At 31.6% G+C, this 115,306-nt stretch overlaps 6 protein-coding genes and 1 long non-coding RNA gene across 9 annotated transcripts; 6 read left to right on the top strand and 1 right to left on the bottom strand.

The window, feature by feature from the left end:
• Positions 1-11,689: 11,689 nt before the first annotated feature.
• LOC124369832 lies at positions 11,690-16,530 on the bottom strand. The gene is made up of 2 exons (XR_006923100.1): positions 15,373-16,530; positions 11,690-12,013 (listed from the first exon to the last, which is right to left on the bottom strand). It is a non-coding gene; the product is annotated as an uncharacterized LOC124369832 (long non-coding RNA).
• Positions 16,531-16,628: 98 nt separating this feature from the next.
• On the top strand, positions 16,629-31,939 carry LOC124369831 (myosin light chain 1-like). Of its 2 annotated transcripts, XM_046827959.1 has the most exons (7): positions 16,629-16,767; positions 19,950-19,977; positions 25,848-25,988; positions 27,114-27,281; positions 27,947-28,033; positions 29,866-29,921; positions 31,747-31,939. In XM_046827959.1, the coding sequence occupies exons 1-6, from the start codon at positions 16,765-16,767 to the stop codon at positions 29,892-29,894; spliced, it is 456 nt and encodes a 151-aa protein (XP_046683915.1). In that variant the 5' UTR covers positions 16,629-16,764; the 3' UTR covers positions 29,895-29,921; positions 31,747-31,939. The 2 variants fall into 2 exon arrangements, with proteins under 2 accessions (XP_046683915.1, XP_046683913.1); XM_046827957.1 differs by lacking the exon at positions 29,866-29,921.
• A 7,750-nt stretch (positions 31,940-39,689) lies between these two features.
• LOC124369830 (myosin light chain 1-like) lies at positions 39,690-53,168 on the top strand. Its single transcript, XM_046827956.1, has 7 exons — positions 39,690-39,818; positions 41,534-41,561; positions 48,941-49,081; positions 50,012-50,179; positions 51,188-51,280; positions 51,973-52,024; positions 52,991-53,168. The coding sequence occupies exons 1-6, from the start codon at positions 39,813-39,815 to the stop codon at positions 51,996-51,998; spliced, it is 462 nt and encodes a 153-aa protein (XP_046683912.1). The 5' UTR covers positions 39,690-39,812; the 3' UTR covers positions 51,999-52,024; positions 52,991-53,168.
• A 5,415-nt stretch (positions 53,169-58,583) lies between these two features.
• Positions 58,584-72,428, top strand: LOC124369828 (myosin light chain alkali-like). Of its 2 annotated transcripts, none has more exons than XM_046827954.1 (6): positions 58,584-58,722; positions 59,339-59,360; positions 60,494-60,631; positions 62,051-62,218; positions 70,614-70,703; positions 72,244-72,428. In XM_046827954.1, exons 1-6 carry the CDS (start codon positions 58,720-58,722, stop codon positions 72,294-72,296), a joined length of 474 nt encoding a protein of 157 aa, XP_046683910.1. In that variant the 5' UTR covers positions 58,584-58,719; the 3' UTR covers positions 72,297-72,428. The 2 variants fall into 2 exon arrangements, with proteins under 2 accessions (XP_046683910.1, XP_046683911.1); XM_046827955.1 differs by lacking the exon at positions 59,339-59,360 and adding an exon at positions 59,913-59,934 and having other exon boundaries at positions 58,673-58,722.
• Positions 72,429-75,008: 2,580 nt separating this feature from the next.
• On the top strand, positions 75,009-82,535 carry LOC124369827 (myosin light chain alkali-like). The gene is made up of 6 exons (XM_046827953.1): positions 75,009-75,096; positions 75,857-75,887; positions 76,379-76,513; positions 78,255-78,422; positions 79,984-80,073; positions 82,309-82,535. The coding sequence occupies exons 1-6, from the start codon at positions 75,094-75,096 to the stop codon at positions 82,362-82,364; spliced, it is 483 nt and encodes a 160-aa protein (XP_046683909.1). The 5' UTR covers positions 75,009-75,093; the 3' UTR covers positions 82,365-82,535.
• Positions 82,536-84,630: 2,095 nt separating this feature from the next.
• LOC124369826 (myosin light chain alkali-like) lies at positions 84,631-94,252 on the top strand. Its single transcript, XM_046827952.1, has 6 exons — positions 84,631-84,755; positions 86,650-86,680; positions 88,883-89,023; positions 90,224-90,391; positions 90,928-91,014; positions 94,059-94,252. Exons 1-6 carry the CDS (start codon positions 84,753-84,755, stop codon positions 94,112-94,114), a joined length of 486 nt encoding a protein of 161 aa, XP_046683908.1. The 5' UTR covers positions 84,631-84,752; the 3' UTR covers positions 94,115-94,252.
• Positions 94,253-100,955: 6,703 nt separating this feature from the next.
• Positions 100,956-111,823, top strand: LOC124368580 (myosin light chain alkali-like). The gene is made up of 7 exons (XM_046825823.1): positions 100,956-101,132; positions 103,475-103,562; positions 105,410-105,454; positions 107,752-107,892; positions 108,593-108,760; positions 110,111-110,197; positions 111,682-111,823. The coding sequence occupies exons 1-7, from the start codon at positions 101,130-101,132 to the stop codon at positions 111,735-111,737; spliced, it is 588 nt and encodes a 195-aa protein (XP_046681779.1). The 5' UTR covers positions 100,956-101,129; the 3' UTR covers positions 111,738-111,823.
• Positions 111,824-115,306: the final 3,483 nt, after the last annotated feature.

Here is a 115,306-nt window from a genome sequence, read left to right as displayed (position 1 = left end):
ATTTTTACTTATGCCAACAGCTATGCTCTGCAGTGTCTATGAAATACCCATATTAATCTATCCTTCGTATTTTTTAAAACAAATGTTAAGCCGAAACGATTCCCAAGATCCTTTCAAAGGAAAGGAGCCTCCCTTTCCCCTTAAGTACTTGCCTCTCATCTTATTGAGATCCTCAACGTACTCTAGAAATTTACAATACTTCCTAACGAGTTAAAATCCAGTTTTAATACATTTTCTATAAATAGTAGAATTACAGGCTAGTAATAATTCAGCCAGCTCTTCGAATTTCAGTTCTTGGTACTAGGATTATGCCAATTTCCCGTTAAGAGGATCATGATTCCTGAAAAACATGGTTCTATAGACATAATATGTGCCACTACATACCTTATATTTACACTCATTTATCATTATTCAGCAGTAGTGTACAAGCAGATAATGCATTTACCTTTAAAGCGTTTCACACCGTAACCCTGAAGATCTTCTCTGGAAGCTTATGGAATAACGGGCAGTCTTTTTCAAGTGGTTTTGACCTTACTTCCCGTATTGGTTTTTTATTGTAGAATTTTGTGAGGCCACACCTGAACCTTTCATCGCATCATATCGTGTCTCTCTGGTCACATCTCTGCTTATTTATCTTTTCAGTCTCCCTAAACTACGGCAAATTTAATTTGACGATAACATTAAGACATCTCGGTATCTTCTCTTAAGGTTTCTTACACGGTTGCATCATTTTATCTTTAATTTGGGAGATTTATGCGAACAAAACTATGTGAAAATAAGTGTTGATAAATATGCAATTATTACTTATGATCGAAATCCTACACAATGTTGTTTAACTGCAACCTCCTAGGTTTTTACTCAATCAGCGGTATAAGAGTTACTCGCCTTCGGCTCGCTGGGGGCTACGCCCCCAGGCCCCCATGATGTACGCTTGCAAATTCTGGGATAAGCGGTATTCGGGGAAAGGTTATGTCCGAGCTTAAGATTAGGGATTTGGGAGTTAAAAGTTGACCCATTTAATCGAATTTTCCAGATTAATTTAAAGTTTTGACTTTAAAGGCCTTTTGTGGCTTAACCGTTAGAGATACGACAAAAAGTGACTGGACCTTTCTTGTCGGAAATTTAATTATGTCTTTCGATACTTCCCTCGGACTTTAACTACGATCTCTGGTTCAATCGGTGCAACGCTTGGGAAAAAAGTCTGCACTGGTCAGCTGTTGCGTAAACAGATTTAGTGTAAATAAATTAAAAACTACCTTTATCAGAATGTTAAGTTGATCAGGGGATTTTATTTAATCAGGAGTTTATCAACCAGGAAATTCCCAGGGGGGGGGGTTAAGAGATTTGGTGATTAGCAAAATTCGGACATGAGGTCATGCCAGGAAATTTTCTGGGGGGGGGTTTTAATGTTACAAGGGGTTAAGACATCAGGGGGTTATCTGGTCATACCAGGAACTTCCCAAGGGAGGGGGTTAAGAGATTTGGTGATTGGTAAAATTCGGACATGAGGTCATGCCAGGAAATTCCCTGGGGGGGTTTAATGTTACCGGGGGTTAATTCAGACATAGGTTTCCAAATTTCATGTATCCGTTTTTGAGAATCGTACGGCTCTTAATGCTTCGCTAACGCTCAGCCAATTGATGTGTAGTGTATAATATTAATCAATGGATATCGTAGAACAGTTAAGTTATGTGTTCGCGAAATTAGAAGACAAGAAGAATTTGATGGTAACTAAAGTCAGAGATTATGTTTGTATATCATAGTTTAATTTTCTGAATTTACCCAAACTTTTGACTTTGAGAGCGTTTTACGGCTTAACCGTTAGAGATACGACAAAATGTGACTGGACCTTTTTTGTATAAAATTTAAAATTGAAGAATGATTGTGCTGTCGGATTTTATCTACGACCTCTGGTTTAGGCAGTAAAGAGGTTAATAGAAAAGACTGCACTGGCCAGCTATAGTGAATTAATTAGTGTAAACAAAATTAAAACTACCGCTGTAGATCGCGCCGTTTCCTAAATCCCATTGAAAATTTGTTTTGAGCTGCGACCAACGGTTCGGCCGCTATCGAGCCTGGAAGGTAAATGATTAAGTGAAAATTGCGAAAATTTTACACATAATTGCGTTTTGCGGCCAAACCAATAGAGATAGAGCAAAAATCCACTTGACCTTTTTTGTAGATTACTCCATTCCCGACTAACGATTTTTTCTCATATCCGAGCTAGCTCTAACGGTTCGCCCGCTATCGGGCTTCAAAGAAAAGCCTGCAAGAGTGAAAAGTGCGAAAGTTTGCCAATTTTTTTGAGGGGTTTAAAAGTAAAAATATCCGGTTTTCAGACTTTTCCCGGTGGTTTGAAGGTAAAAGCTACGTGCGTGCAAAATTTGGTGTTTCCAGCACTTCTAGAAGTGGGTTAGAATTTCGTATACCCTATCAGTCAATGAGTTACATATGCGGCTGTATATAATAGGGACTCTTTTCAAGTCTCTGTCATTCCAACACATTAGAGACTTTGTTAGCAGTTATCTTGATCTCTTTGAACCAGTGATCAGGTCTCTGGAAGATAAAACGGAATGAACAGTTCTTAACTGATCCTTTCAGTTCTTACATTTAGGCAAATTTTGGGTCTTACGTTCCTAGCTATTAGCTATTCCTATAGCTATTTAACTTAAACCAAACAAAAAAGTACTAACATTGAGATAAAAAATAACTGTAGTGTTTAATTTTTTTAACAAAACAGAAACCATTGCAATCATTACACACACACAATCAAATAAAAACATGTCTTTCAAAATGTATCAGCAGAGATTAATGGTCGTTATATTTGGTTCTAGTACCTGTTATACACAGTAAATCTTTCACAGGAAATTTCTCGCCGTTGTGCCAAATTATGAGCATTAGGCGAAAAAAATCCCTACTATATCTTTTAAAGCAGGATAATCTTAAACATGAATAATAAACACCAAGGAATATGTATAAACAGTATTGTTTATGGTATGACGTTACCTCTAGTTGATTTTAGTTGATTTGTTATTTTCTCTTAAAATGTAATCCGAATCTGCAGGACTGGAGACAGCTTTGGCCGACCCCTAATAAAATATTCCTCGAGGTAGGTACACTAAATTCAAGCTCAGGAATTGAGGAATATATCAAGCTCAGGAATATATATATATATTTGAAGGACCAGGTTTTCCTTTTGGTTTGTTGCTGAATTGAAGATAATGGTAGTAAAAAAAGGAAACCATTCACAAAAATACGAGTCCCTCTCTAATTCTAACGCAATTAGAGTAAAACACTCTAATTCATGAGTGCCAACATAACAAAACATGAAATTACCAGTTCTGAAGCTGTGGGGAGCTGTACAGGTATATATAGCTAATTCATTTAGTATTCCGTATACCTGTTTGTAGGCTACAATACAAAATTTAACGGTTTTTACTGTGCTGTAGAAGTGTTTCTTAATGATGAGTGATCTGAGCTCAGAAATCCTCCTGACTTCATTTCTGGCGGAACATAGAAAAGTATTCCTCGAGGTAGGTACCTAAATTCAAGCTCAGGAATTGAGGTTGATTCAGTAATTTTATAGAATTTATTTGTGTATGTATAGAACACTTTATTTCCCCCCAATAGAGATATCTTAATTAATCTAAAACTGTTTGAAGTTATGAATGGAAGTTTTGCAAAACAATCTTCATGTTATTCATATTAAACTTAGTAGAAACAATTATCAGATTCTAAACATAACATAGCTATGGTGGGAAGGGTTGATTCAATATGAATGTTGGGTTTCTCTCCAGTTCACCATCCTCTTAGAGCAGCGTCTGAAATCTGACGCTGTTCCAAACTTGGCTCCTGGAATCTAGAGTCATGTTCGTTTGAAGAGATTGAAAACAGTCGGTGACTAAGATTGTCAAAATAAACTCTGCATCGTTCCGACATCAGAGACCAAGACTACAGAATATAGTGTAATCTAGATAAAGAGGTATTCTCAATGTCTCATCTAGGTGAATTGTGCCTATGAAAATGCCTCTTACAGGTACAATTGTCCCTCTGCGAGATCGCAAATGGTGCAAGAACAACCGAGGATGTCCCGCCCAACGCTAGGATTTCATATTGCAGAAGAGACTACACATGAGCATAGTATACTATCCTGAAAAGTTTCACAGGAAGCACCATACCAAGGTACCAGGAGGCATAACAACTCTTTCAACTCTTATTTAACGTGTTGGACGTGTAGAACCTAACAAAGTTTTCTATCTAAGACAATTCCCAATCACTTTAATGCTCGATCCACACGTTTAATGGAACTCAAAAACGTATCGAAAAAGTACAACCTCTTGGTCCATAAACTCGCCAACAAGGGTGACAGCTACCACTGCCACCGCTATTGACAACGTTGTCACTAACATTCTATCCGTGTGTATATACTCGTATGATCGTTGATTGTCACGGCCATCTCTGACCATGATGCACAGCTGGTTTACTCTGACTGCGCATGCCACTCTCCTGCCTCAGAATTGTAATAACCGAGTTACTCGACTCGAGAATATTTCCGCGTTATGCGCATAATTGAAGGATGAGACTCGGAACTGCCTCGTCAACTGTTTCAGAACTGATAGAATGTTTAGGTCATTTAACAAAGTAATATTGTACTATCTGGACATATAAGCTTAATACATTAAAGCTGTAAGAGTAATTGGAAAGTTTAACTGTAGGGAGTCGTGCAAGGGAACTTTCAGGGAGCTGGGATTGCTGACTTTACCCTGTCTTTATATTTATGAGGTGATCATGTACTGCTTCTCCAAGTGTGTATTGGTTCGTGACAGGGAAGTTCACCAATACGAAACCAGAGGCAGGGACAACTTCAGAACACAGCAACACAGACTGACGTTGTCTCAACACCTCCCGCAACAAGTTGTTGTCAGACTAATCAAACAGGCTCCCTGAAAGTGTGAAACATTCAAACAACACAAATAAATTTAAAACTAGTCTCAAGCACCTTCTGGTATCTATAGCGTCTTACTCTGTTGAAGAATTCATGATGAGCAGCTGGGAAATTTAAAAAATCAAGAAATAAACGCTGGATCTGATATTATTATATTACATTGCATGCTCTCTTAGAAAAATAGCTCAAAAACGAAAACTCACTCGGAGTAGTTGGATTATACCAGGAATATTGGTAAAATGTCCAAGTTTAAATATATAAGATTTTAAAATTTCAACCAATAGAAATTTCCAAACACATATTAAATACTACAAAAAGTTAAACAAAAGTTATTAAAGCAGCTAAAGCTTATGAGGCAAATAAAAAAAATACATTCGTCTAATTATGTATCCAAAACTGTTTCGAGTATTATTAACAAAAAAAGCAGAAATACAAAGCCTGTGTTTCATATATAGCTGACCTATAGGGAATTTTTTTTTATTTTGGGTGTTAAAAATTGTTTTCCTGAATTTTTGGGGTCGAATTTGGGGGTTTTCATTAAAAGGAAGAAGGTAAGTTTCTCAGTTCAGCCGCTATACATCGCGGGCGGGTGGTCTGTCTCGCCATGTATAAAAATTCGACTTAATGTTTAAAAGCCTTCAGAAATTCAGTATTAAAAATTTACAAATTCCCTAATGGAGCGTATAAAACATTTTTTATTGTAAGGTATAATTAGGTAAATTTCTTTGATTTTTTTCATCATGTGTTTACTCCGAGTTTGTTAATCCGTAAGTTACATGAATCTTAAGACAACAATCTTTTTTAATTTTATTTTATAACATCGCCAAAGTTATTCCTGTCTTAAGGCAAGTGAAAAATTAAAAAAAGAGCAATTTCTGTCCAATTTATCTGTTAACTAATATTTAAAAAATCTCCGAATAACTTATCCTTTTGAGACGTATTCCACTTTCAGTTCGGGTGTAGATAGAATAAAATTAATTCACACGTACTATTTAGATATGTTTAGAATTCCTAACTTTAATACAATTATTTTTAGGCAAGCCTATTGTTACAGTGGTCCTAAATATTTTAATCAGTTACCCCATCATATAAAACACAGTAATAATATTAACACTTTCTCCTCTAAATTACATTCCTGGCTTCTTGAAAATGACGAAATTAATTTTTTTAAATACAGTATTAACCTAGCCCATATAATGCCGTGGACTGTTAGAACTTTTTACACTTTTATATCTGTCTCCATTCCATATTATAAATATTAGTGTAGTATTTACTTGCGGATTGTTTTCTTTGTTTCGCCATTATATGAATATATTTGTTATTAAGGCATTTTGTGCAATGCTGTGTAATTAAGTTTTGTATTTATTTTAATTAAATAGCAAGATATGTTGCAGACCTAATTATGCCATCTTTGTTTAGAACTAATGCGGGCATTCTTTTAGTTTTGTATAAAAAAGGAATACTGGACTCATGTTGGCTATTTACTGGAAACTGGTCAACATTATATCCTAATTGTATAATTGTATTAGTTAAATGATTGGACAATGATGGAAAATAACTCATTTATCATCATCATTTGTCATTTATCATTATTTGACGTGACTAAATGTATTTTAAAATATTTGGAGACGGGTGATTATAATTACACTTCTAGACCTCGCAAATTCATTCGATTCTGCTTATAGTAAAAAAGCTTCTTACGAAGTTAGAGCTAATAGGTGTACGTTAGAAATATTTCGACTGGTTTTCTAATTTTCTGTCTAATAGGGTGCAAACTGCTGTTATTATAAGACTATTACTGATATAACCAGCATCGACTATAGGATCTGTCAAGGCAGTACCCTTGGCCCAACTCCGTTTCTGGTTTATATAGCCAACATTCCCAAGATTAGTGTTAAAAGTAGTTGCTAATGACTCTTTATGTTTGCTAATGACACAGCCACTGTTACAACTACAACCCCATCAGATGAGGTTTACAGCCGGGCATTTAAGATGTAATGGAAATAAAAAATTAGTCTGACCATAACGTCCTAATTGTCTTTCTAAAAAGAAACTAAGTGTCTTCCAATATTTATCAGAAATTATTCTGATTTATGTCCTATGACTCTGAGATATATTCTTGTGGTGCCTCGCAGTCCTCACTCTGTGGCTGTGACTCCATAACAATAATAGCTTTATTGCCATAGACAATATATAGTATTGTATAGCTTTCGTATAGTATATAACACACGTTAAAAGAATAAGAATATAAATTAAATTAACAAATAATAAAATATAAAAATTCAACTGTACGAGAATACTTATTTCTGTCAACACGAATATTTTAATGGTAAAGTGCTAGAAAACGGCATCCCAAACCCAACAGAATTGATTAAGTAAGCCTCATCATTCGCAAACATCATTGCACCAGTAGGCGTTCCCTCTTAACAGTGGTTTCCTATTTTTAATACGTAGGTCTAAAGGCAGCTTGTTGAAAAGATTGGCTATTCAAACATATTGTGCAACATAATCCTAGTTATTATCTTCCCAAGGCTTTACATACCCCGTTGTGTCAATGTAGACCGTTTCACAATCTTCAATTTCCTAAAGTTCAGAAGACTTTTAAATTGTTCCTAACTTGCAACAGCCGCAGAATGGTAAAAGATTACCAGCGCGAAAACAAGTGTGTAAATTTGAAATATTTATATTGTAAAGATAGTTTAGCTTAGTTCCAAGAGACTTTGAAACTTTATAGTGAATTAAGATGAAATTAAATTACTTAAGGTAATTTAATTTAAATTAGGGAATTAATTCCACCAATTTGTTTTACCGAGCGTGCTGATAGCTTAAAACTCACTAACTAGATTTTGACTTGATATCTTCTTCTGTTATACACATGAACTCAAAAGGACTAATGAATCCCGAAGAATTTTATATGATTAAATATCAAATTAATGCCTGAAAGAATCTCATCTAAAATGTCGAAGGAAACAATTTTATGTACTGTCTATGTGGGTGTTTTTTAGAAGCGACCTCTTATGTTGTTACTTTCATTGGTTAAGTGGTTGGACAACTAATATGTTTGGCTGCGACTAGTGCAGCTGAACTGTAACTTTACTACAAAGGTTTTTCCCACTCTTTACTTTGCAAACTATGAAGTTCACTTTCTAGATCCTTTATGTTCTCGCTGACTACATCAACTATCGCGTTACGACCCTAATTTGCTTTGTTCACAAATTCAATACTTTTTAAGGCTTTCCAGATGGATCAAAACTAATTAGTCAAAGGATGTCTTACACTTACAAATGTAGGGTCCTGGGCCCTCTGTAGGGTTGGGCCATGCAAAAATATCTGAGAAACCTCGCCTGACTACGGCCTTGCATATCGAGTTACGTTTAAGATAGAAGCGTCGAAACCCCAAAGTAAAAATGTATATTACAGCACTGAAGAATATACATTATCGTGGTTTATACAAGGCTGTATACAAATTATATACAAATGATCATATATGAGGTCAGTAGATTAAAAATATGCGCTCCTGGGCCACTTATAAGAGCCACTCGAAAATCAATGTGAAATTTCTGTCTAATATACATAAATAAATCTGTGGAAATAAACAGAAGCTCCTACACTCTTTTACTGTCCAAATTCTCCATAGTTGCATCTTCAGAAAGTTAACAAAAAGTCTTTAATTATTTTATTGTGAACAATATTTATAACAAACTATCTAAAATGAAAAAGTGTTACAATAACATGATATCTAAAAGAATAAATGTAACATCTGTAGAGAATAAATAAACATTATATTTCGAATAATGAAAATCACTGAAAATGAATAACAATCTGGTGAGAAGAATTACAATTTTATTAAAAATGAATGTAATATCTATGAAATTGAAAAGAAAATAACAATGAAAAAATATATATCCTATAAAATTAATTTTAATACATTATTTATCCTTTATTACAATTGTTCCAACACATCTCAAATCTAGATTATCTTTTTTATTTCTTTAATATTTTTTTATTTAAGACCCCTAAAAACGTATTAGGTAAACTCAATTTAATATCTTCTAATCCTACAGTATTTGTCAAACAAAATGTAGTATTTATTTTCTCTAAATTCAAAATTTTATATTTATCCTCTTCTTCTAATTAATTTACCTTTTTATACTCTTTAAATGAAAATGTTCTAACATTAATTAACTCCTAAAAATGTTTAACATACAATTAATTTCAGGAGTAATGGGAAATTAGCATACTTTAATTTCAGAACAATGAACATAATATGAACTTATCAATAATAATTAATATTACTCAGATTTATGAAAAAAGAACAAATTAAATATCTGAATTCTCCATTACAGTATAACAATTACTGCACAATGTTTTAACATTTTTACAAATTTTTCTGGTTCTGAGAATGTCAATGGTTTTATTTCAGGTTTTTTAGTGTTTGATTTCACATAATTCCAAATTTTTCATTTAACCCAGATCCAGTAACATCTTCTAATTCTTTATCTAACAAATGTAGGTATATTTCAAAATATAATTATCACATCTTTGTTTTACAATTGGAGCGGGTTTTCTAACATAAGGTAGAACATTTTTTAATTGGAATATATTGTCCAAAATTAGGAAATCTTTCAATAATCCACCATTTTTAAGTTTATCTACTGATTATAAGAAAATTCAGTTCTGGTTCCTTTATTGTTTTTCTTATGTTTTCAAGTTTATTGTATCGTCTATGTGTTTAAAATATATCATCTTTAGAATTTTTATTCCATTTACATTAAATTGATTACTAACTGGTATTTTCACAATTTTCTCCATTTTTAAAATTTTAATTTCAATTTTCTTCAATACTCATTACTATTTTTTTTAATTGCTCCAACTTTTGGAGGTACAATAAATACTTCACCTAAAATAGCATATTTTGATAAAAATGTATCCATATGTATAGTGTATAGCAATATGTATAGTATTTGTATCTCAGTGTTGCATTAAAAAATATTGTGCTCATTGCAGCTTTATCTAATTTATTGATACCATTTACATACATATTTAATTCTTATTTTAAACTTTTTCCAGGTCCAGATACTGATAGCCTGGTTTGTACAACTAAAATCGTAAATTGTTAATGAAATCGTTGTAAAGTCCACTACCTTCTACTAAAATAGGTGAACTCAATGGTGGTAAAATTCTCTTGGAATAATTCATTCCGTCAGGATTTTCAATCAATTTAACAAGTTTATTCGAAATAAAATCTTTAATTGCGTTCTTTTCATTCAAAAACTTGTTGTATTTTAAGCTGGATTATATTGAAGATGGTAGTTGTGACTATCTCTTTTTTCTTTAAATGTTTGTAGTTTTATGTCATATTTTCGTTTTAAAACTTTCTCTATGTAAATGTCAAAAATAAAATAGTTTTAGTCAATCTCTGAAAATTCTAGATTAGTTTGAAATTTACAACATCCAATGTATTTGGAATAGCGCTCAAATTATTTTATACGATTGAATGGTTTCTGATAAATTTGCAGCCGATATTGTTGAAGGTAAAGTTATTAATTTTTGAAATGATAATAAAAAACATTATAAAACGTATGAAGTCAAAACAGATGTTATACCTCTAATAAAATAAAAATGTTATTGGGGATAACTTGAAGGTATTATTTAATAGGATTAAAATAAAATATTAAGTTAAAAAGTACTTTTCATTCAGGTTCAATAATTTTTTAGAACTTAAAAGAGAAATTTTAGGACTGAATGAAATACATTAAGAAAATGCAAAATCTAACCTTTTGATGTTATAGAATTATATTGTAAAGTTGTAGAAACCAGTTTTGGAAATCACTGTAAGTTTTCTCATTTACATAAACAATCTAAAATCCTATATACTTTCTTCGGAATGTTGCTTTTGGATCTAAAGTTAGTGAGAAACCAAATGAAATCGATTATATTCCAACTAGAAGAAATATTAGAGGAATTAAACATATTATTTTAAATAACTATTCAAGATTCTGAAGGATAAATGTTAAAATATTAAACTAAAATATCTGTTTATTTAAGATTTATTAAAGAATTTTAAAAATGTATTGAAATCGAAAAAAGGAAGTAAAGATGATGCATTTTAATGTTAATATTCAGAAGGCTATAAATAACCCCCTAAAAGTATTAAAGAAACGCTGTATTTATCAATAAATTTGGTCTGTATTCTATATTTTAGGATCAAATAAAAAGATGTAAAAAGCACGATCAGAATGCAACCCTCCATAGTCGAATTCGGATCTGAGGAGGGTGGGCAGTGCTTTTCATGCACTACTTTGAAGTGATGTCTTCATGGAACGGAATTTCGAATAACGCTATGTACTGAAAGTTATTTCAACTATATAAACCTGTCACGGATTCCTTTTGCTTATGTATGCCTATGAGAATACAAAAATGCACTGTGACACTCCGCGCTGTTATTGCAGAGGCGACTGGCTCAGTACGGCGTTGTTACGTTCTTTACTCCCGCTTAAACCTCAGGGCACACACGCACAGAGATCCTACGTAAAGGACTATTAAGTGTCCTACGTATCGATATGTGCAATAAAATAACAGTAATAAAATCAGTCCTACTATTGTTAGGTCGCACCCTGTATTTCTACAGTTTTAAATATGTGTTAATCTGTACCATTTATAACCCATATCTGATCACATACGTATGTATACGTACATGTTACCCTCTATAATTTATTAGTACGCTTTTAATAGGAATGGAGGTTTAAACATTAAAACACCCTTTATTCAAGAAATTTACAACTCTGAAAGTTCGATAGGTAATTAAAAAACATATTTTTGTATTTTATATTTAATCTCTAACATCACTCGGGTATAACGTGGGAACCTCTTGCACTCTCAAATTGGTGTGACGCTACGTCTGAAGCGCCGTCATGCAGATCATGGTAGCCATCTTCAAACTTGTAATGTCTTTATCATTATTGTGATCCTTCAGAGTATCAGAACAACATGCTCACACAACATTGACATGTCCTTGGCCAGACTCTGACGTTCCATCAGGTACCTTATTACTCTACTGCACCAGATCTGGAAGTGAGGCTGTTGAGCTAAATTACTGTTACTCGAAAACATGTTATTAATTACTTATAACTAATTTTTGATATACTCTTAAAACATTTAATATACAACCACTGTCGTATTTGTATACAACAAAAACATTAAAATATTTAATATGTATTTCTTGGCACATAATATGGTATGGCTATTTCAAAGTAAATATCTGCTAAAAGTAAAGCTGAAATTTTAAGAACACAAGTTATTTATTCGTATATACCATTATACAATTTGCATAACAAACCAACTTCCTATTAAAGAATTTTCACTAATATACATCTTTCTGTAATCTAGTTACGTACTTTTTATTGGCTGACATAATTTTTAAGTCGAGTTTTCACGGTATATCACTTAAATAAAAGTTTCTAAATAATTTTATATTCATCTCTATCCTATATATTAACCATATGCATCACTAAACATACGAACATGTTTCAAACCATGGAACTGCGTTGTCACGATACGTATTTTCAAAATTGCATCGCATCGTTAGTTAAGGAAATTATTCTTCAAGCAATCTTGCTCTCCTTCTGAAGAGTCAACTCAGAAGGTTAATATCTAACCTCCGCTAAAAATAAGTCCTTGGCTGCAAAAACTCTAGTTGATGTCAAACATAAGTGAAGATAAGATAAGCCAGCCATCTCTACAGCCATCTTAGCAACCATCTTATTGTATTGTATCATATTGTAACATGCATCTAAGACTGATATGATACAAGGATATTCAAATCCCTGTAGTGAATTATGATCTTTCCAGTTATTGTGGACAGGCTAGAAATCCATTCGTCAACTATATAAGAATAATCAGTACAAATCAGAAGAAACCTTAACAGCATCGGAGAAATCAGTGTACATAGGAAGAAGCTGGTTGGTCGGGGCGAATGAAGACACAACCAAGAGGAATGTATTGATATGATGGAAGATGTGGAAACAATCAAATACTTGATTGCTGGCAGAAATAGATTATTAACTCTTAAAACCGCTTGGAATGTTGTTGGCAATTGGAACACTCCGCCACTAAATTTAGCGTGGATCTGAATCAGAGCAAAATTTAGCCTTCGTATTAAATTTGGTTACATGACATATCTGACATTTAAAGCGTGAAAGTGGCTTATTTAGGAAAACTACAGTTATGCATTACTTTTTACACAAGTATTTGTAATGTAGTGTCGTATCTGCAGACCCAACAGCAATGTCGGTGCAAAATTAAACGTTTTAATGAAAAGACTGCACAAAGTTTACTTTACTTTAGAAGTTTATTTAATTACAATGTTTTTGTAAAAAAGCACTTTAAACATAAGATATACGTAATATCAGTTTACAGAACAGTTATATTACATTGAAAATGTGATATTATATCATTTCTGTTCAGCATAAATAGGAAATAATTGACGAAACAAGGGGTAAATGGTGTCCAAACTTCAATCAGGGCATTCCGTGATTAAATATGTGTATGAGGTCAATATTTATCCATGAAATGCAAATGTAACAATAAATTTTGCCATTCTTACATACTACAATAAGTTTTTTTTCATAGTAAGTAAGCGATATTTAGCACAGAACACAGTTGCACATACATTTCTTGTTCCTTTACTATTTCAATTAAATTCTAAAAGTAAACTACTCAAAAATGGTTACTTATGGTTAATGGGTGACTTATTGGGCTATATACTATGTATATTCATGTCATAATAGTTAAAATCAAATTACTGGGAAAAAAGAATTCAAAATACTAATCAAAACTTAACAACCATTAATAAGTGACTGACATTTATAGTAGCTATTATTGAGTTATTAGATAATCCAAACAATCACATCGTAAGAATTAACTAGGTAAAGTTTTATAAGTTAGACGAATTTAATTAAAAATAACTATTTTCTCGAAAAAACGCGTATTAAATTGTTCTTTTTTTTCAAAATCACGACCAATACAGCCACAACACTCGCAATAATTATTTTTAATATTAATACTCACAACAAAACATTATAAACCAGTAATAATATATTTACTAAAAATATATATTTTATTTGAACACGTCGTCTTTTTAAATAGACACCAAGATGGTGGATCGTATTACTGGTGTGGACTGACTCTCGTACGAAAAATTTGTTCCTCAAGGTTATTGGTACAGTGGGATTACACTTAAAATAGTAAAAGTTTGGAATCAAGTTTGCAATATTATTTCTATACATATTAATGGAATGGGCAATAGGTATATTCGTGTAATCATATTCCAAATCGAACTGTCAAGAAAATATTACTTCAATAATATAAAATTTGATGAAACGTTACGTCAAAACTCAAAATTAAATGACAAAATCAGCATTATAAAACAATGGACCAATTAAATACATAGTGACAACAGCACACCAATGTAGATTTAAGTTATAAATGCTAAAACCCATTAAATGCTTTGTAAGAATATCGATTGTTTTGTAAGTATATGGCACAATCATTGTAAGTAAGTGGTGATGATTCCCATTGACTTAACTATTGATCCTTGAACTACACCAATGAAATAACGATAATTTTTGAGTAAGCAATAGTATTTTACAAAAGTAATGTATTGATTTAAAGTGTCCTTGAATAGAAATCATAAAAAACTATTAATGTAAACCTGTTTTTACAAATGTCTGTTCTAAAAACAATACTGTATTTAATAGATATTTGAGAACAATTACTTAAACATTATTTTTAAAATAATTTTCTAATTTCTTTACGAGTGGAATACGGTAATATAGTTGGTAATAGATTTATTACATATAAATCAATGATACAGATTGAAATATTTAAAGTCAACGCGCTCAAAATAAAAGTAAGGAAGCTTTGTTATTACATTGAGCTAAAAAGATTTGGAATAATAGAGTTACACGTAATTAATATGTAATACAAATAGGAAAATATTTTATTGACTTGTAACGGGATAGGCCTTAGAACGGGATACTATTTTATGTCTGACTAAAGTTAACAATCTTCAAGGAAAATTTGCATTTAAACATGGCTAATATAAACAATCAATTTTTTTTATTTTGTACAAATGGTTATTTATTATTTCATTAATTATTTTTCATTTTTATTTCAACGCCAAAATTAATATTTTGTGTTCACATAAAAAAAAATTAATCTTCAAAAAGGTTCAAAAACACAACATAAGTATCAATGCAGTGTCAACAACTTGCCAAACACAAGAAATATAACAAAAAGGAAGTTTTACTAGCCATCAAAATGTGCACATATTATAGTGAAAAAAGACAAAAATAAAAATAAGAAAAGTCATTAAGTTGTCAGTAATTTGTTAACAGCTAAAATAGTAACAGTAAAGTGTGATTTACCTGAAAAATATCTACCGTACACATATGCCATTAAGACGTATAATTTAAAGAAATTGACAATTACTTGTAAAGTGTAACAACTTTCTTCAATTAAAAAAGCGAATTGTGTTTGACCAGCAGAATATTCCAGGACATGTTATTATTAAGACGTGTAATGTAACACTGAATTGTGCTACGCAAGAAAGAGCTACGCATAAACCGTTAAGACGTATATATCAAAACACAACAGTGAATCGTGATATTTATATATTTACGAACATTTTAATTATTAAAGGTTAAAATATCATGAAGTTATTCATTGTTAAATGCACCAACTATAAAAGCAAAAGTGCATTGCGTTAGGCCAAAAATAACTACGCACATTTTTTTTATTTTTAAGGGGTATAATATCATGAAGCTATCAATTGTTAAAAATGCACCAACTAGAAAAGCAAAATTAAATTGCGTTTGGTCAGAAAAATATTCACGCACATTTATTTTTATGGAGTATAATAATATGAAGTTATCAATTGTTAAATGAATCAAATAGAAAAGCAAAAGTGAGTGACGTTTGATCAGAAAAATATTAACGCATATGTTTATTATAAAGAGTTATAATATCATGAAGTTATCAATTGTTAAATATATCAACTAAATAAACAGAAGTGATTTGCTTTGGGGCACAAAAGTATTTACGCAAATGGCATCAAAACGTAGTGTCAAGAAGTTATCAGTCACTGCCAGCTACAACAACTAGAACACCAAAAACGAATTAATTTTGGACAGTAAATTACTTATACACGCAGATCTAAACGCATTACGTTGACATTGTTAGTTAATCGTCAAACGCAACATGTTAAACAATTAAAGTGGAGTGACCAATTTTATTTATGAACACGCTATTGAACAATTGCTACATTAAATAACTAACACAATAACAGATATATGGAGCACAAATTGGAAATGTGCATCACTGACGCAAAACGTCAAGACGCCAGTCACATGTTAAACACAATTATGTTGAGACTAGTAGATCGGGAATAAAGTTGCAATACAACTTGAACACTGGTGACACAACATATTAAAAAATAACTGAAGTAAACATGGAGCTCGGTGGCACACACACTACCCAACAACTAGAACAGTGAAAGTGAAACACAATAACAACCTATTAAAATTCGCCCCAAACAACTACGGAGACAAAACAAACCATAGGTGTCCAATGGTTGGCGCAAGGTTGTGGTTGAACATAATCTGACATATTTTTAGATAAAGCAACTAAAACAATGAGAGCGGGTTTGCCAAGAATTAGCTAGCCTCCCGGCCTGGAGAAGGGGCGACTATAGGAAGAACCCGGTCTTCCACACACTTGTGATCCAGCCGTCCCAGCGCGCACACATTCTCACAGCAACTATGGTACGTATAGTAGCTCTCTCTCCGTCTCTGTACTTCTGACAGCTATCTGAAACTTTAAACATTTTAACATGAATAGCATAGTTTTCCGTGGCATCTGAATCCAAACGGTAATGTTTAAACGGTGTAACTGTTTTACTTTTTACACAGCCAAATAATGTAATTTGAAAATAAACGTGCAAGTGGAGCGGATTTTTTTTGAAACTGCTCTTTCACATGGAAACTAAAAACAATCAAACAATTTAAATTATCGTAGCCAAGTGGAACAAAGCATTGTTCTAAACGACTACACGAATTTTAGACAGGAATTAAAAGGGGGACTTACGTACAATGAAGTAAAAATTAAATTGGGCTCCTAAAGTACAAAAAGGTAATGAGTAAAAAAGTGAATGTGAAGAAGCCAAATGAAAAACGCTCAAGCTTTCAGTGATGCAATCGCTTATAAAATCTTTTGATTTTTTATTCTAAATGAATATGTTATGAACCTGTACATTCTAGTTGAAGCAATGACAATCAATCGCAACAGATTCATTAACATAAATAAATTCTGATGCTGGTAAAGGATCTTTTCAATAAATATACTACAAAGTCATAAAACTATACTAGGATAAATTAAACAGTAGGCCCACTTATACATACAATCCACAAAATACTTCTAATTTTAACGATTAAAGTTAACTATGTACTGTCTTAAAGTAGTTTCTTTTTGATTCAAGAACTTGTACGAAGTATCTAAATGAAAAATTGTAATTGAAAATTCTTTTAGTTTTATTAGAATGTTACCTGTTGGAACGCTATGAATATTGAAAAGATGATTTTGACACTAGAAAGCCTCGCGTTCAACAACAAACACACAGGTGTTACCATCCCGAGCTGTATATAAACACAAGTAGCACAGCTGTGAGTTGGGCACCTGCCGTTGTCGTTGAGCGTAACTGTCAACGTGTTATTTTTTAGAAGCCAATAAATTATTCAAACATTTTGTTTCGATTTTTGTGTGGTTAGAAAAAATTAAATGTACATGGTAACAAATATTGTTCCCAAAATAATGTAACATCATTGAATTTCGGTTGAAACAAATTTCAAACGGTTTGTTGAAACGGATCAAACAATGAGTATTTATATGTTATTTATAACGAACCATTGGAATATTAATGGTAACTACCTGCAAAACAAAGAACATCATAGCATTTTAAAATTATAAGCATATTGTTGCAATACAATAAATATAACGACATAATAATGTATTGCATTATACAAGTATACCCGTAATATATAACACGACATCATACAGCTATCTTATAAGTGTTACGCTACATGAGTGATTCACTTTGACTCTCAGTATCAAAATATTGAGTAACTCTTAATTTTTTTAAGGAGAGATGAAAATATAGTTACGGATTTTGAGAGCGAAATTTATATTCGACGTTTATGTTAGATAGAACTTGAAAAGGTATTAGTTTGCTTTGAATAATTACACAAAAATAGTAATCAAGGAAATTACTTAAAATTGAACAAGGTACGAAAACCCATTGATTTTAAAATCAAGATTTCGTGTAGGTTGTTAAAAAAGCTTCACGCTAATAGAAATATTAGCAAATAGTCGAACATCGAAACTTGCCTTATTTAGCCTGCCAGCAGAGGGGTAGTGTGTACATATGTACTTTTTGGTGTAGATGTTGGGTTGAAGTAAATACTTAAGTTTTACTTTTAAAACTCACGTTTAATAATACATACATAATAAACATAATAATAATAATAATAATAAATAACATATAACTAGTGAATGGCTACAACAAATCTGACATTTAATTGTTAATAAATAGTTTATAGAAATATAAGAACAGTGATGAAGAAAATGTGCTAGAAAGATATCGTGTTATAAAGCATTGACGTGATAAGCAAGTCTCTAGTGTTGGACTGTAGTACAATCTCCGCATAAGGACTTCAACGCACCACCTGGTTTACAGAAGGTGTCAGTCACCAGCCGGGCCAGATGGAAAATTGAATATAAGAAAATTTGAATTCTTGTAGGTCAGTGAGGCAAACATAGTAGTAATGAACATCGACTGTACATGTGATAAAGCTTACGGTGAGAACAATTTCCGCAAATTATTGCTTTCTCACCTATTCATAACTTTAAAAATTTATATGAAAGCGGCTAACTCACATAAACCGATAAATAGTTATTAAATTATTCAAGAATAAATAATAATATTCATATAATAACTATTAGGTTGTAGTGACGATCCACAGAAATCATTAGATAAGTTGGCAATTTTAAATTAGGCATTGGTCTTGCATAATTGAAACAATTACGGATACCTTATAAATTGAATAATTATAGGCAATCGGAGGCAGTTTTCAGTTGTAGGTAACGAGTCTAGACTAGTTTAATTATACGTATTAGCGTACTTATGCCTTATTATTAGTATATAACAACATGAGTGTCTTTATCGAAAGTTTTTTTGTATGAATAGTTCATATATGTTGTTTATGTCGAATAATTTATACGTCATACAATTTTTATGAAAAGAAATTATACGCTTTGAACAATAAAAAGTATTATTTTTTAATTTAGTAAGTCGGACTGTTTACTTGGAAATAAATTATAAACCTATTTTAAATCTTTGAATTCGTTCTTAAATCACTCGAGAGAAAAACATTTTTCAATCACGAATTATATTTTAATCCTATACCATTTTACCTTAGGTACAGTAGACAGTAGTACCTGATATATAGAGTGGATCGGAAATCTAGCCTTGTAAAGGTTTAAAGTAGTTGAATAATGGTATTTTTATACCGTTTTTACACCGCGGCGTCATATTTATAAACAATTTTCACATTTTTAATATCCACATCATATAACGGAATTCTCTCATAGCCAACTTTAGGTGTAAGTTATTAAAGTTTATTCAAATGATTTATTTATATATGTTTATAATTAGATTAAAGATATGCGTACATTTAGTTATTGAAAACGTCTTGTTGGACATTAACTTTGAATCATAGATAATGTTTGACTGATATTATTTCGTGATACCATATAATTGTCTTTCATCCAAGGTATTTTTATTTTTATGTGTATCCGCTTTGATATAATGTTCTATAATGAAATCTTTTATTTCTACCTGTAATTTGAAACGATTGTGTTGAACTAATAATGTTTATTTTTTATTTTTCAGGGTGATCTGTCTGCAAGGGATCTCGAGAGTAAGTGATGAGCCGAGAGGATATAACTCTAAATTATAATTACAATAGATTTATTAAAGTGTTTACAGATGTAATATTTTAAGTTTAGGAAATGTAATTATTTTACATACATCAATTATTGCATGTGATTGATAACTAACAATTGTTTAATGAATTTAAAACTAATTGTAATTAAGTTAGAAAGTGTGAAAATAGTAGTAAAAAACAAATAACCCATATCGAAATTACCGCACGGGTTAAAATAAAAATCTTTCTATTGAAACTGTTCTTTTTTATCAAAAGTTTTTACGGAAGCTCTTTCCTTGAGATAGTGCAATCGTTTTTCAATTAGGATTGTGCTTTTGAATTTAAAAAGTGTTTGGTTGGTTAATATGTGTTTTCAGAGGTTATAGAAAAATATAACATTTCTTTGAAAAGTGATAGGCATTTGAAGCTAAATTTAAGAGCATTTTATAATCAGGCCTAAAGAAAGACAGTTGAAGTATTAAGAATATGAATATTTTTTGTATGTTCATTTAAGGATAACTGGAGGATTTGACATTATATTTTTACTTTTAATTTATAAACACGTGGAAGTATCATTTTATATTTAAACGTGACATTTTCTTGAATTAAATTCAATTTAAATGTAATTTTGGCCACAAATTATTAAAAACACAATTATTAAAAATTATTAAAAATTTCCTATAAACATTTCTTGTCTATACATTGTTTTTATTTATGTCTGGTTATAACGTTATTTAATATCCCACTAGAGATGCCTTTAATTTCTTTAGGAGAGATCAAGGAAATCTTGATCACTAGGATATGATAGGATATAAAAAAAGACAAAGAGCTATGATCTTAAATATAAAAGAAACTACTCCAATGGAACATCAGTGACGCGTTGCAACGTTTTTAAATGAAAGTAGAGCATTTGATTAACCATCACGCAATATTAAGAAAAAGCGGTAAGGTTAATATAGAAAACCGATGTTCCTCTATAATGTAATAAATAAAAGAACATTTATAATGTAGTATTATTTAATTTATTAATTCATTAATGTTATTAGTGTGGAGCACATAGCGACACCGACTATCATTATCAGCCTTCCAACTCCTCCACAGTTAACCTGACTATTGCCAAATATTACACTTTCACACTAATTATAATTAAAACTGATTAAGAATTAAATAATACAAAATCTTAGTTCATATCCAATCTTCCGTTGTGCAAGTATACAACTTAACACTTTCATTTATTATGTTTAAAGGGATAGTAAAATAGCACCTTCACTCATCCTTATGTATTTTATACTAGTTTATACACTTCAAGAAAGTGAAACAGTGATGTAAAACTTTGTTAAGTGGCTGAAATGGTTTATATTTAAACCATTTCAGCCACTTGATTAAATACTTGATTTATTATTATAAATCAAGTATTTAATTGACTAGGTCAGTTTTGCCAAGGTTTATAAACTCCAGAATTTAAAAAGGGTTCCACTTCATCAACCACCAGCAATAATATCTTACACAAGTTGACTTTTATCTTTTCTTAAAATTTAAAGGGATATTTAAAGGTTAGATTTAGTTAGTAGTCCTGTGAATTTTTTGAACGAGTTAATACTCAATACTATTAAATTTAATAATAGTAGTCTATAGTTTAAAACAGTGAAACCAGGATTTTTACAATTGAAATGCGTCAACTTATCTCTGAAATAAAAATGTATAGAGCGAGCGACCAACTGAATTTACAAGAGGTCCTGGAAGTTAAAAAACATAACTTACAAGTCAACAGTTCTTTAAAATACAATGGGGAGTTGGATTATTACTTTTACTAACCAACTACTTTAAATATGTCCACGGTCCAAAGTGGAATATATTACAGAACGTCCAAATGTAAAGGTTTAAAAAAGAGCAATTAATAAATATGTTTGAGACATTAAGCTTTTTCAAGATTTCTACATTGAGTTTGCCAAATCCTAGAATCTAATCCAACCATGTGATCAAATCGCATATCATAAAAAGCTCATTATCTAATAAATGTTAATCAAACAGATCACTGACAATAGTATATCCCCGTGTTCAGATTCGATTTAAAGATTTTCCAATGACAAATCCTCGTTGCCTGGAATATTATGCTCTTTCAAAATAAAGCAATGCGTATATTGCAATCTCAATTTGTATATTTTCTGAAACTTAAATTTTATTATAAATTCTACTCACGATCACCTTCCACTTAGAGGACAGTCCAGAAATCCAAAAGTGATGAAACGTCAAGTTTTTGGTACATTTTCTATCATTATGCTATCATTACAAAATTAAGACACGACGTTTCGAGAATCAGAATATATCCTCCTCCAAAATTATCAAAGAGTATAAAAATTTCATTTAAACCTGAAGGAGATGATAGATTCCAATTCTTGAAAGGTAATGTTTTATTTCAGCAACATATAACGATGAAAAATGTCTGAAATCCTGTTATCCTTTCGAATAATCCATAGGCTAATAAAAACCAACTTTCATATAACACAACTTAAAGTTAATAACGTAGCATAACAAACTTTAAACCAACAGTGTTCATTAAACTAAAACTGAGCACTCATTGGTAAACAACGCAAGAAATCAGGATTTCCAAAAAAACACTATAAAGTGAAACTGATGAAAAGTATGACACATATTAGAAAATATTGGCACAGAAATTAGATAAAACTACCATTACTTAATGACTAATAAGCATATGATAAAAAACATTTGAAATACATGCTCCGGTTTACTTAAGCCCCAGATCCACCATTGTTACTTAAAATATGTGTGCGGTTTATACTCGAGGTTGCTCTCAGAAAACATTTTGAGTGGACGATGAAATGTCGATTTAAATTATTTTATAACTTTATCCAAACAGATTTTATTAAATTTCACTAATATTAACTTTTGTACTAATATACCCTTTTAGTAATTGTACTCTTTTACTAACCTTTACCAATGAAATAGTGTATTGCTACTTAGTTAAGAATAGCAAAATTTAGGAAACAAAAAAATTCCCAAAGACCCGCTCCCTACGTTTTCAGTAAATTTATTCTGCACGAAATAAAGCTAGTCACGCGAAGTTGGATAATCGATTCGCCAACTTTGGCACAAAGTTTCTTTGCATCAAACGACTTTAACATATAGTTACAAAACTTTCATAGCTGTTTTTAAAATATGTAATTTTACATAGTAAAATAATGTTGGTAGTCTTTACTTTTTGAATATCAACTCTTTTAGTTATTTACCATAAATAAAATAAAAATTATAGTAGTATATATATATATATATATGATAAAAATATATAAAATAAATATTTACCATAGTTAAATAAAAATCCTATAGAAATGGTGAAGCACATATTCGTTTAAATAATATTCAATATCATTAAAGGAAATTAAATTAATTGCTTGTGGTTTCATTGACCTTTCATTTTTTTATATTTATCAAATTATTACTTAAAAAAAGAGTTCACACAGTGTTACTGTATCATTCTGTAGTGTTATTTAAGTATATAAACACGCCTTAAGAAGGATTATTTATTTAATTTTAAAGTGCGCAATACGTATTAAATCTAACACATTCTATCCGTCATACCTGTAGCTATTTTTTATATCATATTCTCTCTCTTTCATTTCTTATTGAATAAAAGTTGTTCATACCATTATTAATTTTCTGCTGATATAACCTTCTGTTATCTACATCTCTTACCATAGATGCAGATACAATTATGCATGTTCATTGTATCGTTTTTAACCTTTTAATATAAATTAATTATGTAGCAAAATATATAAATATAAACAGTATCTTTCTATTTCCAGTAGAAAGTAGAATTATATCCGTAACTCCTGATTAAAATTTTAATTAGAATACAATGATCTAGTGTTCATTGCAACAAACACAAACACTTTTTAGAAGGTTGAATTATAGAGTATATAAATAAATGTTTCAAGCATTTTATTTATAAATACTGTAGACACTCTAATGGGCATGTACTCTAATTCAGACTGTACATTTTTTACATATAATTGTTCACATTTTCACTATAGTTATAATAATAATACTATTTGGGTTGTTTAGTTATTTTTCTAATCGGTATGTGTACAATTCAGCCACGCGTTTCTTACTAGACCAGCCAATTTAAGTGGTGTGTTACTTTCGGAAGAACCGCCATAAATTTAACAAATCCAGTTTATTTAACAAATCACATCATATAAGATTGTGATTTAGGGTTATGAAATTCAAATGTTGCGATTAAAAAGTAGAGAATATGTTTAAATTGATAGTTCCTAGATTAAAACACGTTAACTTGTTAACTTAAGTTAACAGTGATGAAAAATTCAGTAAAATAAAATTACAGATTTTTTACTTTGCTGAGAGGAATAGCTACGCTATTCCGTTAAATCATCTGTCTAGCATTTTCTTAAACGTAGCTTAAATTATCTTTAAAAAATTCAATATTTTACTAACAAAATATTTAAATTTGTTTCTGTTCAGGGAGAGACAAATAATACAGATTATAAAAGGACACAGTATGTTTTATCTCAATTTTGTAAACATTTTTATAATTCACATACAAGGTTACCGTTCTGAGGAAGAACGCGTATAAATAGAGAAGTCTATGTAAGGCGATGTGAACAGCGCAGGCTATTTTGGTACTGGCATCGCCGACACTCGACCTCTAGTGTCTATGTCTAACCTCACGAGCATGCTATGGGAGTAAATTAATTTTTGTGATGAGTGTCAAATTATAATGTAGTCGACTAAAAATATAAAGTTTACAATATCTAAACCAAATTTACAAAAAAAATACAATATAGTCTTCAAGTAAAACTAATTCCGAATGAATAACAAGAAAAAGGAAACTGTGTTACAATAATTTTAATATGTGTAGCATGGTTTATGCACAATATGTATATTTAGAAATAGTTTACTTATTTCATATTTGAATAAGTAAAAAGTAAATGATAGGATATACATTTAAAAAGCCGGGGGGAAATAATCGATTAGGTTATAATTGGATAAAGGCTCTATTTTGTGACCCACCTTTAACACCTATTTGTTATTCTTACGTTCATTTATGTTGAGGATACCTTTTTTGGGCAAGGGCAATTTATATATTTCGTGCAGAGTAGTTTAACAGCGCTGCCATATGACAAAACTCAAGCTATTCTGTAAAATTACTAATTATACAGATACAATCTGAAAAACCAGTCATTTCAAATACAATTTACTATTTGTTGCAAGTCTTAACAAGCATAGTTTTACCTATTTTATTGAGATAGTTGGAGCAATCTTAATGTAACATATTAGTTGAAATGGCGTTGCTGCCTATTACCAAAGTTGAAATGTTTTAATTGCTATGAACTATTTAATTCGCTGTTTTAAAATAATTTAGGTGGAGATTATTATTTATTGTTTTAACGATTCTCTAACGCTTTGATAGAAATTCAAATATAGTGCAAATCAAAGAAACGGAATCGCAATAAGAACATTTGAACATTTGTAGTTCGAAAACTAAATAAACCATACTCCATTATTGATTTAGGTGACATTTTAAATAAAAAAATGAATAAAAACTCTCAATTTTGGGGAGAGAGAAACGTGGACTATAAAAATACAACTAAAAATTTCAGGTCTTCAATTCAATTATATATAGTACACGAGAACTTAATACAGGTCCTATCGTTTTGAATATGTCTTTTATTGAATCGCAGCAGAGAAGTCCATAATAAATAGCAATATGTAAAACTTGATATTGTAACCATATATGCCTAGATATATGGAAACTCATAGATTGTAAGCAGATTTCCCATATGTGATATTGAGGTCAACTATGGCATTGTGACTCCTGAATGTTTCAGGGGCGAACCTCGTGTTCGACGTGTACGACTTTGTCGGCACCAGCACCATCGACGCCGTCAACCTCGGCGATGCTCTTCGTGCCCTCAACCTCAACCCCACCCTCGCCACCATTGAGAAACTCGGCGGCACCAAGAAGAAGGGTAAGTGTGGGTGGGTGTGCATAAGTGATAGAGGACAATGTTTACTCACTCTTACACACAATCAAACGTTAAGACGATTATTTTTTAGTGAACTCTCAAGCATTTATACATATCAAGCAAGTAAATGTTAGTTCTGTCTGCAAAGATGCAGGAAAATAGTTATTAGAGTTACAATGACTTATGTTACGTGTTGCGAAAAAATACTGAAAAGCCCAGGACCTATTCAGACTTTAAAAATACTATAAAACATCAGATTATGGCTCTCGGTTCTTAATGCGGCGAGGATATGATGATAACGAACTGGCACATTTTAAGAATGCTAGAGTTGTAATTTTGCAATGATTGACATCAAAATGCAAGTCTTTGCATCGGACACTGTTTTTAAAATCCTGCCTCCAACAACCCATCCCCATATACCAATATTTTGGATTTCACCATAATTTCTAAGGGTAGCTCAAAAATGTATCTGTACATCCGTTTTGAATTTAGATAATGAGTTCAATAAGCTGTTCAATGATTTTTGACTTACTTAACCGTATAGAAAGCTAAGTAAGAATATATTTCATTCACATGTTCTTTATTTGTTCATAAAATGCATTCTTTATTTTTGATAACACTACGCGTCTACTACGCGTGTTACTTACAATAGATTTAAAATAACGTACCTAAATACCCAACAATCAGGGTGGGCGTAGCATTCGTGGAAGTATTCCTAAAACATTAATAATGGAAATCGTATATATGGTCTGTTCAAGGTTGCGTGAAGCTGTATCAGTGCATAATCTCAATATTTTTAATACTGTTATTGAATTAAAATTTTGGATTAGAATTAGAATTTAGACTGAGAGCAGATTAAAAAGATTATCTTTATATACTCTATTCAAATTAATGTTGCAAAATCTTATAAATTAGCCTACTTTGAAAATGAAAAGAAAGTACGTAACCACTGTAAAACTGCAGCATCCCTATACAAGAACAAAAATAAGAAATCTTGTTTATGAATAGTTAACAAATAAATTTGATTTTGTGTTTTTATGTTAGGATTATGATCAAATCTTCAATCGGATTTGCCTAAAATAAGTAAATAATAAAGTAAATAACTATTTACCTTTTTTCCTGTGTTAGGTGAGAAGACCCTGAAGAAGGACGAGTTCCTTGCCATCTTCAAGGAAGCCAAGAACATCAAGGACTCTGGAGTCTACGAGGACTTCATTGAGTGTCTGAAACTGTACGACAAGCAGGAAAACGGAACTATGCTTGGCGCTGAGCTCCAACACATCCTCATCTCCCTGGGTGAGCAGATACTTAAATAAATAAAAATATAATTTATGGTTTACAGCTTATTTTGTTCATTTGAATTTAAGTTGATAGATAATGTAAATATTTAACGGTTTTATTATGTATAATTGCATGTTCAATTCATAATGCAAAGAAATAAAATTTTAAATGATGAAGTGGGTGTTGCTCTTAAAAAATGAATACCACGAATCAATCCTGAAATAATGTTTCTTCATTAAATCTATATAACCAATTTAATATATGTTGGTTTAGAAGATCTAGGCTTACTAAAATATCAGCATCTTTGCTGATTCCAAAATAGCCTGTTAAAAGATATCAATGTGACCACTGTTTGCAAAATTTTGATATCATTCATATTAATGAAGAACCTCCTTTTTCATATTAAGAATGAAAAATGGAAAGGTGTTTAAGTTCTGTTTCACGATAATGGTTTTATTTAATCAACTATAATGAGTTTTGCGATTAATATGTCATTATGCACGTGATGAAATATGTACTGTGTTTCTGTTTCAAAAACGTATGTCAACGATGTTTCAATAAAATTAAAAACATTGTTTAGATATTCGTACTTAAAGGCTTTATTATATTTTCGTATGTTACACAAATACTATTACTCTTGTCGATAACATAAATACTAAAATAAACTTGTGTTCTCTTAGGTGAGCGATTGGAGGAGAAGGAAGCCGAGACCGTTCTGAAGGACTGCTTAGACCCTGAAGATGAAGACGGTTTCGTTCCATATGTTCGTAAGTATCCTCCAGAAGTAAATAAGTCTTTTCTTCTCAGATCTGTCGCTATTAAAAACAGATGACTTAGATTTGTTTAAATCGGATTGAATTATGGGAGTTTTAAATATCTCTATTCCTAATTAGTACGTTCCCATATTTGTACTAATTAGTACCTGAGTCCGTCTGGATTACAAAACCTACAATAATTGTCGCAAGTATTTGGAAAAGATTATTTCAATTTGCAAGAATTTTTAGAAGCAATTAAAATTTAAATTCTATTCTGACACATTTACCTTAATTTCACAAGTTATTTGTTTGTATATATAGTTAGACAGTTTGGGCAAGGGAATATAGTCTATGATACTTTCATATTATGACTACCAGGAATTGAGAGCTGTGTGGAACCTCACCTAGAAAACTAAGGGAGGGGGGAGGTTAAAAGTGTATATTTCGATCAATGTTGGGTTTTTATAACCAAAGATCATTACAAAAATGTTCATGTATAAACGTGTGAATGGGGATATATACCGATATGTCCTCTATAGTTACACCCCTGTGATTTCTTTCTTCGTATTTTTTTATTATTCCACTGGCCAGACATCCAGCAAAAATGATTGTCCCTTACTCTATGTAATAAATAGAATACATTAAGATGCATATTGTATTATATGTTTTACGAATCAAAACGGTATAACAGTGGAAACAGATCATCTACCGTTTTGATGAACGGTGTAGTATTTGCTCTTCTGAATCAGCAAATTACCACCTAATGGGGTTACGGGTGTAATAGGGCTTGTTAATTAAAATTTACCTTGTATTTGTTGACAACATGTTTGCTCAGCAACATTAAGGCTTAATGGTTACTACAGGAAATTGTAAGTTTTACAGTTTACTAATTTTCCTCTTGGTACATTATCCAACCCTTACTGGTAGACTTACAATTGACTTTGTAATGTCTATTTTATTTTATAAAGTAGATTCCACTAACTAATTTTGTTTAGTAGTAGAGTTTAATGAAGTGTTTTGTTCTTATTTTAACTGTTTTATTATGCCCTTAAAGTAATGCCCCTAGTACGTAATACCCTTACCAATACATATGATATTCATATGTAATTGTACCTTAAACCTAAGTATTATGTAGAAGTATTACAATAACAAGTAATTGTATTTTTTGTTGCTATTCAGTTGTTGGCATATTTAGTTTGCCACTTTTTTGCTTATTCATCTAGATTAACAAGAATTAATGCGGGCAGTTGTAGTTGAAAGCTCAGTAATTCCCATTTTTATTTTCGACTTCATTGTACGAATACCCGCTACGTGATCTTTGCTCTGGGTTTGTGGTTAGAATTTGAAACCATTGATATGTTCAAAGGTTTTGATATATATTCAGGTTTTTTACAAAGCAATATCGTTTTAAAATTAGAAAAACAATATTTGACAGGAAATTTGAATCTAAATTTTATGCTTGAAGAATTGAATCTTTATTGTTATACATAAAACAAATATAAAAAAGTATATTAATCATGAATCACAACAATGTTAGTTGTTTTATTTAATAATAATTAATATCAATTATTTGTAAAATCATTTCATTCAATTAGGAATCAATTATTTTTTTAAATGAACTGTGATACTCGTGTTTTTAACAATCAATCTACCACAAAACTGCCCGTTTAATTTTATAATGAATTAAAAAAACGCGTCGACTTTATACGGCCACATTTTCCGAAAGGTTTTGTCACATTTTTAGCGGCAACATTTTTTATAGTTTTGAAAATGCCTGTTTTTTCGTAGTGTTTTGATATTTTGAGTAGTTTGTTGGTTACCTGCATCTTGTCTTATGTTTACAGCCTTCGTCAAGAAGTTCATGTCTGTCTAAGGGACAAACCAATTCAATCGATAATTCGTAAGTTGCGACGGAGAAAAATGGATTCTGTGTTATTCTGTGTTTTGATTTTCGACTCTGATATGTCTTTACCTGTCTATGAAAAAGCTGCAATCTGTAACCCCATATGAGAGAAAACCTCATATGCCTTGTTGTTTTGTAATTTCATTAAAACTATTGCATCGGTGATTTAGTTCAGTTTTATTTATAAAGTGAAATAAAAGTAACAGTTTGCAGCATTTTCTCTATTTTTCAGACAACTTCCACAACATATTTGTATTGTGTATATGTGTACAGAACATTGCTACAAAATACACTCTCAACTCTGCAATTTTCAACTCATCTAATTTTAACAAAATTTTAACTCTTTGTCTTAACTCTATGTTCTCATTAAATTCTCTATAAATATCTTATTGTTTGATTTTGCTACATTTACTTCGCTGATCTAACTTGTGCTTCTATATGGTGTTTCGCTTAATAAAATGTCTATGTGCTTAAATGTTTTATGTGTTTAAAATATAAAAAAGCAATCTACATACATAAATTTGCATATAACCACTCTTAAATTCAAGTTATAAAATTTTGAATAAAAGTTACTATTTTATTTAATTGTTTAATTCTCTCCATTAAAATGGTTTTGCTCAATGTTTTATATGATAATTCTTTTTTGAAATTTTATATATATATATATATATATATATATATATATATATATGTTAATTTTCAATATTTGTGTTAAAAATATTATAACATAAACTGTCATAAGTTAACCTGAGTAAATCTTTAGCCGTGTCTAAAATGTCGGTAAATGTAAAAATCTAATGAAGAAAAGTTTATGTATCATAACTATAACTCCATAACTTATTACATTGGAGAGAATTTTTGTTCAATAAAAACTGAATTTCCTTTTCAAATAACTAAATTTTAACTAATAATTATTATATTGAACGGGAAAACAAAAGTTATAAATTTATACGGTTTTATAAATAGTTTAGATATAGAATTTATTTTTTTAAATTTACTCTGTGTGTGCAATTTCTCGTACACATAGCAGCTAATTAAACTATACTTACCATATTTTGTTCCCCTATTGAAGTCCTTTGATCTGTCATAAATCCATTTTCCTCTCACAAAAAATGTCTAATGTTCATTACAACTTTTAGATTTCATAATATTTTAAATAAATTATCTGAATACTTACGAGAATTTACTCGGATAAGCATATTCTTGTAAATGAAACAGTTTTACAAAATACAATTTAAGAATTTGACAAATTTTCTTGAAGATACAATACTCAATCGAACTCATATTTCAAGAAAAGAATTAAGAAGTGATATGATTTGCATATATTTAACTTATAACTCCTTCGCGCATATTTAAAAAGGAGTATTTTAAGCTTTGATTTTTTAATTCCTACAGATACTAGCATAATACTCACCAGCCGAAGGTTTTACTTTGAATAAAAAATCGCAGATATCGTTAAAATTATTTCAATCTTTATTTGTATGCTTGATGCATAAATAATCAACATAACTGACAAACAAATGTTTGTATTTAACAAATATGTCTGTTCAAAGTAAGTGATATAAGTAATAACTTTCATGTTACTAAGATTATAACTGTGTAAATTAATATCGTTGATATATCATCGCTTAAATGTTACTTCCTCTTGTCTCCTTATCCCGTATGTGTCCTATCATAAACCATCTGCTCCTCATTCCGATCTTCAAACTGCACACTAACGAGTACTTCATCCCTAAAACTTCTCCTTAGCACATCTACTTTATATTTTTCATGTTTGGTCCAAATATAACTTTGTTTCTCAAATGCTTTCCTTCTGTTTCAGCATTTCTGTCGCGAATGTGTGATAGGCCTATTCCACCAAGCACCGTTCCACGTTAATAACATCCAACGCGCGCAAAACGCCCATCAGCTAACAATGTTGGCCAACAAGATCATCACAAGCTGTGAATTTAATTTTACCTAAATTATTTTACCAATAATCGTTTATTAATAAACTCGTTACCATCTCGTTTTAATTTGGTGTTTTATTGTCCTTTTAGTTTTAATCTAAGAATGGAGAAAACCTGTAGCAGTAAGGTATGTGTATACTTATAGAAGAGGGCACAAGGTAATACAACACAGCAATGCGGCACATTACAGTGTATTTACTATATAATTATACATATTATAAATATTTTTACCATGTAAATAAATTTCCTTAAGATAATACAACACTTAACAAATTTATCTTTTGGATGCGTGTTTTGTAATCCGGCGTTGAATGTAATAAAAGATTAAACATCGAGTTTATAAATTACACCGATAGGAACTTTTAAATTTGTTTTATGTCTTTTGCCGACTCAAATCCGAACAAATATAAAACTTACAGTTTTGTTCAGAGTAGTAAATGTAAAAAAGTGAATTTGTAATGCAAACAGTAACGAATAAATCTGGAAATGTAACGAGTAAAGCTTGTGTCAGGCTTAAAGCAATGCACAGCCGTATGCATATCATATGCTAACATATGTTGTTTCCTCTATTTGAAATGGAAAATGATGAATGCATGTTATATACTAACATATGTTGTTTCCTCTATTTGAAATGAAAACTGATGAATAGAAGACATTGCTGGTTCCATTTTCTAATTAATTTATTTACTTTTTGAGAGCATCAGTCGATCAAGAAGACTTTGCTTGATTTATGTTTGGTTTATGGTGTTATTTGCTTTTTACTTGTCATTAAAATTGAATATGAAAATAAAATTACATCAAGTGGTAAAAGGGTGTAATTTAAAAGGTGTAATTCAAGATTTAATTATATCTCCCCTGCATTATGTTTGTAAATAAACAGCCATAATAGTCAACTAAAAACTTTTTGTAAAACTTCATGCATTGAAAAAATAAAAAATTACAGATGACTCCAAGTTTTTGTCAGTTATGGAGGCTAAACTCATTCTATATGACATCATATCCGGTCATTGTCAGTAAAATAGGGATATAGACAAAAGTGTCTTGATGAAGTACAGAAACCTTTTATACTGGATAAGAGTGTATAAAGAATCAACTCTACATAACGGTAAGGGGTATAAGACAAATTTGTTACCGATTGATACAACTGGATGTGAAGTGAAAATTAAAGAAAGCGCTGGGAATGCCAAAACACACAGTCAGTGGTTATAAGAAAAATCAGTTTAGCCTGGCTTATAAATATGCTAAGTTGGTTCCAGATATGATATCACTGTACGATGTTAATTGCAGCAATCCTTGAAAGCATGCTAAAAATTTAATTAGAAAGTAAATTTCACATTTAACAGAGTTTTCGAGGAAGAAGGAAAGTCGACAATGAACATAATTAAATCGAAAGCAGCTGTTAGTGACGAAATAATTATAATTATGGTAACAACGTGCTTCTTGCACTGTTGGAACATATATACATTTTTATATATTTACGAGTTTCTCCGGTTACGAAAAATGCAGACAAGTCTAAATACCAAAACTTGCAGACGCCTACCAAGTTGTCTGTTTGCCTGCCTTTTGAAAGTATCTCGAAAAACTTGCTTTCTATTAGAAGATACACATTTTATAGATGATTATTGTTGTAACAAATGTTTGTTACTAAAGCTTCAGTCGTTGTTAGTAGGTAAGATTTATTTAACAAAACTATAGGCACCACTTCTTTGGGTTTCAGGAGGGTAAAATATCCTGGGCCAGATCATGTATAACGGACAAGCTGCAGGTGGCTGCTATAGCTCAGGCTTGTTGCCTTAGAGCATTATACTGCATTACGCCTTACACGGCAATCTACCCGGCAGTATCTCTTACAGTACCGCGCAAACGTATCCTGACAGTTTGCAATTCAATTCACCTGACGTGTTAATCCATATCGGAATTTTCGTAAGAATGGCTCGGTGAATTCAACGTGAGTAAAATGTGCTTCAGATAGCAGCGCACAACCAACCCAACTGTAAAATATCACGGAAAGCCCTGACAGAGTGATGCTTCCAGAAACAAGGCAAAGCTGGAACACTAAAGTATACTTAGGTAATAGTAATAATAATAATGTTTTTATTGCGTCAGACAATATACATCATATTTACAATGGTTAACTTCGTTAAGAATCTAAAATTGTTCAGTCATACGGTACACATAAGTCACAACCAGATATACAAAGATCCATTCAGACTCATGTAATCAAATTATATCCAACTTTAGCTCATGTCAGTGTGTTCAGAGGCCTCCCAGTTGTGTAACATAAATGCGTCTGTAGTTTCAAATTCTTCTTCTATCAGAACTTGTTTCAGACACGTTTTAAATGCCTTTTGGCATTGGGGAATTTTTAGTAGAATTTGGCAAAATATTGTCTTAAATATGAAGCTCGTGTGTCACAGTTCTGTGTTTCACAGTCCGGTAATTGTCCCTGCCCCTAGTTTCGTAGGAGTGTACATCACTGCCATTAATGCGATCGCATTTCGATTTGAAAAACATGCATGTCTTGATTATGTAGAGGCAGGGTAATGTCAACAATTTCAAACTTTTGAATGCTGGTTTGACCGACTCTCTCTCTTTTGCAGTTTTGCGATAGTTCGGACTGCTTTTCTTTGACAACCATAGATTCCGGAGGCTAGTTTAGAGCATACACTGACAACGTGGCAGTCCAAAGTCATTCCTCGATCCAGGTGTATCCAAGTAATTTTGCAGAGTATACTTTTTCTATATCGGTCTCATCCAGCATCACCGTGGTACTTTCCTTTTAATCGGTTTGACGCAAACGAAACTGGACAAATGACGATTTTGACGGGTTTGCTTTGAGATTGATTTTTTTGAAATGTTCAATGGTAATGTTGAGTTCGATGAAAGCAGTTTTTCAAGTTCTTTGATGGAGTTCGCGTTAAACCAAATCGTCATGTCATCAGCGTGTACTGAACGAGTCGTCCTTGTACAGCAAAGCCCCCTCTCCCGATCTAACATCTGAAACAAAAATTGTGTTAGATTACTAAGATAATATTAAATCCACTTAAGTGGCGTTCGTAGTATCTCAATTATACATACCAATACATATTAATTACATATCAATCAACGCCTTCTGGTTCGTGGCATTAAATGAGAATTGCTTAAATATTGCTTAAATCCGATACTGTAAAGTATAGGTGTGGAATGGATACAAATTACTTTAAATTTTAGATTACTCAAAGAAAAGGTTATCAAAGGTTATATGACAGAACACTATATTAACAGCCAAAAACAGCCAAACCGACGAGTTTAGGAGCCTAGAAAGATGTGAACGAGTAAGATGGGCCTGATAAAAATCCATTATTGTTCGTTCCTTCCATTAATAATACTGAGATATTACTTTAAAAATATCATTAAAAAGACTAGTGACACCAGTCTTGACGTCCCCATTTGTTTGATCAAAAGCTGCTGTTGTCAAGGATTCTCGTTGGCTATCATTCACTAAGTGAATAATCCTAATAATTATTTCATTCTTATAATCCTAATTCTTATTTAATTCAGTCAACTGTATGTAATCAATCAATCGTCTTTTATAGTCGTTGACATGTTTTACATGTACGGTATGACAAAGGTCGGATTGCAATAGCATTATGTAAAATAATGGTTAAATTATACTAAAATTACTTAAATAAATAAACAAATATAACATCACAACAGTAAGGGAATATAACACATATCACACATCCTACAACTAACACTAAGCAACATCTTACAAGGTAAATCAGGCTAAGTCCTCCCAAACTCAGTAGAAGCATTTCTCTCTTTTCTTCCAAATCTTTTAATTATTGAGAAGTTTCCAAAACTGACCCCGAATTTTGTAACAAGCCCACCCAATAGTGTCGTTTGATGTTGGGCTTTGTCGCAGGTTCACACGAGCTCGCGTATTGTGGTGGTGAATAGCTAGAAGTTCTACAGGAACTTCTTCGAGTTACACCAGCCCAGTTCTCTTCTGTGTACTGAAGACCCTCATAAAAAATACTAAGGTGCCGAGTTCCAAACATTAAGATCATCCGTAAGCGCAATTCCAGAATCCGAATTCTAGTAGCAATGGCCTTTGTTCGTAAATGTGAACATGTGATGAGGTTAATGTAGGGTCCCCAAGTCAATAAACCACTATCCAAACCTGCAATCAAAAATATTTTATTGTTGCTTAATGGTCCATTTTTAGGTATATAGAGAGGTTGAAAGCAACAATGTATTTTGCAAACTCTATAACATTTAATGCGATTGAAATTAAGGTGTACATTAAGATTGCTTCAGAAATAATACGAAATAAAACTATACTGCAATTAATTTCTATCTCCACTTAATCTTCATTTCAAAATAAAGAAAAATTAATCGAAATACGACGTATAAGTACGAAAAGCTGATGCTAAGGTAAAGGTGATATTGAAATGTATAGCGCTATATAGTATTAACCTCATCATTCTTGTACTTAACATTTCATATGCACACTAGTTTAGACTCTTTCCCTTTACCCTTTCATGAATTATGCGGTAAATAATAATCAAATAACTAATTGAATTTGTTATAAACCTATTGCATAATAGTGCATATTACAATTATAGTGCATAATTGCTTAAAAAAATACATTAACACATTTAAAAATAGTTACTTTACGCCAAGGTGCCAAAGTGACAGCAGACAGGAAGTATGAGTAGGGACTGGACGACCAGTTGTGGAAGTGTGTATGTGTGTGTTGCTACGGCTCGCCGAATTGAATATAATTTACATATAAGCAATAAAACAATAAATATGTTTGCTACTACATTCTACAGCATACTTCTGAAATTCCCTCAGTATGTAAACAACTAGGTATTATAAAAAAATTTACCCATGCCACTTGGAAAATCATAAAGAATATAACGCGTCTAAGTGTTCATATCTCCACGAATACCGAGAATACCTCAGAACGAACATAAAAATAAAGGGCTGTAGAATTTTAATAAAATCCCAAAATTGAAGAATAAACATACACATATTCATCACACTTGCAACCCACAAAGCACTTTCCATTTATTATAAATATGAGTCATTGGAATTATTAGCTAAATTGACAACTTCCAACGCTTTATGAGGAAATGATATCGCTTAATGAGACGTAATACGATTACGCCAAATTCTTATTTGACGCATTAAAGCAAAAAACCCAATGTCAAAAAGTAACAGTATGAAAGTGAAAGTCTTACATCATATGATTTATGCAGAGCAAAAACGAGTTAAAAACTCAATTTCATGATACTTCCATAAGTACGTATAATGAAATTGAGTGAAATGCTTCCATAAGCATTTCGTCTACTGCTGCGCAGCGCACGTTCAAATCACTGACGCTGTATGTGGTTGGGGTTTTATTTTCTATCGTAGCGATAAAGTCGCAAAGTGTAAACGTACATACTCTGAAATCTCCTCTTTACTTTTTCTCTTCTTGTTCAACAGCCTCACCTTCAGGGTAAGCCGAATCAAATAGTTTATTTGCTATTAAGTATAAAATATGCAATAGGATACATCCTAATCTAAGTTTTACAGGTCCAAGCAGGAGATAAAACATGGTCATGGAGATTTTAAAATAAAAAATTCCATGCAAAAGCCGCATCTTAAATAAAAAGAAAATCAAACCATACAGTATTTACTTTGTGCAGGTTTCCGAGTGCAAAATATTCAATATCATACAAAGGGTGAATAACTAAACAGGATTTTACTACAATTGCAAATTTGGATCTTGGAGGAGTCCTAACCAGGTTAGGAAACTTAACTTCTGAACTTGTAGTACTGAACAAATGTTATCCTTAAACGTAGCAGCTCCGGATGTTAATAAGAGGATGCCAACTATTCCAGCTCCTCTCCAATTGGCAGAATTCCATGGCAAGTCTATCGGGTACAACAGCAAACACGATGGCTTCTTGTACTGCTGGAAAATACAGATTCTTTTTTTATTATTTTCATATAAAAGTGATATGGAAACTGAGACTGCACTATGCCTGATTCTAATTCTTCTTCTGCCCCGACAAGCATAAATATGTAGGAAATGTTTCAGGATCTGACTCAGATGTATGCAAATTTGTATAAGAATATAAGTTTTTGAAATATAAGAAGCGTTTACTAGGTAGTATAATGAAGTGTTATTCCTTAATTCAGAACTAGGAAGCCTCATTATTAATACAAACAAATAGCCCAGAAAAGGAACTACAGTTGCAGATTTCCAATGTATACATATCTAATCTAAATTGCTTAATACCAGATATATATATATATTATATATATATATATATATATATATATATATATATATATATATATTGAAACTACTTAAATTGAAACTATCAGTCTGGAAAAAAACAATATCACCATAAACATACATTAAAATATTTCTTGTCACATTTTAAAATACCTTTTCTGAACTCAGAGTAAAAAATCTTGTTTGAAAATTCTACAAGAAGTTACAGAATATTGGCACAGTATTTTTCACTTCCAGTATTGAGCAGTACAGCATAAAATATGTTACTGTCATTTCATTTTCTTTTTTTGTACAAAACAAACAACATTATTTGTACACGTAGAAAGTAGAAGTTCAGTTTTGGTGTTTTATTTGATATTGATAATACTCAATTTATAGAGTATTGAATATGTGTTGCAGTAGTTCCTTACCATTTGAGATTTTTGGGTTATGAGTAATGTTTTATGTTATTTTGAGAGAGGTAAAAAATTATAAAAAAATACGGCATTCATGATATATATTTTGAAAGCTTGTGTCCTGAAGCTATCGGAAAAAATACTTTAATCTAGGTTTGTATCGCAAGAGTTGCAATAAACACTCAACACTATTGTCTATACACTTCTTAAACATCAATTTTGAAACGAATAGAAAGAATTCAAAAGTTTCTTCTCCAAAATGTGTAGGACACTAGAGTCCTTTAAAATTATTTACAACAAAAAGTTTTCAGATTCTGACGTGTGACCCTCTGTTTTTGGGACAGTATTTTTGCAAAGTTGAAATTGTTAAAAAAAACTTTATTGTAAATTTTAGTGGGAAATCCGCTAAAACTAAATCTCTCTGCATTTGGCTGTTTGACCGGTGGATATTTGAGACTTGTGGTCTGAAACAAACCTGCGTATAACTGTATATTTTTTTATTATAATCTTTATTCATAATATTGTACCACTAATTTCCATAGCCAGAAACTGTGTATAACATAATTGTATAAATGGTTGTTTCATCGCGTTAAAAAAATACTATCGCAACTGGTCTTTTCTATTATATTTGCTAATAATACAAACTCAAAATATATTTTGAAGATTTCTGAAGTACATAAAGAATGATCATTGACAGCACATAGAGTAATGTGTGCGTGTGCGTGCGTGTGCGTGCGTGTGCTGTCACACGCTCAGTAGTTCAAGATCTGGTAGGCTTCTTCGTGATGTTCTAACTAGAATGCAAGCTATTCAATGCTAGACTGACATAGACAAAGTATGGGATACACTCATACTTATATAGATAAGAATGGGCTACTTACTGTTAATGTCATTCTTCACCTCTCCAATCCAACGGATTTTAATAATAACACAATGGCCCTCACAATATTGTGCTTGTAAGGCCGTCACGGCGGGACAATGAAGGGAATAGGACAGTGGTAGGAGATCATTGAAAGCGAGACGCACCAAGGAGCCAAAGACAACAACGGCGACGTGGGACGGCTGTCAAAACAAAACAAACCATAGGTGTCGAATAAGCTGTCGAAGAGACCTGTCACTCAACATGATCCGGCATATTTTTATATATAGCAACTAGAACAATAACTGTTTTGCCAAGTGTTACTTCTCTAACTGGAGAAGGAAGGGGTGTAAAGAGAGGACCTAGTCTCAGACCACTTGTGATCCAGTCGTCCGAGTGCTCACACTTACAATGGCGGTATGTATCTCGGGGAGGATATCACTATGGTTAGGAGGAGTGTGAGGTAGATCTGTAGCGATGCCCTCAAACAGAGATTGGTGCCTCCGGTAGCGGATAGGCTAGTGTGTGAACTCTAGATGGCGTAGGATAATGTACATGCTGTAGATGCAGTTTGGAGAAAGTTAACTTTTCCTTTGAGTTAGTTACAGATTTTGCCTTATTGCCTCCTTAGAAGAAGTTGGTAAATATTGGTTTAGAGTTTGGAGTAAAGAATTTCACGGATTTATCATAGGAATACAAGTTATGACTATGTTTATCTAAGTTAAACAGTTACTAAAGAATACCAAAATGATTTCCTTCTTAGTCTTTTAATACTATTCATTTTTATTAGGTTTATACCAGAAACTAAAGTACAGATGATTGGGACAGTAAAACTAGTTAGTTTTAACTAATTTTAGACATATCGACTGTATCTAATATTTTATCCACTGACGGAAAAATTAGAAATAATGTAGGTTAACATGTCTATACATATTTTATTCCTTCCGTGTTTTTAACTTCCGACTACAATGAAACTAAACCTTTTGATCGGTATGTTATGCGTTTTTTTTTAAGATATTGCAGGATATTTTTTATCAAAACGAATATTCGTATTACTTTGATCGAAGTGGTGCTTATATTACGATCGATATTAAATTCTAATTGGTATGTTCCAAACTGTTACCTTACATAAGGTATCCAAATAAATATTAGTGTTCTAATTATTATCGTTTAAGTTGGTTGTGTCACTTATACATGAACAACTAAACACATGCGTAATAAACAACAATAATTATGCGTAATAAATTTACATAGACATGTATATGCAAGACAATATACTCGTATTTACGCAGCTGTAAAAATATGTTTTGTCTCTCCTAACGATCTAAATTATTCAACCAACTGATGAATTTGAAAAATGAAATATTTGATGGAATTTTACTGTTTTAGGTAAAATCTTCCACATTTATAGATAAAAAATGTTAGAAAGTAGTAAATAATAATTATTATAAATATAGTTATTACAAATATCTAGTAACTCTTATCTATGAGTAACTTATCTACCAGCTTTTAATGTATTGTTACAGTAATTATTAAATTAGACATTTAAAAATGATAAAAGAATTTTTGACATGCAATGATGAAGAAGGATAGATTTCATTCTTCAAAACGTGGTCTTCTATTCCTATAAAACATACCAATAGCAAATGTCCGTAATCCTATCATTTCAAACCATCTATTGTCAATAATACTAGTAAATTGATTAAAACTCGTTCAAAAAAGGTTTTAATTTTTTATATTTATGAGTTAATTATACATTAAAACCAAAGATAAACGTATTACAATCAACAAATTTGTATTATTAAAGGTATTCCAATAAATACATGTGTACGCATGATATATTTGGTTTAATTAAGATAGTGTTTTTCACAATAATACATATACATAGGTTTAATATATACACAATAATAATATAGGTATACATAATAGGTTTAATATAGGTATACATACACAATAATACAATAATATATATATATATATATATATATATATATATATATATATATATATATATATATATATATATATATATACATAGGTTTTTCACATAAATAAAAGTTTAAGAACCAACATTATGTTATTAATAATAGTATTTTGATATTGTAATAATAATAATTTTTGTACTATTTCAGAATGAACTGTCTGCAAGGGATATTGAGAGTAAGTATTACCTAATAATAATATCAAATGAATGTATGTATGTAGGTTGTGGCGTGCAAAAATAAATAATACACTATGACTTAATAAGATGTTTTTACATCTTTAATGGTAAGAAACCTATGTTATCTATAGTTTTGGTGCATTCATGTATTTCAATTACCGTCTTGTCTGGCTCTATCCTAGATGTTCAACGATTTTGATCCCTATATCCTTAAATGCGGTATAACCCGACCTTCTAACTAAGTAAAATAAATAAGCTGTACCTTTATTGTGTCTTATTTAAACAATCACTAGAATAATGAAATTTAAAATATACAATCTAATATGATAACAACATGAATCCAAAACGTTTTACCTATCTTACACATAAAACTATACCATATTAGTAAAGTAAAACATCATTTAAAATAAATTTAGTAAAATGTACATTGACTAAAATATATTATAAGCACTATTTGTAATGGTTTATAGATACAGCTAGAACTGTAAAAACAAAATTGCAAAATGTTTCAGTGAAATATTTGAAACAATTCTAAGAACTAAAAAAGGTGGCTAGATTATAATTTTATTAATTATTCAGCTATAATGGTAAAAAAATATTAAAACAGCACTTTTAATTTCTTTTTCCGTAATATAATTACTTGAACAAAAACGTCTGAAAACTACTAAAATTATATTATACTTTTGAATACAGAAATTAAAAATGGTAAAAAGAATGACCAAAAATGTATTTTAGAGGTCATTCTTATCTAGCTTAGCTTATATTTTTCATTTTGAAGTGCATTTACAGTAATCAAGCAAGGCAATTACTTTATTTTAGCTTGAATAAATTATTATTAAAGTAACTATTACTGTTACTAACCTTTGTAAGAGAAAAAATAATTTAAATTGTAAGTAACCTTGTAAGGTTACTTACAGCCAAACTATAAATAGGTTTTTCACTTCACACGGCGGGAGAATTTATTTAAATAATTATTGGCCCGCCTTGTCTATTTTGTAACAGGATACGGCGGATATGAAGTTGTTACTATGAATTCTGTGAGAGAAATCATAGATATTTTCATTGCCTTAATATCTTGTACAAAACAGTGTGTAAAGTCTTTATAGAATGAAGTTATAAGATACATTCATGTTGTATTTAGTCTCATAAATCATTATTTAGTCTCAGAGATTGTATTACACAAGAACTCCAGTTATTATAATACATCTTCTTAACTATAAAATATGGCAGGAAATCGACACGCTTAGCTACTAACAGTGGTGTATTACTGCTCATAACACATTGTTTATGTTTAACTAATATAGAGAGTTTGAAAATTATGGAAATTTTCACAAGTGAAAATTGTATTTGGATTTGTAAATATAAAAGAATAGAAACAGTTTTAAATAATGTGATAAAAATTCATAACATTTAAAATTGAGTTCAACTTCAACAAGACGTTTTATAAATTCGATTCTTAGATAAGCATTCAATATTTTTAACAGTTAATACAAGTTTGACTGCAAATATAAGATTAAAAAATAAAAGTTTAACGCAACAAGCAACCTTACTTAAACCTTACTGGTTTGCACATATCTGTGATTCCTAATTGTGAGCAATCCTTTCTGGCAAGTTTTCAAAGAAGTTTCAGTTTAATCTTTAGACCAGCCTCGTCTTACACACGTATTAATTATTTGACACCTTTGCCTGAACCGTAATAATAATATACAGTTATTTTCTTGAACATTCATTATGAGTTCGAACTTAGTTAATTGTATATCTGCTGTCTAGATTTAATTAAATGTTTAAAAAAAGTAAAGGGTGTAAATTTTATCACTAAATCTAACTGAAACTTAAGATTGTGAAGTTCTGCAACAATAAATGCAATTCTTTCTGCTTGTGATTCCGCGTAATATTTCCGAAAATAATTGCGCGCTGTTGCCTCACTTGTCACCGCAAAAACGAATTCAAAAATTTTCTAGTTTGAGTATATAAAGTATTTTATACCCATTAAGTATTTCAATAGACAAAACTGAAATTACTTATAGAAAATACTTATTACACTTGAGTTAAAAAATATAGTACATTTTTAATGTTCATGTCTAAACGTCCTCTTGTTCCCTCCCTGTATACACTACTTTTGCTGAAGAAGACTGTTTTGAAAGAACACTTGCCTTTTTTTGTATAGATAGCTAAGACAGATGAGCACTTCATGACCGTCTTAGTCCCTTTCCTACTACCCACTTGATATACACGTTACTTACTAAATGGTGTTTTGGGAGGAAATGTTAAGGGAAAAAGATTTACTGAATTTGTATGAAGCTAATGAATAATTATGAAATAGTGAATGAAATAATTATTTATGATCTCAAAGCTGCAGGATGTAGGCTTAACGCTGTTATGGTTTGTAGACACAAACCTACATATCCTAATCATAAATGACTTTATATATTTAATGTTTTCGATACAAATATCTCAGCTCAGTATATATCATTCCTGAGCAGTGGATGTGCAGGGCACACGTTTTCGTATCAAAACCATCATACAGGTACTCCAGATATTACAAATAAACAGACCATAATTAATAATTAATCTTAATAATTATCATTTGACTAGTGAATAATGAATTTTTGACATTAATAATAATTAATCCTAGATAATCTTTCTAGGAAAACTAATAAAACATCATTTTTGATATCCAGATATTCCTGGGATCAACTTAATCTATACAAAATAATTCAAAGTATCGAAAATAATTAATTTGTCAACTTGTTATGAAGAAATGTTCTACGGTTTGATTGAGCAGATTGAATTTAGTTTCCATTAATTGCACATCATTCTACGTAAATATCATAATACTTTAACTCACCACGTGATACATACTCACGTAACCCATATCATTCCATCATTTATCACGCCTCCTCCTGAATACCGACATGACAGATAGTGATAATAGTAGTACGTCATAATATGCAAAATTAATTGACATTGCATAATACATATCATAATATAATATATTTGATAATATCACGTACAGATTTTTAATAGCAAAGCGTTTTTTCCAGTTATATTTGTACGTTTTATATAGTTCATCTACATGCTTCTGAACTATAAAAATAATTTTACGCCACAGCAGAAAAAACCGACTCTAAACATTTAATGAAAAGTATTTCATTATTATTAAGTTCGTAAACAAAGATATCGTTTGAACACATTTTGCTTTTATGTAAGGAAAGGATAGAACATTAAAGTTTATTGAGAACATTTTAGAACAAGAACGTTTTGGGTATGATGCGTTTTAAAATTCACTGCTTTGCAATGATCTGGCCTTAATTTCTGGATTTTCATGTATCTGAAGTATCAAATACGTAGTGCATGTTATATTATTTAAAAAGGTAATTATTATTCCATGTTAAATTATTACAGTAAACTAATTAATTTGAAGAATGTGTGTGTTAAACGTGAATTTAGTTTATGAACTTAACAACCTAGATAGTAAGTTAAGGTGCGTTTGATTTTACATTTGCCAAATCCGCATTACTCTGGACACAGGCCCATTCCCGTTGCCTTGCGCGTTTGCTCTTGGTTCACTGGGGAGGGGATGGAGGTAAGATGGAAGGAGTAGAGAGGCCTTGCGGCTGAAGAGTAGCCAACATTTATTTACTGTCCTTTATATTTTTGTCAACTGTCAGTAGAGCTGTTAAAAGCTTGGCTTATTTGAATCGAACTTACATGATTTTTGCTAGACAAAACTTTTGGAGTTACCAACGCATTTGGCTATTAGCATGAGCCTTTTTGACTGATTGATTGATTTTTCGTTCCTCAGTATGGGCACTAGTTATCTAAATATTAAATAATATTTATTTAGACGTTACAAAACAAGCATTAAATGTGAAAGAATTCGATTTAAATACATTTCTCAAACTTGTTACAAAATAAATAAAAAAAAACTGTGAACTGCTCTGTCAGGAATATATTTACTTCTTGTTAGTAATAACACGCAACACGAAGAAAAGATTAATATTTATTTGTATCTTTTTTCATTAACATTTACTTGCAAACCAATCTGAGATGCAAGTAAGTTTTAAAACTTAATTTTAAAACCACTTAACTAACAATCAGTTTGAAAATATCAGTCTACGTTTCAAAATAGTTACGTTTCAATGTATGTGTTTTAATGCAGATATAGATTGTAGGTTAGAGTTTAAAAACAAGAAGTAGTTTAAATTGCGATAACCCGAATGAAGTACTATAGAAGGACTCTTCACTCCAACCCAACAAGTTTGGTTTGCCATCAGTCACCGTCACCCACTCAGAGTATAGACGAGTTTGACTTGCCGAGGCTACACAGAACGAGAGCACTTATAAATAGCCATATCTAAGTATGGCAAGCCGCCCGGCCGAGTCTATTTCAGTAGCAGTAGCTTCAATCCATTTGTATTCCTTCGAGAGCTGTTTATAACATCAGCGAAGGTAACAAGAAATTACGGTGGATGAGCATATTGCTATTTTAAAATTATTAATTTCGACCTGATATATGTATGGATGTGTGAGAACTAACTGTGGAACTCTATTGTTTTGATGGTGATGGCTCCCAAGATTAATGGTTTATTCAAAGTCATTAGTGTGTCTTCAGTTTTTCAGGCTAAGAGCCGCTGTAGTGAAACGACCTTGGGGTTTCCCCCATAAGAAGAGTGTAAAACTTATGCATTGTTTCGCCTTTATGATAGTTGTGGGAGATGGTTGATTATATACTCAATCAACGCTTTTTAGTTTTTATTTGAAAGTTTAACTTTTGTTAATGTTTAAATGATGAAGTACAACAAGTTTTGGATTATTTTTGAATAACCAATAAAAATACAAAAAGAAAAAACATAAAAATGGCTTAGATGAGTATTAATTACATCTTTGAAATGAGACATCTCCGACATTCTATGACTAAAAATTAGGACCAAAAAGTGCATGACGTTTTGTTCTAATGGCTAACATCAAAATGGCCGTCACTCTTAAGAACGCCAGCTGATACCATGAACATAATTTCTGAATACAACCATTTCATAAAACAATTTTAAGTATTCTCTAAGCACAGGTCTATACGCTAAAGTTAATATTTAAATTTTATTCCTTCTTTTCCAGCAATGTGTTTCTAGTGTTTTAAAAGGAGGTATAAAATAACTTTCTGTTTTAGTGATCTAAAATGTTGTCCCTGCACTGATAAAATAAGAAAATCAAACTCAAAATATTTAAAATAAACTCTTCATTATATTATTGCACTTTAAAGTTTGTGCAGTGTAATGATTAATTATTTGTCAACCTTTTCTCGTAATTCAGATTTAATAATTCTCTACCCGGGGAAGAGGATAGATATGACTAGTAAATTTCGTCATGTCTTATTTTAATGATTACAATCACGCCAGAAGTTACACAAACTGCACCAAAGTCCAAACATTTTCCGCCACCTCATTCAAATTATTCATCATAAATGGATCATCATTAAAACTTCGACAGAAGACTATGTTCTATTAGCAAATTGATAGGAAATCATAAGAAGTTTTCAAATTTAATTTTTTATATAATGTTAACAACACTTTTATTGGTCTTAATTCTTTTTAGGACGATTATAAAACTCATGATTTCGTCTGATACTTTTAAACTTCGTTGAGCATGTGGTTATCTGACATATTAGTGAGCCAATTACAATTAAGTATTAATTTCAACGTTGAAGTATTACTCAACGTAGCGTTTTTAGTGAGAGGATAGTCAAAGAAGGATATACATATCAAATGTATGCATCTGCAGATATTCTACGTTATTTTGGGCAGTGTTTCTCTCTGTATTTACCTGTAGATAATATGTGGTGAAGTAGGTTTTCATTAGGATAATGTTTATTGCTTTTTTTAAACAACATTATGGCCGCAGACCATTAAGACACGTATTCTGGAGACAGAAATAGATATTCCCCACACAGACAGTAAATATTCGATTTCCTCATGAAGAGTTTGTAGGTATTTCAAGCAGAGTATACATCTTGATGATCAGGTAGAACGGATGCTTATATGACAATTCTACAAAATAAATACAAAGGTGGACAAATAATTAAAACAGATTAAGTTATTTGAGAACAATTTATCAAGTTATGTAATTTTCTTACATTGTGTGTCATTAAAAATTTAATATCTTTAATTCATAAAAAATTCAACGTGTTATAACTGAAACTATTCCTCATGTACATGCTGGAAAAATTCACATATTTATCTCATTAACAAACTGCCTTCATTTTTCTGCTTTAAACGCCTGTAATCCTGTAATTTGTGAAGAGAAAAAAGTTGTTTCCTCCTTTTTTAGTGAGCTGCTGCTCCAAATAAAAAACTATTCCAAATATAAGCAAATTTAATATTTTTAATAAATTATGATTAAATTATACCGCTATTCTATTCTCAGTATTTGTCATTGAAGATTTGTAATCAAACCGTGTTAAATCTGAGCTACTAGTTTGGTCAAAATGGATTTGACTATTACGTATGAAACAAAAATTATAAACTTTTTTAAACATTGGATTTTTGTCGACGAAGAAAATCCTCAATCACGCTTAGTTTACATCTGTACTCAACTTCAGCCACAAAAGTTTATCAACATACTATTAAAACATTGGCTTAAACCACTGAGACCCTTTGAATGAATTTTTATGAAATATCTTATTTAGTTCGTAAATTATGCATCGTGAATATTGTTATTGATCACTATATTATTAAACCATATTGATGCTTGTAGCGTTGATGTTTATTTTGATTCTAGAAAGGCTTCGTAATTAGCATGAATGTAGCAATTATGTAGAATGTAGAATTATTCGGAGGTAAAAAACCTTTGTCTTAAAGTGTGGATAAATGATTATACATTTCCGGTAGAAGGGCATCGTGTTAGTTCTATGTTAACTTATTTATAACAGCTATTCAGTTTTCATAGTGCCAGACATTGTTTTGGTTGAGGCGTCATGCACCATAAAAAAAATCTTGAAACTACACGAACTAAGTAGTAACTAAAACTAGTAGTACATTCACACCCATTAATAGTACCCTCTTCCATTAATAGTAAATATTGCACTTATTTACTATTAATGTAAGTAGAAATGTTGAAGGCATTACATAAAAAAGCAATATTTCTAGATACTGTTTGTTATTTCTATTAAATTTCTAAATATTTAAATGGTTGCATATGTCCTACATGTTGCACTTATAATTCGATATTCTTCATTTCGTATAAGTGGACAAATTTCGTGTTATGTAGCTAAATTTTACCAAGTTGAAAAAGTTCTCACAATTTGTGTGTTTCGTAAAACTGCAAACAGTGTGTTAATATAATACTGAAAGAGTGGAAAACATAATCAATTGCCTATTTGCAGGGGCGAACCAGGTGTTCGACGTATACGACTTTATTGGAAATGAAACCATTGATGCCAAAAACCTTGGAGATGCCCTGCGTGCCCTCAACCTGAACCCCACCCTCGCGTTCATCGAGAAACTTGGTGGCACCAAGAAGAAGGGTGAGTATATGGTCCCCTTATATGTTATCCAAGTAAATATAAAAGTCATTTTTGTTATATAAACAATTACAAACACTGTTGTTGACTAAATTTTATATTGTTTTACATACACAATAACAACATAAATGAAAACCGTTTTCATGGTTATAAAGCTATATCTACCTAATCGATGTTTACGGATTCTTTATTAGGAAACAGGTTTTCACCTCTCTATCCGGTATCAATAAACAATTCAATTTCAATGAAAACATAAGATGATTATATTTTTGTATAAATATAACTCTCTGTTTCTTTATTTATTTATAGGCATAAGAGAGAGCTAAATCGGCATCTCGAATTTATTATTATAGTTTAATTTAATATTTAAAATAAACTAAGTCTATATGTGTTAACGGTTTGACCAACGACTCATATATATCCAAATATAACTCCAGACTACAAACAGTAGTCTAGAGATCATGCCTTTGCTATTTGTGCTGATGATATAAAATACTTTAATATGATATATCTAACAAATTTAATAAGTCGAGTTTTAAGTTCCTAATTATTGTCCTGTTTTAAATCACAATTAAAAAGCACCTAGCACGTTTCATTCCATTCATTTAAAATGTTTCTAATACTTTACATAAAAGTAAGTTTAAATTTATCAATACAATACAGTGTAGTTTTTTTAGCTCACTTCTTCATTAAAAATAATATTGTGCCAGTGGTTTTTATATGTTTAAATGAATACAAAGATTTACGTGGTTCAAAAAGCTAATTAAGATTTAATGCCCATGGATGAACGTCTCTGTCATTGACATTTTTTACATTTTTAATCATTCCTATCTAAATTATAAGTAATTTGTGCATGATAAATATTTGCGATGTACGTGAAAGTTGTTTTTAGAATGACGATTTCTTTCTCAAAGTCTCTCGTTTTTGCTCCAGGAGAGAAAACTCTGAAGATCAACGAGTTCCTGGCTCTCTTCAAGGAAGCCAAGGCCAACAAGGATGTCGGAAACTTTGATGACTTCATGGAGTGTCTGAAACTGTACGACAAGCAGGATGACGGCAAGATGCTGGCCGCTGAGCTCCAGCACATCCTCATGGCCATTGGTGAGCAAGATTTTACACAACTGAACAACTAGTATTTGTTATGTCCTATAACTGTTTCAGCATATCTATAAATATATCTATTTCGTATTGCTTAGATTAAGTTTACTTTATACGAGTAAATAAAATAAGCGTTTTTAGTTAAATTTACTGCATTTTGATATATTGAGATATAGTATTTTAACCACTATACTAAACGCTTACATTTCTTCAAAACTTTTCCTGTGAAATTAAATAATGAGCCTCATGTTTCTAACTCTTCCTGTATTGTTGTATTTATTGATTGATTTAATCTTCCTGTTACGTTCGGAGATCATGAAAAATTAGTCTTGACTTATAAAGATGCAGTCTCCGGAAAAAAATCAAATGACAGTATTGTGATGAGTAAAAGTCGAGACATGAAATTAAAAAAAATGAAAATGCACATTTATTTACTTTCAATAAATTACAGAATGGATATCATTTCTTCTAGTTTACTCGTACAGTTATGATACTTATTAACACGTATAATTGCATTCTTCATTAGCGGATGTGTATGACTTTCACTGCCATTAAAAAGTAAAAGATGTTTATAAACATGAACATCAACATGTTCATGTTCCACTTGCAGTTATTGCCAGTTATATGGTCTGTAGACTCCCACGCAATCAACTATGCTGAAAATACAATTGCAGTACAGGTGTTTTGTTGTTTGATAAAAAATTCTTATCCATGAACTTTGAAAATCATATTCGTAGTCATATTACACACGCATGTATTAGCCTACATTATCGAACAATAATTTTTCGTGTTTCTGACATAATTAATCTTTTATCTAGGGCACTTTGGAAAATACTAAGTACCTTATATAACTGAGGAACTCTAAAAGTGTAAAAGGAAACACAATATTACATATTTTATTATTAAATAAAATTGTAATATAAACCTTTTTGATCCTTACAAAAATCTCTATCCTTTACTCAGTTACGACCAAATGGCACAAGTGACTTACTACTGACTGTGTTACCATAGGTGGCAACGAGCGCTTGGACGAACTCGAGTGCGCTCACATCCTGAAAGACTGCATGGAAGCTGAGGATGAGGACGGGTTCACTCCTTACCTCCGTAAGTTACCCATACGTTCATTACATCCCATCTCGCATGCGTCCATGAGTATATTACATGAAGATTCAATCGTAATGAAAATAGAGAACCGAATAACGCATCAGGCAGCCTAGGATTACGAAAAGTCTTTTGAGAAAGCAAATTGTGAAAGAGCAAAGCAAATTGTGTAACACGCAAAGGAACATTTTTTAAAACATTTTCAGAGTTTAGAGTTTTAGCACTAAAATATTTTCTTTACTGTGTTATACGATGATATTATAAAAAACCAAATTAATACACCAAAAAAGTTTGATCATGCCTGGAGTATACAAGTGTAGATTATGTAATAAAAACTATTCAAAACTGCACTGCCCTCCGTAAAACATGTGATTCGTTATTATTTTTTAAATAATGAAAAAAGCTGTACATCAATGAAATAATGAAAGAATAATATTCATTAATTTAAGACAATCGATTGCAATTAGTAAAGATTATTTTTTTACTCATAAAGCAAATAATTTGTGATTTTGGTGTATTACTTTCTGAATTTCTGATACTAAATTATAGGTAACTTAAGAGTCAAAACGGCGGCCACCAGTGATTGAAATACAATAGTTACTCGAAACGCTTTGAAGGGGTTATTTTATAAATGCTATGAAAGAAACGCTTCTAATACTTTATATTTCATTAAATGCACTTTCTTTTGTTCACAGCTTTCGTCAAGAAGTTCATGTCATAAAAACACAAGCCAATCATCAATCATTTGTAAGTAAATTTTTAGTACTTAGTAATTACATTGTAGTTGTTCGGTTATATTAAGAAATACAGTAATTACTTTTTTATAATAATACTTAATAAAATTTGTATTAGAGTCCATTCAAACTAATAACTGTTTGCAATAACATATTTATTTTTTACAGCGGTTTAAAATTTCAGGTTTCACGTAGAGTGAAAAGTTCGTTCTTTTTATTAATGATCTTATTTTTTTATTTAATGTAAAAATACTGAATATAGCATTTTATTGCCAAAATACACAGTACGATTACTAGATATTCAAAAACAAGATAAATTTATATATGGAAGGCGGAGGTAATTCTAATACGGATTATGTTAAATGATACACTTTAAGATGCACTTTTCACAAGATACACCATTAAAATGCTTTAGATTTGAACTTGATTTAGTAGTGTGGTTATATTTAACTTCTTAATATAAATTGAAATAAAAAAAAACAACTAACGTTAAATTATTTTATACTTTTTCATTTTGCATATTTGACATAGTTAATATTATTTCCTTTGCTATACGTAGGCTGTCAAGTATTTTATAAGTAGTGAGATTTTCCTTAAATATTTCATTTATTTAAAAAATGATGCTAATAAAATCAATGTATAAAAAGTATATATAACTAAGAAATTATATATACCCGAATTCATTGATATGCTCATTTAATGTGCAGAATAAAATGAGCATTAACTGACAAACAAGTGTGCAAGTTGTTTTTGAGCTAGTTTGCTTATAAGAAGTAATATTCGTTAGTTCGACCAACCTACAGTCTTATGAAAACCGCTGTGTGCGTTGCATCAGTTTATATTATTGAACTGTTGTTATGTTGTTTTATAATTATGTTGTACTGAACTTTGATAGTGGAGCCTTTCATTAAAAACTGTATTACTGTGTATAACTATATTCAGTTTTGTTTACTTAAGCATGTGTTATCGTATGTTTCAGCATTCTCATTTGTGGTTAAACAACTCCACCGAGCACTGGACATCTTTATAACATCTAAGACCACCAAAAGAGTGCCAAAACAAGCTGAACATCTGGCCTGTTGAAAATCATCATCATCACAAGTTACAGATCCGTTTTTAACAACATATCATATTTACAAATAAATTCGTTGTCATAATTGTTGCTTTTTATTTCCTTACCATCACATATTAAAAAAAAACGTGCTAGGTAGGTTTAATATAGAAAAAAGTAATCCATAAAATGAAAACATTACGTAAAGAAGAAATCGAGTTTGTTAAATGGGTGATTTTTCTTCAATAATTACTCGAATCAGAGCTATCAGAATCTATATGGCTTATGCATAAAAAAACAACCAGAGGTAAACATGAAAATATATGTATGTTAATAGAAGTTTTATTTTTTAAATGTGTCATATTTTGGAACATTTTGTAAGTTTATTTCCAAAATACCCTTTGAAACAAAGAAATGGCCAAAGCTACATGCCATATGGATATACATCCCATAAAATCGTTGAGTTTACCCTTTCTTTCAAGCGACCTTTGCCTTTACGTTACTCTAAAGTAACGGAAAGGCTTTAGAGTAATCTTAGTAATCTCATCGTGTACACATACAATACGGTACGTTACTAAATATTTGCTAAATTCCGCAAGTGTAGGACACATTTAAAAATATTATTCATTAAGGTAAATGCTATACTAAAAGGTTTTATGTATCAATCAATATACTGAAAATATAGCATTGTAGATAGTTACGATTAAACCTCTTTAGCTTAAAAATGAAACTATTAAAATTATTCTTAAGAAACTAATTATTGACTATAAAATACTGATGGGAACTATAATACGATACATATCATTGCAAGCCTGCGTTGTGGCAAATAAACTAATATTTAAATTCACTTAGGCCTGTAATATATTGTTAGCATATATTATACTTAGCATGAGTATAGAAGATCTTGCGTATCTAAGCATGAAAATTACGATCTCTTTACAGTAGTAGTAAATAAGACCAGTCTTACAATTATGTGTCTTGTACTATAATACTAACACTTCAATAGCTTTGAGAACTGTTTTAAGTATAAACTTTTATAGGCTAAGTACAAACTCAAAAATCCCGAAAACCATAATAATTTGCGATGCCACAGTTATTTGCAAATTTTAAAGCAGGAAAGTTCTGTACATACAGCTAAGTTCTTGAACCGTCCAGTTCATAACAGAATAATCGCCTAAAGAGCCAGAAAGAAAAACGATTTTCTAAGGTGGTTGACGATAGCCTCCTCGTTTATAAAATTCTAGCATGGATTGGAGAAAATTTATGAAGTGAAAAAATAAACTTCATAATTTTAGTATTCACATAGTCGTCTTTATTTAGGTATTTAATGTAGTTTTCTTTGACAGTATTTTGTTATATTGTGAATAAGATGAAAATAATCAGGTGAAGTTCATTTTATTGAAGATTTTTAGAAATTACTGCCGTTTTTTTTGTCATAATTTTGCTTGATTATGCTTGTTATGCAGTTTTATTTTCATTTAAATTTCCTCTTCACAATTTCTACGTGTAGCCTTCACTGTTAGCATGGGATATGTATATCGTTGTTACTCTTTCCTTTTATTAAAGTCCGTTCAAAAACAAGTTCATGCTCAAAGTGGTCGATCCAAGAAATTCTTCGCAATAAAGAGAGGTCGATGCTATTATATTTTTCATGTTAACCAGACACGTAGACATACAGGTGACTTAAGAAACAGCATAGGAAACGATTCAACGACTCAAAAGTCAAGAGTTATTAAATATACTATTGTTGACTAGTTGACAGGGTGACCATGGAGTGTGTGAGCTGGAAGTAGGTGGGTATAATTCGTGGCCCATCAAAGATAGTCTCGCTTATAATGTAGCTGATACTTTAAAAAAACAACGCCCACTAACATGTATGCCTGTTCACTTTCATACAATTGTATCCCAGTTAATTAAAAATAACAGTGCGTTTGAAGCAATTATTCATTAAGCAACGAACAGTACGATTTTTGGTTCACTTTTATTAAAGAATATATTTGAAAAACTTTCTCATGTTTTAAATTTTATTTTTTATAATTAAATAACTCGTGAGATTTTTCTAACTGACTTTAAAATCTCCAAAACAATCCCTATCTATAAAAGTAACTCTGCATCCGACTCAAATTCTTACAGACAAATATCAATTACACCAGTGATATCAAAAATATTTGATAAAATTGTATTCAGGATATTGTATGATTCGATTTCAAAATGCGATATCTGCTTGCTTGGCTGTTTGGTTTCAGGCGAAGCCTATGAACCGATGACGCAAAAACTTTGGTTACCAAACATATTTTATCTTCGTTTGAGTCCAAGCAGTATGATTTAGGGTTATTTTTGGTGGAGTATTTGACGTTGTTGACCATTAAATTCTCTTAAGTAAACTAGAATGTCTTGGAATCTGCGGTATTATTCTAAAATAATTTCTTGTGGGACGAATTCAATGTGTTCAACTAAGTCATAAAGGCAAGCCTTATTGGTCGGATTTCTCTACTGAAAAACATAAGGTCCTCAAGGCTCAATATTGGGTCCTCTTCTATTTCAAATTTTCATATAAGATTTATCTGTTTGCCTGAAATCTAACCTGGAATATATAATTTTTTTCCGCCACCATTTACGCTGATAATAAAAGTATACTTAATCACGAAAATCCAACAGTTCTCAATAAAAACATTTTATTTCTCTGTCAAATTGCAATCGTGGTTTTAGTTAAGTAAGTTACAATTCACTTAAACTTCATTAAACTTTACAATTCACCCAAAACAAAGTTCGTCTCATTCTTGACGAAATTAAAACAACCTCCTCAAATGCTTGGATTACAAATTAATCAAACTGATTTGATAAAATTTGTATGTGTACTTGCACGTCAGGATTTTTGGGTGGAAAGGTCACATCAATTCATCATGCCAAAAAGATTTAACTCTAAAATATTTGCTCTCTGCCATGTCTGTCTGATTTTATACCAGAAAACGTTTTCTTACTTTGGAATGTTTGAATCGAGATTGGTGTACTATATAATATTCTGAGGTATCTGTTATCAACTTGATGTTAACACAGTCTTTATTCTGCAGAGGAGGGCTCTTGAGGATTGCTTTGGGCCTTTATAGGAGGTACAGTTGCAGGAAACGTTTCTGATCGGATGGCGGCTTAACGTTGCCCTCACTACCTACTTATCACACATATTAATTTGTCTTCCAGCACCAACAACTTTTCCTACACTAAAAAATAATTACAATATCTTAACAAATCCGAGCTCCGAAACAAAACTACACTGTTGTAATTGTGTCAATGAATGATTGTATTTGAAGAGTGTACAAATAAATAGCAAGTAACGGTAAAAAAATTTTAAGACCTTGAAATAAATACTCTGAAATTGTTTACAGTTTAAAAATATGCTTTAAGAAAAGCAGCTTGAAATGCTTGAGAACGACAAGGTCAAGTACGATATGCTTCTTCGGATCTTATCTTCATCCTGAAAAATAGTTAGTTTCACATTTAAGAAATAACCACTGATGCACTAAAGGCTTTTATGGGTCCCTAGTTGCTGTTTGCTCTATGGTCATCATACGCCAAAGTGCCTGCGGTAAGTTATATCGTACACAATGCCTAAACTACCGGAATAATCAATTAATTAAGTATGGGATCCTTACCTTCCATTACCCTTAGATCTTGATTTCATAGGAAAACACTGGATCAATGACAAACTAACTTATATAGTAAAGAGAAAAGTCGTTACGATAGGGAGAAACACAGTAGCAAAATTATATGATCGAGGTCAGAACTCTTGGGCGAGCGTCCAAGACATGTCATATGGCAAAGATACAGTGAAACACCTTAAAATCCTGTCATTCACTCAGTACCAAGAACGGTGCTTTGTAGTATGGATATGTTATAGTATGTATTATATCAATGACGCCCTCCAATCAAGTACGATTTACATGTGATCATTTTACAAGTGAATCCGCTTTCCGATGATTTTAACAGCCAACGTATCAAATAACAGATAACAGCCAACGTATCAAATAACAGTAGCTGTGTCAGATTTTGTCCAATTATAGGCATATTTCCACGATTCATCCAAGTTGTAGGTGTAAAGTACATATTTATTTTTCATTTAGAGTAACATTGTTATTTGTACGGGAATCATGCTATCCACTGATATGTATAAAGAAGAGTTGATAGCTAAGACGTTATAGTAATAACTGACCCATTAAGCCGTAGTAGATAATAAAGTATAATAAATCTGTTTCTAACAGAGACTGAATTTCATTTCTAGACTTTTACCTTAGTTAACTTTAAACAATTAGGCAATACAGCATGTAGTATTTATTGAATATTATGTTAGAATTATGTTTGTGGATTTGAATATATTGTTTACGTGTTAAATGATTTATTTGATACTAATATGTATTATTATTGTCAATATTATCAATTTTAAGTAGCAAACTTGTAATATTATAGGCTTTGACTATACCCATTACAATCGTGCGGTTGTTTAGCAGCGAAAGTTCTTGATTCTAGCACGGCCACACACCCATGTTTTAGTACATAACACTTACTCCAGTGTAGCTAATACCATGTACGCCAAAAAGTTAAAGGTGGTTTGAAAAGGAGGACAGATTAGAGAAGCGTCGCTTGATCTCCGGTAAAAACGGTGACCTGTATACCTTAGATTCACGTGGAAACTCAGGTCAACGAGGTCTGAAGGTAAGCGGGGGACAGATTAGAGAAGCGTCGCTTGCTCTCCGGTAAAACGGTGTATGTATACCTTAGATACACGTGGAAACTCAGGTCAACGAGGTTTGAAGGTAAGCGGGGGACAGATTAGAGAAGCGTCGCTTGATCTTCGGTAAAAACGGTGTATGTGTACCTTAGATTCACGTGGAAACTCAGGTCAACGAGGTTTGAAGTAAAGCGGGGTACAGATTAGAGAAGCATCGCTTGATCTTCGGTAAAAACGGTGTATGTATACCTTAGATTCACTGGAAACTCAGGTCAACGAGGTTTTAAGGTAAGCGGGGGACAGATTAGAGAAGCGTCGCTTGATCTTCGGTAAAAACGGTGTATGTATACCTTAGATTCACTGGAAACTCAGGTCAACGAGGTTTTAAGGTAAGCGGGGGACAGATTAGAGAAGCGTCGCTTGCTCTCCGGTAAAACGGTGACTTAAACAGAGGTTCACGTGGAGACTCAAGATAACTATGTTTGAAGTTATGCAGAGGACAGATTTTGGAGCAACGTCGCTTGATCTTCGGTAAAACAGTGACTTATCAGGATGACACGCCGTAGCGTGTCATCCTGATAAGTCACTGACTATTAAGACGTGACGGTACCTTAATACAGGAAGGTTTAAGTTGTACAAAGGATGTTTTTGGAACAACACCGCTTGATCTCCGGTAACAATGTAAATTTAGTAAGATGAAAGTAAATGTCAGATTAGGGTTGAATAAATCACTCCTGAAGTTGGCACCCGAATACGACAAAAATGCGATCGTTTCTGGTCGAACCAATCAGAGCCTAGATCAGACCGGGCCAAGCAATTAGCTAAGTTTACTGAAGCGCTTAAGCTCGATAAAACCAACGGCCGGCCGAGTTGGTTTTTCGACAGAATCGCCTTGCTTTTGCTAGAGTAACCAGCCTCACCCCCATCAAGCGAAATGGTAAGGTGCTATCGTTATATTCCATCCTATTTTCTTATGTCGGATTTGTATTGTGCTGGATTTTTGTGGTATTTCATCGTATGTTCATTTTTATTTGAGCAAATTGTGATTTCTTACGATAATTTAAAGAACCGCCACAAAATGGCCAAATTTGGTGTAAACCAGATTATAACTTCAGATTAAAACATACTTTAAGTGTTTATATTCAGTCAGTTTTACGATTATTTTGTTAATCTTAATCTGTAAGATAAATAATTAACAAGAAATTATTATGATTATTCTATAAGTGTAAGGGTAATAAGTGTTTCTCAAAAGGTTACAAAAATGTTAAATTTAAAGATTTAATGACAAATTCCCAGGATAAGAAAGCTATGAGTCCTCGAATACGTTATTTTTAAAATTACATAATATAATTTTGTATTCTCATAATGTAATGTGTATTTACGGGTCTATATCAAGTAGTATAAACAAATATCTATATTATTTTCCCAACTACTTTAATAATTGCAAATTTAGATGTCAATTTTATAATTCTACGTACAACAAAAAATTTACATTATTTAACAACTACGTATTCGTAATGATACTCCTTCTAAACAAGTTATTTTGTTTTCAGGCCCAAGAGGACGAGCGTAAACGTAAGTTATATTATGAAAGTATAGAATGCAATTTGTTTAAACAAGTTAATTTGTTTTCAGGCCCAAGAGGACGAGCGTAAACGTAAGTTATATTATGAAAGTATAGAATGCAATTTGTTTAAACAAGTTAATTTGTTTTCAGGCCCAAGAGGACGAGCGTAAACGTAAGTTATATTATGAAAGTATAGAATGCAATTTGTTTAAACAAGTTAATTTGTTTTCAGGCCCAAGAGGACGAGCGTAAACGTAAGTTATATTATGAAAGTATAGAATGCAATTTGTTTAAACAAGTTAATTTGTTTTCAGGCCCAAGAGGACGAGCGTAAACGTAAGTTATATTATGAAAGTATAGAATGCAATTTGTTTAAACAAGTTAATTTGTTTTCAGGCCCAAGAGGACGAGCGTAAACGTAAGTTATATTATGAAAGTATAGAATGCAATTTGTTTAAACAAGTTAATTTGTTTTCAGGCCCAAGAGGACGAGCGTAAACGTAAGTTATATTATGAAAGTATAGAATGCAATTTGTTTAAACAAGTTAATTTGTTTTCAGGCCCAAGAGGACGAGCGTAAACGTAAGTTATATTATGAAAGTATAGAATGCTTTAAACAATTTGTTTAAACAGTTTGTTTACTGGTGAAATAAAGAGCTCCATGATTTGGTAGTAATTTTAATAACTTAAAATTGTTCTTCTGAGTTGTTGTGACGATAAAACACATGGTGTGATATAAGAAGCAAGATCATAAAACCATTATACCTATATTCCAGGTAATATAAAAACTTACATGTGATTTGAAAGGTAGAACATTAACAAGTGTGAAAATTGTTGATACCCTCTTGTACATTTTTATTCCTAAACTAGAGTTTGAACGTAACGTGTTGTGCTGTTTGTAAAAACTTCTTGAATTTTAGACAGTCCATTAAATGATAATTTTGTGTTCAGCTGATAAAAATTTATTTGTAATTATTGGTGTTCTAGTATATACAGCGGTTCACCTTTTTTAACTGACCATTTTGTTTTTCATCATCTTGTACTGACTCTTTTGTAACCTTAGAATGGATTTGTGGTAATGTTGAAATGACACGTAAATTAGGAAATATACTGATTACGGACGTTATAACCCCCTGTTCAGGGCTGCTGTTCGTGTTCGATGTCTACAGCGATGATGGCAGTACCATAGATGGGGCAGATGTCATTAATGCCCTCAGGGCTTTCAATCTCAACCCTACCATGCAGCTGGTGAACAGCTTAGGCGGCAGCGACAACAGAGGTACGTTATATACACTGTAAGCCATATTGCGTTTAAAAGAATACAATTTTTATCTTTTAATAAACGTGGCGTTTTAAAAGAAAAAAACTCAAAAGGGTTTTGCTCATAGCATTTCTATACGGCCAGAGCTTAAAAACAACTTAATGATTTAATTAAACATCTATTCTGATCCACTTGTACGTGGATCATAGTAAAACATATTAATACACTATCTAACACAGTAAGTAAAGGAGATTGTACTGTTTTTCATGCAAAAACGTTATTGCAAAAGTTGGGTTCTCTAACACACACACAATTATTTTATTGGTTGTGTGCAAGTTATAAATGACAGGGCAGTATGTAAGTAAACACAAAGGGTAAAACGATATCGCTAATTATGGCGTGTATGTGTTATCCGCTAGTGTTTTCAGATATTTTTTAATTAAAACTATCCATAAACGGTTCAATATATAGCCCAAAAGTTTTACATAATTGAAAAATATATGTTATTAAATTATTGTAACGATATTTCCTAAAAAACGATCATAGTAAAACGAAAAATGTGATAAATTTTTTATATTTTTGTAAATATTCATATTAAAAAAAGGTTCTAGCGATTTAGTTAAATGTTATTTTTTTAGTTATTAAATTATTTTAGGTCCTTAAAAAGATAGTCGCTTTTACGAAAAATAAAAGGTTCTAAAAAATTCTCTTCAAAAATGTAATTTTATATAAAATAAAAGAAATCATTTGAAACCAAAAGTAGTCCTATTTAATCCGAGAGAAGAGGGACAATTCTTTGCGAGAGCCGATTTGCAATTACTCGAGTAAATATTCTTTGCTTTTCGAGAAATCGAATTTCCTCTAAAATGAAATCGTTTTGTAGCACTAGTATAGGTAGGTATTAAATTAGGAGAATCGCTAATGGACTAAAAATAAAAATTGTAATATTTCAAAAGCAATATTATTATTTTAGCTTGACCCACTTAAAACAAATTTTAAGTTAAACAGTAACAGTAATAACAGTAAGACAGTGATTTTTAGGTAATTTTCGGCGAATTTATCTCGTTTACTCACTAGGGTATAGACGTCAACTATACAGTGTTAAATAAATTTAAGAACGTTTACATTTTAAATGTTCAACATTTGAACGAATGTAATATCATAGGTTAATAGAAGTCAGTGGTAAAGTGTCGAAATACAAATTTAATATTTCTTCTGGGCATAATAATAATTGACATGAAATAATCTAAGAGAGCAGCAGTAGTCAGCATACATTTGAAATTACTCATAACAATGAAACACAATGATGTATTTTGATAAATAACTTTTTAGTTCAAAATATTACAAATGGATTTGCCAAATTAAAATTTTGCATGCATCATTAACATGGTACATTTAGTTCTTGTTGGCCTGTTCTAAATTCGCTTCTTTTTTAAGGAGAGGTGAAGTACTCGTTCGACGATTTCTGGAAGATCTACTTGGGTGTGCGAGACGACAAGAACTCAGGAGGTTTCTCTGATTTCGTGGAATGTCTGAAGATATACGATATTGCTGAGAACGGGACTATGAAACTCGTAGACCTTACTTCCATGCTGGTGACACTCGGTAAGGTTTTACAGCTAGGGGAAACTAAAAATATTTACTATACGACCACAGTTACTAAGGGTTTCTAAATAAGTAGGGTTTGGAGTTCAGTATTTTACATTCATAAACGTGTAAGATAGGAACCCCATCACAGCCTGCAACGAAAAAAAATTAAGGATCTTATAAGAAAAGAAGCAATGGTTTTTGAAAACTGATACCACTGTTAGAAAAAATATTAGCTCCAATGTATATCTGGAATTTTATATACATTATGTGTATCTGTTTTAAATTTGTAAAGGAATTATACAAAAACCATAAATAACAAGGTTGTTTTACAAACTGTTTTTAAATTTTGAACACCCAATTTTTATAATGTTAACGTTTAAAAAATGATAAGAAGTTTTAGACAAATTGAGTTAAAACTGCAGTTAAAAAGTTAAGTTTGAATGAGTTCAAATGTTAATGCATTTTTAAAATCTTTTTTTACTACACATCATTTAGCATGAGTTTGCTTCATACTCTGAATCAGTACGAATATGTCAATACTAATTGTACGTTTTTGGAACTCAGGGAATTTCTTTCCCTTAGAGAAAATTCCAGTATCAAAGAGAAGTATTATTCATAATAACAATAATGACACTAGTGTGCATGATTAAACTCTTACTAATTCATGAATTCTATACAAGCCAAGATTGTACCCTTCTACTACTTTTTCGCTACTCTGTTACCTTACTAAAGAATGGATATTATAGATGTTAGATACAAAATTGCATTATAAATTGTATAAAATTGTGTATATGGTTTGGTCAAATATGGCGTTATACAAAGTGTGGGCGATTTTCTTTTATAGATAGTCCAATGTACAAATAATTCAAAAAACAACAAATATAAAGTATTATTTTATTATATATTTTTAATTTTTTCTTGTTTAATGCGTACCAAAAAAAGTAATTAGAGAATAATCTGATTGAGTTTTATGGCATAATCTTCAGTTTCAATTTTAAATCAAAGGGTTTACGTATCATAGCGATTTGCAATTACGATAAAAGTAGTGTAAACCAGAAACCCAGAATGTTGAATATCTTCAAACTTTACACTAACTATGGATTATATAGTATATCTAAAGTTTTATTTATTCAAAACACTAGAGATTATATATGCTGGAAGTTAACTTGGATGTATTCGTAAATTCACCATTCATCAATTAAGATCTAAATTTATATATTTAATACAGAAGATTTAATTACGCAATAATATTTTGTATGCTATAATCTAGAATACCATGAGGAAGTATTATTTTCCAATTACACTTGAATACACGAGCTCTTGAATCAGCTTGAGTATCAAGCAAGACAGCATCTTAGTAGATTTTCCTAAACTTAAAAAAAATTGATCAGACTGACATTACTGAATTTAATCTTACACTCAAATAATATTACTACCGACTACGAATAGGATCGTCTATTAATATTTATTTTATTGAGCTGAATGATAATATTTTTAATTTACGTAGCATATGATGTTTTATACCGCAATTATTTTAAAAGTTTAGAGAAGAAATTTCTTTTCACAATGATGTTTTTCTGTATGAATAGTTAATTAACTAATTTAATGACAAGTGCACAAACTAAGAGTTTAAACCGTTGACGAATAAAAATATATTTTATACCATTGTTTATATATTATAACCTCAAAAACATGGCTGACTGACTACAGTCAAGTGAAATGAGCTCCAAGATAGATGTGTATTTAAGTGGTAATAATCCAACAAAATTTTATTTACTTGTGTAATGTAAGTCAACAAACCAATAATCCTTCACAAAACATAAAAACTTTGAATAAGAGATGAAAACTTAATAATACTGCAACACTGACAAGCAACTAAACTCTCAAGATTAAGACAAACCAAGAAGATTATGCAAATGTTTTACACAAGATTCAATAAATTTATAAAATTTTGAGCTTTCAAGATTAAGATATAAAAACACTTGATGGATTAATATCCTTAAAATTAATTAATTAATTATTAACAGTGACGTCACAGTGTTGTTACATTCCACATCATACAGCGTTGGCAGACAGCTGCTTTGCCACATGTAACTGGAACACCCGACCACTGTCCCCAGACACTGTGTCAGCATTGGCAGCGCTGACCTACAGCACAGCTGCTGTACTTCTACTACCTTGGATATTGTCATCATAATATAGTATCCAACTCTACTTTTAACTAATTGACACTAAAATCTCACTTTCATCCAGTTGACAATAGGAATCAGTCAAACCAAGCTTAAAAAACTATACACATCAATTCAATATACACATCAACCTCAATTTTATTTTATTGACAATAGGAATCAGTCAAACCCGGCTTAAAAAAACTGTCCAACTCAACCTCATTTTTATTTTATCGACAATAGGAATCAGTCAAACCCAGCTTAAAAAACTGTCCACCTCAACCTCATTTTTACTTTATTGACAATAGGAATCAGTCAAACCAAGCTTAAAAAACTGTCCACCTCAACCTCATTTTTATTTTATTGACAATAGGAACAGCAGACCTTTTTACTTAGGTTTTAATATGGCAGCCAAGTTCAATAAAGGAGACAAGGTATTTGCCTAAGATAAAAGGTTATCCTTACTGGCCTGCCCGAGTTGTAAATGTATTTTGGACAGAAAAAACAGCAAGCAAAATACGATGTAAAAAATTCTTTGGAACCCAGGAGACGACTACTATAAAGGATAATGATGCTTGTCTGTACTTGGAATACAAACACATACACGGAAGACTAAGGACTGACAATTTCAGAAATAGCAAATTCAATAAAGCCTTGAAGGAAGCAGAGGAAAGTGTAGCAGCTGAAGCAAGTGACATAAGTACACAAAATGAAGATTGCAACTACAAAAAAAAGATGCTCTAAGCATGTCTGTAAAACATCTTGAAGAGAGCTTAACAGAAGAAAACCTGTTAGAGAACTCAGAAAACGAAGAAGAAAAACTTACATTGGCAGCTAAAATTGGAACAGCACTGCTAGAGGAAAATGATTCACTGAAGAGACAAAATTTTGAACTGGAATCAAAGCTAACGATTGCTGAGGAAAAAGCTGAAAACCTAGAAAGAGAACAAGAAATATCTGCCTCAAAAATTGAAGAACTTCTATGCCAAATAGAAGAATTACATAATAATTCAAAGAAAGAAAAACAAATACACTCAGACATGCAGCGTATGTTTGAAGAAAATGACAGAAAGCAAAATCAAATAATAAACGAATATCTACTTAAAATTGACAACTTAGAGAAAAACATCTTTGCTTTACAAAGAAACCTAAAAAAAACATATGACATCAGAATCAGATAAAGAATCTCCAAGCTACACCAACTCTGAAACTCAAACTGTCCAAAAGGGAAATGAACAAAACATCAATACTCTTACTCCTATGCCTGACAACACAACCGTTTTTATTGAGCTAGCTGAAGTAAAATCGAAACAACATCTTCTGGAGGAAGAAATTAAAACCTTAAAAATCGAAATAGCTGAAAGTAAATCACATTTAGTAGCAAAATCAAATAGCAATACAACACCCAGCACACTTTCAAAAAGCTACACAAATACTGATAATAAAACATGTAAACGGCCCCAACCTCTGAATAAGAGCCAGCCCTCTATCAAAAATAGGAGAAATCACTTCAGCATCTCACTACAAGTGGTCAAGAGTAAGTCAGAACAAAACCCCCCAAACCAGCCAGAAAACACAAATAAAATAACTCCCATTCCCAATATAGGAAAAATATCAGGATACAAAACTTTAACAGAAAAGCTTATTCCCAAAGAGAGAATTCCGCCAATGACAGCTAAGTTACGCGCTGACAATGAGAGTGTGGAAGACTTTTATGTGAAAAACATAGACTATTACAAAGAGGTAATCCACAAACAAAGCTCTTCAGTCTTGCCTTATCAGACTGTTCATCAAGACCCTGGATGTACTTCCCTACCAGCACAAGACAACGACAGCTCAAACCCACAAGCGCGGGAAGGAAGAGACAAGGATATGCAGCAAGCGGCAACCTCATCAGATGAAATTTCTACTGGAATCGATCATTTTTTAGGAGCACCTCCAAAATACAAAGAAAAACAAGAAGAACAATAACAATCTGTCACCAAAATGTACGAGGGCTAAAAAAAGGTGGAACGACTGAATCACTTCTTAAGCTCCGCTGAACCTACAATACTAATTTTAACGGAACATGGTCTCAACTCTAACAACCTTAAACTTACAAACATTGCAGGTTACTCACTGTTAGCACACTTCAGTAGAGGCAATCATAAGCTAGGGGGGGTAGCTATATACTTGGCAGACACTTCAAATATCAATGCAGAAGAGATTGATATATCTGACCATTGCTTGGAAGGCGAATGCGAATCTGCATTGGTCAAACTAAATGTAGTAAACCAATCAATCTACATAATAGGAATCTATCGACCACCAAGCGGATCAGTTAATCAAGCCATGGATATTCTATCAGAAATTCTCACTACAACGCATGCAGAAAACAAATCATTGGTAATAATGGGAGATGTCAATATCGACAGATTAAAATTAAACTCCGACAACAAGATCTTTGAAGAAGAATTACTTTCTTATGGAATAACAAGACTTCCCCTCCCAGCTACTCGAATAACGGCAACATCAAAGACCTCTATTGACTGCATTTGTACAGACATTCAACACGGCAATATGGACTATACAATAGTTGAAGCCGGAATATCGGACCACACAGGTCAAATATGCAGCCTTCCAACTACACTAGAAAATACCAGAAGAAACCCTAGTTCTTTTAACAGAAAATTTAATACAGAAAACCTTGACTGCTTCAAAAGTGAGCTTGTAAATGAGGACTGGAGTTGTGTACTCAAGGCTAACGATGCTGAAGAAGCTTACAACGAATTTTTAAAGGCTGTGACAAGAACTTTAGATTATGCATGCCCAAAGAAAAGAATCAGATTTAAACACAGTTCTAAGCCAAAATTAGTTTATGATGATGAGGCTAATCAGCTGAAAGGTGAATATCTTAAAGCTTTTTACAAGTATGAGATGACAAGAAACCCAAGTGACAAGGATACAATGGTATCTGCTAAAAGAAAATATGACAACAAACTCAGACATCTCAAACTAAACAGCACAGAAGAACTCATAAATAAATCAAGTAACAAATCAAAGGCTCTTTGGAATGTCATCAATGCAGAAAAGCAATGTAAGAAAAAGCAGGACCACCTTACTCGATTAGAAAGTGAATGGGAATATAGAAGAGGATCCGACCCGCATTGCTAATCACCTTAACAAATATTTTGTGGAAATTGCTGACTCCACACTGAAAGAAAGCCGAAATCAGCTACACAACCCAGTTATTGTAACTCCTCTGAACAGTAACCAGAACTCAATTATCACCCCCCTTACTTTAACTCCAACTGATGAAAATGAAGTACTGAAGACAATAGCTACCCTTAAACCTACACTATCTTCTGGCATAGATGAAGTTCCAGCTAAAGCTATAAAACTCTGTGCGAATCAATTAGTAACACTACTGGTCTATATTATTAACAAATCATTCAGTTTAGGCCAATTTCCTTCTGCTCTCAAAATTTCAAAAATTTATCCGAAATTCAAACAAGGATCTACTACAGACCCAAAAAATTACAGACCTATTTCACGGGCTTCAACTTTCTCTAAAATAATAGAAAAAATTGCTCTAACAAGAATGTTGAATCACCTTGAAATGCATGATCTATTCACCAAAAACCAACATGGTTTCCTTAAAGGAAGATCAACCATAAGTGCAATAACAGACATAGTTGAATCTATTACAGATCAACAACTGGAAGTAAGCAACCTTGTTTCAACAGTGTTATTGGACTATAGCAAGGCATTCGACTGTTTGGGCCACGATATAACTGCAAAAACTGACTGGCTTGGGATTTCGAGGGAAGGCAAGAGACTGGGTAGCTAGCTATCTGAATGACCGTAGACAGTCTGTGGAGGTCCAAAAAACATTTATTGGCAGAAAATCTACATTCAGATCAAATGCACTACCAGTAAAAAGAGGAGTGCCCCAGGGCTCTGTTCTTGGTCCTTTCTTGTTTGTGCTTTTTACAAATGACTTTCCCAGTTTTATTAAAAATGACAACATAGAGGCAACAATGTATGCAGATGACACTACATTAATTATCAAAAGTAACAATTCACAAGACCTGGTCACAAACATTACCTCAACTACTGACAAAGCACTTCAATATTGCCTCCAGAACGATTTAGCTATCAACCCTAAAAAGACGATACATATAAATTTTAGTCGCAGACAAGATGACATACCCGACATTCCTAACATCTCTACTGACCAACAAGCAACACTGCTAGGATTAACAATAGATGCAGATCTCTCATGGACTAGTCATGTGGATTTACTGAGTAAAAAGCTAAGCTCAGGAATCTATGTTATTAGAAGAGTGAAGTGGATAGGAGGTTTTGCTGCAGCTAAAGCAGCATACCACGCTCTAGTAGAATCCCACATCCGCTATGGGATAACTCTGTGGGGAGGGACATCTGAACAGAATCTAAACAGATTTCTTGTCCTCCAGAAAAAAGCAGTAAGGGCACTAACTGACTTAAGCCCAACAGAGAGCTGCAGAGAAGCCTATAAATCGTTGAAGATCCTAACGGTCACAGCCATGTACATACATGCAGTGGTTGTGCATGGGGACCAACTGGGACTCCCTAGGGGTAAGGATATACACTCCTACAACACAAGAAGAGCTTTGGAGTACCACCTTCCCTTGCACCATACCACCAAGTACACAAAAAAGCCATCTTATGCGGGGCAGAGATTCTACAACTCGCTGCCAGATTTCTTGAAACGCCTAAGAGGGAATCTAAGATCTTCACAGACAACTACAAAGCTGGCTGATAGAGCAACCAATATATACAACTCAAGAATTTTTTGATTTAATTTGATCTGTAAAGCAAGAAACCTCAAGATCATAAACTTTGTAAAATTGATGCCATTACATTTCCTTGTGATTTTGTAAATAAAGAGATTCTGATTTCTGATATATATGGACAGGCAGACTTACAAAAATACATCAATCCAGTGACGTATTTTCTTGTTTAAATGGTCTTGAACCAATTCCTAAAATATTTATCACCCATTATAAAAACCCAAAATTCAAGGTTGCCTTTGGAAACATTAAAAGTGAAATTGTTTGATATTTGTCTATGGATAGACACGTTACTTATCTTGAAGTCTGAATATATTAGGTTTCAAGATATTTATGAAAATAATGTATGATCTATAATTTTAACTATGATACTGTAAACTTTAAACTTTTCACATGTTTAATGAGGACTTCATACTGTTAAATCTATTACTTCATACCTTCAAGGTTTTTTTTCATATTCTAAAAACGAAATTCCTCTATTTATTTGAATCAGTTTTGTCCAATGAACATATGACTTGATACAGGAACACCCAAACAATAGCTTCAATATAGTTAACAATGATAATAAAAATAAATTTTTCTATATTTTCAACCAGTAAAAAATAAATATAAGTTGTATAATTATTTATTTAAGATATTTTACTGTAAAATATACATTAATTTACTATACTCCGCACTTTGATATTGGCATTAAATGAAATATGACATGAAAATTTAATTAAACTCTCGATTTTTAGTTGTTATAGTTTGAACATTTTGTATTGCCGCCATTTTGAAAACTAAAATACTATTTTATGGAAATTTAGCAAAGTTTTAACTTTAAACGTCAATTAAATTTAAAAATATATTTATGTATATAATATATTTCTCTAAAACTACAAATATACGTACAGACGGTAAACTAAGCAAGGTAAGAACTAATATTACAATACATTACAGTAGTAATACTATACCTTATATGATATTTCTTGCTTTCTTGCTTATGTTGTTGACCTTAATAATTAAATTGTGAAGTTTGATAGAGTAATTTATGGACACTGTATAATTATTTGACACTGTATGGTTAATCATTATTTGTGTCTAAATTGTTATTTTTTGGGGACTTAACAATATTACTGAGATTAACATTATTATAGACACATTGAATATTAAAAACCTCTAACAAAACTCCACTTCGTTCAGTTTCAAATGTAATTGTGTATACAGTATTTGTCGATGTTCTGTGGTTTTTTAAATATCTACTTTTTCAAATAATTGTAACTCGTGCTGAAGATGTATCTAGTTAATATATTTTATCAGTGAATGAAATAATTATTTATATTGCTATGAATGTGATTGTGATGAAGTAGAATACACTAATAAAATATAATATAAAACATAATAATATCAATACAGTTAAAATATAAAACGTTATTATAACATTCTTAGGTGAAAAAATCACCGATGCACAGATGAACGAGGTGTTATCCGACTGCCAGCTGGAGGAAGAAGATGACGATGGTTGGTTTCCGTACCTACGTAAGTATATGTTGAAATATTACACGACTTTTCTTTGATTTACTTTCATTATTAACATAATCTATACTCCGTCATATATTCAGGAGTTAACTCATCTAAGAAATAAAACAGTATTTAGTCAAGACAAATTGCTACCTATGTCTAAATATTAGGTATATCTCTACAATGATGTTCTATTCAATGCAATTGCCGTTAAGAAAAACAAGTACCTCAAATAAGAAGTCAATCACAGCTATTATGGATGAATTAAAGTTATTTGGTCATATAATTTGATTGAATATTAAAAGACTTTCGTAAATAAAAAGGTTTTCTATTAATCCATTTCAAAGAGTTCGTTGATTATAAATTCATTAATATATATTATATGTATATATACATATACATAAATAAATATAAAATAAAATAAATATATTTATATATATTTATTTATCTATATATAGAGCCAAATCCTTATGTAGAAATATTTCAAATTTCAAAATTTAATATATAATTCAATATAAAACATTTACTATTTCTTATATAAGAGTTCCGTGAAATATTGGAAAATAAAATGAAATACTTCTTTATTTGAATTGAAATTGGGCTCTCAAAGCCCTTTCTTAAATTTAACCTCATTGGCATAACTTCATGAAATTATATTAGGCATTAAAAGAAACAAACAATCCATAAATAATCTGACAATAATATCACTTGGTGTAAATAGTATGGCGGCATTCAAAAGTTTTTCAAGCTAAATACCTTGAAAACTGTTATTTCTTAAAACATTTTGCCAAGATAATTTTCTACTGCTTATTGAAAAACAATTAAAACAGTGTTATATCGTTTAAATTGTTTGGCACAAAGAAGAGTTGCGGCTTATTAGTGGTTGGGGGCTTATTCTTTCATGCAAGAGGAAGTATACTACTGCATTAGTACTTAGATACTAGTGCTGATTTTTAATTAGTGGTTTTCACATCATTAACAGCTATATCTTTCATTGAAATAGAACATTTATATCGACAGAAAAATTTAGTTTAGATATTCCCAACAACTTAACATATTTGGCTTTAAAGCTATTGAAACAAATACCGTGGTATCACCGTATATTTGTCATAACATTTACTTTGTGAAATTGTTGTAGGAATAACAGTTTTTAGGTATTTAATTTTCAAAACTTTCAAATAAAGAATTTTTGAAATAGAAAATGATATTGTTTATTATGCAGTTTCTGTTAAGGTTCCTTTGATTATATATATATATATATATATATATATATATATATATATAAAAACATATGGAAAGATATATACCAAGCTATAGTCTAAGCGAAATAGGGAACAATTCCCCACCTGAACGTTTTCCTTGGTTTATTGTCTACTACAATTTCCGGAAGTTGTGCCCTCCTCTCACTAATAACTACATATCTGTAAGATCTTTTTTACACAGTAAGCTTCTTTTATATAGATTATATCGATTTAAAACTAATTGTTAGGACGTAGATTATATCGATTCAAAACTAATTGTCAGGACGATGTAACTAAAAACTGTAAAATTTTTGCAGCGTTTCTGTGCCGTCTCTGTGATAGACCTGTGCCAGCTTCCTGGAAACCCTAAATTGAAGCTGCCTGAAAGAACCACTGAAAAAACTAAATTGGTGTGAAAACAAAACATTTTCTTAAACTGGAATAGATCCGGTTCTTCAATTAATTAAATTGTGTTAATAAAAACTATTTCAATGTGCTTAAATAGCTGTATTATTTCTAAATCAACCATGATATTTCATTTTGTTAAATGAATTTAAAATAAACCAACTTCGACGCGCAGTTGTATCAGGCAATATATCAACTTAAGACAGATTACAAAGTTATTCATGGTCAGTATGAGGGATCGTATGGTAACCGCAGAATCTATTAATATGGTTACTGTTAATCATTATGAACAGTACCAACATTTGACACAAAATCCCTTACTTTACATGGATAATACCATTCATCCTGACCGATTCGTTCTATTTTATGAATGAACTTCGCTTTCAATTATATTACGTTTAACCGACCGATTAGTCTAATTTTTATCGCGTAACACATTAGCATTAACAATGTTGTATACAAATACAGCGTGTATCAAAATGAATGACCTGATTTTAAAACTCAATATCTATTGCTAAAAATGTACTACAAAAATAATATTTATTGCAAAATACTCACAAAATATTAAAGTTTTAGGTTCATTTTCCAACAGGATGGAGCTCTGCCTCACTGGCACAACAATGTTCGGCAGCTTCTCAACATCACTCTGCCCCACCGCTGGAAAGGGCGCACGGGACCTCGAGACAGTGCCCTTCATTCTTGGCCTCCAAGATCACCAGACTTGACCCCATGCGACTTTTTTCTTGTGGGGATATATGAAAGAAAAAGTGATTGTACCCCCTCTAACTCATGACATCGAAGAACTAAAGAACAAAATAACTGTCGCAATAAGGTCTGTGAACGCAGATACGTTGTGTAAGGCTTATGAGGAATTTAGCTATCGTCTGGATGTTGTTCGTGCTGCTGCTGGTGGACATAGAGAACATTTGTAATAACATACCTAAAACTTTAAGATTTTGTGAGTATTTTGCAATAAATATTATTGTTGTAGTACATTTTTAGCAATAGATATTGAGTTTTAAAATCAGGTCATTCATTTTGATACACGATGTACTTTATATTACTTCTATATGGTACTTAGTACTTAGTTTGATACTTTTATACATAGTACTCCTTAGGAAAGGATTCATGCCTATCATATTCGTGGCATATATCTCGTTATTTTTATTTTGTATTGTTCATCTTCTTCTGCGTTTCTCTGCATATGGTTTCAGTTTTAGAGATGTTAAGTGTTCCGGAGCTGTGACGATTTAAACCGGGTGTCCCAAAAGACCCCTCGACCGTTTCATATATTGAACGATTGAGAATTTTCAAATCTCTTTTTTGGATGTGTAAAACATCACCTGAAAACGTTTTTTATGGTTTTCAAAACAACCAACTTTGGAAGTATTACAATAGGGTATTACACATGTTTAACGATCAAAATCTGTTACTCATACTCCAAAATAGTCATTTATAAAGGTAATCAATCAGGAGGAGAAGAATGACAAAAATTGGAGGTATCCAAATTTCCTCAATCAAACATTGAATCCAATTTAGAGATTTAACAAGGTTAAAACTATACCAATCTTGGATAAAGTGGAAAAAGGTCGGTTCCCTTAGTATCATTGTTTTTGTTTGTCTTAGCAGACCTTTATATGAAGTCTAACAAATTATTGGTTACCCTGCAATCCACAATGTGGTCGAGAGAAGGGGAATTTATAAATCCATCAAAAACGTCCTTAAGCAATGTCCACAAAAAATATTAGATAATTCTCAACCGTTCAAATTTAAGTTGAGAGTCGGAAATTTTGGGACAATGCGGTGAAAGTCTAACCTCTGCTCGAGGAGTTTGAGCTACTAACTGTTATTCCTGTTATATATTGTATTGGTTAATGTATCGAATGCAAAAAAGGAATATACATACTGGTAAAAGATTTTTAACCGTACGTATTTTTATTAATTGGTTAATTCAACAGATATTTTCCCATAGGGTTTAAAAAACAATTGGTCTAAAATATGGAAGCCATATGGCAGATTAATAGTTTACAGCAAGAATTTCCTGAGTGGCATTATACAATCAGTTAAAAGGTGATTTCCTGGGAATCACTTACTGATAAAACAGTTGAATAAAAGCAAAAAGTCCTTTTCCCAACTATCCAGGAAAATTTTTAAAATGACAGTTATAAGCAGTAAAATTCCTCTTGTATTTGTAAATTGTATTGTTTCACCACTGTGCGATGCAGCTCTTATGTTTCAACACACAGGACACATAGAGATACATACTCGTTACGTTCGGATCGAGCCGTTCACCTGTAGGAGAGTATCGTGAACGGGCCTAACAACTTAGGCACTTTTTTCATAATCTCTTGAAACGACCGAGTTAAAACGGAAAGACTTAAAAACTTTCTTTTTGTAATGTTGCATCTATCTTCTTGTTAATTACTTCACACATATCTTAGATACTAACAGTTATGAAACAATGATTCAATACTGAACTTTAAATTTTATTCTATAGTACATTTATTATTAGGATTATTTTAAATTTACAATGTAATAAATGCATTAAGAACACTAGACTAACTTTTCTTCCACATTCTGGGGAATGAATTGTAAAATGCACTTAAAGCCTCGATAGCGATCTCAATTTGGCACTCTAGTGAGAAATGCTTTCCATGTACAACTGGGTTAGGAGAAGGGAAGTTACAATAAAACAAGGATAGGTTTGCCAGAATCTCTACGAATTGAGCCAGTCTATACAGCCGACTGCTTCCTTCCAAGACATGGTAAGCTCCTCCACAATGTGTAATGTTTTACTCTTAGAGTTGAAATGTTTATTTTTAATTAAAAAAAAAAAACATAATTGAAGGTCCGTCCGACTGCAGTTTTATTAAAGCCAGAATAAAAACTATAAATAATATGTCCAGACTTTAAAGTATCTCATTTATATTTTATTATATAAGTTTAAATCATATGATTCTTATATACCGTGTAGACATAGTTAATGATTATTAGAAAAGAGATTTTTATTAAAACATATACAATAAAAATATAATAATGTTTTATCATATTTTATCTCAACTTTATTGTATTAAGGATTTTTTACAAATAGAATGAAACAAATCCCCAATTAATTTGTATTTTGATGATCTCATTATAATTGTTAATAAAGTGTATTTTCTTACTACTTTGCACTATAACGATTTAGTTGTTCATTTTCATTTAAATAATACTATAATAAATAATTATTCTGAAGTTGAAGTTATAAATCAAAGCTACTAGTTTTTTTGAGACGCTTGTTACGTTTACTAAATTATTTTATTAGATTGATAAGAAATTTGACAAATATATCTAATACTATCACCAGCTATTATTAGGACATAACCTAATATGCACTAGGATTCATTTTGTTCTCTAGGTGTTTCGTTTTGTTTTAAAATGCTAACTTCTCATTGAAACAAGTTTTACGTTTTAATTTAGTTTTACGTATTGATATGAATAATATGTATGCAATTATAACCAACAGCAATTATATCTTTTTTTCAGTCCATTCAAACAGACGAAGAGGAGCGTAAGAGTAAGTATAATAAAAACATAGTATGATATATTAGGAATAAATAAATTAAATATTAAGTTGAAATAACATTTACTTTAACTCGTTAAAAAACTAAAATAAAAAAGCTGTAGCTATTTAACTTGAACGTCTTTTATGGAATATTTTTAATGAACAAATTCGCTAAGCGATGATTGTTCATGACTCCAATAATTTAAAAATAGATCATACTAATAACATAACCACGCTATCACATGCACATGCACCTTATTAAACCAGTGTTTTAATGGGGTCAATACATGATTCGTGGGGTAGGCCGATCTAACATGTAGACCATTTAAAATTATTCACCCACTTAATAATATTAATCACACAATTTTTCCTCAATAAAAATTCCGCATATTGTATTAAAACCACAATTCCCTTAATTAAACACAAGTAACCTAAGTAATAACATTTCACGGGGAAATATATGATTAACAGGCAATACTTGCAAATGTTGCAATTTGTTTCAGGGGTGAGGTTTGTGTTCGATTTATACAGCAGTGAAGACCTCATAGATGGAGTTGACATCATCAATGCTATACGCGGTCTCAACCTGAACCCCACAATACACCTGGTGAACAACCTAGGGGGCAGTGAAACCAGAGGTAGTTTTCAATATTAGAGTTATAATTTCAATGATTGTGATCAAAACTACTTTAGCTGTTGACAAATCTTAAAAAACAGATTTATCAATAGGGTATGTTCTATTATATTATAATGAAATATAATAGAATTGAAAAATTATATTATTTTTCATTCTTTGATGTAATTTTACATATAATCCATTCAAAGGATACATACCTACCTAATTTTTAGTCCCCTATTATTTTCTAGGGGTTTCATATCAAGTATGTCAAAAATGTCTGGAAATGGATAAATTATATTTAAATTTATAGGTTGAACTATTCAACCTATAAAAATTAAAATCTGAGTACACACAAAAACATGGAACATGTATAGCTTAAAATATTCAAGTTTAAATGAACGGTTTAACGAAAATTTCCACTTGTAGCACATTAATTCTCTGCTTTCTTTATCAATAATTGAATAATTTAGTCCGTTTTCTGACAAAGCTCACGTTATAAAAATTAATCAACTCATTGTTCGAAAACCTTTTCTTTAATTAAATTTGTGTGATGTTCGTACCGTTATTATTGTTCTATTATAACCTCTTAAAATATACATCTATGTTTAGGGTAAGCTAAGGCTATTGATGGAATAAAACCTAATTATATAGGCCTCAAGGCCTAATTCAAGTTTTATGTCCAATATCAATTTTTATAACAAAAGAACCGAGTCAAAAATATTAAGCCATTACTGTATTTTATAATAATTTAAAATACATTTGTAAAAAATAAAACAATAATAATAATTGTGGTAACAACATTTATAAGTCCGTTGAAAACTTCGAAATCAGCATCTATTTACTTATAAATACTTCATGAGGTAGTATATATAGCATGGTGGCTTTATTTTTTTACTTTATAAGAAATTAGTAAACTATACTAAATGAATTCTTTTATAATTTAAAAGTGCATTATTTTTATGTAAAAAATTAGAAATGATAATAAAATACTATTTTATGGCTATGTATAGAGCCATACATTCTCTGTAAAAGCTGTTTTCACATTAACCTCTTTGATTATAATGTTTGCAAACTCACACACAAAATTTTCCAGTAACTTCAAGTTCTTTCTAAGATCCTCACATACTCTCCAGAAATTCCACAACAGATGGCATATTTATTAATAAATATAATCTTTTTATAATTAATATTTTTAGATGTAAAATAGTGTTTTTACATAGTTTAACATCTTATATTATTCCCTTGGGCAAATTCAATTATCTCCAAATTATACTTGAAACTCTTTTCATTAACCTCATTAAAGTTTATAGGCGCAGTACAGTAATAAATTTTTAAACAGTTTTAGCTAAGATATCGGAATGAAGAGGTTTCAATAAATGAATTAATACTTAGATTTGCCAAACTTTTTAAGTTGGTGAAAATTGTGAAATGTTTTGTGTATTTGTATGAAATGTAGTATTAATAAAGGAGTGTAATACAATTGTATGTAAAAGAATAAAAGGTTCTTGTTTCCGAGTGAGGTTTCTTAGCGGAGCACTCGTCAGGATGGAGAGCTTCACTTTCCTAAAGTGAAATTTTGCATTCTGTTGGAAAAATAAGGCAACGTTTATTTTCCTTTCCTTGTGCATAATATGCAACATCATCTGTTCCGATTTTCTGTATAGATAACACAAATCTATGTTGTTGTTTTAGCATTATGGTCGCATTGAAACAATATAAGGTGAAATAAACCTTCTAAAACTCAATGGTTATGGTTTTAGGGGAGGTTTTCAAATCATTTAATGAGTTCTTAAAGATATACGAGGCTGTGCGAGACGATAAGAACCAAGGAGGTTTCCAAGACTTCGTAGAGTGTCTGAAGATTTACGACGTTGCTGAGAATGGAACCATGAAAATGATTGACCTAACTAGCATGCTGCTGACGTTGGGTTAGTGGTAATCTAATTCTTTAATTAGTGACTTCACCTCTAATTTATTCAGAGGATTGAGATCAGTTACAGAAGTAAGCAATTGTTCAATGTGACAGCCTCAAATGTTTGAGATAAACACCATTTGTTCATTATTGAACAAAGGGTAACAATTATTTAGGCACTATTCAATATAAGAGTTCCTGAATTTTATGGTGCTATTGCCATGAACAGTTGTTTCTGATTGAAATTGAAGCAATTCGTTGCTAGATGCAATTTACTTGTATGTTCTGCTTGTATAACATTGTAACCTGCGTACTATTGAAATAGCTATGAACCAAATTCATCTGATTCCAAAATTTTAAACATTAATTATCAATTAAAGAGGTTTTATGTAGTATTTGATACATTGTTTTGAAATTCCCATGTTGAGGAATCTCTTGAGATCCTAAAACTAGAGTATTCAAGATTTAAGGTTTGATAATATTCTCACTCTCCTGCTCGTTAGACCTTCAAATCGATGTGCACAGTTTGAGTAACGATAATGTCTAACTATATCCTTGTTGACTAGAAGTGTCATTCTGGATATGCAAGCGTATATACCGGGTGTCCAAAAGGGCCTCCCCTACTAACTTTTGAACAGAAATACAATATATCGACCAACATACATGTGGAAATCGATATAAGACTACAAATCGTGGTTTTTAACCACACAAAATAATTATATAAAATTGTGTTATTAAACTATACAAACAGTGAGTGTATTACCTAAAGTGTTGATTTGTATTGTATTTCTTAGTATAATGTTCAACAGTTCACAATTTTAGGATGGGTTGGAGACCTATGGTTTTCGGCATTGTTCTTCTTTTACAAGGACCTTTAAAATGAGATGTGGGTCAATGTAGTTATACATATACCGTTTTATTATAACCCCCCATTTCCACATTTAAGGTTGGAGAGTTGAAATCCCATACATATAAAAACCGCGATTTTTAGTCCTATAAGTGTTCCCCCATGGATATTTGTTGATATATATATATATATATATATATATATATATATATATATATATGTGTGTGTGTGTGTGTGTGTTAAAAAAATATTGTGTGTTGTACAATGTTGCAGTTTATTATTATTAATATTATTATATATATATATATATATATATATATATATATATATATGTATATATATATATATGTGTATATATATACATTGTAAATGGCCGTTGGCTTGTATAAATAAATCATTATGAACGTTTTGAACGTTTTAGGATGCCTGGTATACCTAAAATAACTTAAAACCCACACAAAAAACCTTAAACGATTTTTTGTCTATTAGGGAAGACTTCTTAAGGGTTATTCAACTTTAGTTTGTCTCAAGACCACACTGTACTTAATCTGTCTACTTACCATTTATCTAGTATTGTACTGAATGTTGGGATGATTTCCATCCAAAAGTTATTAACAAATACCACTAGCAAAGAATACCAAGGATTCTTCAATATTTAATGTTATGCGATAATTTAATTATTCTACCGCTAAAGTAACAATGACAGATTGACTGCAAGTTTACGTTTCAGGTGAAAAGATCACAGCAGATGAGTTGCAAGAGGTGTTGACGGATTGTCAGCTGGAGCCAGAGGATGAAGACGGGTGGTTCCCTTATTTACGTATGTAATTATAATAGTCATTTTAATTGTTTCTTTGAATTCAAAGTTAGTAGTGTTAGTGATAGTCTACTGTTACTTTGTTGTCAATGTCCTTCCATATTTTTGGCCTTTGATTATAAATCTGCACATCTTCATTTAAAACCCAAAGGTCCGTACATTGAACATCCAAACAATATTTTGAGTACACTGATATTCCTTGTAACATTCCGAGTAAAATAACCTTAGAAACCCCATACCCAGCGTAGAATCTAGTAAATGCACAAAATGTTGTTAAAGTGGACACATTTTTACCAGAGAACGTGTATGTACTGTATCAATACAGTAAAAATTTTAATAAACCACTGGAATTCTTTATTTAAAATTTATTAATTTTTGTTGCACTAATCTACATTGGAACTGGATGTCAATGTTTACACTTTTTGTAAATGCTAAAGTATTTAATTTGAGATCATTTATTATTTTGAAAGGTTAACAGAATTTCATACATTTGCCATATATATGAAAAGATAGATCTCCAAGTTTCCAGGATGGAATTTATTGTCTTTATTCAGTTGTAAAAATAAGACATTAATGCGAAAAAAATGTATGTATAAGATATTAGTAATGCACAACAATTATAATCAATGTATGGCGATCAACTCTACAAAGTCAAACCAGCGCACAGAACAAATTCTACGTCAAAAAATTGACCAGATGAACCTTTTTTGCCATAAAGTGTATCACATTCCACGATCACTCATTTATGATTTATTATATATTTCATGTTCAACTTAAGCTTCAGTTAATCACGATTTCTATTTAAAAATAATAGTAATAAGTATTTATTTTGAAGCCAAAAATATTTTTAACGTGTTCCAGACAAACCTGAAGGGTACAGTTACAACAGTGTACTCACTCAATCAGTGATCAGATTAATCAATCAGTGTTTGGCGTGTTAGTCTGGTTTACCCGATGTCGACAACGTATATTTACAACACTTGTGTTCTTGACACACAAACATTTAGTGCTGATTTTACCAATGTAACGGTTTCAGATGACGCTTTTTTAATCAATATTATCGAAATAGTGAAAAGTGATTAATTTAATTTTTTGGCACTTTAAATAATTAGATTTGAAAAGTTTGTTCTTCAAGGAACAATTTTAATGTTAGATTGCGCTTTTGGAAAATGAAGAGAATTCACTAGGTTTCAGTTTGTTTGTGTTTCAGCGATGTATGTGGAGAGTATGTTGGTAGAAAACCTCCTTCTCTTTTAAGTTTTTGATGCAACTCTCATTCAACCCTCTATGTTTATGTTGGAAGTGGTTGCAAAGCTGAGCATTTGTCACCAGTATTTTATTTTCCGGATTGTTTTTTTTAATAAGACAGAGGATTCGACTGGAATTTTCCCTTATAGTATGATTGCTCTTTGATAGTATGAGAATAAAAAAATAATCTGTTAGTGTATTGCGCTGCCATGAATGGATCGTATGAATGGACAATTGTCAGTCAGATAGGATCGTAGACTTTCTTGTTGTGTCTTGCAGGTACTCAGAAAATACTGAAACTCTTTAATAAATATCAAGGCCATATAACACTGATCTGACAACCAATTCAAAGCTAGCCTGAAATTTATTTTACTAAACATCAGCAGAAAGAAAGTGTTAAAGTTATTAAGAGATGAAATATATACTTGGAAAATCATATAATAATGAGTCAGTTAAAAGATTACTTAATGGTTCAATTGCAATTTACAGTATAAAAGGAGCAATATCAAAGTACTAAGTCAGTCCTACCTTTACTTTACCCACTCACTATGAATGCGCTTGCTTTAATACATAAATAATATATTCGTATATTACTGAGAATTGTATAAAACCATCTATGCCGTTATTAATAACCTATCCGAACATCTAAAAAATACTGATAATCTGTATCACGTTTGCCAGTGTCATTCAAAGCTAAGCTACGACATTAGCGGCTATACTGGCTGTTGCTATTAACACCGTATGCTCCTACAATTTGTTGCTCATATGAATGTGTATGTATTTATTTATAGAGATATAACACATGATCTTTTGTTTTGTTGTGTGATATTTCATCTCAAGTAAATTCAATTGGGTTTAACCTGTCACATAAGAAAATTGAGGTATAGTGTAATGTCTTAACTGTTCCTGAATAGTTGTAATCTACCTTTTTATGTAGATATATAATCTAGAACTGACTGGACAAGTCTAACTGATTATATTGTTTTTCAGCATTTCTTTGTCGTCTCTGTGAAAAACCAGTACCGCCATCTTGGAAGCCTGTTTGAAATACAGACATTATTTTAGAATAACGAAGATGACAAGAAACATTTATGAAGATTATAGATTTTCATGTTTTAATTATCTTGCGTAAAATATGAATAATACATAAGGTTTCCTGTACCAGTTAAAAAATAAATTATGTATTTAATAACAGTCATACGATTTCCAATACACTACTACTGTGTTAGGATATTTTCTCCTTTGAAGAAAAGGCAATAGGTGATTTAGCAGGTTACAATAATACTCTCTTATGAGCGGTTCACTTGGTTTAATGCATTAAAAGGCGAGAATACACTTTTAAGTTTACATTTCTGAAATCGTATTTGAGTGAAAAATAACCAGCTATATTATTTATCCTATTCTTTTTACAAGCAAGCAACACCAGTAGTTATAAACGAGTTAGAGTAAAATCATCAAGTTCAACCAATACCAAGACAAAATCCTAGTTTGAACTTGAGTTCACGAGGCAACTTAGAGGAGAAACTATTCAGCGAACATGCTCACAGAGCTCACGTACCACAAAGTCTATTTGAATATCAGTTATTAATATTTGGACCGATTTATTTCATGTTTTTACATTAGCTAATAACTAAAATAACACATGATCAGAAGGTGAATACCCATAAAATAACTTTGTCTATTTACTCGTCTTTAAACTTGTGTATATGGCAATAGCTTAATTTATACACTTAGTTATGTATTTATAAGACTCATATAAAGGGAAAATAGCTTCGGTAAATAGTTAAACACATTAAAATAAAGGACAAACTTGAATTCGTTAAATATGGTTTTATTTAGTAGTAATATGTTAGCTTTAATCAATTCTTCAGATAATTAAAACGTGTTCAAGCTGTCATTTTTGAGAGGAAATGGACGTGTCATGTTGTGTCGTAACCATTGGCAGATGTAACGTGGCATACCTTAGGGGTCGGTGCTTGAACCCGTACTTTTCTTGTTTCACGTGGGTGGGCACAGAAACAGATCTACAGTACAGATGTCCAACTCTGCCGGATTAAAATAAACCTATAGCTAGTAAAATATTTGTTTTACAATGTTAATTCAAAATAGTGTACTGACTAATGAAGCGTTTCGAGTAATATTTATCATTTGTATATTGGAGAGTATATTTGTGTCAGAACCAAAGTTGATACGCGATGTACACCACTTTATTATTTGTATATACAGTTTATATACATTTCAGTTTGTATAAAATAATATATCAAGTTCAGAAGTTTATACAAACTTAATTTTATGCTCGTAAATTGAAGATTATACTTTTCTTACAAGTAATGTTCTTGGAAAACTATTTCCTAGTGTAAGAGATAGAATAAACAATTTATACCATTATATAAAACAGGATAACAAGTTGTATATATAACCACGCCACAATGTGGTTTAACTCACACTGTTTTATCAAAACCTAGGACTGAAGTTATATAAACTAAATACTCGTATTAAAACCTGCAACGGTAAATGTTTCCTCGAAAATCTCTATCTATAAAAATAAATACATACTGTATTTTTAATAAAAATATAATATCTGATATCTGATTAAAATATACCGTATTCATGAGAAAAAACGTAATTTCCGTGGAAAACTACTCAAGTGTGTAATGTAAATATACAACAGTGATAATGTATAGAAAACATCTTGACAATACATTGTTTATGCATTTAAATAAGGAATAAAAAGCTATTTCAACTAATTATGTTCGTTTTCCGGTTCAACCGCGTCGAAACTTTCCTAACAACTGAATTATTTAAATATCTGATCGTGTGTTTAGACCCGGCGTAAGCCGGACAACGTTGGTGTTAGTAATGAAACGAGCCGTGTAAGCAAAGAACTAAGAGAACCTATTTTACTTCTGCTATACGATACAGATTTTGCCTTTAATTAATTGTCACAAAGTGTTACTACAATCCGCTTGAAACGAGACTTAAGCGGGATAAAGGTTCAAGGATATGCCACATCGTGAACTGTGTTGATGCAATCCGTTTTATTTTTGAATATACAGTTCTATAAAAAAACCTAGTAACACAGTATACACGAAAACAAATTTTTGAGGAATCTGATTCGTGAGGCGAGGCACTTCCGGGCTCACGTAAGTGAACGGAACACTGTCCTCTGTCCGGCCAAAGAATTTGTACAAGAGTCCGAGATTCTCATGTACCTGTCACCACTACAGTTGGCCTATCAGGGTTGTCCTATCGTTCTATCAATCAGTTATTTTAAGCCAGGGTCTCGTCAATGCCATGACTCAATCAGAATACCTATCCAGCGCCAATTATCGTTGACAAAAAGCCCTTGAGCAACTGTCAAAGTCCTAGTTCATCTGTGGTTGTTAGTTTGTGCTTCTATCTTGCAACCTCCTCTTCCCTCCTCAACACAAACAATGGTAAGTACACATACGTTACGGTTAGAATAATTCAATTTAATTATCAACATTAAGAGGTAATCATGTGAAACAAGAAAATTAATAATAAACATTTCAAATGTCACTACTTTTCACAAAATAAAAGCTGATTATTAGTTCTAAACAGCAAAGACTTAGTGATATTTAAACAACTAACTGATTACTATTATTATTTATAACAACTATTCTATAATTTATTATAAAGTTCCAATTATTTGGTTTTTACCATTTACACTTTTCATAGTTTGCAACAGAAGAGCAGATCTTGTATTTTATGATTAGGTGACAGATTGAGATAAGGATAAGTTAATAAATAAATTTCAAAAGTATACAGTGAAGTTACAAAATCATATTAACTATCAAACTAAGAGTCATATCCAAATTATCGTAATTGGTTATTATAAGAGCTACCGCTACCAACTTGAGTTCAATTGTATTTATATTTTATCACAATATTATATAGTATAATCTCAATGTAGTGGCCACGATTTGAAGTTATGATTATTAACATCTTCTACGGTTAAATACTACTAGCACAACTAAAAACATTTAACATAAGTAATGTATAAATCGGTAAACTGTTACCATCATTAACCGTTTATTTTATGTCCTCGCGTATGTTATGACATGTGTTATAAGACACTGCAGAACGTTTAACATAAGAACTCAGACATACCAACCAGTTAATACAATTAAGAAAGAGATTTTTTTTATTTGTGCGCTGTACATTGCTCAGCTAACCCACACATGACAGGTGTGTCCTAGAAACATATAAAACAATTTTGTACAGTAGGTATACAATCCAGATTCAGTAAACTCCAAGCATGATCTGTTGATGGTAGGCGGCTGGGTGTTACCTATATTATACTGTAAACCACTGTATAAAATGTGAAAGAATAATAAATAAATAGTATCAGATAGAATAATACAACAATGTCCTATTCAAGGCTTTTATTAAGGATTTAACAAACAAATCAGGTTAATATCTTTATTTGTTATACACGAATTAGCTATAAAGTTAAAAAAAGCTAATTAGGTATAAAGTTATTTATGATATTTCCATAAGGTTATAAGTTAGACTATGGTTGTAAATGTCCAATAAAAAATGTCAAATACTAAAACAAAATAAAAGAAATCAATTTATAATGATAATATGAAGGAAGTTTATAAAGATACATATAATGATTATTATTAATAATATGATTCATAACAATAAGTGACATATCATTAAATGGTATTTAATTTTAAACAATATCGTAACTTTAGAAAACAAATGTACCGAAGTATAAGAGGAGGATAAGTAAACTAGATTAGTAACCCGAAGTTCTAGTACTCACAGTTATAAAACACCTGTAGGTTTTAATATATTATAGAATATAAGTAAAGTATGTAATATTTTTATAATAATGTATTTAAAAAAAATAGGAGCATGTTACAAGTCAACCTATTTTTTAAAAAAAGGGAGAAAGATTTAATAGTAGTCATTTGATCTACAATAGCTCTAATAGTTATTCATTTTAAGCCTCACTCATGAGGCCATAATCAATGTTTCTGTTGTAAAAGGAAACAAAAACGTAAAGAGAGCTGTAATTGTTTTACAGTATTCTATTTCATCTAAATATTTCTGATTATCGTTCTCGCAAAGCCACATTTCTTGTTTTTCATTACGAAACCAATCAAAATGTCCATCCAGATAATATTACACCAATGTAATGTAACATTGTCATGTATTATTACTAAAATGTAGTGTTAGTAAATACATAACTCAAATGGCATGGTAAAATTACGAAAAGATTTGAAAGAGCTCTACTAATTTTAAATTTATAATTGCTATATTTATCAAAATCGTAATTCTAAAGCTGATTATTACTTTCAGGTCGACAAAGTATCCAAGAAGGAGCTGGAACGTAAGTATTTAGTAGTATTAAATTACTGTAACATGTAGATCGTAGTGATTAACTCCACACAATAAATTGTATTGTGTTTTTTTTTACTAAACAATTAATGTAATAATATAGTGTCTATTGATAGATGAAAATTAGGAAAATTTGTGAAAAGTAATAATTAAGTGAAAATATTATTGCAATTTTAATGATCATTTTAACTGTCTTAAAATAAGCCACATCCATTTAAAACATCTAGTATCACACTATTTTCCATGCACAGTTTTAATTTTAAAATGTTTTACGTCTGACACATATAAGAAACTAAAATATAATGAGAAATGTGGTAATGGTAAACCTTATCATTAATTATCAAACACAATATAAATAAATATACCACCCTTCCTATAAAACACTTAAGGCCACTTTCTTCCAAAACTATAAAAAAACTCAGTCAAGAACTTATGAATTTTACATTAAAAATTAAAAAATAATAATATTACTGAAGTGAATTATTAATGCACGTTTGAATAAAGATTTCTGACCAAAACCAACATTTAATACTGTATTTGTAAAAACAAGGTTTATAACTGTCATTCGATTCTGAAAAGTAGTGACAACTTTTGAACTTTAAGTACGTTCAACTTATATACGTAAATGAGAAGACCTTTTAATATGATTATACAGTGGGCAACTTTTCCGGTTTATAAGAACTCATCGTTCCTTATAGGCCAACACATGGTACAGTATAATAAACTTGCTTAATACATGAATACTTGAGATCTCGTTTAGTTGAGCTATACGGCGTTGGACGTGGTCAAGATAATAGGTCCCGGACATCGACAGTGTCCTGAATTTAAGAACATTTAATAATGTAGGGAGTGAGCGTAAGGAGCATCCCTGTGGCTTGCGGGCTACAAAAACCATCACATAAAAACTATGGAGAAGGAGACATATTTTTTAGTTCACTCCGATTTTCCATGTGTTTTTATATATTGGTGGCAAAAGTTGGAACATTTTCATTTCTGAATACTTGGGTTTTTTCAAACAGTAGGATGTTGTGTTGGTCGGTATAAATGATCTATTGACGCAGTAAGATTTTAAGATTTTAACAAGTACGTTGACTAAAAGACAATAAATTCTGTTCAAACGTGACAGTAGTATAGGTCACTTGTAATAAAAATGAAAATGTTCTTAATTGGGGTTTGATAAAGATATTGTCACACACAAATCTACCTTAGGGCCTGTGAAACAATGATCAACAAATAGAATTCAGAAATTCTCTAAACTTTAAGTGTGAAATTTCAATCTTAAAAGATGAAATATGAATATAATAAAACTCATATACAAAGATGATTCGAAACATTCAAACCTATTAGTATTATATCCTTTATTCTTAGACGAACGCAAGTCCCGTATTTTTGCTGCTATAGTCCCACATATATAATAGTTTCACTCATAATAAAAGATGGAGTGAGTGGAAAATATATCATTTTTTAGTATTCTTAAACACGAGTTTTTAGAAATTTGCTTTAATGGATTTATTTCTAAGAAATAAGTCTGAATATATTTTAATTTTCAATTACTTCAGAGTTTCAATTTAACTTCAATAATGAGGTCCCGATTATTTTGTAAAACTGACTTCTTCCAGCAGATTCTTTCATGTAACATTCTATAACAGTCCGGACTACCGCGTTGGAAGTGTAATATCTGATAAGCAGATTAAGGGTGCAATTCTGGATGGAAATTCGACGCTGGCAACAACTTTTTATGTTTCTGGCAACCGGTAAAGATTAATCTTATCACCTATTTTGTGTACAATAGCGTGAAACACTGGTCAAGGACATTTATATCCCAGTAATTTGTTTTGAACAAGGTGAGATTAAGAAAAAAAAGACTTGTAACAAGACTGTAATTATATAAGTAATTCGTGATAAACAATTGCCAGATCACGTGGACACCTCCAAATCACGTACAGCGCGTGGACACAGCTCTGCTCTGAGCTTCCTAAGGTTTTTTCACTCTATCCGTTCCCTATTAGGTGTCGTAGTGAAGACAGATTTGGTCAATTTAACACAAAATATTGTTAATCTTAATGCAGATCTTTTACAAAAATATCTGGTAATATATCGTTTAGATGTCGATGACCTTTCAAATACAAGTGTAAGTCTTGAGGATATATTATGAACTTTGACCGCCAAGACTTATGCTCGTGAACCCTTACAGAGCTGAAGCACGTCTACATGATCTACGACCTGTCGGGCGAGGGCCAGATGGACGCAGCAAATGCCGCTGACTCTATGAGGGCGCTGGGCCTCAACCCTACCATCGCCTTGGTCAACAGCCTAGGAGGCAGCAGCACACCTGGTAAGGATTATTCTTATTGTTAGTTACCATATTTTTGTCCTTTATTTTAGGTAGATAATTTAAAGTAATCTTAATCTGATCTAAAACGAACATTCAATTGAAGTTTATTACCTACATATCTTATGTAGTAAAAAATGAAGTGAATGTTTATCTAGGTTCATAATATATATTCATAATAGTTATTTTTCATTAATTATCAATATTCATACTCGGAACCGCATTCCAGATAATATTAAAGAATGTAGCTATACTAGATAACAATTGAAACCTATCTTGTGAATAATTAATTTCTTTTCTCAAAACAAACTTCCACACCTAACCGGATAAAATAAGAAAAAGTACACTTTTCATCAGCTTTATCGATAAAACCATTATGACACATGTCTGAGAGCTTGGATAAGTTGAGGAGTACATCGTTTGAGTGACGTTTCAAAATAACAATCAGTTTGATAGGTAAAGTTTTAGTGCCTCAAACAGTAGCATGCATAATTAATTACTAAACATATCAGGTTGATTTTTACTAAAATGTACAATTATTATTGAAGCAAGGCGTACTAAAAAAAGGAAAACCGTTTGTTAGCAAGATTTAAAAAAGTGATATTAAAAGTATGAAAATATAAATGGTCAGTTAAATATTGTATTGGAAGTAAATATATTTGTTTGTAAATAAGATGTTTTAGTATTTATTTTGGTATATAATCAAATTTTGAGAATTACTTCAATTGGTAATCTAGCGCGCAAGCTATAGTTTTAATGCACACTAATGCCTGTAGTTTGCTATAATGGTTGTGTGAACTAAAGGTTGACGATTGCGTAAATAGCTGATGGTGTTAGTCAGTAAAAATTGTACTTTAAATTCCTATTTATTTGGTCCAGTAAAGGTAAAATGTGTGCTAAAACAATGTTTTGCTTATTTATTAACTTTAGTTGAATTAAAATTGATAAGTTAACATTTCAAAATTTACATGCTAATATCTATACATTTAACTTACTGTTTACGCTATTAAGATTATAATCGCTTAATATGGAGATTCCTCGGCAAATATAATTGAAGATTGCATGTTAAAGCGGCATTTAGAGGTTTGGAAAAGTAACTAATATTCCAAATTGCTAATTATATAACGTTCAGTTTAGCATACACATAAAGACAAAAATCTCCATTAAATTTTCTCCAATCTGACAATCCTCTCTTTCCGTCAGGCGAGAAGAAGCTGCCGTTTGAAGACTTCGCCAACATTTACTGGGGATGCAAGAACGACAAGGATTCAGGAGTATACGAGGACTTCATTGAGTGCTTGAAACTGTACGACAAGGCTGAGAACGGTCTAATGCAGCTCGCTGAGCTTACTCACATGCTAACTGGGCTAGGTGAGAGTTCTGTGATTCTCTCATTCAAATAGTTTACGCACAGTGGCTAAAAGAATAGATCAATCTGAAGCTGAATTCAAAGTGATTGCTACAAGATTATGTTTCTCACTCTCCCAGAAATATACATGTGACTGGGTTGGAGTCAAAACTATTGTCACAAAAAGTTGGAAAGTAACTTGTAACACCTATTTAATTACTAATTATATGTCTTAAGGCAGAAAACCCTTTAGAGACTGTCTGATGACAAACCAGTAGGCAAAAACTAAAATAGTAGTAGTAGAGTACTAAAATTCAGTTTTTGCCTGTTTAATGTCAAATATTTATACTATTCGTATTTGTGTAATAGAAACTATACAGACTTTTGTTATTAAAGAACCCAAAGAGCTGTCTGTATTGTAGCTTATGCCATTTACAAAATTTTCAACAAACCAAAATCCAACACTTGAAAATAGTTCAGGATAATTCATTTTATTATGTCTTATAGATATTCAATTTTATTTCTCAATTCTAATATTGCTTTCTTATTGTTTTCATAGGAGAGAAATTGTCGAATGACGAGCTGGACGAATGTTACGAAGACTGCATGGACGAGGAAAACGACGAGGGAGAGATCCCATATATCCGTAAGTACTCGTATGTTTTATATCGTATCGACACATTTCTTTATTTGACTGATTCGTGCTCAAATTAAGCTAGCTTTCCTGTTTTGTAGCCTAGATGAAACACAATGATGTACATCCCACTGAATAGATATTGTTTTAAAAATACTTTGTATCCTGCTTTAAATAGACGCAATCGGTTGTTTTAGTTTTATTTTTATTTCAGAGCTACAGCCCTAGTACTTTTCCTGAAAATTATAGAAAAGGTTTTTTATCACTTCACTAGGAATTATGAACTTTAATGTAAGAATTTTGAACACTTTTGTGTTAAGGTTTTACTGAAAATGATTGAAGGTATAAATTTTTGCAGTCATTACATATTATATCAGTTATAACGCGAGTGTGATTAATTGATTTCATTGATAAATGAACGATTTCTAATTACTTATGAAAAATCTATTTCTCAGTGAAATGTAATTTAAGGAAAGGCATTTTATTAAATTATATCGTTGTAAATTATGAAAATAAAATATTACTTAGCGAAAGTAATTTATTTACGAATAAACCATATCATTCCCACTACTCTTCATTCATAAAAATACATGGAAAGCTTCATGTTTTAATTTTAGTAGTTTTTATGCACGAAAGAATAATGCGGATTAGGTACTCCTAAACATTGCTATAGATGCATAAAATTCCTTGTAGAATTATCAAAAAAGTTGTTTAATTTTTCCCGTCTTCAAGAAAGATATCTTAAAGGCTGTGATAATTGTTTAATTTCTTTTTTAATAAATGATCCGAACAAAAGTTCACCACTCTAGTCGATAAGTAATCTTCACACAATAAAGCAATTGGAGAATTTAAACCTGTGAATCTGTAAAATCGTATACATATTAGGTTTACTTGCATGATACAAAAAATTTATACGATAGCAAATTCGTATACAGAACTGTTACGTTTTTGATTTAAAAATGTCTTCTTCAAATCAATTCCAACGAATTTAGATTTGACTAAAATATCTAACAGATTTTTGGTTAATCTCAAATAATGGTTATAATGTAATTTGCATGAAATAGGGTATGGAAAAAAGATATGGATTGCAATTATTATTCGTTTATGTTATTCTTTCACGCTTATGTTATTTGAATAATTGTGTATGATCCAGCTTGAACTTATATTTTCTGGTTCTCCGTGCCACCGGAAATATTTTGGCATATTTGTATATATTTCCTAATGCTTAGTGATGCATGGTCTTTGGGTACAGTTCTTTCTTATGCCCGAGAGGATTTTAAATGTTGTGCGTTTCCACGTGTAGTAAAAATACAGACTACCGATGGGACTCTGCTGGTAATGCGGTTATTGGTACATCAACGAAATGTTATATGACGCCCTCGGACAACTCTGGAGTGACATCCCTAAGTAGTCCAGATTCAACTCGAGGTAGAAACTCTCTAAGGACAAGATGCTGATAGTGCATTGGTATCTCCCAAACCACGTTACACAATGAAGATGATGTTTTGGACTCAATAGTATATTACACATAATGTCACTGTAAGTCATCAACGTTAAACGTTGTTTCCTGGTCTTGTTACCGGTCAATCATCACTGGATAAACCCACAACGACAATGTTACAATTCGGTACAATTCCATGTGATCTAATACCTATGGGCCCTAAAGCAACTTTCGATCACATGGAATGCGATGTTCAACATGAATACTCAGTCTTGTCAGAAGACGGTTGGTTGATTTGAACATTTATATAACACGTCCAAATAACATTACATATAGTGAATACAGATTGGAGAACTAAAAGAAAATACTAATGCAAAAATTATACCAACCCAAACAACAAATAAATAAGATACGAATAGAAAATAATCGCGATAAGAGATTCCAAGAGAACCCATTTACCGTCGACCTATTTTTTCTTTGACCCACATGAGTGTTATTGCTCTTCCTCCGACCAAAGCTTCTTATGATTGCACTTCTCTGCTTCTCTCCTTTAACAAACTCCGTCTTGTATCATTCATTTGTGTGTGTGACAAGAATAGCACACAACGGTACATAATGTTAATCTTGCTTAATGGAAATTTAAATATAATTATGTTTCATGAATGGAATAATTACCATCTACAACGAAGTTAACTGCAGGTTTTTTAATTAATTATCTGCTTTACGATTTTCTATAAAACGTATAGAGTTATTTATTAGTAGACCGATGGATGATTGGTGTGCTGAAGGGTTAGACAAATGTAACTACATTGTATGTGAAGTTAAAATGTTCCATCTTTATGTGAAACCAAACATTCGACAAAGTAAATCTATCATGTGTGTTGGGAACTACTGAAAAATGTCATACGATTAATTTTACAGTATACTCTGTTTGGTTACTAATTTGTTTTGCCTGTGTCTTTCTTCTTGCAATCGTGGTCACCCATAAAACCAATTTAAAAATGTTAAAATTTTATTTGTACTTGTTTTTACTGCCTTTTGACTTTGGACCCCAAGAGGAACCTAGTACGAAGTTTCCAAAAATCCAGGACATTTCTGTCAGGGGTCATGGCACAGACAGACAGACAACGGTGATTCTTAGGAAAACCTGTCAGGTTATAATGGTCCTTCGTGTTTTACTGCCTGTATGATATTGAGGCCAAACCCATTGTTTTTTCGCCTTGTACTGTCATTGGGTTTGGATATCCCGGTATCATCAGCATCTGGTTCTTAGAGAGTTTGAACCTTAACTAGATGTCACACCTGGGTTTTCCGAGGGAGGCATAAATACAAGTAGTATGCATTGTATCTGTTACATGATACTGGTTGGTACATACACATTTTAAGTCACCTATGATCAAGATAGCTCTGTATATCTGGTATCTTGCTAAAGTATCTCACCATTAAACTGTGAAACTAATTAACCAATCTTTAGTGATAAATAACGAGTAACAGACATTAATTCCAATTTCGGATATACTCGTTTGAAACTATATTTCCATATTCACTTCAAAGCGTCGCTAAAACACGTTCATGAGTGTTTTATGGTATATAATTATATTTTTTCTTGTTGCAGCTTTTCTGGCAAGGATGTGCGAGAAACCCGTGCCAAAAGATATCAAACCACAATAAATTACGAATGGACTCGAGATTTGGACATGTATTGTGGCATATTCGCTGTGGAAACATAGAAAATGTGCATGCGTCACATATATTTTGATATGGATTCTGTGAATTATTCTTGTTAATAATTAAAATAATTGCTTATTTTGAAGGAGTTATTTATTTAACCATTTCACATTTTAAAATGTTTTTAAATGTTTTACATATGTATGTTAATTTTTAAGCATATACAAAATTTGTTCTTACTTTTGATTTGTAATTTAATACTTTATATGAAACTACCTAAATGATAATAGGTTTTCGTTAAATGACATTTGCCATCGTTGTGTGTTTCAAAATGTATAACACAACGTTTCTAGGATTGAAAACTACCATCTTCGTCAGGTGAGGATGTAATTAGTTCTTGAAGTAAGAAAGAAAAGAAACAATAATAGAAAGAGTTTGTTCACGTGAATTCAAGAGCAATATCACGTGTCACACCAGCACAAAAAAAGCACAGCGAAAGTGGTTGCACAATTTCTTACACTTAATGTCTAACTTAAGTTTATCTTTTTTAAGTTAAACTTAATGTCCTCTTTTGTTTATCACCTTTTCTCTTTAGTTTCTTTCTTATTTCATAAACTAATTACATCCTCAACTAAATGGGATGGATGTAAATATTTGACAAGAGTTATTACATGTTTTAACATATAACGATGACAATTGTCCAAAACCCTATCGTCCTTTCAAACCTTATATCGTTAAAAATAACTTTAAAGAAAGGAGTATCCAAATGAGCTGTGTGCTTTAGAAGAGCGAATCAGTTGATGATTTTAATTATTAATACAGTATTTTTTCCAAATGTGTATAAATGTATGTGTATACACATTGTCCCGGCGGAGCAAGTACTTTTTGCGATTCAATGTTTATTGATATATATATATATATATATATATATATATATATATATTCTGTCCTACTAACGTTGCTGCTCTATGGCCTATGGCTCCAAAATTAATAGAGTTATAGTCTATTCATTCTAGTTTCATCAAGAAGAACCTATGTACCAAGTTCCAAGTCTCTAGGAGCTTTTCATCAAGGACGGTCAGACGTAAATACGTCACGATTTTAATAAGGACCTGGTGTGGCCTTAATAAGATCGGAAATAAGTATGAACTGTTCAAGACTTCAATTGGACCGCTAGATTTTGTAGACATGTTACCAACTTTAAAATAAAAATAGAGAGAATATTTCATGTAAAAGGGAAAGTAATGGATTAAAAAAATTCTCTATAAAATAACATTTGTGCACTACAATAACCTATCAAATTAATTTATAAAGAACACTAAATGGAAATAAAGTTTTCAAAAATAAAACACAAGTAAGGTTTAATTAATGGTGTTGGTGGAGTAAAAACATTTTTGCCAAACACTTATTACAATTTGTTAAAAATAAATATTAAGAAATAAACATAATTCCTTTTGATATAAAAAATATGACAAGACCAATAAAATGTAAACTGAAAAAACGAAAAAATGCAGATATATAACATAAAAAAATCATACATTTCCCTATTGTATATAGTATACTAAATACCTTTTTGATAATTACTAAAACCTCTTGATTCGTGTAACGTGTATGAATGTTATTGGGTTAAAATTCAACCTGTTACTATTCCGTGAGAAATTAAATCAATAAATGTTAGTTTTCAAAGCGGAAATTATATATTTCGTGTATGGAGTATGCCATAAAATTATATATCAATAAAATGTCTAAAAAATATGTTTTAAGGTAAAAAAATGACTGGAATTTTCGGACTAGTAGTCTTCAAGTTGTAAAATGTGACTCCCAGAAATATCAATCTCGCATTAAATCCGATTTACATATTCCGTCTGTAGATTGCAGTACTTAATATTTTGAAATTATACGAGGTAATTTAAATTCACCTGCTGAATATTTCTCCATTGAAACTGAATGGAAAAGTACATTCAGTAAAAAGTACACCTCAACATTCACTTCTAGTTAAGTTAAACAGAACAAATCATATCCATTAGCAATTTTAAGTAAATAATATATACACAATTGTATTTATACTTTTATTCAAACAATTATGAACTATTGCTTACAGGTTTCTTTATTCAGTATTTTCAGCCTTATTTATATTTAAAAGAGGGTAGAAATATAACTTACGTTTACGTGGTTACTATTTCTTAATTATCCTTACAAAGTGCGCAGCACATTATTGAGTACAAAACACTTTCCTCTTTTCTGGGTAAAATTGTCGACGTGATCTCAGCAGGTGCCCTTTTGTATTTGATAGTCTTAAGTGAATAGCCAAGGTGTAGGAATATGCTACCTTTTCAGGAATTATGGCGGCTTTGAATATATTTAAAAAATATCTGCGAAACACGCTCTACCATCCAGGCTGCAGAGAATACTGAATACATTGCAGATGTTATATGATTCAATTGTATTGTACGTTGTGTCGAAGCACAGAGGTGATTATACATCTATCCACTTATTTTATAATACATGTTCTCATTTTGATAAATACCCTGTTTCTTACATTCTTACGTAAATAAATCGCAAAGTGAAGTCAATAATGTTTCTGAAATAAGTTAATTAAATTTCTCACATATTCTTTTTAATTATAAAACGTTTTTTTGGCATCCTTAATCTAGTTAGAGCAATCTATACTTCATATATGAAATGGAGGAGTTTTGTATGTAGGTTATTGCAGCAATAATAGCGAATTTGTTGCAGCGTTTTGGGTCAATACCTTTTTTGAACATTTAGAAAGTCCCGGTTTGATTTTTAACCGATGGTATCTTACTGCGTTGTCTATTGCATCTGTAGAGGACGTCTTTATCGGTCGTGAAACGTGAGAGCTGTATGGTCTGGTGTAGGCTAGGCGGAAATAGCTCGGCTATAACCGTACTGAGCCGCCGCGCCGAGCAGAGCCACGGGCTATGACGTCACAGTATCTTCCCCCCCGAGTGATTCACAAGGCCCATACAAGGGCTATCTTTGTTCTCAGTCCTAGCTACTGGCCTCGCCCTACATTTTACACCGTCTCACTTCTCCATTGTGACCAAAAACCGCTTGGGAAACCCTATTGTTAAAACCGCTGAATTTGGCTCTTTCTACTTGGAACTCCTTGTTGAGTTCTAATCGGTACAACCTTATATCAATTATAGTACCAGAATTGGCATCGTCTGAGTTTTAAACCTCTAGGGCTTCGGTTTAAAGTTAGCTCCATGGCTTAATTTGTGATATTGAGAGATCTTACGTAGTCTAAATTATAAATTTTGATTAACCTAATTTTGGGTTGTGATAAATTTTAAATGACACATATGATGACGGAAATAATAAGTTTTTGTAAGCGTTATAGTTGTTATTGAAATAAAACTAAATGCAACGGAGACAACTGCTCTGGGAGTTATAATGCCGCCCTGCACTGAATTAGGTTGTATATATCTATCGTCATACATCGTATTTTCAAGCAACTAAGGATTAAATACACCTTGATCTCTTAAGAGTCTTTTGCCTCCAAAGATACAGAAGTAATGCAAACAAATATGGGTTAATGTGATGTTAACAGCCTATTCCAAACAGTGGGTGCTGTTCTGCAACAATGCGGTCAGTGGTTGTCTCACTTTACTTACTTACTTCTTAATGGCTCCTTATTTATTCTTGATTATTTCATATGCCAATTGACAGCAGAGATATACACACCAAAACTATAATGCACAAAGCGCCCAATAACAAAATCTAAAGCCAAAAATTTGAGAAAGCTAAATGTGTACCAAAAATGGTTCACTTCTGATTGGTGTATAAACTATCAGTAAAACCTGTGCTGCGTACAACTAATACTGAGGTAAGCATATGTTGTTATTGCAGTCGATTAAATTCCAAGCCAAGTAATCTTTAAGAAGGGCCAGTATTGTTACGAGTGTTAGTGTGAATAATTTATTCCGGAACAGTCTCAAGGGATGATATCCCGATACTTGGGCACCTTCACCGCAGACAAATCACTTAGGGCAGTCACAACCCCACCCAACTTGAGTCAGAAACATAAGACGTCGTTTCTGTTACAGGATTTATCAACTTTGCTGTGTACCTCTTCAGAATGGATCTTAATCTTGTGTTTGTTCAACAATCCAGGAGGTATCGGCTAACGCCTCCGCCGCTGAGTACAATTATTATTTGCTCAGCAGTCACCACCACATGACGACCGGTACGGAACACCACAGGATATATCAATTCCATTTTATCCTTCATTACGCATTCTTTATAGGAGTCAAGTTTATCCGATCTTTAATAAGCCGAACATTCAGACAAGAAACTCAAAGGAAGCAGACTTCACTCCGGGTGAATTTGACTGTGTAATTTGACCTATCTCATAGTTCAAAATCGTTTGCCAAACTACGACCTACCCTGGTACACCACTCTCCCCACAGACACTCAAGGATATAAATAATACAATTACGTGAACTGTAAACATGGACTAAATTACGAGAAAACTAAATTAATGATCATCTGTCAATTGTTGTAGCTTTACTATGTTATTAAGAGATGTATGTATACATTATATATTTTATTGTTTTAGTGTTGTTATTGTTATTGCTTTAGTGTTTATATTGTTCTGAACAACAGATTGTAAATAAACAAGACAAGAGCACGCCACACCACGTGTCGTTCAACAGGCTTCGCTGAGGTTCAATGCAAAATTTCAAGTCTATACTTCATTTCATTATTGACAAATAGAACGACATACGGTAAAGAAATTTTTACATCCCCCGGAAAGTAAAAGAGAAATTGTGTCAGCGTCAAACTGAATGGCTTCAACGACGCTCGGCAATATTCCATGATTTGGCAATGCAACATTTTAGAACTCATTCTTGTCTATGCAGGAATGGTTTCACTTAAGTTTAATATAAAATGTCGAATTTACAGTTCATTTTATCCTCTAGATGGAAAACAGGCATATAGACATACAAAAAATAGATTGAAAAAATGTCGCATCATTTACCTCATTCTGGTAGAAATGAAATTTCACACAAAATTTCTAGTCTACAGCTGAAATTTTCTCGATATATGTCGCCACATGACATATTCACATTTTTTTTCATAAAATTGGATTTCATATCGATGTGGTAATAAATTATATTGGATGTGTTGGTATAATTAGGCTACATTTTTAATACGTTATACGTTAAAATCTCGTATAATTATATTGAGTTTTTTTTACAAATTAATTTATTGTATTACTTTCTCGTCCCATCATGGTTACCTTTAAGAACAATTCAAAAATATTCGCTAATGCCCAGCCAAATCCCATGGAGTGACATGCACCATAATCCCACTAAGAGTGTCTCATATAGAAATGAAGCTTCATGCATAATTTCAAGTCTATAAATCAGTTAGTTTTCGAGATTGATACAGATAGACAGACAGACAGAAATAAAATGTTCTCAGCCCCACGTGTTTTTGCTACCGGTCAGCCAATAAATCTGTTATTCACGTTTACAGAACACAATATATTTCCATATAGTTTCTTGCATTGTCTATAATCAGTAGTGCAAACCTTACTATGGAAGTCAAAAACCTCAGACTTAAAATTAATTCTTCTTACACGGACTATGGCAGTGACTAAGATCCGCTACTGAGATACTCTTCAGAATATTCATTGCAAAGATTCCAGAAATTTGTACTATTGGCCGTAAAACCTGTTTTGGTGAAGTCTCTTGTTATGTCCAATTTAACTAATACCGTTTAACAAATTTGTGATCATGAAATGACGGTGGTGCTTGACGATTAACGAAGAGCTTAAAAACGTTAGAATGACTGTTTACTGTATGGTTACGAATTGAAATTTGAAGAACACGTTATGGTATACTACAGATCAGTTAAAATGTAAAACGTAAAGATGAGCAACCAATGTAAATTGTAACATTATTTTTTCAATTTATAATACAGGACTTCCAAAATATTTTTCTTGAAAATTCAAGTAGAGAACTTGACAAGCCTCATATATATTTTTTTAGGACAACAAGCTTAGATATTGCAATTAGTCCTTAAAGTATCTTTGAACCACTTCCGGAGTGACAGGTTACTCTGAAAGGGTAAGGTTGGGGGTAGAGGCCACCTCCTGTCAAAATCCACGAGGAAAGATTTTGGGCATTAATCTGTCATGCCTCCTTGGAAGAAGGGGCGGCCAGCTTTTTACCAGCCTCTCCAGTGAAAGCGGGCAGGTGTGGCATGGCCTTATGTTTAGGCTAGCAACTGCCTTTAACACTTAGGGAGATCCACCAACTCAAACAGTCATCCCTCGATCACACAGTAGACTAGACATATCGATCTATCCTTGCACCCCGATATCTCGACATTTGCAGTTAGTGATGTGCCGCTCTTGGACATCCATATGGTTGCCCAGATTTAAGTGACTCATCAGTTTTTGCCGTACTCAATATAGGTTTAACTGGAAGTTGTAAATCAACCAAGTAGTAGTGAACTCTCATATTTCTTCCGTATGACTCAACATAGGACTGAATGTTTTGAGAAATCTTTCATTGTTGCTGCATGCCGTTTGTGGAAACCTCTTCTCATCTTCATGATATCCAGTGGAGGTCTTCCCCGAGATGTGGCTGGAATGAAGAATTTATGCATAGAGGCGTGGAAAATCTTATGACATGTTGGTTATTTACAAGTTTCTAAAACAAGTTACAATCAATTCTTTTTAAACACCAAATTTTTTGTTTCGAAATTCAGAATGTTTGTATTGTCTTTAAAATTTATATTGAGGACTCATCCATCTGAAAAACAAACCTACATCGCAAGCGGTGGAACAACGTCCTAGACTCATCTTATCCTGCTCTTGACACGGAACTCTAGTTTTAGATTTCCCAATCAACCTATCCTACTTGAAGAGCTTGCCAGGCGTTCCTCATTCCGAGCACATTCCTGCCAGGTCGCCCCCAGGAGGAGGGAAGAAAGCCCCTTCGCACTTCAGTCGCACTGGTTTGGAAGCGTCCGTAACAGCAACATGGTAAGTGCCCTCTTCCCCTGAACTGAAATCCAGAGGATGTTAGTGTTTGTGAGGTCCGAGAAAATCAATAGTTTCAGTTCAGTATTGCGTTATTTTACCCGTTCTCTTGCTGTATGAACATTTGTTTCGTATTAAGATCGTGTGGTTTCTTTTTAAACCTGTATTTAAATGAAGTTTTTTGTTTCTGCAACCTAGAATAAATGCATTGACGTCTAGATGGAAGATTGCAGTTGATGTTGCCATTAGCAATCCAAATAAACCCCTCAAAGCTTTAGGCATTATAGGTTACTTAATAGTATTATTTAGTATTTGCACGTAGTTTCCAAACTCTCTCCAAACATCAACAGGGAAGAAACGTAAATTTTAGGTCAAAAATCCTAGAGCTCACTTTGTTTCATAAGGGAGATTGAAGCAATATGTACAAAATATATGCAATTGAATTTCAAAATTTACGATAATATTTATCAACTGTACCATAAACCACAAGAGAGTTCTTAAGATTGCTAGAGTCAAATCAGTTAAACTTTGTTTCAAGATCATCAAATGATCATCCTGGCTATTAATATCATATTCGTAATAGTCATCAGCGAAGAACTAATTAAAGGATAACATTACTGGAAATGAATTTACAATAGGGCTAAAACTACGTGGTAGTCATGAGGACTTGCGGCCTCTAGTTGCTACTCACATTTAGTGGGAATCAGAGCTCAAAAGAGTCTGATTCTGGTTTAGGGACATACTATTTCAAACTCTGATCTGAGCACTTTGTAGTACCCTTTACCTCGGTTATCCTATTCTGCCTGATAAGGTCATTAGATATATCTGAGGTCTAAAAGATCCAAAAAACAGATCGGACTCTCCTAGGCAACAAAAACCATGTGAAACATGCAGTAACTTAAAACAGGCGTAATCTTTGTTTTAGGAATTTATTCATAAACATGCCGAAAACTGAAATCAAACTCAATCGTATAGGTATATGAGCTTCACGGTAGGTTTCGTAAAATATTTCATTTTTGTTTGTATGCTATTTCCAATAACGCTGGCACATCAAAGCTTCAGTGGTTTGATGGTTGGATTAGAATTAAAATAAATTGGATCAGATATCTTTGACCCAAATTAAACTCTGTAACTACTAAAAACACAATATATGTTCGAATCAACCCCGTTTTTAATAAAATTGTTAATCAGCTTGTCCATTTTTATGTATCTGCCAAGCGCTAGTTTGTCACTTTTATGTGGAATACTAGTTTATTAGGATGACTCTTATGAGGAAGGCTGCCCACGCAAGCGCGAGTGAGACAATTTGTTTTGCAATCGACTATCTGTGGCTAATGTAAAATTTTGCCTGCATACAGGTATTATAAAAATACATGTTTGTGCAGTTGTAATGTAATGTACACTGCAGTTGAATTGAACAATGTAGTTCAATTTGTAGTTGTAATTATAGTTCAATAGTACATTCTATATTATGTAATTAAATTGTAAACATATTACAAATAAATAAAGCCAGCAAAAACCCCCAATGACAACAAACACCAAAATAACTGACCGCTTATGATCACTTAAGATTTTATAACCTAGGCCTAGGCTCCCAAATGTTTTTTTATTAAGGAAAGCAAATAAAAGTATTCATTAAATATACTCATTTAATACATTAAAAGTTGTATGTAACTTTTCAATGATACTTACTAAACACACAAGATTGCGTTAAGTAATAATATTATGGGAGAGAGATAACACTTCTCCGTTGTCACCACTTGTTCTTGGTTAAATAGCACCGAATTTACTGCACAGCCTGTACAAAACACTACTTAAGTTTTTAGTCTGGAAAAACCTTTCTGTATATCATTTATTTCGGGTGTACCATATTCAAAACACAAATTGAACGACACTTACAAAAACGTACACAAGTAATTTGGATTATTTTTTCATTAAAACAATAGGTTTTCTTTGTTCTTTATTCGTAATTAGTCACGGGTATGTTTACTACATGCTAAAATGACACACATATATTTATCTGTATTTGTTTTAGTTTTCGAAGAAATTTCGATATCCAAAACAATTTTAAATATGAATTAGTATGATTGCAAGTGTTTTATATTAAGTAATTTAATAAAAGGGCGGTTTTAACATTTATGTTATTTACATAATGTAAATTATTGTTTAACATTCATCACTAGAAAAACACTGCACCGACATTACGAATATACTGTAGCGTATTTTCAAAGAGATAAAACTCATCGCGTTTCCAGTTTATATAAAATATCTATAAAAAAGATAGTATGAGATACGTGTTTATGTTTCAAAACTTTGTCTTCATATTTTTTTTGTTTAATTTCCAGTCCAGAAGATTTGGAACATCAAGGGCCCCTCCCCCAGCGCCCCCTGCAGTTTCATCGCCCTTTGAAAGCAAGCACGAGGAGCCTGAAAGTATGTGAACTAATAATATTGTATCTTTAATTACTATTTAATGTTTACAAAGAAAAAAATAATGTACCGTTTCTAAGTATTCTTATAAATTATAATTTAAAAAATCTATAAAATGTTACTTTTGATTTTTTATAAGTGTAATTAAAATGTTATTCGAGTTACTTTACTATGTTAATTGTAATACACGCAAAAAGGTATTAATTATTTTCTGGCTTTCGAAATCATACATACTATATATACGTACCGTACACAATTATATACAGTATGTATATACTGTGTCATTGAACTTTAAGCTCAGGTTTTCGTATGTTCTAAATTTGGGTTTATAAAAGCTTAAGAATTTCAAATATGCATGCAGTTTTGTACTAAAACTATAAAACATTATTTACATACATACAAAATTAGAAGTATAATTTTAGTTGGGCACTGCTAGTACAATAATAATAATAATAATAATAATAAAATAATACACACACGAAAATAAATATTCTTTTTGTAAATTTCTTTAAATATATTAGCTTTTTTATTCCTTAATACTCACTGACTATTCATTTTTATAAATACTCTATCTAGCAAAAGAATAATCATCTGAAGCAGTTATTTCGTTTATAAAAACTAGCCAAATAATGAGCTTTTGTATAAATGCCAATTACAGATAGATATGTGTTATAGTAGACTGCTGTTTTTATAACTACAGTAACTGTTTGACACTTAGAATTAGAAAGCTTCATCCGTTTTTATTTGTTTACTTAAGGGCCAAACATTGTTATACAAGTAATATGCAAATGTCACAATATTAATCTTTATATTTTCCCCAAACTGATGTTTATGCTTTGTATTACATGACCCTTTGACACAAAGCAAAGGCACGTACATTTTCCCCTGTGATTTCTACCAACATGGATTAACCATTCATTTTGTGTTTTTCTTTGTATTACTAGATCATAGAACAAGGTAAAAACACAGCATGCTCTATTTTTGATGTATTGTTCATAAAGCTGAGTTATACACTGTACAAAAGAAGCACTTGAGTACACTGATTTCTGTTGACATGATCTTCGATATTTTGATTTAAATTATAAGAAATTATCTTAAATAACACACTGCAAATGGACATAATCTAATATATTATCCAGTTTGTGGAAATGAGGACTGGTAGATAAAATGCTTTAAAAATGTAGAGCTACAAAACCACCTAATACTTCATTTCGTTATAGGAATTGTAAAATATATAATTTTGGAACAGTTTAAAGAACTTGAAAATTATTAAAAATTAAAAATAAATTCTACTAAGACATTTTCTATGATTATTGCACTTTAAAATATATTTCCTGAAGGTAAAAAATAGAAAAATATTTCATTGTTCCACGTTGAACTTGAGACATTTATCTAAACGAATAGTAACTACAAGGTAAATAAACACTGGAAAAAAGTTAATCTATTTTTCAATTTATTTTGCCAATTTTGAAATATTTTTAAATTTAGGGGAGAAACTGTTCCTCTTTGTTCTAACATTCTTCCCAACCGCCTTTGCAGAATATAAAAGTTTGTAAAAAAATGAGACGTTTAACAGTTATTTTATGATACATTTTTATTAATATCTCTCATAATCCTATTCTAAAAATAAACCACTGCAAAATAGCAGAATAGTATGAAAATGTTCTCTGTACATCCTTTATTGGCATAAGTGTGTAGTAATAACTAAAACACAAATATTATGATATTGTTTTCACTATAACAAATCCAGGATAATATTATTATATAGATGAATTAAAACATTCAGTGGCTATAACAATTGTGTTCATAAAATTTTACAACTAATCAAATTGTATGGAATCGTGTTACAGAAAAGAAGAAAGAGGAATACGTTGTAGGCGATAACGAACTTAAAGGTGAGTTTATCATTTATTACGACTATAGAATGAGAATGAAAACATCTGGTCTAAAGAACAACTTCATAAACGTCTAGTGCAAGTGTATGCAGAGTAGCACAAGTATTTCATACGTTATTTTGCTACTTGTCATTCAAAGGATTTTTTTGTTTTAAGCCGTAAATTTGTGTTCTGAACATAGAATATATACTTTTCAAATTATTTATACAGAAAATTCAAATCAATCGGTTAAAAATTGATTATAATTTTTCTGAAAGTGAAATATCTTATAGAGGAAAGTATTACGTTGACCACTAATTATTTTTTTTTATCTCTGATGTTAGTAATATTTAAGAAATTTGAAGTAAAGTTTGCATTAAAAACTGAAATGTATGGATATACAAAAAAATTATAAGGTTTTTCCCTTTGAAAATTGTTGAAACCTTTTAGAAAGAAACATACTACTTGGGGATTAATTTTAGCTCCAGATGACATTTGGTGGATTCAAAATGTTATAAATTACTCTTTAACGGCCAATGGGAGGGGAAGTTGCCCTATAATTCAATATTTCGAAAAGTGAAATTAATTTCTAATACATCTTTGACTAAGAAAATAAAACAAGCATGTTGCGTTTCAACTCTACACTGCCTATCACCATAGTTTTTACTATTGTGTAGATAAAGCACGAAAACAAAAGATTTTAGTGAAAGTTTGAATTATTTAGTTTAATAAGCTTAGTGATAGTTAAATTGACTCATTCAAAATTTTAATAAACGTTATATAAACATTTTAGAAAAATACGCACACATTTTAAATCACTTTGAATGTAAACTTACAGAACAAAGTTTTAAACGCTCTCAAATTTTTAAACGTTGTTTTCTCTGTCGATATCTTCTGCAATTTCCTTGTTACGAGTTCAATCTTTTAGTAATGTCAAGGTACCTGCACTAAGAACAAGCGAAATTTTCATCTTAAAATTAATTGTAATAAATGCCACAAAAATATACTACCAAAGTGTATGGTTTCGATTCACTTTTTAAAAATTAAAGTGGAAAGGGTATGTGTTAGAAAAGGGGAAGGGCTAGGTTTTAAAATATTCAGTTGAGGGGTATACCTCTCAAGAGAAGCTCTCAAAAATTAAAGTTCGGTGGGTCAAAAATAAGTTAGATAAACATAACATTTACTTAAATATATTTAAATGTGGTTTCATTAGAACAACAAACATTGTTTTTAAATTTTGTATTAGTAAGACCTAGTAAAACACCACGTATGATTAAAATAATTTAATTTAACTGTTATGAATTGATAAATAAAATATGCATCAAAACGAAAAAGTAAAAAATCAGTTTGGTCCATATTTATATAAGGGGTTTTGTAAAAAATGTTATGCTTTATCAGTTTCAAAAATCATTTCACCAAAAACCCGTTTCGTTAGTTCAAAACGCTTTGCACAATTTCATACGTAAGGCAATAGTAGACTGCATGATTAATCTTTATTTGTGATCTTATATTATGAAAGGCTTTTTACTATTAAAATATGATCATCATAGTTCTGACGAGATATTATCCAATCGGTTAAACGATTTATACATGACATGCCTTTACGTAATTATTATAAGTCAACAAAGTAATTTTTAAAGTGGACCCAAGTTACAACCCAGCAGTTGTGTGAGACCCATTATTGGTTACAGTGAAACATACGATATGCAGTTTCTGCTCGCTGTTCTCCCAGTTACTCTAGGCTACGGATGTCTGTTTTCTGAAACAAAGAGCAAATCTTTGTCGGCATGTTTTGTCTTGAGCGCCACAAAACTTTCCAGTTACGACTCCTGTTATGACGCGCTTAGCATTGTTTCTTGAATTGTTCTCTCCCCTTTCTCTAATTTTAACTTCACCTTTTGTGTTTGTACCAGAAAAAAATTACCGTAGATATTGAATTTTTCTTCTTTCCCTATATTTAGTAAGTCAGAAACGTGTTTACTAGTAATCCACGTTAAGTATAATTGTGTATGGATAGGATAAGGACACCTTATTTGGGTGATGTTTATTATGTTCAATACAACATAATTATTCTTATTTGAAAGGTATGTTTAGATATTTAAAACTCAAATATTAAATTGTGTTATGTGAAAATCGTTAACACATAAAACAGTGCTACGGCCCTCCAGAGGGTCGGTGTCATTGATAAAACCTCTTGTAAATTTGAGTACAATGACAGTGTAATTTTAAACACCGGATATTTCTTAGCCTAACATTAACCAATAGATTGTTGGATTATTGGTCTTTTAATCAATGTAAAGTGTTATGTCACCGTGCAGGCATCAACGCTGTATTCAACATCTACGACGCGTGCGGGGCGGGTACGATTGACTGCTGTCAGGTACCTGACGCTCTTAGAGCCCTCGGACTCAACCCTACCATCGGGCTCGTCGAGAAAATCGCTGGAGCAATTAAGCCTGGTACGTATATACCATTCATTAGTGTCAGGCATAATTTTTAAATATGTGGGTTTTGTAATTATTACTTCGGGGTAGTCCATCGGATACTCCTAGGGAAAATAATTAGGGAAAGAGTTGTAGACCTTTCCCTAGTAATGTCCATTAATGAGACCTTTACGAACATTTAAGTTCTTATATTACAAATAGAACTTACAATTATCATTTTCAGCACATCATTGTAAAAGGTGTATTTAAATAAAGGGTTGGATTGAAAAAAAAAACATAAACAATTCTAAGCATATTGGTAAAAATAATACCGTGTAAAGGTTATCATCATGTAGAGAATTTCTTAATTACATCCAGGCATTCATTAATTCGTGCGTGCCTTCAAACTTATTAGCTTAATTTTCTTCGTAACTCTCCCAAGCATACGTTTTTTCTGAGATTTCACGTTTATTTAAGATGTTTGTTATTTTCTACAAAATAATGAAAGCTACACCAAAAACCAAGCTTGCACTAGAATATTCAATAAGTTGTGGCGGAAAAAAATGTATAAAATTTTTCACTGTTTTTACTGAATTTGTGCATTGTATCACTAACACGCTTGGTACTAGATATACACGGCACTTAACCCACTACTACCAAATTAATTATCCATATAAATGATATTTTGATCAGTTATGGACTCAATTCATTAAATATGAAATACGGAATTTTGCAGGGGAGAAGCAGTTCACTGTGGAAGAGTTCGTTCCGATCTATGGCAAGTGCAAGATAGACAAAGATAATGGAGTTTACGAGGACTTCATCGAGTGTCTGAAGCTATACGACAAGGCAGAGAACGGCTACATGCCTCTCGCAGAGCTCACGTATGCTCTCAGCTCTCTAGGTCAGTAACCTTATGACAAGTCCAACAGTTCGTTGGAAAATTTCTACTATTTATCTGCACGCCTCAATATACTGTACGATAGTTCATCTAACATTCTTAAAACTTTTATTGGTTGGAATATAGATTCCAAGTTACCAACCAATTATCTGAAGCAGGGCTTGTCCAGGACTTTTTGGCTGGAAAGAAATGGAGTTTTGTGAATCCCCGAATGCTATTTACAATGATAAACTTTCAAACCTTTTTTGGTAGGAAATCACGATAAGGAAAGCTAATAATCCTATTAGCTTAATATGACTAAGGAATAGCAAAAACTAGCTGGTTTATGAAAGCAGTTGGGTTGGAAAGATTGAGATTTATTAATCCAAGGAAATTCACCTAAAGCAGTTAGTTGAATTATCAAAGATTTACTTCCCGAAAAGATTTACCAATCAGACGATGTTTTATTACCACCAGACGGTTTATTGAAGACTTTCTTACCGGAAATATGAGAGACTTATCAATACCACAAACGATATTCACCATAAACACTAAACAGGAGCTTACCATTTTGGGATAGACAAACTGTGTGTGTATTCCACTGAAAACAATTCTATAGTTCTTATTTTCTTCAATTGATATTAATTATTTTGCCCCAATATCGCGACATTTGCCGTTTATGATGTGTTGTTCCTGGAGATCCATTGGGTTGTCCAGATATAAGTGACGTATGGGTTTTTTACTGTACCCAGTGTAGGAACTGGAAAGTATAAACCAGCCAGAAGTTGAAACTTTCTTTTGGCGTCTCGTTGCATGTAATTTTTTAAAATCCCTCCTGAAGAATTAAACTTCCCAAAAGAATCCCATATGATTGAACGACATTTGGAACATTATATGTTAGTTTTTACAATTGAAAATGGTTAAAACTATCAAAAGACATCTTCTATACATGTCCAAATGATTTTGTCTCTTTCTTATACGTTGGTACAAAATTGATAAGAAAATTGAGCCAATGGTTCTTCCGAGAACTGATAGGCTGCGAGTTGGGCACTGAATACTAGTACAGACAATCAGTATAATGTGTACGATTATGTAAGTAATATTGTGACTAGCTAGAAATAACTAACATTTATCTGAAATTATTGTCCAACATCAATTTTCTCCCAATCAAAACGTGTTCACCGTTTACACACAAGCAGTAGAAGGAACGGACACGTGAAGAACCATTTAATCTACAGAAAGACCATACAATAAGACCATACATCTTATTATTGTATTTCATTAACATTATATATCTTCATTGTTTCATTATAACAACGAAGTTTCTCATTATTAGATTTCGCATTTGGAAATATAATATTATTTTCGCTTCAGGTGAAAAACTGTCAGAGGAAGAGTTGGACACTGTTTTGAATGACTGTATGGATCCTGAAGACGACGAGGGTAATATTCCTTATATCCGTAAGTATTAATCCATATTTAATTATTTTTTCACTTCATTTATTGCATCATGTTGGTTTACAATGTTGAGCACAGATCAGTAAATATATGATTTGTCAATTCGCTACACTTCAATTGTTTAAAATCTAAAGTATGCGATTTAATAAAATATTATATTCACGATCATGTATAATAATGTTTAGCAGAATAAGTTGATATTTACATTTTTAATGACATGGCGAACTAAAAAGTTTATGTTGCATACATTAGCTGCTTACATTTTGGGTTAGCTTTTGTTTTAAATAGTCCCTCAAGAACATATATAAATATTACAGGGGGAAATAGAGGAAATCTCCAGATTGATCCCTTTCCTATGATCCAAACAAACGAAGTTTCAAATGAATTGCGTAACTGTTCAACTTGTAGAACATTAGTTGGCCTTAGACCCCTGTTACACTAGCCAGCAATCAACTGATTGTCGTTCATGTCGTCTTCAGCAAGTGTGTACTTTCTATAGGTCATGCAATTCGCCAAAGCTGTAGAACCCCCCCCCCCCGGAGTTCAGTTCCAGTGTTGGTCTGTAAAATATATTGAACAAGTAAATGTCAAGTGAATGTAGCAATGTTAAATAAATGAAAACTAGGATAATTATAATTCATAACATATTATTTTTACATGGAATTCATAATTAATGGATTTTTAAATCAGTTCAAGGTAAAAAGAGCTAACCAATTAGTCTTCAATGAGTTGAGTTACACTAACAGTTTATGCTTATGTATAGAGCAGCTAATCATCTCCGCCTACTCAAATCATGGAAAAATGTGTTTTCTGATAATCCTGACTAGTTCAAATTATTTTTACAGTACTTTGAATAACAATGTATTTTATTAGTTCATCTGATAAGCCTGGTGTATAACAAGATATTGCATATTTTTGTAATGTCCTACGTTCAACAATTTTAAATGATCATAATTGTATCAGGAGTTTATACATTTCTTTTTTTTTTTCAATCACTCTTTCTGTAGTAATAGATCATATAACGATATGAAGCTTAACTAATGCTTTGCTTTTCAGGTTTTACACCAATTCCTAATAGACATAAAATTGTACATTGCACCGGACTAACTATTGCTAGGAAAAAGTTTACGATGGTATAATAAGTAGTTCTTATGCCATATGTTAAGTTCAGAGTTTCATTTGTATACATTATACGAAGCCTTAAAAGGTTACAAATGTACTATACAAACCCCCATTTAAATGTTATGAAAATTAATTTTAACCATATGGTGATGCGATCATTCATGAGACGCCTTCAGATAACAGGATACTAGTAACTGTACAATGTTCGTAATGTATGTGTGAGATAGAAGGCGCTATGTTTTGTGTGAGAGACAAATGTTATTGATATTATTAATAAAGAAGAAAGAAAATGTATGTAATTTAGTAACATAAGTATAATTTGGTTTTGATGCAATGAATAAATCCTTTGTTTTTCTCTATTTCAGCATTCTTGGCGAGAATGTGTGAAAAGCCAGTTCCAAAGGACGTCAAACCTCTTTAGACAAACAAAAATCTCGTGAAAAGCTGTCATGTATTTGTAAAACAAATTTTGAAAGCTAATAAAAAATAAATAACATACAAATGTAACATGTTGCACATTTTTTAGATATGAAACATTTCTGTAAATATATTGTTAGTCTTATCAGTTTTTAGCTTCGAAGTATAATTTTTATTTTTGACAACGAATAATAACTACAAATCATACATACATTATATACATTCTTACATTGTAAATTAAAAAAAAAAAATTAAATAGCCTAATAATAATTGGCTATCAAATAGTTAAATAGAATAATAAATTTAATTATTTGCAATTTTGAGAGCAACGAACAACGTTTGTGATCGGAAGGCTCTCTATAGATTAAGAAACCCAATCGATAGAGAAAAAAATACAAAGAAAACTCAGAGGCAATGGAAATTTTGATGTTTTCCGGACCGTTATTCGGTGTATTAATTTTGTTAAACCAGAATGTCCCACAATAGAGCTTTAAAGTGTAGTATTTTATATAATTATATTTTAATGACATTCAAACTTCTTGAACAATTTTATTGTACATATTTATTTTGTGCAAAACAACGATATAATAGTAGTTTAGTGAATTTTCATTGTTCGAGTGGGACAAGAACACAATTTGAAACTTTGCCAAGGCTAAAAACATTTGAAAAATATATTTAACTGCAATAAATAGTTTGAGTAAGATTATGAAAATGAAAAAAATTATTGCATTTTGCGATGAAAACTAACTGGAATTATTTTTTATTTTGTTTATTTAAATATAATAATTGGTGGAGGCATTTCGTTCAAAACAGGTACGTGCAATCCAACATATCCCTTGATTAGTTAAATAGGAGTTGATATCCTTATTCTTGTTGTCTCCCTCTTTATAGTGTTTGTATTGTGTTGCCACACAGATTTAATTTGTATTGCATGTTGTCCTGAATTTCATAGACGAAACTTCAAAACCGGCCTCGGTTTATGGGTTCAAGGGATGAATAATTTTAAGAGTAATACCCAGGGCCGGATATAAGCATAGGTAACATAGGCGCGCGCATAGAGGCCTGCACCACAACTACAATTACAAAATAACGTCACTGGTCACGTTTTATCATCGTAGATAGAACGTTAATGTTTGTAAATTTCATTGCCTCAACCAACAGATACCAGACTCTTGCCGAGTGCTTGAAACTAGCACGAACTGAAAAAGACGTTCTTGTATCAAAAAGGACGACAACAATATGGTCTTGACGAGCTGAAGTTACCAAAGCTCTTTTAAGAGGGTATCAAGAAATAAATTAGGCTTTGGTGAAAATTTCAAAAGTCGTGGATGATTCAGGGATATTAAGAGTGGCTGATCAGGGTTTAGTTCGTAAAATCAACAAGTTAGAAACAGGGCTGTATGCCGTTTATGGGACGATATTTTGCGTCAAGTAAACAAAACTAGTGAATCTTTACAAAATCATAGAATCGACGTGAACACAGCCGCACCATTGTTGCAATCTTCGAGAAGCCTGATTTAAGGTAAAAGGGAGTATGAGCAGAAAGCTATCAAATTAACTAGCTCTCTAGAACGAGAAGTTGAACCAAAACGTAAACGCATAATAAATGTACGTTTGGCTCCTCTTAACTGTAAACAAGCTCCGGAAGTTGATCTAACTCCATGTAATACATTCCGGAACCAAAGCTTCATTACTAGCTTCATAGATGAACTTGAAGGTGCATTAACAAAGAGGCTTCAAATATACGAACTTATCGATATGAGATTTAGGTTCCTTAAAATTTTGACATGGTCTCTAATGATGAGGTGTTAGCAGCAAACAAAGCGTCAGAAGACAGCTACAACGATGATCTAGATGAAGAATGAGGCAACGAAGTTTCAAAATTCAAACATTTTCCCATCCAGTTTCAAAATAAATATGAGGAAAAAGCACATTAGTAAACACAGGTGGATGTATCAACTTTTGTTGAAAAAATGAAAAATATCACTTTAGTAATGTAGAAGTGGCCTTAAGAATGTACCTTTCCTTGATGGTGACTAATTGCTCTGCAGATAGATCATTCTCTAAGCTGAAGCTGATCAAGAACATTTCTCTATGTCTGAAGACAGGCTAAACGTTTTGGCCTTGCTTAGTATAGAACACGACATTCTGACACAAGTCAACCATGAGGATATCATAAACCGCTTTATTGCGGAGAAGCTTAAGTTGGAATCTAGAGGCCTGTGTTTTCTAAATCCGGCCCTGAATACACCTACTAGCATTAAGTTTCGTCATATTTTTATTACGATTCAAATCCAAAGAGAACTTATTGCAATATGATAACATCGGTATAGGCATTAGCCGATTTTCAAGAATGACATCATTGGTTGTATTGTTTGTTGCCGCGTCTGTTGACGTTATAATCTGACTGATGTGTAGTCCATATTTAACGATAAATTATCCTGTCTATGAAGAGACGCTCCAATTTTTACGGTACTTAGGAAAGTCACTTATTCTCTTGTGTTTATGATATATTAGTATATCCTTTAGATATTTTCCAGGGAGAAAAAGTAACTAAATGCTACTCTGTGACTCATCAGAAATGAAAGGTACTTCTGTCCGTTCAATATAATAATATAATATTCTACATCAATTGTAAAATAGCTATAAGATTATGAAACGCATGAAACTTTATAGTAAAATATTAAGCTTTCATACGGTACTAGCCTATTTTCAGTTTTAGCAAGAATGTCCCATTCTAGGAACATTTCAACACCCCTCGTACTTCTCAGTTACTGCAAGATTAATCAGTTACATATTGTTATTTCCAAGTATGTCGAATCAACATCTATGATTTATTCAATACAATGTCCAATTACACTTACAGACTCTTCTAAAATTATTAAAAAATGTCTTATGGTGAATGTTACATTCAATTTAATATACACTGTGACATGCACATGTAAATGATATAATATGTACATTACTTTATTGCCAATAGAACTCTAAAAGTGCGTCTACCATTTTTAAACGTTTTCTATCCAATGTTTTGTTCCCTTTTTTAAATACATTTCTAAACACATAAAACAAGAAAATGTATTGCAAGTGATATGCCAATCAATATCTGTATTTTTAAATTAAAGGGGAACAAGCGCTCCGAGCAATAGTAATAGTAAACGACAAAACTGTGAAAATGTTATGCAATACAAGTAGTTTTAAGTTTTTTTGGAATGTACAATAAATTATGGTACTTAACAGGTACTAACTTTATCCACAAAATATTCCTACCAGGTTTTGGCCAATGTGGCAGTAACTATTAGAATGGAAACCCCTTAGGTACTAAAATAAGCCGAACAAAATCTCTTTCACTACCTATTAAAATAGTCAAAAGATAAATTCTCCGTCTTTATCTACGGCAATGGCCACCTCGGAAAGCTTTCTATCTACTAGGAATCGATCTCGTGACCGGTCCAGTGATTATTCGGATATTACCCTTTGCACAAGTTTTGGAGGCAATCTTATGGTAAATAACGAAGTTATATGGATATATGTACCAGTGCATTTGACCTCTTGGAACCTGTATCAATATTCTGT

Source organism: Homalodisca vitripennis, chromosome X (assembly GCF_021130785.1).
Source record: "Homalodisca vitripennis isolate AUS2020 chromosome X, UT_GWSS_2.1, whole genome shotgun sequence".
Lineage (NCBI taxonomy): Eukaryota > Metazoa > Arthropoda > Insecta > Hemiptera > Cicadellidae > Homalodisca > Homalodisca vitripennis.
Note: the sequence above shows the minus strand (reverse complement) of the source record. Positions and strands in the feature narration are given on the sequence as shown.

Bases quoted from the DNA above. Each gene is read 5' to 3' on its own strand.
- LOC124369831 (XM_046827957.1), top strand. The intron at 27,282-27,946 runs GTGAGCAGATAC...GTGTTCTCTTAG, and splicing joins ACACATCCTCATCTCCCTGG to GTGAGCGATTGGAGGAGAAG. The intron at 28,034-31,746 runs GTAAGTATCCTC...CTTCTGTTTCAG, and splicing joins CGGTTTCGTTCCATATGTTC to CATTTCTGTCGCGAATGTGT.
- LOC124369830 (XM_046827956.1), top strand. The intron at 41,562-48,940 runs GTAAGTATTACC...GCCTATTTGCAG, and splicing joins GTCTGCAAGGGATATTGAGA to GGGCGAACCAGGTGTTCGAC. The intron at 51,281-51,972 runs GTAAGTTACCCA...TTTTGTTCACAG, and splicing joins CGGGTTCACTCCTTACCTCC to CTTTCGTCAAGAAGTTCATG.
- LOC124369828 (XM_046827954.1), top strand. The intron at 59,361-60,493 runs GTAAGTTATATT...CCCCCTGTTCAG, and splicing joins CCAAGAGGACGAGCGTAAAC to GGCTGCTGTTCGTGTTCGAT. The intron at 70,704-72,243 runs GTAAGTATATGT...AAATTTTTGCAG, and splicing joins TGGTTGGTTTCCGTACCTAC to CGTTTCTGTGCCGTCTCTGT.
- LOC124369827 (XM_046827953.1), top strand. The intron at 76,514-78,254 runs GTAGTTTTCAAT...TTATGGTTTTAG, and splicing joins AGGGGGCAGTGAAACCAGAG to GGGAGGTTTTCAAATCATTT. The intron at 78,423-79,983 runs GTTAGTGGTAAT...TTTACGTTTCAG, and splicing joins TAGCATGCTGCTGACGTTGG to GTGAAAAGATCACAGCAGAT.
- LOC124369826 (XM_046827952.1), top strand. The intron at 86,681-88,882 runs GTAAGTATTTAG...GAACCCTTACAG, and splicing joins ATCCAAGAAGGAGCTGGAAC to AGCTGAAGCACGTCTACATG. The intron at 89,024-90,223 runs GTAAGGATTATT...TCTTTCCGTCAG, and splicing joins AGGAGGCAGCAGCACACCTG to GCGAGAAGAAGCTGCCGTTT.
- LOC124368580 (XM_046825823.1), top strand. The intron at 105,455-107,751 runs GTGAGTTTATCA...GTCACCGTGCAG, and splicing joins AGGCGATAACGAACTTAAAG to GCATCAACGCTGTATTCAAC. The intron at 110,198-111,681 runs GTAAGTATTAAT...TCTCTATTTCAG, and splicing joins GGGTAATATTCCTTATATCC to CATTCTTGGCGAGAATGTGT.